The sequence below is a fragment of the Schistocerca cancellata genome, chromosome 6 (assembly GCF_023864275.1).
Source record: "Schistocerca cancellata isolate TAMUIC-IGC-003103 chromosome 6, iqSchCanc2.1, whole genome shotgun sequence".
In the NCBI taxonomy this organism is placed as follows: Eukaryota; Metazoa; Arthropoda; class Insecta; order Orthoptera; family Acrididae; genus Schistocerca; species Schistocerca cancellata.
In genome coordinates, this window is record NC_064631.1 from 267,828,623 (window position 1) to 267,972,801 (window position 144,179).

The window sequence follows — 144,179 nt, forward strand, 5'->3', positions numbered from 1 at the left end:
GAGTGGAATTAAAATTCAAAGTGAAAGGGTATCAATGATGACATTGCTATAGTGAGCGAAAGTGAAGAAGAATTACATGATCTGATGAATGGAATGAACGGTCTAATGAATACGAAGGTAATGAGAAGTAGTAGAAATAAGAACAGCGAGAAACTTAATATCAGGATCGATCCTCACGAAGTAGATAAAGATAAGGAATTCTGCTACATAGGCAGAAAACTAAAGAGTGACGGACGGAGCAAGGAGAACATCAAAAGCAGACTAGCTATGGGATAAAGGGCCTTCCTGGCCAAGAGAACTGTGCTAAAATCAAATATCGGCCTTAATTTGAAGAAGAAATTTCTGAAAATGTACGTCTGGAGTAAAGCATTGTATGGTAGTGAAACATGGACTGACGGAAAACCGTAACAGAAGAGAGTCGAAACATTTGAGATGTGATGCTACAGACGAATGCTGAAAATTAGGTGGACCGATAAGATAAGGAAAGAGGTGATTCTGTGCAGAATCGGAGAGGAAAGGGATATGTGGACAACACTGACAAGGAGAAGGGACAGGATGATAGGACATCTGTTAAGATGTGAGGGAATGACTTCCATGGTGCTACTCGGAGGTGAAGAGATTAGGACAAGAGAGGAATTCGTGGTGGGTCGCATCAAACTAGTCAGAAGACTGATGACGAAAAAAAAAGACAATGATGCATTATGGCTATGGATGGCTGTACAGGTGCAGAGGCATCTTACAAACTAGGAGCCGGGCATAGCTGGCCATCATTGTTTCATGTCGCTGAAAACTAGCTAGTGCGTATCCCTTGAACCAAGTTGCCATCAACAGCCATTTCCAAAACAGTGCAGTGCTGAGTTTTCACCAGTGGGTGCAATAGATATGTTTCGTTACACATTAAATTTCATGTAGCAGAACTTGGAGAAATATTTAGTTGTGGGCATGAAGCCCAAGGCGCCGTTGTATCTGATCTTGTATTATAGTTATTAAATTATGGCAGGCGCTTGAAGTGGACAGATTGGTAGTGAGGATACCCGTTAATGTGAGAAATGAGAAGACAGCTTATTGATGAGCATAAAATGGTCACGCTACAGCTCAGTGCTCCTACTCACATAGAAATCGTGCTATAAGGCGACCTCGCTTGTTCGAATTATGAACGCCCTTTTTCTATAATTCTACTCGTCAATTAGAGCGAAGAATCATTCGAAGGTAGCAACTGAAACGTTGCTGAAGGGTTTCAACATTTCTGAGTGATATTGTGTTTCTCTAGTTTGTTTTAAATCAGTCTTTCTTTTCCTTCTTGTTTTTTCCTAGTCTTGGCATCTATATATCTCGAGTACAATCAGCTTCTTCCGTAATCTATTCTGTTAATTCCACCCCATTCCATCTTAGATTATGGAAACCGCTCTCTATACTCACAAACGGTACGATTCCCTTATTTTCTTTATTCTACCTTTCATAATTCCGTTCAAAGTGACAGCTGCTTTCCTGCCATCTCCACTTGGCACAGTTCATTCACCATGGCTTTGCAGCTAACAGGTTCTCTCTGAGTACCATGTATCTTCACGCAGATGACAAACAATATAATCGGCATCATGTCTATCCAAAGAGCCCTTCACTGTTTTGAGAGGAGTGTTGTACAAGGTAAGAGCATGGATGCAGTTACTATGAGTATAAAAGCGTTCAGAGGAAATGCCGTTCAAAGCCTCCCTCTGGTGTTACAGCTTTAGGTTTCTTTGTAATTTCTCTAAATCAATATAGATGATTTCCTCTCGTGCAATTGCAGAACGAAACTAATTTAACTAAAGGAATGGTCATTGAAAAATGATACAGGTGTTAGCCAAATGTTAGGTAATTACACTGAGGTGACGAGCCATGTGATTGCTGCTAATATCGTGTCGGACCTCATTTTGCACGGCGTAGTGCAGCAGCTCGGCGTGACATGGACTCAACAAATCGTTGAAAGCCCGCTTCAGAAAAGCCATGCTGGTTCTATAGCCGTCCAAAATTGCGAAAGCGTTGCCGGTGCAGGGTGTTATGCACGCACTGATCTCCCCATTACGTCCCATAAATGCTCAAAGTAATTCATGTCGGATGAACAGGGTGGCCAAATTGATTCGCCCGAATTGTCCAGACTGTTCTTCGAACCAGTCGCGAACAGTTGTACCCCAGTGACATGACACTGTTATGAAACTTCCTGGCAGATTAAAACTGTGTGCCCGGCCGAGACTCAAACTCGGGATCTTTGCCTTTCGCGGGCACTTGGTAGAGCACTTGCCCACGAAAGGCAAAGGTCTCGAGTTCGAGTCTCGGTCGGGCACACAGTTTTAATCTGCCAAGAAATTTCATATCAGCGCACACTCCGCTGCAGAGTGAAAATCTCATTCTGATGACACTGTTGTTTGGAAACATGAATTCAATGAATGGCTGCAAATGGTACTGGAAAATAACTATTTCCAGTCAATGATCGGTGCAGTAGAACCAGAGGACACAGTCCAATCCATGCAAACACAGTCCACATCTTTTATGGAGCAACCACAAGTTTGCACATTGTCTTGTTGACAACTTGAGCCCATGGCTTCTTGGGGTCTGCGCCATACTCGAACCGTCCCACAAGCTTTTACCAACTGAAATCTGGACTCGTCTGGCCAGGCCACGGTTTTGCAGTTGTCTAGTGTTCAACCGATATGGTCACGAGCCCTGAAGAGGCGCTGTAGGCGATGTCGTGATGGTAGCAAAGGCACTCGCGTCGGTCGTCTGCTGCCATAGCCTATTAACGCCAAATGTCGCCGCACTATCCGAACTGAAACGTTCGTCGCACCCCACATTGATCTCTGCGGTTATTTCACGCAGTATTGCTTGTTTGTTAGCACTGACAGCACTAGGCAAACGCCGCTGCTCTAGGTCGTTAAGTGAAGGCCGTCGGCCACCGCGTTGTCCGTGGTGAGAGGTAATGCCTGAAATTTGCTATTCTCGGCACGGTTTTGAAACTGAAGATCTCGGAATATTGGATTCCCTAACGATTTCAGAAGCATGATGTTCGACGCGTCTAGCTCCAACTATCATTTCGCGTGAAAGTTCTTTAGTATCCGTCGAGCGGCTATTATTACGTTGGACACCTTTTCACGTGAATGCAGATAGCTCCACCAACGCAGTGCCCTGCAATGACTTTTGTCAACACACTGTTTTTCGTGTAGCTTTCCAAAGACAAACTTTGCTGGACGTGAATTACGCACAATAATGTGGTTCTTTATACTGCTTTGAGGGATTAATGATACCTACCCCACTCGTTCCTCGTCGCTTGTATAATATCCATTCCACAGTGTTGCCATTGAACACGTAGTCCAGTAGCATCTGGTCACGATCAATGGACCACCCTGTATATGAATCGAATTATATATACTGCCGGATAAGATATAACACCAGCAAAGGCTATGCTCAGTGGCATCAGGCCATAATGCGTGCATTCTAAAGTATTAAAGCGTTAGTGACTCATTTCACACAGCCATCGGCGATCAAACGGCGCTCAGGATGCCTGTCTAGGTGCTCTCTGTCTTAACTCGGCTGGCAGTAACTGTGCTTCAGACACCAGGCATTCATGTAAATGATTCGCCTCAATAGGCAATGAATCCAACACCTTCAGTGCGATGTGCAGTTACGTTCGACCTCCTGTGGGAATCTCAAAGTAGCGAGCATGGGGGACGTGAATGGAGATTGCGTATAGGTGGCGCTAGGTAGCAATGGAGTCAGCTGGGGAACGTGCCGAGATAACTGTGTCCGGATGGAACAGTGATTAAAGCAACTGCCTAATAAGTAGAAGATCCCGGGTTGGAATCACAGTCAGCACACATTTTCACTCGTCATCGTTCCCAGTCAGTATGAAACGTCCCCTTAGAACAATTATACACGACTGTGCTTAAACTGACACACAATATTTTTTAGCGCAACGCAATCTGACTTTCAGAAATCCCTACAAAGGAATGGCCCTGACTAACATTAACCTGTACCTTTCACAAATCACTTACCTCACCAAAAATCTTCGTTACTCGAACTACTGCAATACAGCGAGCGCCACTACTGCCAGCTAAATAAAAGATTCAAACTACTGAAGGCACTAACTACTGATAGGCATAGTTAGCAAATGAAAGATTTTAATAGAGAACAAACAATGTATTTACCTTAATATTCATAATTGACATCCAGTCTTACAAATTTCAAAACTCCGCCATCTCTCTCCCCACATCCACCACTGCTGGCGGCTCACCTCCAACTGCTCAACGCTACGCGCTGTTAACAGCCAACTGCCCAACACTACAATGGCAGACAACAATGCAAGCTAGCCACAGACTGCACACAGCACAGCCAGTGATTTTCATACAAAGCATATTAGTTGTAATATTGTTACTTACTTTGCCAATTTGAATTTTTTGTCATTGCTGTTCGTGTTAATTGTTTTGTGCTGCTGCATTGCCTCGTCCCTTAGTTCAGCATCTGAGCTCAGTAGATTTAAGTTAGCTTAAGAGGGGGTAGACTATATAAGAAACTAACTATGATGAATTGGAAGAAATGCATTGAGAAGCTATAAGAAAATGGTGTGGCCAAAAAAAGTATTTTGAAAGAGGATGTGAACCAAAAAAGTAGGGTTTAGGGACAACAGGTTTAGGTAGGATTTTCTTGGAAATAAATGATGAGGTAAGATGATGGAAAATAAATAATGAGGTAATAAATGTATGAACATATAAATACAGAAAGCATGCTTGGATAGAATTTTTTTGGTGGAAACAAATGTTGAAGTAAGAGGAAAGATATATGGAATGAAGTTTTGGGGTGGACTGCAGTACCAAATGTCACACTGAAAACAAACCCTGTCCTGTATTTTTGTGTTATTACACTATGTGAATTTGTGTTTTTCCTGTCTTAATGTGTTTAGCTAATAAGAGTTATGTTGTAGAATTTTTCTGATAATATGTTATTTTCTTTGTAAAGATGTTTATACATTATTTATTGTGTTATTTTTTAGTGCTCATGTGTGAACTTGATGTTTCGAAAGTTATTCTGATCTTTTATGTATGTACTCATGTCATAGTTCCTGTAACACCGTTGTATATGTTATTTCGATTCTTTTGTAAAGCCTGTACTACAAATGTTATCTGTATTGTTATGTTCTTTAATGATGTATTTTGTACCTTTGTTATTGTATTCTTATGTTATAAAACTGTAATTGACACCAGCTCATCATATTATTAACTTGTAAGTTCCATTTCACTGCACACGTTTCTGTTGGTCATAGTATATGGACAATATGTGAGAAGTAGGGACTCTTAGTGTTTGCACGTGTGTTAATAATTCAGCAAGGGACTGGATAACAGCATTGCTGGTTCTAAAGACAATTCCAAAAACTTTGTGAGTGCACAAGTGGTGGTTATGGACTTGCTATATTATCTGCAAGACTCTTCAATGGTGATTGTGCACCTGCACAGTCACAACAGATGGCTGCTTGCCATCTCTACAAGGACTACAGTGGGTCTGCATCTTTGATGACCCACCAATACCATTAATTCTACAAGGACTACAGTGGGTCTACACCTTTGCTGACTCACCAGTACCATTATTTCTACAAGGACTGCAGTGGGTCTGCACCTCTGGTGGCCCACCAATACCACAATCTCTACCAGGACTACAGTGGGTCTTCTCTGTGATGACCAACCTACCAATATTCTTCAAAATTTCGACTGACTCTGCTGTGGGTTTGCTCTGTTGTGGCCCATTACTTGTCTGCATGTCAAGAGTCAGCACTGTCTTTCCGTTGGAAGGACAACACTACTTCTTCAAGACTGAATGGAAATCCACTACTTCTGTGTGCAATTTCTTTTACTAATGATACTTTGTAAAAAAAACTGTAATTACTATTATATTGAATGATCAGGACTATCTTTATGGGCTGTGAGAAAATTTTAGCTTTTGACCAACATTGTATCAATAAGTGTGTGCATTTGATATCTTTGTTATTGTAATTATGAAAAAATTTTTCAAATCATTATTGGCCACTGCCCAAAACAATTTGTAAAATTTTTTGTGGGGAGCATTTTAAACATAAGAACATTCACCGGTATACTTGGGAATGCAGGGGAACCAGATCTGTCATTGACTATATAATAACAGATCAGGAATTCAGGAAGGCTGTGAGGGACACACGTGTATTCAGGGGATTCTTTGATGACACTGATCATTATTTAATCTGCAGTGAAATTGGGATTGTGAGGCCGAAAGTGCAGGAGGTCAGGTCCATATGTAGGAGGATAAGAGTGGAGAAACTACAGGATAAGGAAATCAGGCACACGTACATAACAGCGATCTCAGAAAGGTACCAGTTAGTTGAATGTAGTCAATTACAGTCATTGGAAAAGGAATGGACAAGGTACAGGGACACAGTACTAGAAGTGGCTAAAGAATGTCTTGGAACAGTAGTGTGTAAAAGTAGGATGAAGCAAACAGCTTGGTGGAATGATACAGTCAAGGCAGCCTGTAAAAGGAAAAAGAAGGCGTATCAAAAATGGCTACATACCACAACCCAGGTAGACAGAGAAAGTTATGTTGAAGAAAGAAACAAAGCCAAACAGATAATTGCAGTATCCAAGAAGAAATCGTGGGAAGACTTTGGAAACAGGTTGGAGACTATGGGTCAAGCTGCTGGAAAACCATTCTGGAGTGTAATTAGCAGTCTTCGAAAGGGAGGTAAGAAGGAAATGACAAGTATTTTGGACAGGTCAGGAAAACTGCTGGTGAATCCTGTGGATGCCTTGGGCAGATGGAGGGAATATTTTGAAGAGTTGCTCAATGTAGGTGAAAATGCGATCAGTAATGTTTCAGATTTCGAGGTAGAATGGGATAGGAATGATGATGGAAATAGGATCACATTTGAGGAAGTTGAAAAAATGGTCAATAGATTGCAGTGCAATAAAGCGGCTGGGGTGGATGAAATTAAGTCGGAACTCATCAAATACAGTGGAATGTCAGGTCTTAAATGGCTACACAGGATAATTGAAATGGCCTGGGAGTCGGGACAGGTTCCATCAGACTGGACAAAAGCAGTAATCACACCAATCTTTAAACATGGAAACAGAAAAGATTGTAACAACTACAGAGGTATCTCTTTAATCAGCGTTGTGGGTAAAATCTTCTCAGGTATTGTTGAAAGGAAAGTGCGAGTATTAGTTGAGGACCAATTGGGTGAAAATCAGTGTGGGTTTAGGCCTCTTAGAGGTTGTCAGGACCAGATCTTTAGCTTACGGCAAATAATGGAGAAGTGTTATGAGTGGAACAGGGAATTGTATCTATGCTTTATAGATCTAGAAAAGGCATATGACCGGGTTCCTAGGAGGAAGTTATTGTGTGTTCTACAAGATTATGGAATAGGAGGCAAACTTTTGCAAGCAATTAAAGGTCTTTACATGGATAGTCAGGCAGCAGTTAGAGTTGACGGTAAATTGAGTTCATGGTTCAGAGTAGTTTCAGGGGTAAGACAAGGCTGCAACCTGTCTCCACTGTTGTTCATATTATTTATGGATCATATGTTGAAAACAATAGACTGGCTGGGTGAGATTAAGATATGTGAACACAAAATAAGCAGTCTTGCATATGCGGATGACTTAGTTGTGATGGCAGATTCGATTGAAAGTTTGCAAAGTAATATTTCAGAGCTAGATCAGAAATGTAAGGACTATGGTATGAAGATTAGCATCTCCAAAACGAAAGTAATGTCAGTGGGAAAGAAAGATAAACGGATGGAGTGCCAAATAGGAGGAACAAAGTTAGAACAGGTGGACGGTTTCATGTACTTAGGATGCATATTCTCACAGGATGGCAACATAGTGAAAGAACTGGAAGCGAGGTGTAGCAAAGCTAATGCAGTGAGCGCTCAGCTACGATCTACTCTCTTCTGCAAGAAGGAAGTCAGTACCAAGACTAAGTTATCTGTGCACCGTTCAATCTTTCGACCAACTTTGTTGTATGGGAGCGAAAGCTGGGTGGATTCAGGCTACCTTATCAACAAGGTTGAAGTTACGGATATGAAAGTAGCTAGGATGATTGCAGGTACTAGTAGATGGGAACAATGGCAGGAGGGTGTCCACAATGAAGAAATCAAAGAAAAACTGGGATGAACTCTATAGATGGAGCAGTCAGGGCGAACAGGCTTAGATGGTGGGGTCATGTTACACGCATGGGAGAAGCATGGTTACCCAAGAGACTCATGGATTCATCAGTAGAGGGTAGGAGGAGTCGGGGCAGACCGAGGAGAAGGTACCTGGATTCGGTTAAGAATGATTTTGAAGTAATAGGTTTAACATCAGTAGAGGCACCAAAGTTAGCACTGAATAGGGGATCATGGAGGAACTGTATAAGGGGGGCTATGCTCCAGACTGAACGCTGAAAGGCATAATCAGTCTTAAATGATGATTATGATGATGATGATGAGCATGGGGGCTATGTAAGTAGGCTGTTTATGTTTTCTTATCGGCAACGTTACGTAGCGCTCGGTATGAAAATCACTGGCTGTGCTGTGTGCAGTCTGTGGCTAGTTTGCATTGTTGTCTGCCATTGTAGTGTTGGGCAGCGGCAGCTGGATGTGAACAGCGCGTAGCGTTGCGCAGTTGGAGGTGAGCCGCCAGCAGTGGTGGATGTGGGGAGAGAAATGGCGGAGTTTTGACATTTGTATGATTATTAAGGTAAATACATTGTTTGTTCTCTGTTAAAATCTTTCATTTGCTAACTATGCCTATCAGTAGTTAGTGCCTTCAGTAGTTTGAATCTTTTATTTAGCCGGCAGTAGTGGCGCTCGCTGTATTGCAGTAGTTCGAGTAACGAAGATTTTTGGTGAGGTAAGTGGTTTGTGAAAGGTATAGGTTAATGTTAGTCAGGGCCGTTCTTTTGTAGGGATTTTTGAAAGTCAGATTGCGTTGCGCTAAAAATATTGTGTGTCAGTTTAAGCACAGTCATGTATAAATTGTTCTAAGGGGACGTTTCAAGTACACATTTTCACTCGTCACCGTTGCAACTGCCTAATAAGCAGGAGATCTCGGATTAGAATCCCGGTCCAGTGCACATTTTCACTCAACACCGCCGATTCGGCATGAAGTGCTGATGAAGCTGACGTGTATATTTCCTTCCCTTTCCTTTCATATCTCCTCCCTTCACGGTCAGTTTACATAGCTGTGCTGAGTTTAAAGGCGAACATTCATTCCTGGGTACGACCACACTCCATCCACAAGTACGTACTCCTGTTCAACACCACAGCCATTTGAATGGTGTCGATGTTGTGGGACCGTGGAAAGATTTATGGGCGTTAGTGTTCCAAGTCTTGGGCACAAGGTATCAATGGTGTGACGAGAGTTTCAACACTGGTTTGTGGACCAGTACGACACCTGTAGACGCGGTAGGAACGTCCGCGTAATGCAGATGCCCGTCAAGATCGACGTATTGTGAGCTGCAGTGGCCGACCGAATATCATCCAGGAACGAAATATGGGCACATATTGCATCTGCTGTATCATCAGGGACCACTGGCAACAGTCTGGTGCGGCTGGCCCCGGCGGAGGTTCGAGTCCTCCCTCGGGCGTGGGTGTGTGTGTTTGTCCGTAGGATAATTTAGGTTAAGTAGTGTGTAAGCTTAGGTACTGATGACTTAAGCAGTTAAGTCGCATAAGATTTCACACACATTTGAACATTTTTTCAACAGTCTGCCTGCAGCAGGATTACGATGGGGTTTGTCTTTGTCCAAGCTACCACTGACAGCACGACACTGGCGATCATGGCTACTCTGAAGTGGTGAAAGAGGTGGCTTGAGAGTGGAATGGCACTCTGTTGTCTTCTGTGATGAGAGTAGGTTCTCTCTGTATACGACCGAGGGACTTACACGTGTATGGCGTAGACGCTTCATGATGTGGGGGGCACCAGTTAAAGAGGTTTGAGGCGCCATGTCACGGATTGCGCGGCCCCTCCCACCGGAGGTTCGAGTCCTCCCTCGGGCATGGGTGTGTGTATGTTGTTCTTAGTATAATTTTTATTTTAAGTAATGTGTAAGTTTAGGGACCGATGACCTCAGCAGTTTGGTCCTTTAGGAATTCACATACATTTGAACATTCACCAGTTAAAACTCGCGGTCAGACTTGATCTTTCTGCAGGACAGTGTAGGCACTAGCCGCTACATTGCGCAGGTGACTATCCCCGTGATACAGCCATTTCTTCGGCAGAAAGGTGACATACTCCCACATATGGCTACTGCGATGCTGTGTGCTCTTCGTGGTGTACATCAACTGTCCTGGCCAGCGAGATCACCAGATCACTCGCCAGTTGAATATGGATGGGAAATGGTGAAGCAGGAAGTTACTCGTTATTGATCTGCGACAAAAGCACCTTTATGACCATTCGCCTGCGAGAATACAAATCACAGTTTCCGCCATGAGGTGTGTATGTGTGTGTGTGTGTGTGTGTGTGTGTGTGTGTGTGTGCGTGTGTGTGTGTTTCTGTGAATGTGTGTGTGGTTGCGGCGAGGGTTCGCGGAGGGTTGTACAATGAGTTCTCTGTTATTTGCAAATCGAACTGTTTTTCGAACAGACTTGGTTGGATGATCCATTAAAAAGAAATGTAAGAGAAATATTGGTAAGAAAATGGAATATGTACATAAATGACAACACAAAATTTTTTGTATACTGTGAAAAAGTGCTCAAGAAGGATTTTAAATTTAATGAACTTCTTAACATCCAAACAACACACTTTCTATCTCTCGAATCTAGCAACATTCAGTACAATAACCAAGCTAATTCGATGACGCAGCAATAGTAAAAAAAAGTAAATAAAATAAAAAATAAATAATTACAACATTTACCTGATGTTCCATCAGACTTCCTCCTTCACAAAAAAATTCATTGTTAAATTGAGACTTTAAATTTCATATATAATCTTGCCATTGCTTCCTCACTTTAACGCAGATTAACATTGTCAGCTTCCTCACTCTAACACAGCTAAAGATATTCTGCTGCAGTCTTTTATAGCCTCTTTCTACCAAAGCTTAACATTGAATGCTCCACTGCGCCCTCGCGCAACTCACAGAGACTAGCTTAACTTCTGCAATACAAAACTTCCTGGCAGATTAAAACTGTGTGCCGGACCGAGACTCGAACTCGGAACCTTTGCCTTTCGCGGGCAAGTGCTCTACCAACGGAGCTACCCAAGCACCACTCACGACTCGTCCTCACAGCTTTACTTCTGCCAGTACCTCGTCTCCTACCTTCCAAACTTTACAGAAGCTCTCCTGCGATCCTTTCAGAACTAGCACTCCTGAAAGAAAGGATATTGCGGCGACACGGCTTAGCCACAGCCTGAGGGATGTTTCCAGAATGAAAGTTTCACTCTGCAGTGAGTGTGCGCTGATATGAAACTTTCTGGCAGATTAAAACTGTGTGCCGGACCGAGGCTCGAACTCGGGACCTTTGCCTTTCGCGGGCAAGTGCTCTACAATACAGCTTACAACATCGCTGCTCGCTCACAATCGATTCAGATACCAAAAATTCAGATACCAAAATTATACATGACACCTATTATCCTCGAGGTCAACTTTCGGCATCACACTGAGTGCATGTTACCCGTCACATCAGTATTTGTAAATCTGAGGCTAAATTGTAAATCAGTGGCTGTATTTATATTTAGATTTCATTATTTATCTATAGAAAATATCCACGATTAGTGGACAAATCACATTGCTACAAGTGATATCCATTTTCATATCTACTCATAACAGAGGACAAGTTAAAGTGTATTATATTTTCCCAATTAAACTTTAAATATCCTATAAACAGCACGTTTTGTGAAGGTGTTTGCACTTTTAGTGTCGTGAAGGAGTAATGGTAAAGACGCATTTGATTAAAGGATACTTTAGAAACATGGTGTGCAATTTATTGTTATAAATGGATGAAAATCATCTTATTGACAAGACGTCATTACATTTCAGAGGTGGAGCAATTCGATTGCTTATTAAAACAATGGAAAAAGATCATACAGTGTAAGCTTTCACGGCTGGTCCTGACATCACTTAAAACTATCGGGCTAACAGGCCATAGTCGATGTATAAAACAGTCTCTAAACATTTCATCCCCGGCTTTGGGAGACATCTTCAGAGGTGATATGTCTTCCGCAGTCGGAGAGGAAACGTTAGAAGTATCGACTACGTCTATTAATCCGAATGTTTTAAGTGATGAATGGAAAAAGAGTGCCTCACTCAGTAATCGAACATTGCCTGGCGCGCCAGTGATAGTTAATTTCTGAAAGCAGACACGCTGGAAACCACAAGAATTAATGTGGTAATCATTGACTTACCACAATTTAATAATTAGCAATTTCAGCTGCGCTTTGTGCAGACACACGACATCTAGGCTCAACCAAATTTTTGTTGCGACTACACTTCCGAAATACACCCAACTGTAACAACTTCAATGACACTACCAGCTTTCTTGATATGTGATTGAAAAGACCCAGACTCCCTTATGAGTCAAAAGAACAGTTCATTCTACTTTTATGGGTAGGAAACAAGAGTATAAGTATAGTCTAAAAGTGAGAGATACATTGCTATACATGCCAAGTAAATTGTATGCCAAAACTACGTTACATACACAAACCGATGATTATATACACACTAGATGCTTGCTTTTGTCGATGAGACATATTGATCCAGAAAGAAACTGATTATTGTTCTAAATTCCGATTTCGATTGATACTTCTACTGGTTTCCGTTGATTCCAAGGAAAATGTGAGAGCTGTTAATCCCGTCCAGAACATTGCCAGTAGGGAACTCCACGGTCTCATATCCTGATCACTAGAATTTAGCTGAAAATATTGAGCTCGAATCTAAAAAATTCGCGCTACTATGTGGGTAAAATAAAAAATAAATATCGGTAGACTGTTGCACTAATGTCCTGAAATCTATGGTTAAAAACTAGGTCTTAGATCAAACTGTACAAAAATCAGTTATTGTTCTCAACAGCAGAGGGAGCTCGAATTTCGATTTATCACAGATTTAATGTGGCGTGTGAATAGCTGTACTTTCTTACTTCATCGCTGCAGCACAACAATGGTCGCATTCAACAGGATGCTGGTAACTAATACATTCTGAATTGCTATCGGATGGCTTGGACAAGAGACAATTCATGATACGTTCGTCGAGATGTGCACTCGATACTGGGATTAATGCAAGCAAAACAGCACTTACTTTTGTATTTCGTGTATCACTGCCAGGTACCCTGACAACATCTTTCACCTCCTATGTAAACCAAACACAGTCGCTTGCCCTCTGAGATTGCGCTTCGCTTCTTTCATGTAAAGACCATGAACAGACCGCAAAGCATTGCGAATTGTAGAAACGTATACGACAAAGACATAGTCGTGAGTATAGAGACATGGCGCAAATACATTCCCAGAAACACTCCGCATGGTCGGTAAGTACAGCTTTATCGTGCAGTCAGACAGTTAAGCTGTCAAACGAAGTGTAAAAGTACACTCTGTGCCAACATGATTCGTAAAAATGAAATGGGATTGCATGGTAACGCAATGGTAACTGGATCCCGACGTTTGATCACAGACCGGGATATTCGCCGAAATAGACTGTACACTAATTTGGTAGCCAGCACATTTGCGCAGAATAACAAATACTCAGTCTCATCTTTTGGGGTGTCATTAGATACGACTGTTATTTTAGACTCGTACATATTTAGGGCTGTCTGAAAAACAACTGACACATTAAGGCAGGTTCCGAACGCCGGTATTGCCCAGCCAACAGAAAACTTCATGTATCATGTTTCAACAGGACTTAATTCGAGAAAGGATATCATTGCTTCCCTGTTTCGTAAGGTTTGTTTGACCTGTTTTCCAGAAAACATATACAGAATACTACTCACAAACCACTTGTTTATCACGGTCCTTGAGCAATCGCTATCGATAATTCGTAGACTCATATACACAGAACTTGGCGGGATGATTTCCAAAAGCATATAGAAGTCCTCTTTGTTTCCATGAAAAGATGTTAAAAAGTTCTGATTGCTGCCCATATGAGCTTCATAACATGTCCAGTCATCAACATCAGAGATCGTGTACAGTTCTGTTTTCTAATTATCTTTGTACTGTAATGTAACCAATTTGTCTTAAGAAGGTCATTTCAGCGACATATATCCTATCTGATGATACATACCAGTATGTTTTGATTAATGTAGTTATTGACCACAGAATCTGTAGCTATGTTATGTTTTTGATTGTTTTTTAGGTATATTAGGTATCTGCATCAAGTGTCTTTACTGATGAATATACTGAGACAACATCCGTCATATGGCTGGGATATCTGCCAGAGATTAATAGGAGAGACTCTCTTTATTTTCACTCAAGAGCAACTTCCTTCGTGAAGTGTAAGGTGTTGCATACCTGTCAGTGTGATGAGTGGTGAGAAAATGATGAGAGAAGAGAAATATGAAAAGCGGTTCCGGCAAACAGAACCGAGGAGGCCGCCGGGCTTAATGTGCCACTCCAACAGATGAATCACGGCACTAATCATTCCTTCGCTCATCCATCCATTCATTCATCGTGGGCCGCGGAGCTCACAAAAACGAATAATCTTGAGGATGTGAAACGACTTAAGCTGTAGGTTAGAAAATAAATCTGTGCACTGTATTAACTATAACTGACGTCTGCTATAACACTATATGTGATTACTCTGGTTACTCTTCTTCCGTGAGACACAGTGGATAGGTTTCTGGTTTTATTTAGGACAGTGACGTTTACAGGATCTTTACCCGTCTATCTCTATACTAGCGGTATATACTAGCGGTGAAAATTCCATCCTTTACCGAGATTCGAATCTGAAATCCTGAGTGTTGCACCAGCGCACTAGCTTCGGGCGCTGTCTGCACAACGTTTACAACTGACCACCACCGCGGTTCATTGTATGTGATGTGTTTTCTTCATGTCATTTTTCAACAGGTATAGTTGTTTTTCATCTTGTTGTTCTGATATTATGGCAATGGTGCTCCTTACTTTTTACCTAATTAGATTTTACAGTAGCACCGGCCGGAGTGGCCGAGCGGTTCTAGGCGCTACTGTCTGGAACCGCGCGACCGCTACGGTCGCAGGTTCGAATCCTGCCTCGGGCATGGATGTGTCTGATGTCCTTAGGTTGGTTAGGTTTAAGTAGTTCTAAGTTCTAGGGGACTGATGACCACAGCAGTTAAGTCCCATAGTGCTCAGAGCCATCTGAACCATTTTGTACAATAGCAATAGCAGGGCATTTACGGAGAATTCATTATAGAAACAAACTATCTCGAGGCATGACAGTTTCGAGCTTCTGTAGCGTTTCCCACATACATTATTCATAAACACAACTTTTAATGATTTGTAAGACCGATATAAATATATTTTACCATCTTCTGAACATTCTTTCTGTTCGTAACAAGCCACCACACGAATAGTGATCTACAGGGTGAGGCAATTAAAACTGTTTATCGGAATATTTTGCGAAATATATATCGAATTAAAAAAATGGTAGTAAACGTTGTTCACCTTGAAGAGGGACATCCATTAACACAACGTTCGATTCCCCTCCACGACCCCCTAGGGATGAGGTGGGGTGGGGGGGATGCTATGAAACATTTCTTTCGTTTCATGATAGATGGCGCTGTAATCGGCACACGTGAACATAGTGTGGCAACTGTTGCAAAACGGTAATATCTCACAAAAACACTCATCCGATTAGGAAAGTCAAAGTGCATTATTTGATAGTTTGGATAATGCTATCATGTGACACCGTCTAATCTCCCACAATGCATTGTTAGACTACATTTAGCGTACCTAGCAACAACGACGTGGACGTAGTAGTAACATGTTCCCTTCGAGATGCTTGATTTTGGTGAGTCCCGTTGCCCCTCACGAGTGTTTCAGCGCAGCAAATGTTTGAAATGTTGTCCGTTGTTTCTAATGCACATTGGAACTCTGTGTCTGAATGAAAATCCTAATTGTATTAGTGTCTCAGTGCTAAATGTTTGTACACTGATTACGAATTCGCTGCCGCATGTCTTCGGGGCTTGTTGGTACACACTCTCTTTTAACCATCCCCACAGGAAAAAATCGGCAGAAGTGAAATCGGTTGAACTTGCGGGCCACGTTTGAGGGCCTCCTCGTCCAATCCATCTACCTGAATAGTCTCGATTCAAAATTTCTCGATCTAGTCGTGAATATTGCGCTGGGCATCCTTCGTGTTGAAACCACATATCCAGTCCAGTTTGGAGTGGAACGCAGTCCATTAATATGCGTAAAACATTATCAACAATGTCGCTGTACATTTGACCAGTCAGATTACCTTCTATGAAGTGTTACCCAATTACCTGCGTACCTAAAACACCGCACCAAACGTTGATATTCCATGGGCGTTAATGTTCAACTTGTCTTACCTAATGGGGTTTCTCCACTGACCAATTGTGCATATTATGTCGACTCTCTTGACCACGGTTTGTAAAATCTGATTCATCGGACAAAAGTATCTATAAAATGAAATTATCATTGACTGCCAGTTGTTCCTGTATTCGGTTGCAGAAATTCAGGCGATTGCGAAAATTGTCACCATAGGGTTCTTGATACAGCGATAAATGAAATGGATGCCAGTTGTGTGCATGCAGTATGCGTAGAACATTTCTTTGCGAAATTCCTGAACCTTACCGCGAACTAATGTGGGTATGTGCATCATCCGCAGCTAAAACATTCACTGTATAATTGTCGTTTGTCACAGGCCGTTGTCGGACTCTTTCTCTAGATTTAACACTTCCCGTTTCAGTAAACAGGTGGACTATACTGCGAAACGTCGTTGCAGACTTAACATTCATACCAAGGAACGGAGTAGCATACCTTTGACGAGCGTCGTCAACATTTCTATGAGCCTCAAAGTACGTGGTAATGATATCGACCCTGTTTGAATGGCTAACATTACCATGAGATGTGTACACTCCGAATCACTGAAGTAACATGCACAGTCTGACCGCGGACTCAGCGCATGACCACGGTCTGTGCTTCATTCGATTGTGGGAGGTGTCACATGATAGCATTGTCCAAAGTATCAAAAATAGTTCTTCGCTTGTCTTAATCGGATGCGTATTTTTTTGAGATAGTACCGTTTTGCTACAAGTGTCATTTCATTTCCATATTTGCAGATTACAGCGCCACCTATCATGAAACGAATTAAATGTTTCACAAAAAAAAGTTACTTATTTCATGGACAATCCTAGTTGAAGTAAAAATATGGATTCCTATTTAAGATTTCAGAGTCACGCCCCTTCCCGTCCCCGGGAAAATGCAAGGGGGTCGAGCGCTATGTTAATGGATGTCCCTTTTCGAGGTGAACAACGTTTATTACTTTTTTTAAATCCGATATGTATTTCGCCAAATATTCCGACAAACAGTTTCAAATGCCTCACTCTATATAGTAGGATGCTTGAATACTGGAGCCTAACAAGCCATTCGAAGTTGTCTTTTTCTTGTATAAAAGATTTGTGGTGTATTTAAGTAAAGATTTAAGGCTAATTAGCGGCTGCATGCTGTTCTTAATGATACATATATTTTCTCTTGAAATTAAGTTAAAATTATCAACTTGGATATTTGTTACAAATTAGTGTCGAATTGATTATTATAATTTTCATTCAGAGTACCCTGCTGTCCCAGAATGATCCACAATTACGATTTGATTCATGATGGCACTCTCATAATAACGTGCTTTGCTCGTGTATTGCTGAAAGTACGTTTCTTTATGCAGATTATTCATAATTCTCAAGAACAGCTTTGGGTGCCTTTCTCGTTGGAATGTTTTGACCAGTATTCTGAGGAGGGACTGGATTTACCAGAAAATTCGCTTCCGCGTTACGCAAGCTCGACCGCAGTAAAGCCAACCGCATCTAGTAAGTTTCGTAACGCCCACAGTTTTTTTAATACCGTTCTCACTCACCTTGACTCTGCCCTTATGTTGCTCTCGTTGCTTGCGCCGATGCGGGCGGGCTTCAGGTTGTATTACTTGGCTCTTAGGCAAGCACTCGATTCTTCTATGTTCGTAAGCAGCTCGGCCTGAGAGTGTGTGTTTGTTTTCATGTACACTGAGAGAGTCAATGTCAACACAAAAGGGAAGACTGAAGAGCAGGATGCTGGTTTTACATCCAATAGCGTGCATTCTCTGTATCTTATTTTGAGTCTTGATGGTTTTCGTTAGTACATACAGTGTGAGTCACATGAGACTTGTTGCTACAAATACACCTATTGTGGTTACATAGAACAAAGTATTCCAACTACGTATGATGCTTGGCAGCAATATGAGAAAGGAAAGCTTAACGTTTGTGAAAAAGTTCCAGCGAATAGTGAAAAGATAGAGCTGCCCTTGGCCCAATGTTGTTTTGATCACACGAGTGCTTACTAATTATAGTACTATTAGAGGTCACAGCACTACAGTCCGGAACCGCGCGACTGCTACGGTCGCAGGTTCGAATCCTGCCTCGGGCATGGGTGTGTGTGATGTCCTTAGGTTAGTTAGGTTTAAGTAGTTCTAAGTTCTAGGGGACTAATGACCTCAGAAGTTAAGTCCCACAGTGCTCAGAGCCATTTGAACCATTTTTGAAGGTCACAGCACATTGTCGGTGATGGTACATTGGAGTTGATAGAGCCCGGAAGCCTTCTCACGACGGAAATACATTTCATCTAACGGCAACAAATAAACCTGATCTCTATGAAGCTGTCCACATTGAAATCACTATCAGTGATCATCAGGTAGTTCTAACAACAGGGCCGGCCGTGGTGGCCAAGCGGTTAAAGGCGCTACAGTCTGGAACCACGCGACCGCTACGGTCGCAGGTTCGAATCCTGCCTCGGGCATGGATGTGTGTGATGTCCTTAGGTTAGTTAGGTTTAAGTAGTTCTAAGTTCTAGGGGACTGATGACCTCAGAAGTTAAGTCCCATAGTGCTCAGAGCCATTTGAACCATCTAACAACAGGGATATCCAAACTACGAAAGATAACTATCGAAATAGAAATTTTAGCTCATTACTACAAACATGTATCTAAGGGAAATAGTATTTTCTGTAACTATGGATCAAGTATAAAAGAGTAGTCGACCGAGCACTGGACAGATATGTACCCCGCGGAGTAGTTGATGAAGCGGGAAACACTTTATGGCATACAGTCTCTATAAGCAAACTCCAAAGGAAAAGCTCGTCTTATATATTTCTGAAGAAACAGCGAATACTGATTCTCTAGAAAAGCATAGAGCTATCCACAGAGAGATGCTAAACGAAACGCGTTTAGCTGACAAAAGATAGTTAATGAATCCTTCTATAACTATAATGCCACAGTTTATTGATAGACCAGTCATAAAACGCAAATAAAAGTTAACGCTGTCTGTGGCACCAAATCTAGTGCCCAGGCCCTCGAGGATAACAGAGGGATCGTAGTTGAGGAAATCAGAGATCGGTTTCGAATGTTCCCTTCCAAACATTCAGGTTTACTGCCTCATTTTAAGTCTCGAACCACTGAATGTCAATAACGTTGAGAAACCGCTGAAACTGCTTGAAGTTGTTCAGGTTCCCACCGAATCACTGCAAGTTTCTATTTGGAATTTGCAGCTTGTCCCTTTTTAACCATAATATATCATGATTCCCTGAACAAAGAACTGTTGCCAGTGGATGAAAGATAGTATAGATCACACTATTCTTAAAGAAGGGTAGCGGAAGTGATATACTGAAGAACCGTCCATGTATTTCAGGGAATCTATTGTATGATGTTAGAACCTAATTTGAGATCAGACATATTGGAAGGACTTAGAACTTACTCCGAGCTTACGCGTAATGAAGTATTTCGAACGGAATGAACTCTTCCGTACCAACCACCATCGATTCCGAAAACACCATTCATGTTTACCACAGCAACGAATGCTTCTAAGATCGTATGGGACATCAAATGAATATATGTGTATACATAACCAGAGTCAGTTGGCGCACTGATTAACGCAGGGTACAAAGTTCTGTCCGGCCATACATATCCAATGTTTCGTGGTTTCCGTAAATCGCCTAAGGCAAATGACACGACAGCTCTTTTTTCAAGGACAACACAGTCGGTTTTCTTCAGTATGCTTCGCCAACTCGAGTTTCTTCTCCGGCTACACTACCCCCACATTTGACGAGTCATTAAATCCTAATGCAGAATCCCTACTAGTTATGTCAGCGAACAAAAAAATGCTCGAGTTGCGTACCTAGGAATTACAATTACGAACAACTTGAACTTGAAGTGGAAAGAACACTGGAAGGCGAACCAAATACTGCAGTTTGTTGGCAGAACACTTAGAAGATGCAACAGATCTATTTAAGAGACTACGTATACTACCCCCCCCCCCCCCCCCGACCTCTGCGCAGATAAGATTAACGGAGTACATCGAGAAAGTTCGAAGAAGAGGAGCACGTTCTTTATTATCGAGGAAAGTGGGGGAGAGAGTGTCACGGACATTATACAGGATTCCGGACAGGCACCGTTAAAACAAAGCCATTTCTCGTTGTGGCGGGATCTTCTCACGAAATTTCAATCGCCAACTTTCTTTTCAGAAAGCGAAAATATTTTGTTGACGCCGACCTGCACAGAGAGAAACGGTCATCACCCTCGCATGGAAAAATGTAGGTGCTCGGTTTCCCCGCATGCTATTCGAGAGTGGAATAATAGAAAATTATTGTGAAGATGGTTCAGTGAACCCTCTGCCAGGCATTCAAGTCATTGTCTGAGTATCCATGTAGATGTAGATGTAGGACTTTGAACAGAATATCAGTACTTTTATCCCACTTAGTAAATTCAAGACCTTGTTGTTTGCTGACTTAACTATTAGTTGTATTCATCAGGAACTGATTTACATAAAACATTTTCAACGGTTTATCATATGTGCTTTATTTCCGAAGTACCTTCAATGGCCCATAACGCAGTAAGAGGAAATCTGAGCAGCCCGCTTAGATTGTTTGCAGATGAAGCTGTTTTCACCATTATTCACCATCAAGTTCAAAGCGAATTGCAAAACTATTTACTCATAACGTATGTGCATGGTGTAAAAAGTCGTAGCTGAACGAAATAATAAAAAGTATGACGTCCTCCATACGAGCACTAAAAAAATTACATTAAGTTTTGGTTACACAACAATACACACAAATTTAAAACTTTCTGATTCTTCTAAATACCTACAATTACGAATAATTTAAATTCGAGCGATCACTTAGAAAGTGTTGTAGGGAAGGCGAAACAGTAGGCAGAAAACTTAGAAGAACCAGAAAAATTCAAGCAAGAGCGTCTTCTTTTGTATTATTGTGAAATAGGGGAGAGACTGTAACGGAAATGATAAACGAGTTTGGGTGGCAATCATTAAAATCAACGCGTCTTTTCAATCTATGAAATCTTATGACGAAATTTCAACCAGCAACTTCTTCCTCCAACTGCCAAAATATTTTGTTGACTCCCAGCTGCACAGTGTAGGGGGTCAGGTTGGCTCGAGTGTTTATTGATCTCACAGCAGGTTTATGTTGACATTGGAGGATGGTTGACAGGGCAGTAGGTACATAAAACCAGATGGGTGGCAACCATAGAGTCAAAGTAAGCGAAAGAATAATAACAACTTCGTTTGTCACAATCAGCACAACAGTCGAAGGCGTCATCTTGCTGTCAGCAGCTGCACGTTACTCCATGGTCCAGGTTCTCCGCCTTCCATGACCAGATAACACGTGATCATGTACTTGCTTCAGTGCTTCAGTGCATCTTCCAGCTTGACAGGAACAACTACTCAAGCATACAGCCTTGTTGTCTTACACAATACACTGTCTTGAATGGTGGTGTAATTCCTTGCCTGTTTGAGGTAATGGAAAACCGTACAGCGATGGCTAATCTTGGATCCGTTCTTATTCCACCTTGGTTAATTACATTTCACAAGTAACTCACTTTTGTAATTGAAAATGACACTTCTTTATACTAAGAGAAGGTATGCTAAGAGTAATCTCTCAAAAATTTCCCTTAATTGTTGTACATGCTCTTTCACATGCCTAGAAAATAAAATAATATTACCTTGATACAGTATACACTGTTTCGGCTTCAGTCCCATTAACAGTCCACTCGATAGCCGTTGAAATGTTGGTGGTTAATTTAAAAAAAAAAGCATTCGCCAATACTGATAATGACCCCAAGGAAACGTAACGAGATTTTGGTCAGTCATCTGTCACTACTTCTTGGATCTGTGGTGGAGAAATACCTTCATTGTCCCAAGTCTAGGGTCTCTCGTATTGGAAGTGCGACTGCTTATACAACTGTTGCGGTGTCTGTAGTCACAGCAGAATAGATACTTCTTCGTTCAACCCGACCTTTGCTATAGTACTATCACTATAGGTGCACCCTACAACCTAGAACTGAACTTCCCCCGACAACACCACCGTGTAAATGTTGGTTAATGAATTCCTCTATTACCAGTTGTAGGTGACGGGGCACCGTACATGGCTTACGGTGCACAGGTGATTGATTTCCATTTGGGATCCTGTGTTGCATCATCAGAGTTGCGGAAACAGGCCACGAGGATCAAATAGGTCCTCGAATTCTTCATTCTCCATTACTAGTCTTTGCAAAAGCTCTACTTTCGGTTACTCATAGCTAGCCTCAAGACTTGTCCTTTTTAAATCATCTTTGTCTGGAACAGATAAATTAGAAATCAATAATCTCTTAGTCAAACTTACATCCGCGGTACCAACCATTACTAGCTCACCATCTACACTGAAGAGCCAAAGAAACTGTTACACAAGCCTAACATCGTGTAGGGCCCTCGCGAGCACACAAAAGTGCCGCGACATGACATTGCATGGACTCCACTAATGTCTGAACTGGTGCTGCAGGAAAATGACACCATGAATCCTGCAGTGTTGCCCATAAATCCGTTAGAATACGAAGAGGTGGAAATACCTTCTGAACAGCACGTTGTAAGGCATCCCAGAAATGCTAAATAATAATCAAGCCTTGGGAGTCTGGTGGCCAGGGGAAGTGTTTAAACTCAGAAGAGTGTTCCTGGAGCTACTCTGTAGCAATACAGGACGTGTGGGGTGTCGCATTGTTCTGCTGAAATTGCCCAAATTCACCGGAATTGCACAATGGACATGAATAGGTGCAAGTGACCAGACAGGATGCTTACGTACGTGTCACGTGTCAGAGTCGTATCTAAACGTATCAGGGATCCCATATGACTACAACTGATTACGCCCCATACCATTGCAGAGCCTCCACCAGCTTGAACAATCCCCTGCTGACATGCAGGGTCCTTGGGTTCATGAGGTTGTCACCATACCCGTACACCTCCATCTGCTCGATACACTTTGAGGCAATGTGTTTCCAATCATCAACAGTCCAATGTCGGTGTTGACGGGCCCAGGAGATGGGTGAAACTTTGTGTCATGTAGTCATCAAGCATACACGAGTGGGCCTTCGGCTCCGAAAGCCTATAGTGATGATATTTCGTTGCATGGTTCGCACGCTGACACTTTTTGATGGCCCAGCATGGAAATCTGCAGCAATCTGCAGAAGTGTTACACTGCTGTTACGTTGAACGATTCTCTTCAGTTGTCGTTGGTCCCGTTCGTGCAGGGTCTTTCTCTGGCCGCAGCGATTTCGGAGATTTGATGTTTTACAGGACTGCTGATATTCACGGAACATTCGTGAAATGGTCGTACGGGAAAATGCCCACTTCATCGCTACCTCGGAGATGCTATGGCCCATCACTCGTGCACCTACTATAACACCATGTTCAAACCCATTGCCATTATAGCAGCAGTAAACGATCTAACAACTGCGCCAGACTCTTGTCGTCTTATATAGGCGTTGCCGACCGCAGCGCTATATTCTGCCTGTTTACATATCTCTGAATACGCATGCCTATAGCAGTTTCTTTCGCGCTTCATTGTATGTCCTGTGCACTTACAGTATACGTGTACACAATGATGTGTCAGCACAGCATGGACTTCAAGTTTTAGGCAACGACAGAAGCTCAGCACAATAGGCTGTGGGGTGGTAGGACTGGGCCAAGAGACACATCAGGCAATCACCATCGACAGTTGCACTGAACATTTATTTGGCACATTTAAACAAGACAAATAACAAATAAGACCATCAACACATTTTTAAAATTATCATTAGGTAAGAGTAAGTTACTTCAAAATTTAAACATTCATAAACAACGGCACTTATGGCCTATTACACATTTAGTGAAATGAGTTAAGAATTATTTACTCAAAAACTATGATCAACCTGAAGGACAATTTACCAAAATTTAACGAGCAAATGTAGTCTGTCGTTACTGCAGTTATTGGTATTACCAAAATCATTCAGAGTGGAGGCAACGACAAATCAGATACCATGGCACACAACCACGTTACTTAAATGGCAGGCACCCTACAATGTAGGATATAAAATATAAAACTTCATGTGACCAAGCAACCTTGTGGGATTCAACAAACTACGCCCAGAAACGGACGCCCTCCCACTCAGCTGCTTCCAATACAGGCTCGGCATGGACCGCCAAACGGGAGCAGCTAAAAAATGGTTCAAATGGCTCTGAGCACTATGGGACTTAACTGCTGTGGTCATCGGTCCCCTAGAACTTAGAACTACTTAAACCTAACTAAACTAAGGACATCACACACATCCATGCCCGAGGCAGGATTCGAATCTGCGACCGTAGCGGTCGTGCGGTTCCAGACTGTAGCGCCTAGAGCCGCTTGGTCACTTCGGCCGGCACGGGAGCAGCAACGGTCACGAATAGGCACGAAAAATCCCATAACTAGTGGGTATCTACAACAGACTGACATCTGCCTGAAGTAACTAGAAACACAATAATTCATTACAGCACATACTCTGTAGAATTAATCAACCTATTAATGAACATCAGCTAAGCAGTACAAATCTATTGTCTTATGTGCGTAAGGCCAACTATACATTAAGCCTCGAGCGAACTAGATACACGGCCAGCCGGCAAGCGCTGGTAAAGGGGGCGGAAATTACACAACAGCACAAGCAGGACGCGACTCAGGACCCCGCAACCGCTACCAAAACAAACAGCAGAAGTCCCGATAAAACGAAGTCAAGAAGTCAAATGCAGGCTAACAGTATATCGATGGAGACCCCCCCACCGACCGACGCAAAACACAAGGCGACTCACAGCAAATAGCCACACTTAAATTTGTGATTAAAGATTAATTTAGAATTAATTACCATATCAACATACTGTCATTGAAGGAATTTTTGTACTTCTATTAATAGAATCAGTTTCAAACTATTTCAACACACCATAACAACAGGCCTCTCAGTAAATTGTAAGAATTTATTAAACTACTCATTAAGAGTTAGACACGTGTCTCTCTGATACACTTTCAGTTCAGATAGAAAAGTAACAGTAATGTTATTGCAATTCGCAGCAAAATATATCCAGGGAAAATTTTATCCATGTATACCTATAGCAATTGGCCAGCGTAACTACGTCGTGTGATCTAAATACAATAACCAGGCGGCACTTAGACAAGAACCAGCCAAACTGTTTACAGTGGCGGTTAACACTGACAGTAGCAATTTACAAACAGAATGTATCAGCACTCCAGGCCTTCGTAAAGGTTAATCATCACGTCACATACAGCTCCCACTAGGACCTTGCGTACTAAACAAGTTGAAATTAACACATTAGAGGACATACTCAGTAGGAGTAGCAATGGCCTGCCAAAAAATCAACTCAACAGCACAGAACCCAGTAGTCGATTCTGGCCACAATTTACAGCACAAGCAAGGCCCTCATCCTCTTGATCGTTCGACGAAGCCAGCCGCCGCAGATTCCAGTGCCAGGAGACATGCAGGACGAGAAATACACCAACGGCTTCCCAGTAATGTGACTGCTTCTACGCCGGGGATATTTGCTGCGGCGCCGTTACCTGGGTAAACAGCCCCTTTCAGATGTGCTCTTCCTGCTGCCTCGCACGGCGCCTGTACTGTCTGTCGGACTTCCCAAACGACGTTCCTGCTAGGTGTCCCAAAGCAAAAATCCTCGCTACTTGCTAGAACTTACACCTCGTTCCCCGATCGGCCCGGTAAGTGGCGTCACCGCTCGCTCTGCGCACTCCACCGACCCATACCGACGGCGGGAATATCGCTGATCGAGCCACACGGCTCACAGAGCACTGTATTTTATCTAGCTTATTGTTGTCTTCCAGTGGTTTCACCATAAATAACAAATTTACGGGTAGTTCACCCACAATAGTTTCATTGTACCTTGTGGTACTTCGTCATGTGAACTGATCCTTAATGATCTTGCACACATTTCCGTAATTTATGGTTCATGAGAGATGAACCTTGCGACAGATGCGACGATATTCCTCCAAATTCTACAATGTCTTGCCCAAAACCAATTTTCGTATTTTTTTTATTTTTTTTTACGTGAAATCTTGTCTTTAGACCGCGCGGTACCCTTTATCTAAATGGGGGAAAACTTTAATATTTTTCCGGAATTCCTTTGCTTCTACATGAAAACTTATCATCACTGAACCTAGCGACTGTACATCGGTAACCCAACCCCACATAACCTACACTTTGGAGAGGATTTAACTGACTGTTTCCTATGAGGTCTGTAGTTGCCACAGACACGTGAACACCTGTATCTAACAAAAATCTATCGACCCTACCGTTCACCACGACACTCAAGCAATATTCCGCCTCTGCAAACGATTTTGTGGCATTAAAACTCACTGGAAGCGCCCCTCTGTGGACTTGGAACTCCCGCTGCCAATTAAGAGCTCATTCATCATACACTCCTGGAAATGGAAAAAAGAACACATTGACACCGGTGTGTCAGACCCACCATACTTGCTCCGGACACTGCGAGAGGACTGTACAAGCAATGATCACACGCACGGCACAGCGGACACACCAGGAACCGCGGTGTTGGCCGTCGAATGGCGCTAGCTGCGCAGCATTTGTGCACCGCCGCCGTCAGTGTCAACCAGTTTGCCGTGGCATACGGAGCTCCATCGCAGTCTTTAACACTGGTAGCATGCCGCGACAGCGTGGACGTGAACCGTATGTGCAGTTGACGCACTTTGAGCGAGGGCGTATAGTGGGCATGCGGGAGGCCGGGTGGACGTACCGCCGAATTGCTCAACACGTGGGGCGTAAGGTCTCCACAGTACATCGATGTTGTCGCCAGTCTTCGGCGGAAGGTGCACGTGCCCGTCGACCTGGGACCGGACCGCAGCGACGCACGGATGCACGCCAAGACCGTAGGATCCTACGCAGTGCCGTAGGGGACCGCACCGCCACTTCCCAGCAAATTAGGGACACTGTTGCTCCTGGGGTATCGGCAAGAACCATTCGCAACCGTCTCCATGAAGCTGGGCTACGGTCCCGCACACCGTTAGGCCGTCTTCCGCTCACGCCCCAACATCGTGCAGCCCGCCTCCAGTGGTGTCGCGACAGGCGTGAATGGAGGGACGAATGGAGACGTATCGTCTTCAGCAATGAGAGTCGCTTCTGCCTTGGTGCCAATGATGGTCGTATGCGTGTTTGGCGCCGTGCAGGTGAGCGCCACAATCAGGACTGCATACGACCGAGGCACACAGGGCCAACACCCGGTATCATGGTGTGGGGAGCGATCTCCTACACTGGCCGTACACCACTGGTGATCGTCGAGGGGACACTGAATAGTGCACGGTACATCCAAGCCGTCATCGAACCCATCGTTCTACCATTCCTAGACTGGCAAGGGAACTTGCTGTTCCAACAGGACAATGCACGTCCGCATGTATCCCGTGCCACCCAACGTGCTCTAGAAGGTGTAAGTCAACTACCCTGGCCAGCAAGATCTCCGGATCTGTCCCCCATTGAGCATGTTTGGGACTGGATGAAGCGTCGTCTCACGCGGTCTGCACGTCCAGCACGAACGCTGGTCCAACTGAGGCGCCAGGTGGAAATGGCATGGCAAGCCGTTCCACAGGACTACATCCAGCATCTCTACGATCGTCTCCATGGGAGAATAGCAGCCTGCATTGCTGCGAAAGGTGGATATACACTGTACTAGTGCCGACATTGTGCATGCTCTGTTGCCTGTGTCTATGTGCCTGTGGTTCTGTCAGTGTGATCATGTGATGTATCTGACCCCAGGAATGTGTCAATAAAGTTTCCCCTTCCTGGGACAATGAATTCACGGTGTTCTTATTTCAATTTCCAGGAGTGTATTTTGTCCTCTTCACATTACGCTATTTACTTTTCTATCTCGCTCTTTGTGTCTCATTCCGCCACATCCCTTACGTCATGGATGACTACAAGCTCTTCGTATGAGGCCTGAATGATCACAGCGCTAGGAATTAACAGCACAAAATACAATTCTCCTATGGCCTCTAGTTTTCGCATCTATTATCTTCGAAGTCGTCGCTATGCCTTCGCCGTCAGCCATGTCCTTTGAAAATTTTGCGTGTACTTTTCTTGACATATTGTAGTCTGCGTAAAAATCCGTCTAACACCCTCTATTTCGCTTCCAGCTGCTTCATTTGTTTCTTTAGTTTCTATAATTTGTTAGGTATTAATATCAATTTTTCGTGTCCTGTCAACAAAACTCTCAACAGATTCACTTTGCTTCTGCGACACTTAGTATCTGCAGGTATTCTGTCTCCTACATCGCTGTAGCACACACCACCTTAGTTCATCGAGTGTCTGAGGATTTCTGTAGCTCTCACGGCACATAACATTTCTCATTTCCCGTCAAATGTAACTTGGTCATTTGCAACAACTGTTCATCTGTTTAATAACCCAGCTATACAGCAGTTAAAAGCTTTTAAACAAATGGTAATACATGCTCTTCTGCTTTGCCTGGTGCCCGCATCTCGTGGTCGTGCGGTAGCGTTCTCGCTTCCCGTTCCCGGGTTCGATTCCCGGCGGGGTCAGGGATTTTCTCTGCCTCGTGATGGCTGGGTGTTGTGTGCTGTCCTTAGGTTAGTTAGGTTTAAGTAGTTCTATGTTCTAGGGGACTGATGACCATAGATGTTAAGTCCCATAGTGCTCAGAGCCATTTTTTTTGCTTTGCCTGAAAAAGGGTCGACTAGGCTCAAGATAGTCAAATCTATGGAGGAAACAACGAAACTGTATGAGGCCCCATTCTCTGTCACAGCATCTAACTGATGGTGCTGGTCTGCGTTGTCGTCTCTAAGTTGAGCTACCTGACCCACTAGCGATTGCACTGTTTCCTGAGTGGTAACTGCTTGTGGTTTTCACTCGGACGTGGTGGTTTCCCCTCGGACGTGATGAAGTCTTTATCTAATATACAAGAAAACAACAGCAAAATCAAAATGGGATGACGAAAAGTGCACTTATGCTTTTTTCTGTCGTTAGTCCTCTGACTGGTTTGAAGCAGCCAGCCGAGAATTCCCTCCTGTACCAACTTTTTCATCTCAAAGTAGCAATTCCAACCTACGTCCTCAATTATTTGCTGGATATATTCCAATCTCTGTCTTTCTCTACTGCACTTTACCTTCCTTAGCCTCCTCTAGTACCACGGAAGTTATACCCTGATGGCTTAACAGATGTACTACCGTCCTGTCCCTTATTCTTGTCAGTGTTCCTTTCCTCGACGAGTTTGCGGAGAACCACCTCATTTCGTACCCTATCAGCCCACATAATTTTCAATAATCAGTAGCACCACATGTCATAGGCTTCTGTTATCTTCCGTTCCTGTTTCCCCGCACTCTGTGTTTGACCACCATACAATTCTGTGCTCTCAGAAATTTCTTCCTCGAATTAAGGCCTATATTTGATACTAGTAGACATCTCTTGGCCAGGTATGCCGTTTTTGCCAGTGTTAGTCTTCTTTTTGTCCTCGCTGTTCTGTGCCTCGTGGGTTATTTTGCTGCCCAGGTAGCAGAATTCCGTAACTACTCTGGGGGTAGCGTCTTTGACTAGTGATCAAAAAGTCGCCGGCGCAGAATTCGAACGTCACCACTGCTTGAACTTTGAATAAAAGTCATCGGCAGTGGCGGCTGATGATTTCCGGCGTAAGAAGTCACCCTCATTCTGCCAAAGGCCTTGTCAAAGAGGGCGAAGGAGAGAACAGAGATTACTCTAAAAGGCGGAAAAATCAGCAATTATCGATGACATGAAGATACAGAAGGCAATGGAAACAAACGTATTAAATGTGTACCCACGGGACACTGGCCTGTAATTGCAAAAATGTCATTATCGTCTCTTCACTGGCAAAAGACTCCAGACTAGTCCCCATTCAGGTCTCCGGGAGAGGACTGCGTAGAGGGAGGTAACCATGAGAAACAGTCCAAGTAGCCAGCGAAAGGGTGACGTCCTACGAATTGAAGCGTGGAATATCAGAAGTTTTAACGTGGTAGAGAAGTTATAAAGTATGGAAGGAGAAATGTTAAGGTTCAGTCCAGATGTATCGGGGGGTCAGTGAAGTGAAATGGAAAGAAGACAAGGATTTTGGTCAATCTGGGACTACAGTGACATAATTACACGTAATCGTTAGCCATGCACCTCCATTGCATTGTCCAGCATAATGTCCATATCTACAACTTGTATTAGTGGTGCTGACTCCGTAGAGGCTGCATCTGGACTTAGTAAAATACGCTGTGTGCCCTTAACCATACACACACTGGAAAAGACTTCATTTATATGTTCGCTTGAACTCATTGACATTCATGCCTCCGTTGGATCTTATGGTTCCCCTTTTAAATTCATCCGGCAGTCCAGTCACCTTCCCACAAATGAAGGAATCGTAAATAGGAAAAATACCGTTTTCACTCACTTCGCTGTGCAGATAATGATGTGGGTGACTGACAGTATTGCTTGAAGCCACTGGTCACATCTTACACCAGTTATAGCAGGATTTGGTTGGCATGACAGTTTATTTCCCTCACAGAAAGATGTCTTGAAGTTGCAGGGTGGCTGACAGGGCAGCAGGTACCTATAGCCAGGAGGTCTGGCGTTGTAGGATCGTAGAAGCAGAGAGACGATGTGACAGGTCTGTCTATCACAGTCAACGCAGCAGTCGAACGTGTCGTCCTTCTGCAGTCAGCACGTAGCAGTGTGGGCTAACTCTGGGTAGCAGCGATTGCTTGGCTTAGCATGCAGCAGCAAGAAAGCCGGGCTGGGGTGAGGAAGTGATGTCAACTCCCTGGCGAGTGTAGAGTTGCGTCAGGCCTGGGCAGACGGTAGGCTTGCCATAACTCAGTGATACCGTTATGCCCAAATGTGTGAGGAGCCAGCATACTCTGGTAGAGCCAGCACAGGAAGCAAAACTAGAACTCACGACGTAGGATGTAGCTTCAGCAGCCCGCGGACTCAAGCCTGCAGAAGCAGAGAGTGTACATGCAGGCAAGGCAGCAGTTTGGGAATAAGTCATGTGCGGGAGGCGCCTGAACACGGGCTTGAGACCATAAACTTCCCGCATAGGTGCCCTATAGTCGTTTGAAGTCAGCCAGCGTCGACCCCCATCTGGAAGGCATCAGTTTAGCTCCTGGCGGCAGCAGGACTAGCAACAGCACAAAGACATGCAGCTGGTGGAGACAGTGTCTAGCAATAGTAAGGCAGGGTGACCCACACCAGGCCGACGACTAGCGGGTTGCACTTCTCACGGCCAGGTGTAGACGATAACATATTCTGCATAACCAGGGAGGAGGGTATTTATGGCTGCTTGACCCGCCCTGTAATGACAAGACACCATTTCCGATCGTGTAGACCACAGAAGTGTTGCAGTGCGAGGCTTCGATGCAGGGTAATCCAGCTCACCTTTGCGACAGCCTCGCCTTCGTACTGTGCTGCATTGGCAATATTCTAGCCCCAGTAGTAGGCAGAGGGGGGGGGGGGTGGTTGTGTGGCAACCAGACTGGCTGTAGGCATGCCCACTCGGCCCCTTTCAGCTTACTGTACAGAAATGCGGTGACGGCTTTCTGCTCACTTGGCGCCCTTTCGATAAACGCAATCGGCAGGGAACTCCTTAACGACGACACCTTCCCGTACACCACAGCATCATCACCAAACAGCCGCACATTGCTATCCACCTTATCCAAAAGATCATTTATGTAGATAGAAAACAACAACATGCTCGTACCTTAGTTAGGAATCTGCAGTGGGGCACTGAGTCAAACGCTTTCCGGAAGTCAAGGGATATGGCATCCGTCTGATACCCATCATCCATGGTTCGAAAGATATCATGTGAAAAAAGAGCGAGCTACGTTTCGCAAAAGCGATGCTTTCTAAAGCCGTGCTGATGCATGGACAGCAACTTCTCTGACTCAAGGAAATTCGTTATATTCGAACTGAGAATATGTTCGAGAATCCTGCAACAAACCGATGTTAAGGATATTGGTCTGTAATTTTGAAAATCCGTCCTTCTACCCTTCTTATATACAGGAGTCACCTGCGCTTTTTTCCAGTCACTCGGGACTTTACGTTGGGCAAGAGATTCGCGATAAATGCAAGCTAAGTAAGGAGCCAATGCACTAGAGTACTCTCTGTAAAACCGAATTGGAATCCCATCAGGACCTGGCGATTAATTTTTTTTCCACCCATTCAGCTGCTTCACAACCCCAGAGATGTCTATCACTATGTCCTCCATACGGGAATCTGTACGAGACTCAAACGACGGTATGTTTGTACGATCCTCCTGCGTGAAAGATTTCTCAAACGCTAAATTTAAAATTTCAGCTTTCGTTTTGCTGTCTTCCGTTGCCAGGTCAGACTGATCAGTGAGTGACTGGATGGAAGCCTTCGATCCGCTTAACGATTTTACGTAAGACCAGAATGTTCTTTGGTTTTCAGCAAGATCTTTTGCTAAGGTATGACGATGGTAGTGGTTGTATGCTTCGCGCATCGCTCTTTTTACAGCAGCACGAATCTCTACTAACTTTTGCCTTTCCTCATTCTCCCGATCTTTCTTGTACCGCGAGTGCAACTGTCTTTGCTTCCAGAGCATTCTCCAAATTACTCTGTTAAACCACGGTGGGTCTTTTTCGCCCGTAACCCACTTTTTCGGCACATACTTGTCCAATGCGTGATTTACAATGTGTTTAAAATTTGCCCATAATTCTTCCATATCCATCGTACCGGAAGTAAATGAAGTCGATGCATTTACTAAGTGGAATGATAACAACTGCTTATATGCTCTTACTAGTAAGAATTCTCTCCTAGCCTTCTTGACCGACTTTTTAACTTTCGTAACTATAGTCGTAATGACCACATCATGATCACTAATCCCCGTCTCAACACTGACACTGTCGATGAGGTCTGGTCTGTTCGCGGCTACCAGATCTAAAATATTTCCATTACGCGTTGGCTGTCGATTTAGCTGCTCAAGACAGTTTTCGTATAATGTGTTCAAAAGTAATTCACACGACGGCTTGTCTGTACCACCTGTAATGAATCCATAGACATCCCAGTCTATACTAGGTAGGTTGAAGTCGCCTCCGACTAATATAGCATGATCCGGGTACTTCTGCGATACAGAGTGTAGACTCCCTTTGAATGATTCTAGAACTGTCACGTTGGAACCTGGTGGCCGGTAATAACACCCAGCAATTAACTTTATTTCCCCTAGCCCTGTTAAACGTGTCCAGATAACTTCACAATCACACTCTACTTCGACCTCAGTAGACACAATATTTTTGTCAACTGAAATGAAGACACCACCTCCTACGGTGTCTAATCTGTCTTTCCAATACACGTTCCAACCCTCACTAAATATTTCAGAACTTCCTATCTCAGGGTTCATCCAGGTCTCAGTCCCGAGAATAATTTGCGCGCCACACGCTTCGTGGAGGGCAGTGCCTAAAAAATGGCTCTGAGCACTATGGGACTTAACTTCTGAGGTCATCAGTCCCCTAGAACTTAGAACTACTTAAAGCTAACTAACCTAAGGACATCACACACATCCATGCCCGAGGCAGGATTCGAACTTGCGACCGTAGTGGTAGCCCTGTTCCACACTGTAGCGCGTAGAATAGCTCGGCCACCCCAGCCGGCAATGGAGGGCAGTAAATTCAGGAACTTTATTCCGAACACTCTGAAAATTTACTGCTAATAGATTTCTGTACTTCTTCCTTTTGTCCATCAGTTGAATATTTCTTCTGTTAAGCAAGGTTTCTTTGCAGTTGCCTTCTTTTCACCAATATTTGTCTGTCCAACATCCGTGATTGTCCTCTTCAATAATATTTCATTCCTGTTCAACTGAACTGCCTATTGCGGTGTTCATGAATATTTCACAACTAGTAAGTACAACAAAGGTCCAAAATTCAGCCCCGGAAAAGAAGGAGGGCCGGAGCAACCACTACTAGCACAGATTTTTCAGTGCAGAAGCACGGGCAGCTGCCGCAGACTCTCGGCGCTCCTTTTTGTGACGCTCTCTATGGCAACCTGAAATCACGGGCAGCAACTGAGCCTAAATTACGCAGTATGCGTCACACAGCGAACGGCGAACGGAAAGTAGAACGAGGTCTGCTCGTCCTCACCAGCTGTGATGAAACACAGAGGCCCTAGCATACGGATTCATGGCGATGAGGTGGTTAATGGGAAGCGGCATGCTAATTCACATGAACCTGAGCCGCACTGCAAGCAGTAACCTCACTCTAGCACCGAGTCGCGCGCATAACGCTCGCAGCGAAAGCCATGATTCGAATACTTGAGGCTATAATGAATTACGTCACGGAAACGAGCCCCCACGTGCCATAACCGCGGAGAATGTTCGAGATGTCTCATCTTTAGTTAACATCGACCGTACATCACGCTCTTCATACGAAAGTCGATCAAAATGAAGTGCACAGTTTTCTCTGAAAGCCCACTGTTCTTTCCATTAATATGAGCGTTAATCCTTTGCATTGTTAATGGTTATCGGTTGATACATTTCACTATTTTATTGGGGGTTCGTAAATCCTTAAATTCTGTGTAGAAATGTTCCTATCGGCTTGTTATGCCATTCCAGTTACATGTGAATTTTCTTCCATGTCCATGTACAATCTATGTTTCCAATTGAATTCACAGTCTAAAGACCAATATTCTCGGATTTCTGTCATTAGTGAGGAGATGTGCCTGAAGTAAGTCTGTCGTATTTCCTGATAATGTCAGTTACCGATTTTGTTATGAGTTTCATCATTATTTAAGAGATTACGAAGTTCTTTTTATCGATTCTCGAGCTAGAGGGGAGACATCGTGGGTACAACGATGGATTCGCATTCGGGAGGACGACAGTTCAAATCCCCGCCTGCTCATCCAGATTTAGAATTTCCGTGCTTTGCTTAAATCGCTCCAGGCAAATGCCAGGACGGTTCCTGTGAAAGAGCACGGCCGATTTCCTTTCACATGCTTCCCTAAACCGAGATTGTGCTCCGTATTTAATGACCGTTTCTCACCCCGATTTTCGTAACACATTGAGAACTTTTTGTGGTTAGACAGTCTCCTAATCATGTTGCAGTTTGATTCACCTTGTCCAACCGCACATCGATTGTATACGTAGTGTAGTAGATGTACAGCGCCTTAAGCGTGGAGAAGCGTACGTGGGGAGGGAAATGAGTGAACAATTGCGAACTTCACCACGCTGAGATCTATACACTAAAACGTCTGCTTGTTAACAACGTTTGAAAATTCTCTTTTCTCTAGACCAAGTACATAGTAATACAGTCAGTCTTAATAATAGCATAGCTTTTCCTGCAGAAATCTGATATTTCCGTAATTTGTGTCTCCGGAAAAAGGCATACCATGTGACGACAACTAAAAATAGCACTTCACGTACTGCGAGTCAAAAGTACAAAATTATAACTCGTCTGCCTAAAACTGCTGACATAGGAAGAGAGTGTCTATATTATTTTGGTTCACTAGGACCCATAAACCTAAAACTGATCGCAGCTCCGATCAGTCATGTGCCACTGTGTGCCTTACTGCTGATATCAGCAATTATCAGCATTCCAGGTTGAATGGAGTTCTGAGAGTCTGCGGTAACTTGCTATTCTCCTTGATATAGGCATAAAAACTTCACGTATGGTACCAATTTTTATTTAAATTACACTGAAGAGCCAAGGAAACTGGTACACCCGCCTAATATAGATTAAGGCCCCGCGAGCTCGCATAGGTGCCGCCACACAACGTGGCATGGACTCGACTAATGTCCGAAGTAGTTCTGGAGTGAACTGACACGATGAATCCTACAGGGTTGTGCATAAATCCGTAAGATTGTGAGGGGGTGGAAATCTCTTCCGAACAGTACATTGCAAGGCATTCAAGGTATGCTCAATAATGTTCATTTCTGGGGAGTTTGCTGGCCATCGGAAGTGTTTAAACTCAGAAGAGCGTTCCTGTAGCCACTCTGTAGAAACTCTGGACGTTTGGGTTGTCGCATTGTTCTGCTGGAATTTCCCGTCGGAATGAAGGTGATCAGACAGGATGCTTAGGTACATGTCACCTGTCAGAGTCGCGTTTAGACGTATCAGAGTTCCCACATCACTCCAACTGCTCACGCTCCACACCATTACGGAGCCTTCACCAGCTTGAACACCCCCCTGCTGAAATGCAGGGTCCATGAATTCATTAGGTTGTCTCCATACCCGTACACGTCCATCCGCTCCATACAATTTGAAACTTCCGACCAGGCAATATGTTTCCAGTCATCAACTGTCCAAAGTCGGTCTTGAGAGGCCCAGGCGAGGCGTAAAGCTTTGTATCGCGTAGTCATCAAGGGCATACGAGTGGGCTTTCGGTTCCGAAATCCCATGTCTATTATGTTTCACTGAATGGTTCGCATGCTGACTCTTGCTGATGGTCCAGCATTGAAATCTGAAGCAGTTTGAGGAAGGGTTGCACTTCCGTCACGTTGAACGATTCTGTTATATCGTCGTTGGTCCGGTTCTTGTAGGATGTTTTCCAACCGCAGCGATGTCGAAGATTTGATGCGTCAGCGGATTCCTGATATTTACGGTAAATTCGTGAAATGGGCGTATGAGGAAATCCCCACTTCATCGCTACCACGGAGATGCTGTGCCGCATCGCTCGTGCGCCGATTATAACATCACGTTTAGGCTCTCTCTCTGAGCACTATGGGACTCAACTGAAGTGGTCATAAGTCCCCTAGAACTTAGAACTACTTAAACCTAACTAACCTAAGGACAGCACACAACACCCAGCCATCACGAGGCAGAGAAAATCCCTGACCCCGCCGGGAATCGAACCCGGGAACCCGGGCGTGGGAAGCGAGAACGCTACCGCACGACCACGAGATGCGGGCATCACGTTTAGAGTCACGTAAATCCTGAAAACCTGCCATTGTAACAGCAGTAACCGATCTAACAACTACACCAGATACTTGTTGTCTTATATAGGCGTTATCGACCACAGCGCTATGTTCTTCCTGTTTACATATATCTGTATTTGAATACTCATGCCTATACCAGTTTCTTTGGGACTTGAGTGTATAATACGTTATGAGTTTGATCATTTCAGGTTGTGTGTGGTGTGTTTTCACTACTGAAATTTTGTTCTTTAATCTGCTATTATGAGAAAAAGTTGACATAAAGATTCCGAAGGGCGTTCAACAATTTCGGTTGAAATAATTTAGAACTTGTTGCGTTGTTGCGGGACATTGTGAAATATTCCTGCTTCAGCCCCTATAGTTTCATAAACTTCGGATATGTGACGGCGCTATATGTAGGCTTCAAAATGGCGTCTTTAACGCCCACGAAGTGAGCTCTAATTGAGTTTCTTTCGGTGGAAAACCAGAACATCACAGATATTCATAGGCGCTTTCAGAATGTCTACGGAGACTTGGCAGTGAACCAAAGCCCGGTGAGTCGTTGGGTGAGAATTCGGTCATCATCGCAACAAGGCCGTGCCAAACAGTCAGGGCTCCAGCTTGCTGTCCTGCCGCGCGCACCTGTGACTCCAGCAATGTTTGAACGTGCGGGCGCCTTCATTCGAGGTGATCGATGGATCACAGTAATACACCTCACTGTTCAACTGGACGTCTCCGTTGGTAGTGCTGACACACTCGTCCACCAGTTGGGGTACTCAAAGGTGCGTGCACGCTGGGTTCCTGGCAGCCTAACAGAAGAGCCTGAAGAGCAAAAGGACCAGCTGTGCCGAATTGCTTGCGTGTTATCAGGCAGATCGTGAAAATATTTTCTCGACCATCATCACAGGATATAAAACGTGGGTTCATCATTCAAATCGGAAAAGAAACGGCAATCCATGCAGTGGCGCCACGCTACCTCTCCCGCGAAGAAAATGTTCAAAGACGCTTCCTCAGCCGGTAAAGTTATGGTGACTGTCTTCTGAGGCTCTGAAGAGGTTATTCTGTTTGATGTCCTCTCTCATGGTGCTAGGATCAACTCGGAAGTGTATTGTGTTACCGTCAGGAAATTGAGGAAACGACTTCAGAGTGTTCGTCATCGCAAAAATACAAAAGACTCAAAAAAAAAAAAAAATGGTTCAAATGGCTCTGAGCACTATGGGACTTAACATCTGTGGTCATCAGTCCCCTAGAACTTAGAACTACTTAAACCTAACTAACCTAAGGACATCACACATATCCATGCCCGAGGCAGGATTCGAACCTGCGACCGTAGCGGTCGCGCGGTTCCAGACTGTAGCGCCTAGAACCGCTCGGCCACCTCGGCCGGCAATACAAAAGATCTTAAGCCGTTCTGCGGCTCGCGTTGGTGCTGTTTGTAGGTTTCCGTCCTCTGTTAGAGGCCAAACCGTATCGTTTAATCGACATGGTTGCAGTTGTTTGTCTTCTTCTCGTGTTGACTGGTTCCACTTGGTTTCGCAAGCGTTGCCTGTCCGCTAGTGGTAGCAGCGGCAGTTATCGATGTGTAGTAACTGTTGCCCTATCTTTGGGGCGACTTCGTTGTTCTTCCGGGTCGTGTCAGTGGGTAGTTCGGTTGGGGACTCAGGAGGAGCCAGGCCCGCACAGAGCAAGAACATGACGGGACCGCGGGCGGCGCGCATCGACTGCCTGATCGAAGGCCTGTGGTCACGAAGGTGCACGACTTCGTCGTAAACCGGATCCTGCAAACTTTAAGTTGAGTGCATTTGGATTCAAGTACAGAAACCTCCACCATAGTGAGATCTTGCGATTCTCCAGTGACTTGGGTTAGTGCTGCTGCTCGTAGTGTTGCCGAGGCGAAGAGCAGCGAGTGGAGTGCTGGGGGAAGGCGGATCTGATTAGCTTTCCTAGACTTCTAATTACTATTTATTGCGTTCAGTTTGTTACAGTTTGTTAAGATCAATCAGTGGTATTTTTCATGCTTCGTGGCCGCTAACGCCAGAGTTTCTTGCCCTGGCATTTATGTATGTAACAGCAGTGTACGTTTCCTCGCCTTGCCGCTGATGTCCGGTGAGGCGTGTAGTTTTGACAGCTTTCTCGATTATAGGTTGGCTGGCTGTTCTACTCTGCTGGTAGTGACTCCTTTCTCGTTCCGGGCGCTCTAAGCACAGTATTCTGTGGACGGAGTCCTGACCACCGGTTCCGGCTTTGGCGTATTTTTACATCTTTGCATTTGGTTTATTGGACGTCAGGTAGCCTCATCAAGATTATAATTATTCATTTGTTAGACTGTCATTAGTCTGAGTTACCATCTTGTGAAGTGAATGCAACTCTTAGCTGCCTATCTCATCGCTCGCGAAAGTGTTTTTGCCGGACCTACTCAGAGGTCGATTCCTGGTGCACTGTCTGTGACTGACTCTTGTATTTTATTATTGTATTTGCTGTTTTACTGTATGTTCCCAAAAAATTTTTATGTAATTGCCATTCTTGGCGTTACAGCAGGTTTAAATGATGGTGCTACAAAGTTAAGCATCATTTTGTCCCACCTGTTCGGTGATCATTTGCTTGTCCTTTTAAATTAACCTTTGCTGTTGTATTTACTGTTTTACTGTATGTTTTTTTAATCTTTTATATAATTGCCATTCTTGCCGTTACAGCCGGTTTAAATGGTTGTGCTACCAAGTTTACCATCAATGTGTCTCACCCGTTTGGTGGTCAGTTGCCTGTCTGTTTAAATTAAACTTTGCTATTGCATTGCTGTTTTACAGTGCGTTTGCTAATTTTTTTTATAATTATCGTTCTTGGCGTTAAAGGCCTTCAGCCGTGACTGTGGTTACTTGCCTTAAAATTCTAATGGGGATCAGATTGGCTTGTTTTTAAAACATTATTTGCTGTGTCTGTATTTTGTGATGCACTGAAAGCACTATTAATTGCACAATTGTTTATTCTTTCATTAATAACATGTGATATCTTTATTTATTGCTGAGTCTGGAAATACCGTTTTAAAATAAATGTGTGTAATTTCAAAAGGGAACCAATAGTAACTGATTACTGCCCCGTCCACAATCGTAACCGAATCCTGCCTTCCTTGACTACCAGGTTTCAGATCTTCGTGAGAGCGCAAGGCCTCACTTAAATCTACGGACACGATAGGAGGTCACCAAATTTCATTGGACTGTTTTTCCAAATCTATCCTACAACCCGAACCTTGCACTTTCCATCTGTTTGACTAAATGAAGGCTGCACTATGTGGGAAGAAGTACATGGATGACAGGGAGGGTACTGATGCAGCAAGACGTTGGCTCCGAAGTCGATCAGTAGGGTGATACTATGCCGGCACATAGGCCCTCCCAGTAAGGTAGCGTAATGATGTCGCACTGAATGGACACTATGTTGGAAAACATGATTTTGTAGCGAAAAGAGTAGGGAATAATATGGTGTGTTGGAATCCCAAATAAAACCAACCTCCTTTCAGAAAAAGGTGTGTCGCATTGCTTATTGAATGCCCTCGTCTTTTACGAAGAGCTATTGTTTCATAAGACATTTTAGGTCTTTAATGATTTAATCGTGTTTTCGCGACACAAAAATTTTATAACAATGGTAGGGTGTATCCTCCACCATAACTGTAGAGTGGATTGAGGAGTATACCTGCAGATCTAGATTCTGGTGTAGATTTCTGAGTGGTGTATAGTCTTAATATGTGTCTGTAACTGATAAAACCATATTTTACTTGCTCGGACATCTCGAGGTGCTAAAAAGTTTTATCTGCAAAGAACACCGTTAACTTTTTACTATGGCTACACAAAATCCGCAATTGGCTATTAAATTTTTACTTCTAGGAAGCATAGCTCAAATGGTTCAAATGGCTCTAAGCACTATGGGACTTAACATCTGAGATTATCAGCCCCCTAGACTTAGAACTACTTAAACCTAACCAACCTAATGACATCGACATATACATGCCCGAGGCAGGATTCGAACCTGCGACCGTAGCAACAGTGGGGTTCCGGACTGAAGCGCTTAGAACCGCTCGGCCACAGCGGCAGGCAATTGGAGCAAACGACGAAATTTTTACGTGTTGTGCGTATACAGTATAATAGAAACAATACACTATTAAATCTGTAGGTGATTTGGTAGAGTAACGGATGTGAAATTTCGTACGCTCAGCTGCTACGTCTGGCAATAACATCGGCACCAACTTGGACATCGGCGTGGGCATCGAGTCCACCTAAGCTTACATGACAGATATGGGTATTCCACACTGTTGCATCTCCTTCTTAAAGCTCGTCAGTCATAGTGGCTGGCAAGTGGTGGTATGCCAGTCTATAGATAACCTATGACCAGATTCGAGGGGCGTTCAGTAGGTAATGCAACTCATCTTTTTTCTTAAAGAAGGTTGGGTTTATTCAAAATGACAATACACCATATTATTACCCACTCTTTTGGGTACAATACCTTCAGCCTCGTAACTAGCAAGTAGTTCGAAACAAATGCTCTTCGTTGCTCTTTATGGTCTTCTCTAAGGTGGCGGGGAATCCAGAGGCCACACATTTTTAAGTACCACAACTGGTGGACGAGTGTTCAGCACTACCAAGAGAGACATCCAGTCATGTAGCGAGATGGTTAATTGTGATCTGTCGATCACCTCGAATGGGAGTGTCAGCACTTCCAACATTGCATGAGTCACAGCTGTGTGTTGCCTGAAGGCACCTAAGAGGTCGGGAAGGTTTGTACGACCTTGTTGTCATGATGATAGACTCCTCGCCCAACTATTCAGTATGCTTTTGTTGATTGCCTTGTCTCCGTTGACATTCTACAAGCTCCTATGAATATCTCCGTCAAAGGAAATTCAATGAGAGCTTCGCTGCTTGGCACGCAATTCCATTACAGACTCCATTTTGAAGGCTACGTATTGCGCCGCTACTTATCGTAAGTTCATGAAACTATACGGGCTGAAGCGGGAATGTTCCACGTTTGTTATCCTAAATTAGCCGAGGAAAATATATGTTGCATTACTTATCCAACGCCCCACGTATTTTCAGTGCGCGGGAGGTCTGGAGAACGTGTTGCTCAGGGCAACAGTCAGACACGCTAACTTCAGGGAGATCTCGAAGAAAGATTAACAGGTAAAAGTGTATCACTTGCAGTGCCCGCTAAGCGATCCAGTGGTGATCGTGCTGTGTACGCAATGGTACCATCGCTGTACATCAGTTACTGGGCCACTTATGATGAATGGTAAGAAACAGAGTCACCTTTTCATCGGAGCCTCCACGCACAGATGCACATAACTATTCCTATGTCCTGTGCTGACGTTGAGAGCATCAACGTCGGCGCTCCTTTCTCTGCTGCCGCAGCTACGGTCGCTCGGCAGATTCCGTGTTGTTCGAAACGTCTTCGCACTATCCTTTTGATGCCTCTCTTACAGCAAACAAGCCAGTTTCCAGACTCAAGATATCTGGCGTGGTTGAATGATCCTGCACTGCCGAGAGAACAAATATCTGTCGACAGATGACAAAATCTTCTGTTAGGCCGCTTACTTTACAACCTTCTACACTGCTCGACGCTCCGATCCCTCTGCTGAGATCTTCTTCAGGATTCCACTGGTTTTTGTCGATGGTGTGGCCATATATCGTTAAAGAGTGAATAACTCGGTTGATTTGACTGAGCGATTGAGCTGAACTTCCTTCATTCAGGTTTTTTTTCAAGCTACAGAATCTACTATGAGCTTTTGGCCCCTGTTCTATCTAGCAGTGACAGAGTAACTACAGCTGTAACAGATTCTTGCGACTTGGACCAGCTGTGTAGTATGAAACAGAGATTCTCATAATTTCATGCCCTTAATTGACAGTGTAAACATCAGTTTGTTTTCTGGCGACTACCATTAGTAGAAAGTAGGCAGGTTAATGTCATTTACTGAAAGCACTATGCCTTTCAACTCTAGATTATTTGGAATGATTCTCTCCGCAGCTTAAAATAACTCATTAACTAATTTCTTATGCTTTGACATTTAAAAATCGGACCTGATTTACAATAGATGACACTCAAAAGGTATATCTATACACTTGGTGTCTCTCCGAACAGTCGTGAGGCGCAGTTTCTTTGATGTTGTTTGCTGCATGTAGCTGGTGTAAGCCCAAACTGCTCATCTCGTCCTTCATACGACGCACAGCGTCCTCGGAATACGCCGATTTGCTTCCCGTATCAAACAAAATGTTTTCAATCGGAGTTTTACGTGCCAGTTTTACACAGTGCTAACATGTTAGTCTAGTGCGGTATACGTTTTACCAACAGGTACCAGCGAAAACAGCAAAACACAAAGAACAGGCAGTTCTCCAGCAGCGACTGAGCAGCGCTTCTGCATGGTGGTAGCAGTCAGCGTGGGACAGGGCGGTGATGGCGCTGCTGGTGTGCTTGTTACTCCTCGTGTTTCACAGTTTCCGTTAGCACCTATCGGTAAAATGAATGTCACTGTAGACTACTTTGGGACCGCACTATCGATGGGTACATAAAATTCCATTTTAAAAACCGTTTCCTTTGTAACTGGAAACAAACCGACACTTTCCATCGACGATGGGCATCGCACTAAGTATGTGACGTGCAGCGTTGGTTTGGGCTTGTAAAAACTACTTTTTACCTATTTTGTATCTGTATCGATATTTCTATGTCAATTTGTAGTATTTCTTATATATTATGTTGTATCTATCATGGAAATTCTTTGACTTTGCGTACATGTTTCAGTTATGTGAATTATTGAACGATGTTGTTTAAATTATGCTTGTGAATTTAAATAACTACTGAAATGATTTTTATGTAATGTACTATAAATGACTTGTTCCATAATTAGGGAACGTAGGGTTGAATGTAAAAGATGTGGGGAAGCCCCGCTGCTATGGAAGTAGCCTGGCGGAGTAGAAAAGGTGGTTGGCACGTAAGTGGCAACTCGTCCTTTCTGACGAGTAAGAAGTCTGGGCTGAGCAGTGTTGTGGTTAACACCTCGCAAGTGGTAGCGGATCACTGTGGCTCATATTCCTGGAGTTTTGAGGCCAGAAGAGCTTAAGGGCAGTATTTATGGCCCTCTGGTGCTTAATTTGGTGATACCATTATCATTACATGGTTTTTGGCACTATAAAAATGTTATTTCCACGACAAGAAGATCAGTAATAGGGCGAGGCCAACAGTACTGCCATGACTGCATCGCCGCCAGGTTGATAGCCACCAGTGCCACCAGCCGTCCACTAAATTGTTTTGTATTTCGCACTCTGTAAATGGACCAGGTATTTGTGAAATCTGCTTAATTTTAATAATAATTGTAATGGTACTAAAAACTCTATCTTACACTCTTGACTACCCCAAATCACAAACCTGGACAGGATTCCTATCCTAATGATTTTCATTCCGAGTGTACTAATTTATTATGAGAAAGCGGTTGAACTTGAATTTGACGTTGTGTTGTCATCTGCACAGCCAGTTATAATTTTGGGTAGGTCAAAAGACGGCTTAAGAAAGCACACTGTTATTTACAGAGTTATCGTTTGTTGTGCTTTACTTAACTAATAATTAATGATAAGAAAACTTAACCTTTTCTCATACATACTGGTTTAGTTTTGTTAATGAGAATGGTTCTTCAAACCATGAAAGTTTAAGGATCCTCATGTATCAGCCTGGTTATTTAATGAAGCAATGCTTTTCAATGGTTTGCATTCTGTTTAGTTGCTTCAAACCGAGTTTAAATAAGAACTGTTTACTGTATTATCTATTCTAATGCAAGTTGGTTAATGCACAGGCATAGAGACCTTGTATTAGGCAATGAAGCTATAGATTATGATCATTAGTGGGCCTCCTGATTTAAATTGAGAATCATTTCAAGCTTTTTCCTGTTCGGTATTGCTACCAGTTTCATGTGTGTCGATATTTGGTTTTATAAACTGTTGCACCTAGTTCATTTAAGGTACGTATTTTTGAGAGGCATATGTTGCTGTTTACTATCTCATTGGTCATTTACTTATCTGACTTACCAGTTAGTAGCACATATATCTGCACGTTTAGGTTACTGTGTTGTAATGTGAACAGATGTAATGTAAAATGGAAATGAAGTCTCATGCTTCTTGACAGTGCGTAGGAGAACGATGCGGGAGACCGGCACCGCCATACTAGGTAAGGTCCTAATTGGGGTCGTTTCCCTTTGCCTTCCTCCGACCGTAATGAGGATGAATGATGATGATAATGGAGACGACACAACAACACCCACTCATCTGGGGGTAGGTGAAAATCCCTGAGCCCGCCGGGAATCGAACCCGGGATCCTGTGCTCGGGAAGCGAGAACTCTACGGCGAGCCCACGAGCTGAGGACGAATAGATATAAGGAAAGAGTTTAATGTGTGTGTCAAGGAAGGTTAGGTTAGTATTAGCACTGCCTTCTGCTTTATCACTTTGCTTGACACAAGAATGCCTAATTAGGTTGGCGACCTGTTTCAACATGTAATCTTACAACTTGCTTTTGTGCTGGGAGAACGTCTGTTCCTGACGTATCGTTTACTATTGCTTAATGCTCTGCTGGAGTATGTCGGAAATGAATCCCAGAGTGATTGCTCTGTTTCCATTAGATTATCTCACAGTCTCATCTCAAAAATTCCTCGCACAGGTATAACGTTAGCATCAATTATCGTTTAAGATGGTCGGTGGTACCGTCGCAGGTTGATTCCATCTACACGTTGCAAAAAGAAAATTGCAGATATCAGCAGAAACATCAGACAAAATGCGCGTGATGACTCTTAGAAGAAATACCCTGTACGTATTGGTGATCAGCCTTAGCCACAAAGACATGTACACGAAAGCACAAAGACGTAACGCACACGTTACTACATAGAGACACAGAGATTCAATTATACCAGCCACTTAAACAACACCCAGTGTCTAGCTATTACATTTACTAATCTAGGCCTTTTGTATACTTAGCCACAACGCAAAAGCACTACTTGTACTGGCTAGCGAGCCTTACGAAACATAGTATTAGGCAGCCATTTCGGCCCTTGTAATAATAATTGAACATGAGTAGTTGTAACCAGCCTAGACTTATGCAGAAAAAGGCAGTTTATAATCTCAATCAGGGGCTATCCCTATTCACTATATATATATATATATATATATATATATATATATATATATATATATATATATATATATATATATCCAGTGACCATAATTAATAATGTAGTTTTGATTTATTAGGTTTCTTACCCTAATTACCATTTTTATGTAAAAATACTATCTCAACAGTGAAAAAGCCTGCCATCAACATAACGCACAATACACAAAGTAATCTAGCATCTTTCCGATGCAAAAGTGCTATGATGTGATTATCGTCGTGAAGGAGTGGCTCAATATGATGTCATTGCATTTAGTGAACACACACACGAAATGCAGATCGACCAACTCTTCACCAGTAAACCAGTCATTACCGGTACTCATCACTGTTAAGACACAGCGGATTCCGCTGATGTTTGCACTGTTTTAGGGCTATTTTAAGTCCAAGTTTCAGATATAAAGATGGTAAGAAATAAACGAAATGGAGCTTCTCCTTAAATAGTCACAGGAGACCACGTAGCCAGAGGCGGTGGTCGAGCGGTTCTACGCGCTTCAGTCCGGAACCGCGCGACTGCTACGGTCGCAGGTTCGAATCCTGCCTCGGGCATGGATGTGTGTGATGTCCTTAGGTTAGTTAGTTTTAAGTAGTTATAAGTTCTAGGGGACTGATGACCTCAGATGTTAAGTCCCGTAGTGCTCAGAGCCATTTGAACTATTTTTAGACCACGGATCTCTTATAATATCGAAGTCCCAATTCGGTCAGCCGTATTCCAAATTGGCCGGGAATGTGTGAACGAGACTCACCCGACTAATCACAGATTTTGCCAGATGCAATGGTCTTTAATAAAAGTTGACTCCACACCACCCAAACCTGTATCTATGTAGCTAGTCAGAGATCAAGGAAATATCCTAGAATATTACAAATGCACAGTGCTCACCTTCCAGTAATTTCTTGATGTACATATCCCATCGAAGCCTCCTCATTGAAGTTGCGTACGTTTTTATTTTCTATTTATCTGCTTTTATTACACGAGGCAGTAGAGCGATGTTTAATACACGAATTTAGGGTTCACTGGTGATTAGCAACGTGACGCCATCCCGCCAAGGGACTGATAATCATGCAGTGTAGTCCCTTTAATCTACAAAACTACCAACGATCCCACCAACCACCCCCCCCCCCCCCCCGGCCCGCCCCATCGCTGCCTGTCAATCAGTATAAAAACTGAAAGTAAGTTTTACAACTAGTATTACAACCAGATATTTCACACCACCGTGCGTTACCAATGCCAACAACAGAAATTATCTCTTGATGTAGTGATAATTTACCTTCCTGCATGCCAACAACTACCAAATAACCAGTTAGTTGCTCACCTAGACGCCACCCTTTCACAACACAGCAGCACACTTGTGAAACAGTCTGTCATTTGTTGGCACGGCTACACGTGTGGATTTCTGTTTACCTGCCTTGACTGCATAACCAGTAGTTAGGAAAGCACTTCTCCCACTTGTAGCTACACCGTATCTGTTCGGCAATATGAAAATAAAGTTTTTGTCTGATTCTGCGCTCGCGAATTTTTGGCTGTCTACCAACACTACTTTACGCAATCCGTACTTCTATGATTGTAGTATTTTTTTATGTTTATGAGTGGAAACAGGGGAATACAGAATTTATGTTTATTATGGCAGTATCTAAGCACTGGGATTTGATGAGCTACAGCGCGTCCCATGTTTCTTGAGCGCACGTCCATCCATAGGCCGATATTTCACTGATTAGGTTGGATAAGTTGCTGCAGTAGGACAAATGACTTTACAGACAGTAGTTTTGCTTCTGTTATGGCAATCTTTATTTGTTTGTGGAGGTGTGAAAGCACTGTTGTTACGTGAGTGGTAAAGGTCATACACATTCCGTAATTTCAAGTTCTGTGTGATGTATGACCCTAAGTGAAGGGCTATCGCGAACATACACACATCAAAAAAGTTTTGCATCACCCCGGTTCCCAGAACTGAAGATAGACGTTGACAGTGGATATAGTTTCACAGACACAGCCCCTTTGACTACTGAGAGATGTCACTAAACCCGTCCAAAGAGCAGCACCTATTAGACCGAGAAACTGGAACTGACCGGCTGTTGGACACCCCGACAGCCGATTAGTTCCTGTCATTCCACCAGAAAGGAGGTACACGGCTCGTGTTGTCTGTAGTTCAACCATGACTAGACGGTCAGTACCACGGTTCGATAGCGTCCGCATTGATACTTTGTGCCGGAAAGGATTTTCAACAATGGAAGTGTCTAGACCTCTCGGAGTGAACCAAAGCGACGTTCTTAGGACATGGAGGAGATTCAGGGAGACAGGAACTGTCGATCACATGCCTCGCTCAGGCCGCCCAAGGGCTACTACTGCAGTGGATGACCGCTACCTACGGATTATGGCTCTGAGAAATCCTGACAGCAACGCCATCATGTTGAATAATGTTTTTCGAGCAGCCACAGAACATCGTGTTACGATTCAAATTGTGTGCAGTAGGCTGCATGATGAGCAACATCACTCCCGACGTCCATGGCGAGGTCCACCTTTGCAACTACGACACCATGCAGCGCGGTACAGATGGGCCCATCAACATGCCGAATGGACCACTCAGGACTGGCATCAAGTTTTCTTCACGGATGAGTGCCTCATATGCCTGCAACAGACAATCTTCGGAGACTTGTTTTGCAGGCAACCCGGTCAAGCTGAATGCCTTAGACACATCGTCCACCGAGTGAAGCAAGGTGGAGGTTCCCTGCTGTTTGGGGGTGGCATTATGTGGGACCGACGTACTCCGCTGTTTGTCATAGAAGGCGCCGTAATATATGTACGATACGTGAATGCCACCCTCCGACCGATAGTGCAACAATATAGGCAGCATATTGGCGAGGCATTCGTCTTCATGGAGGACAATTCGCGCACCGATCGTGCACATCTTGTGAATGTCTTCCTTCAGGATAACTACATCGGTCCACTAGAGTGGCCAGCATGTTCTCCAGACATGAACCCTATCGAACATGGCTGTTGATATACTTTCCGGGATGTGAGGTCATGGTCAAAGAACTTTTCTGCTCCTTACGTTTCGTCCAGGACTGCGCTGGACTTCCTCAGAGGCGCTGCTCCGCTGAGTCTTGCCGACTGACTGCTCATCACGTGTCACCTGAACCACGCCCCCCTTTCTCACAATATATAAGTCGCTCTCAGACACCCGACCAGTCAGTCGGCAAGACTCAGCGGAGCAGCGCCTCTGAGGAAGTCCAGCGCAGTCCTGGACGAAACGTAAGGAGCAAAAAAGTTCTTTGACCACGACCTCACATCCCAGAAAGTATATCAACAGCCATGTCAACCGGTCGTGAAAGCCTTCATTCTACCTATCGAACATGCCGGGGATAGATTGAAAAGGGCTGTTTATGGACGACGAGACCCAGCAACCACTCTGAGGGATCTAAGCCGAATTGCCGTTGAGGAGTGGGACAATCTGGACCAACAGTGCCTTGATGAACTTGTGGATAATATGACACAATCAATAAAGGCATGCATCAGTGTAAAAGGACATGCTACTGGGTATTATAAGTACAGATATGTACTGCAATCTGGACCACCACCTCTGAAGGTCTCGCAGTATGGTGATACAACATGCAGTATGTGGTTTTCACGAGCAGTAAAATGGGCGGAAATGATGTTTGTGATGTCACCGCCAGACACCACACTTGCTAGGTGGTTGCCTTTAAATCGGCCGCGGTCCGTTAGTATATGTCGGACCCGCGTGTCGCCACTATCAGTGATTGCAGACCGAGCGCCGCCACACGGCAGGTCTAGAGAGTCTTCCTAGCACTCGCCCCAGTTGTACAGCCGACTTTGCTAGCGATGGTTCACTGACAAATTACGCTATCATTTGCCGAGACGATAGTTAGCATAGCCTTCAGCTACGTCATTTGCTATGACCTAGCAAGGCGCCATTACCAGTTACTATTGATGCTGTAAAACATGTACCGTCAAGAGCGATGTTCACCAATTATGGATTAAAGTTAAGTATTCCAGAAGATACGTACATTTTTTACTACTCTCATTTCCGTGTCCTGTTCCAGACCTCACGCCAGCCTGCGTGAGCTTAAACGCGTGCCTTTCGGCTTCCTCATAGTGGATTGGCTGTCTTGCCAATCCACAACAAGTGGCGACGAGGCCACACCGCGTTCGTAACTATGCTGCCCTGATTTACTTGTGTAATGGCTTCGCCACAATCTCCAGATGTACTGTCCGAATTTTATCGCTTACAGAATCAGCAGACGCAGGCCTTACTGGATGCCCTTGGACAGCTCGTCCAGGGTCAACGTGCAATGCAAAACGATGCGGCAGCCGCTGCTCCACCGCTCACGCAGCCACAACACGCAGTTGCACCACCTTTTCGTCCTTTTGATGCTGCACTGGAAAGCTGGACGGAGTGGTCGCGCCAATTTGGATTCCATCTCGCCGCCTACAGAATTCAAGGTAATGAGCGGCAGCCTTATCTCCTTTCGTCCGTCGGCGTCCAAACGTATCGTGTGATAGTCAAATTATTTCCCCGACGCGATGTAGCATCTCTGTCCTACGACAAACTTTTGTCTGCATTAGACGCATATTTCAAAGAATTAGTCAATGTAGTTGCGAAAAGGTATACCTTCTTTCGTACAAAACGTACGGCAGGTCAGACTAATAGGGAGTGGGTTGAAACCTTGCAAGGCCTTATTAGGGATTGTGCTTTTGAGTGTCAATGTGGACTCCCTTATTCAGGTACTATGGTGCGTGATGCAATTGCACAGAACATTTCTGATGTTCGTATATGGGAACAGATTTTGAAACTAGTCAATCCCTCCCTTCAACAAGTGATGGACGTATTGGATCGGCAGGACACACTTGACTTTGCTCAGGAATCATTTGAAACTTCGCCACCCATGTGTCAGGTTAACCAGCCCGCCGGGCGAGCTGCACAGAACAGTAAACAGTCCTCGCGCCCGGCCACGCCAAAGCCGCCTGGCTCTCAGCCACGTGTACTGCGCCAGCAAGCAAATGCAGTGAAATCATGCCTGCGGTGTGCTACTAGACATTCGTGTGAGAATTGCCCGTCACGCCAGGCTATTTGCTTTTTCTGTAATAAAAAAGGGCATGTTCAAAGTGTTGGCCAGAAAAAGCTCCAATCGGAAGCTCAAAACCATTCCAGGCCCTTTGCTTCGCGCCGGAATCGGAATCGAACCAAGGATATTCAGGCTCGCGACACTTCACCCATCGGAATTCATGTAGTTCATTCCACTCCACCCAGTGCTACTCTCTCACAGTGACTGTGTTCGTCCCATAAATAGTGTGCGTCAACATCGCCGGAAATCCCGTCTAGTTGCAAGTGATTCTGTACCAGTGTCAGTTCACGTTGCACGAGACAGTCGCTCTTGTCGTCAGCAGGACAGTAAACTTTTTGTAGACTTGGACATTAACGGAAAAGTGATACCGTTCCAGCTCGATACCGGAGCTGCAGTTTCACTGACGAATCACGACACGTACAAACAGCTGGGCACACCTCCGTTGCATGCCACAAATGTTAAGTTACGTAGTTATTCAGGACAAGCGATCCGTGTGTTCGAACAGTGCAGCCTTCATACAACATACAAGGGACAAACAAAACTTCTGTCATTTTACGTCCTTCGTTCTTCTTCTGCAGTGAACTTGTTTGGTTTCGATTTATTTCAGTTGTTTAACTTGTCTATAGTCAATCAGGTCCTATCAGTGAACCAGACTGTGCCTTCAGCCAGTGTTTCTCGTCTATGTGAAGAATTTGCAGACATTGTTGCACCGGGCCTTGGTTGCGCTACGAACTATAAAGCACATTTGGAACTGAAAGTCAACGCGCAACCGAAATTTTTCAGAGCGCGCAATGTTCCCCACGCATTGCGTGATGAAGTAGCAAAAACATTACATGATTTGGAATCACAAGGTGTACTTGAACGTGTGCAGGCTTCTCTCTGGGCATCACCCTTAGTAATTTTGCAAAAACCTTCCAGAAAATTGAGACTTTGCGTGGACTTCAAGGCAACAGTAATCCACAACTAGTGACTGCAACTTTTCCTTTACCCCGCCCAAAAGCTCTTTTTGACAAACTGTGCCCGGGTAAATATTTTTCGAAATTGGACCTAGTAGATGCGTACTTGCAAATACCGGTGGACGAAGAATCCCAGCGCGTTTTAGTGGTTAACACGCATCTTGGTTTGTACCGATTCAAATGACTGCCATTCGGGTGTGCATCCGCCCTTGCATTGTTTCAGCAATATCTACAAACTGTTTGTGCGTCGGTCCCTACGGCAGCAAACTATCTGGACGATATTGTGATCTCCGGGAAGACGGAAGAAGAACATTTAGCCTATCTCAGAACATTATTTCAGGTCTTGCGACAAAATGGTCTTCGCTTGCGGAAGGACAAATGTGTTTTTTGCTCGTGACTTACCCTATCTGGGACATGTCCTCAATGCCCAAGGCATACATCCCAGTCCCGTGCACCTCCGTGCCATACAAGACTTGCCTTCGCCGCAGAATTTGAAGCAGCTACAGAGTGTGCTGGGAATAATCAACTATTACCATAAATATCTGCGCCACGTCTCTTCCAGTTCAGCTCCGCTTCGTCGCTTACCCCGTAAAGGTGTTCCGTTCGTCTGGACGACGGAATGCGAACGCGCCTTTCGCCAGTTGAAATCGGCGTTGATAATCCAATACTTGCCTTACGCCATTCGATCCCCGGAAGCCCCTTTTGTTGATGGTGGATGCATCGGATTTCGATATCGGTGCTGTGCTTGCGCACAAAGATGCTTTGCACGATCGCCCTATTGCCTTTGCGTCCAAATTTCTCTCGTCTGCGCAACGAAATTATTCACAGATCGAGAAAGAAGGATTGGCTCTCGTATTTGATGTTACAAAGTTTCATCATTTCTTGTATGGTCGTCACTTTACCATCATCACAGACCACAAACCTTTGACACCGCTTTTTCACCCGACCAAGCCTGTACCTCCACGTACAGCGAAGAAATTCATTCGCTGGTCTATTTTCCTCTCGCAGTACCGCTACGATATCTTGTATCGGTTCACTGCTAAGCACGGAAACGCGGATGCGTTGTCCCGTTTGCCTGTTGCTGAGGATAGAGCATTCGATTCCTCCGAACTTGATTGCATGTTCATTGATGCGGCAACCGATGACGTGGTCGAATCGTTTCCGATTGATTTTCGTCGCGTAGCTACAGCCACAGCTGCCGACCCTGTCCTTGCTACCGTTCTGCTTTTTGTTGCTACGCAATGGCCCTTGTCAGTCACGGATCGGGGATCCGTTGGTTCGCCGATTTTTTGCTCACAAGGAGAGACTTTTTGTACGACGTGGTGTTTTGCTGTTGCGTTCTGATAATGTTCAGTCCAGGGTCGTGGTCCCACGTTCGTTACAGTCCTCTGTCTTACAGCTTCTCCACCAAGGACATTGGGGTATAGTGCGAACGAAACAACTTGCTCGTCAGCACTGTACTTGGTTCGGAATCGATGTCGCGATTACGAATATGTGCTTTTCTTGCAGGGTGTGTGCCGAACAACCATCAGCACCACCGCGGAAATTCTTTGCATGGCCAAAAGCCACTTCCCCTTGGCAACGCTTACACAACGATTTTGCTGGTCCATTCTGGAATGCTCGACTGTTGGTTGTGGTAGATTCGTTCAGTCATTTTCCTTTTGTTGTCCGGATGTCTTCCACGACGTCATCTGCCACCATCCAAGCGTTATCTGCTATCTTTTGCATTGAAGGTCTTCCACAGACTATTGTTTCCGACAATGGCCCGCAATTCATGTCCGCAGAATTTCAGTCATTCTGCAAGGCCAATGGTATTCAACATCTGACGACCGCGCAGTTTTCGCCACAGTCAAACGGTGCCGCTGAACGATTGGTCAGGATTTTCAAGTCACAGATGTTGAAGTTGAAAGAGTCTCATTCTCGGGAGGTCGCGTTATTGCTCATTTTGTCCTCGTATCGCTCTCAGCCCCGAGATGGTCGCTCGCCGACTGAGTTGCTCCACGGTCGCCCTCATCGAACCTTGATGTCTTTGCTACATCCGCCGCATCAGGTTCCTGTGCAGCGGCAGACACCTGCTTTTGCCCCAGGCAACGTTGTTTACTACCGCCACTATCGAGGTTCACGGCGTTGGCTCGAAGGGCGCGTTCTTCGCTGCCTCGGCCGCGCTATGTATCTGGTTTTGGGGGCCTCTGGTGAGGTGCGACGGCATCTCAATCAGCTGCGCCTCTTTCGTCGCACGGGATCTGCTGCTCCCCATCTGCTTTCAGCGACGGTGCCGTCCGGTCAGCACCCTGGGGACCCATCTACTGGCTCGCCTCAGCCCCAGGTGTTACCGAAGCTGCCTTCCATTTTGCCCCATGGCGAAGCGCCGCCGCCGCCGCCGCCGCCGCCGCCGCCGCCTGTTCTCCCGCCGGCGACGCCCGCAGTGGACGCGTCGCTGCAACCGTCGGGCGCCTCCCTGGGTCCCGCGCCGCCGATCGGTTCCCGTGACCAGTTGTCCTCCGACATGGAACTCTTGCCCGCTCCGGACCATATGTCGTCTTCGCCCGTCGGGTGCCCCGGCCCGATGGAGGTCGACCCTTCGGCCCCTCCTGTCTCTCGGCGGGCGCATACACCGCATGTTGGCGTGCACCCTGGAGCAGGTTTACAGGCGTTTCCTAGCTCCCCGCGGTCCGAATGGCAGGGTGCGGTTGGCACAGCCTCGCCTTTTGTTAGGCTCCCCACCTCGTCGCATACGTCAACAATGAGTCCTCCCCACGGCGGGCGGAAGCCTTATGCCACAACCGTCCGCCGATTTGCGGGGGAGGAATGTGGTGTCACCGCCAGACACCACACTTGCTAGGTGGTTGCCTTTAAATCGGCCGCGGTCCGTTAGTATATGTCGGACCCGCGTGTCGCCACTATCAGTGATTGCATTGCAGACCGAGCGGCGCCACACGGCAGGTCTAGAGTCTTCCTAGCACTCGCCCCAGTTGTACAGCCGACTTTGCTAGCGATGGTTCACTGACAAATTACGCTCTCATTTGCCGAGACGATAGTTAGCATAGCCTTCAGCTACGTCATTTGCTACGACCTAGCAAGGCGCCATTACCAGTTACTATTGATGCTGTAAAACATGTACCGTCAAGAGCGATGTTCACCAATTATGGATTAAAGTTAAGTATTCCAGAAGATACGTACGGTTTTTACTAGTCTCATTTCCGTGTCCTGTTCCAGACCTCACGCCAGCCTGCGTGAGCTTAAATGCGTGCCTTTCGGCTTCCTCAGAGTGGATTGGCTGTCTTGCCAATCCACAACATTGTTTATGTTGATCTCTATTCTAATTTTCTGTACAGGTTATGGAACTCTCGGAATCGAGCTGATGCATAATTTTTTTTCATGTGTGTATAATAATTTTGAGATTTTTATTTTTTGAACTATAAATCATTGCGAAACATGTCAGCTCTGCATAAATTAATAGATTACTATCAAACAATTACGATGCACGTGCATAACAATGGACTACGCTCACATTAATATTATTTACTTGCAGAACGTCTTCCGATACTAGCCCCTCGCAGGGACATTGTTATGCAGTACGGCTCATTTTAGAGCTGTGTGTTCATTACTCTTGGGCTTAATATTTAAATATTTCATTAAGAATGGATTTCCGCTAGGTGCTTCCTGTAGTGCATGATTTCTCATCTCACGTGGCTATACCGGCAGCTGTGCTGTGAGTTCTTTAACAGTCATTCTCCGCTCTTCGTGCTCTGGTTCTGTTCGTAGTTCGCTTTGTCAAAAGACATGTAACATCAACATTTTATTTCAATTTCTGTAATTTGTTAAGGGTGTCTAATGTCGAGCATTGATGAAGATGATGGTGTGTTTCTGCGCCAAAGAAAAATAAGATGCAAAGTGATGAGTTACCAAAATGTGAGAAACTTTGGCAAAGGCTTCAACAATGATGTACTGCATGGGAGAACGATCCCTCGCATGTCGTTCCTGGATAGAAAAGGACCCTAATAATTGCTATAAGGCGAAAAGCGAACACTGTAATGATTCTACAGTAGTTACTCTAACAGCATTAAGGAAACACATGCAATCAAAAAGAATATTAATAAAATGAGTTTCATCGTTGAAAATCCATGCGCAACTTTTCCAAAGTTTCTGTCTAAATGCACGACAATGCTCCAAAAACAAACTGTGGAAGCCGGGCTTAATACTGCCGCATTCCGAGCAGCTCACAATACTCCTTTTAATACAATTGACCATTTGGCATCTATGTTAAAAAGTACACGAAATGTTGTTTTGAAGAGGGACAAAAACAGGGGTGTTATAATAAATACTATTGCACTTTCTCATAAAAAGATCTTATTTTCAGGTTTCAATATGTTACAGTTCTCCGTTATGACAGATTAAAGAACTGATATTGCTTCAGTCAGTTCTGCTTGCATAGTTGTGTGCCATTATGACGGAATGGAAGACCCAACATTGAGCAAACACTTCAATTTGACGGAAATAATGACAGTGTTTGTATTGCAGCAAGGCGGTAACTTAGTTGAGTCTTATATAAGCCTTAATATAACGTAACACTTCATTAGAAAACGCCACTGATTTTGGCTCAGATGGTGCAGATGCTATGATGCGGAAGCTCAATTTAGGAACCAGTCGACTAAAAGAGTTTCTTCGTGGAACTGTATTTCAAAATGCATTTGTCATTCAGTTGACTTGTGTACTAAAGACGGTCGCAAGACACTTCGTAGTCGTTGTAAGGAACTTGCAAGAGATGTACATATTAATTACTAAAAACTAAGTTGCAAACAGCAATGTCATTTTTCCCAATTTCAAAAATATATACAACTTGAAATAAATGAATGATTTCGGAAAATCAGCCAACCAGCTGCATAAATGTAGATTTATCAATAACCCGTGATCATGCTTTCAGCAATCGTAAAATTCTCTTCTTTCAATAGCACATGGACCTACTGAGGAATTATTTTCACATCATAGTTAAAAAGAATTATTCAGATCTATGAGATGTGCAAAATTACTAGATAAAAATATGATAAAGAAATATTACTTACACATAAAATCACATATTTGTGATGACGAATTTCAAAGCAAACAAGCTGAAGCCAAGTAATATGGTATGTGTGACCATTAGTAAAGCCAAATAAAATCCATTACAAAGCATTCCCATTGGAGCTACGCTGAGTGTAAAAGTCTTCATATTAAATTTTACGTAGAATTGAAAGGGCAGTGAAACGGCATGTATGTGCCTGGTGCCATGCAACGACTGACAAAGTTGTCGCAGCGCACGAAATAGGAAACATCGTCGTGTGGCTTAACTGCGCTATAACATAAGCGCATAGCAAACAGATAAAATGTAAGCTAGCAACTAGCATGACGTGTTGAAAAGGAACTGAAAAAATATTTGTATGTAGAAAAATGGGGAAAACAGGGTGGCAGACAGGTGGAGGTGAAACTTTAAAAATGAATTATTACAGCAAAAAAGAGGAGTAAAACGAGTAAGGCTAAATGGTAAAATGTCCACTGCTTTGAAATATTGCGTTATTATAGAAAATGGGAAAGCGATAAGTGCTACTTTAATAACAACGCCGACAGTTATAAATGAGCAATAAATTCGTGAAATAAGAATTGGTACAGCATTGCTGTGACAATAACGTTACAGTTACTATCCAGAAGCAGTGCTCTTTTCATTTTCTGGGAGAAAAGTAACATTTGTATGTTAGGATTTTCCTTTGTAGTGCCGACTGATGTGGCCGAGCGGTTCTAGGCACTTCAGTCCGGAACCGCGCTGCTGCTATGGTCGCAGATACGAATCTTGCTTCGGGCATGAATGTGTGTGCTTTCCTTAGGTTTAAGTAGTTCTAAGTCTATGGGACTGATGACCTCAGATGTTAAGTCCCATAGTGCTCAGAGCCATCTGAACCATTTTTTTCATTTGTAGCACAGAAATATTGGTCATTGGTAGGATGTTCTGTAGTGGTGATATCGTCTTTTAATGATACTGTTCGTGATGAAATGAGTTGACATACAGCTCAACTCATTATATTATGAGTATTTATGAAAACACTGGACAAAAAATATTGACTTCTGGGTTAATTCGTTACTTAATTTTTAACTATCGCCATGTAGATGTTCCTGGAAAATATTCTATTTTGCTTACTATCTAAACTATTCCTTTGAATTTTTTGAAAAAGCATTTTCAGTTTTGTTAGAAAGAAATCAGTTGTATTAAAATTAATGTTAAAAAACAATTAAATATACACTCTCCACAAAATGAGTTTTTTCATTCGAAATAATTAAAGAAACAGAACGCAACAACTGTTCGTCTATCATTTCTGTGAAACAATAAAAGAGGAAAGAAATAAAGATAATAGTAATGACTTATTTAACAATTCATTCTGGAATTCATTCACAGTTTATAATAAAATGGAAAGTAGCTGCGCCTACACAGTATGCCTTTATCGGCTTGTAGACCTGAGGACAGGACAGCCTTTTATGAAAAACACGAGCATACGAGCATCTGTACAACTGAACAGTATGAGGCAACTGGACGAGATACAGAAAACCACAATGGTAAATGTATATAAAACTCCAAACACACAACGCTTGACGATACCCTTAGAAACAACGAAAAGAATTATGTCGGTGAAAGGGAGTTTTGTGAGCCAAGGCAACATTTTCAAAGTGAAGTTCGACACACTAACACTCCCCACAAGGAAAGGAGGATTGAACCTCAGATTAGATTAAATTAGATTAGTACTTGTTTCATAGATCATGAATACGACACTTCGTAATGATGTGGAACGTGTTAGGTTAATAAAATGTGTCTATACAAAATTACATTTCACAAAATGTTACACAGCACTTAATATTTTTAATTTTTTGTGTGGGTTGAGGAAATTACCCACTTAACATAAACATAAATTCATCTAATGATTAGAAGGAGTTGCCATTAAGAATTTTTTTTTAATTTCCTTTTAAATGCTATATGGCTATCTGTCAGACTTTTGATTCTTTTAGGTAAGTGACCAAAGACTTTTGTGGCAGCATAATTTACACTCTTCTGAGCCAAAGTTAGATTTAACCTTGAGTAGTGAAGATCATCCTTTCTCCTAGTGTTGTAGCCATGTACACTGCTATTACTTTTGAATTTGTCAGATTGTTAATAACAAATTTCATAAGTGAATATATATACATTGTGAGGCTACAGTGAAGATCCCTAGCTCTTTAAATAAGTGTCTGCTGGATGATCTTGGATGAGCTCCAGAAATTATTCTGATTACACACTTTTGTGCAATGAACACTATTTTACTCAATGATGAGTTACCCTAGAATATGATACCATACGAAACCAGAGAATGAAAATAGGCATGGTAAGCTAATTCACTGAGATGTATATCGCCAAAATTTGCAATGATCCTAATAGCATAATTAGCTGAACTCAAACGTTTCAGCAGATCCTCAGTGTGTTTTTTGCAGTTCAACCCGTCATCAATGCATACACCTAGATATTTTGAATATTCTACCCTAGCTACCGATTTCTGATCAAAGTCTATATTTATTAATGATGTCATTCCATTTATTGTGTGGAACTAGCTATACTGGGTTTTGTCAAAGTTTAATGAGAGCCCATTTGCAGAGAACCACTTAATGATTTTATGAAAAACATCGTTTACAATTTCAGCAGTTAATTCTTGTTTGTTGGATGTGATAGCAATACTTGTAACATCAGCAAAAAGTACCAGCTTTGCATCTTCGTGAATATAGAATGGAAACTCATTAATATACATTAAGAACAACAGAGGACCCAAGACCGAACCTTGCGGCACCCCATTCTTGATTGTTCCCCAGTTTGAGAAATCATCAGTTTTTTTTTTTTTTTTTGCATTTTATGTGAACTGCTTATTTCAACTTTTTGCACTCTTCCAGTTAGGTATGATTTAAACCATTTCAGCACTGTCCCATTCATACCACAGTACTTGAGCTTATCTAAAAGTGTTCCATGATTTACACAATCAAAAGCCTTTGATAGATCACAAGAAATTCCAACAGGTGACTTCCAGTTACTCAGAGCATTTAATATTTCATTAGTTAAAGTATATATATCATTTTCCGTGGAAAACCCCTTCTGGAAACCAAACTGACATTTTGTTAAAACTTTATTTTTACAAAGGCGTGAAGCTACTCTACAATACATTACTTTTTCAAGAATTTTGGATACGGCAGTCAGAAGAGAGATTGGGCGGTAGTTGTTGACATCAGACGTATCCCCTTTTTTATGCACTCATGTCAGTTACAAGTTGTAGTGTGTCGAATGAATAAGCAATGGAAACAGCTGCCAGGCAGATTAGCAGCTCACTTCTTGAACGAAATTGCTCCTGCCAGCCTGCAGTCGCCAATAGATTTTCAGCATATACCAGCAGGTGTTTTGTCATCGAAAAAATTTTCTAGTTGAATACAGTTACATCTCATTGAGGGTCTCAGAATAGCACGCGACAAAAGTACCAGACATCATTGAAAAAAAAAACATAACAACGACTGGCCTGTAATACGGAAAACAACCACAACACAACTTACCCTCCAAGATGAAAGAAAAGTGTTACAATACAGTCAACAGGAAAAAACCAACTAATTCAAAACTGCATGCTATACATCACAATTCGCCCATGTGCGCGTCTTGATACTGAAAAACACAGATTTGTGTGTGAAAGAGTAAGAGATGTTTGGCATATAGTTAAACAGAAGCTAGCGACCATACACAGAACATCTCCCAATGCAGCAGATTTTCTGGCTCTGGACGCAGTGCCATATCCTAATACGAAAAGAAATGTAGTTAACTGGCTAAAGGGGCACACGCTGCATTGTATCTTGAAGGCAGAAAATAAAAGCAAAGTAGATTAATGGATATATCTATCGACTCAGCGCCATAACCTCATACGAACCAAAAACTAAAAAAAAAAAAAAAAAAAAAAAAAAAATATGTATGCTTCTTAAATAGAGTCAGGGACTAAAAGGCTTCAGCCCACAGTAATAGGAAAGATTGATACGGACTTCATAGTGTTAACCGTGCATGATTACATGTAACGAGCATAAGAATATAATAGATCCTTTCAAGAGACAATGAAGAAAGAAATCATGTTCCTGGCAAGAAGTGTGGGACTAAATACTCTGAAGAATTTAGACAAAAATTATTTTATTTTTATTTTTTAGTCATCTTACGTCGTAAGAAGAGAATTTTATTTACTAAAAATTTTTGACTTCAAGTAGGCTTCATTATCTCCACATGAAAATGGGAGACCTTACTCTCAGTTTATTTTAGCACAATTGTTTTTCCATTATCAAGAGGAAGATTAATTTTCTTTGAATACCATTAAGAAGCAGTATATAATTTCTTTATGTTAATAAGCATTAACCAAAAACTTAATAAAAAAAGTGGTTAAGATGACTGCAAGACGCACGGAACAGTGAACAAATCTACAATGCACTTACAGCTAACTCTGTATTAGACAGAATATGGGCGGTAAAATAATAAAAAAATTAAGTTGGTAGAGCACTTGCCCCCAAAAGGCAAAGTGTCCCAAGCTCGAGTCTCGGTTCGGCACACAGTCTTAATCTGCCAGGAAGTGTCATATGTTGACACTACTTTTTTCCACTCTATGCATTGGTTCTACTGCACCTTTCGATGGTTAATACATGGCGAAAGATGGGTACAACACGAAAACTCTTACCAAGAAATCAAGTGTACAAGAAAGCTTTCCACCTCCAAATACTTCTGAGTCTCGCGTATTTACACAAACTTAATGCATGAAATAATTGATTGGTTCTGTAAATTACTGGAATATCACCCTATGTTTCCACGACCCCACCATACAGCAGATAACAAGTGCTCGTATTTTAATGCCACATATGTTAGAATTACATTTTTTGTACTAAGTGGTGTACCAAAGATAACTATTTTCTTTCTAAATGTAAATATGTACACTCATCCATCTGAAAAAATTATAGACTCATATCATTAATAAATATTTGTCGTTTGATTTTGTAACATGTGGGTCTTCCAACGTCTTTTACCCAATACATAATTGATTCAGTTGATTCACAGCCACAGTAGAAGACATACAGTATGTGAATAAAAGTTTAGCAGTTGCATGTATTTCTGATTGTTCCTTAGGTTATGCACATTTCAAACGGAAAGTCCATTGACTGAGTTCAATCGACTGAAACTTGTAAACCTTAAATATGAAAAATTCCGAAAAATATTTAGCTAAATAAAAAAAAAATAAAACAGCTAATCGACGTATTTTTATTCGCAAAACATACGTTGATGAGCCAGAACATTTTGATCTCTTACCATATAGACGGTAGGTTTACTTTTGGCACGATTAAAGCAGCGACGCGTCAGGGCATGGAAGTAGTAAGGCATTGGTAGGTAACTGGGGGGAGGTGGCGCCACATCTGCACACACAAGTCACCTAATTCCCGTAAATTCAGGGACTCCACGTTCAATTACATCCCAGACATCTTCGATCTGATTCAGATCTGGCGAGCTGGGGCCCCGTACATCGATTGGTACACACCACTGTGTTCCTCGAAACACTCCATCACACTCCTGGCCCATAGTCTTGTTGAAAAATGCCACTGGCGTCGTGAAACATGACCATCATGAAGCGGTGTATGTGGTCTGCAACCAGTGTACGGTACTCCTTGACCGTCACTGTGCCTTCCATGATCTCAACTGAACCCATGGATGCCCACCTGAATGTTCCCAGAGCATAATGGAGCCGCCACCACCATGACTCCATCCCATAACACAGGTGTCCAGGAGCTGATCGCCTGGAAGACGACGGAATCGCGCTCTTCCATCGGCATGATGAGGAAGGTATCAGGATTCATCGGATCATGCAACGCTCTGCCACTGCGTCGATGTCCAGTGTCTCGTGCCTATTTCAGTCGCAGTTGCCGATCCTGTGGTGTTAACATTGGCAGACGCATGGGTCGTCGTCTGCGAGGCCCATCGTTAGGAGTGTTCGCTGTATTGTGTGTTCAGACACACTTGTATTCCGCTCAGCATTAAAGTCTGATGTCACTCCCATGACAGTTCGCCGCCTTTCCTGTTTTAGCAGTCTGCCCAGCCTACAACATCCGACATTTGTAATGATGGTTGCTCACCCAACCTCACGACGCCTGGACGTGGTTTCACCACGTGTTGAAGACACTCACCACACCACTCCTCGAACGCCTGAAAAGTGGTGCAGTTTGCTAAATGCTCGTGTCGAGCCTCCAGGCCATTACAATCCGCCCTCTGGCAAATTCAGATAGATAGCACACTCTCCCTATTCCACACGCGGACAGCAAGCTCACTAATACTACTCATACTTGCACCGTGAGTGTGTCTGACTAGCAGTCATTCCCCACCAAGTGACACTGCTATCGCCTGGAGGGGCTTTTATAGATTGTATGTCGATGGTCATAATGTTCTGGCTGATCAGTATATATTATGGGATACCGTGAAGAAAGAGGTGCATGAACACATACCCAGGATTTAGAAATTATTATCGTTGCGGAACAAAACTAGCTAAGTGTTATCTCGGGAGGTCTCAGCCTGATTTGATATTCCTAGATTTCTGAAAGGCTATTGACGTCGTTGCACACAAGCGGCCATTAATGAAATTCCAGACATATGGAATTTCGTCTCCAGTATGCGAATGGACTCGTGATTTCCTTTCACAAACGTCACAGAACAAAGTAAATGGTGGGGCTTGTCCAGTCATACCGACATGATATATGACATTCCACATGTATATTGTAAGTAGCCTGTTTATGAGACTGTATGTTCGCAGCGCTATGCAGCGCTCTGCATTAATAACTCTGACAGCGCTGTGCACACTCTGCTGGAGACTCTGTGGCTGGTCGGACTCGCACTTGGAGGTGAACAGCCAGCAGTGATGGAAGTTGGGAGTGAGTAGTCAGCAGTGATTAAGGTTAGAGTTTAATAATTGGCAGTGTTGGAGGTTCGCAGTATTAGCCCGAGCTGATGGTCTGAATGTATGTCCATCATGGAGATTTATTACTGATGATTATATAATTTTTCGAACTGGTTGTCACATGATTAAGGTAAAATCTGCTAAATACATTGTTTGCTCTGCAACAAAATCTTTCCTTTGCTAACTACACACCTATTGGTAGTAAGAGCCTACACTAGTTAGAATCTTTTATTTAGGTGGCTTTATTGGTGTTTGCTGCATTGCTGTAGTTCGTGTAATGAAGATTTTATGTGAGGTAAGTGACTTATGTATGGGTTATTGTTAGGATTTCTTCTAATTCAGGGCGATTCTTTTGTATTAATTATTTGAAGTCAGATTATAATTTTTTGAGCAGTCAGGTTGCGTTGCGCTAGTATGTTGAGGGTCAGTGTTGAAATGGTAAAGACAAGCAATGAGACAGTGCATTCAGTTGAAAGACTATCGTTAATAAAGTAAGAGATCCTGGCAGGGGACGCCAAATGGAAAGCTTCCACTTATGTTTTTAAACTAGACTCTAATAATAAAATGGGAAGGAACTGTCAATCAGAACTCGGGGAGAAGTTGTGATATAAATGACATTGGATTTATTCATTCTTAACATTACAAGACAACAAAAATGACAAAAGAAACATTAGACAAAAAATTTTTTATTTAACAAACGCTTTCACTAACATAAGGTCTATGGTGTACAAAGTGATCACCTGGGTATCAACACACGACTAACCAGAACACTAATCACTTTATCTGACTTCATACATGTGAATCCTGGTTATGAAACAAAACTACGCCACCGCCAAGCATCTATACTATTCAAAAAAGAAAAATATGGTTCAAAAGAACAGGGTGCTGAGAAACATATTTAGAGCCCTACATCGCAGCAGCGAATAGTTAAGCCCCCTGCTGGTCGAGGCGGCACACCACGATGCGTTCGGCGACTGAAGTCGTGGAGGGCAGAAATCTGTTATTAATGGCGCGTTCCCGAAAAATGTAAGTATGCAGCCTCGCATTCGGTTAATTCAGAACGAAGGTACTTTCCTATGAGCTTCTGAAACCCTGGTGAATTCCAGTGTGCAGGTGGACCCGTTTGCTGCTCTGCCAAACGAATTTCACTCCGTGCCACGACTGTGCATGACGGAATATGTCAAATGTTAAGACAGCCGGCTCAGGACAAATAAGTACACACACGCTTTACTCATTGTGAGCGTGATGATGTAAGCAGTACCTCTGACGGTTCAGAAGGTGACTGGCACAGGCTCTAGCAAAGGACACAAGTCTCATCGTTTAGGTAGAGACCTGCAGTTCTTTACTAGTGAAGCTCTTTTTACAAGAGACTGCTTCTTCCTTTCTACTCGCTTCCTCCTCAGCTCGGTAGCGAAAGCACATTTACATTTTAGACTCCCCCCCACTTTCACACAAGCCAATCACGAGCTGGAGCCCAGCATTCGTAGCTGGGAGAGTGGCCTTTGCTCTGCAAACACCGATTTGGTTAATCAGAGACTTTAAAGTCAATTGCGAGATAAAGGAAAAAATATTCAGCTTAGCGGTCTCTTTCCCACACATTTGATGTGTCTTTTGCTAACAAAACGCTCAGGATGGAAGCACAGCCCTCCATAAACAGCTTGTCCTGTTGCATCCATTTCAAAGTTTGCAAAGAACGGCTATAAACTCGCTAAAAGCCTGATGCTTTCACAAATATGTTTTGAAACAGAGTCTGGATGTCTGGGAGCCAGTCGCCCTGTCCCACGGAAATTTGCAGAACGCTCACAGTTCTTTTGTCGGCTTCCTCCCTAACGAGGGCAAATCCTCTGCTTTACTGCCAGTCTACAATGCGCTGGCCAGTGCAACGGCGACTTCTCGGCGGTAGTCTGTATGCCTGGATGCACCTGCCTCCTGTCTGGCGCCAACGAAATGTTTCTTCACAATGAGACTGCGGAACACGGCCGCCCGAAAATGTCTCCACACGTTCCGCAGAGAAAACGCACTTTCCTGGGTCCACCATAGCTGCAGTCGTTTAAATCGGCACCTTATTCCTTTGAATGCAGGTAAAGCTTACTGTCATTCCTTCCCTAGAGCACGCAAGCGAGACCATTAACTACTGACCACCATTTCATCATAATGTATGAAGTCAAATCCCAGTAAAGATCATATTCCGTAAAAACATGAAGCGGCATAACACCGAATCAGAAGTGAGAGTGCCCTGGAGTCTCTCTCTGTTTCGCTCAGCAGCTTAAGAACATTGAGCAAGCATTCAGCAGTTTAAGTAAAATTATACTAAGAAGTTTCAATATGTGATAAGTCTTTGGCTGTTCCTGATTTACACAAATGATACAGGATTTAAGATTGTCACACCATCTATAAATTATAACCAATCCCCTAACAACCTGATCTAACAACATTTAATTACACTCCTCCACAGTATTGCTGCATTGTTTGGGGATGCTTACCATATTCAACTGAGAGAAGGAGCAGAGTCTTTAGTATCATCACAAAATGTGTCAAAGATTGTCACTGACATGATGAGAGAGTATGGGTGGCAACTATTAAAGTAAAGGATCTTGAAGCTAGTTAGTAGGTTAAAACTGTGTGTGGGACCAGGATACGAACTCAGAACCTAGCCTTTTGCAGGGCATTGCCCTGACCACCTAAGCTATTCAGTCTCCTACTTTGTGACAGTACTGACTAAGTGAGAATAAATATAATAATTTTATGTTGTATTCTCATAAACTATCGAGATTGAGGAGCAGGGGTGTTGAATTCTGTCGTTTTAGCACGTATTTTTCCCAGTTGGTGGAACATGGTAAGAACGGACAGATACAAGCATTAGACCTTGGACGGCCAATAGCAAAAATTCGGGAAGTTTCCCTCCAGGAAAGAGCCACTAGTATGTTTCCTTAAGAAGAATGCTGTGGGCTGTATTTTCATGCCCAGATATTTTTCCGCGAATCATAAGGCGATGAACCATGCAGCACCAACTTAAAGTTATATAACAGGAAATACAACCAAGCACCTTAGGAGAAATTTCTCCATGTATCCCATGCTTTCAGGAGCGTAGAGGGAAATTTTGAAATGTCACTGTGGCAAACCTCCTGTGTCCTCCCATCTTCCAGTACCCTTGAGGAATCAGTCAGTTATCGATCTGGCTCGAGTTTAGAGTCAGTGTTCGGTTCTCGCTTTCTGGCTGCAGCCTGGCACTTCTTTGGCTGGAGTAAGTGTTATGTACAGCAGTTGTGTCGCTTTCACCCTGCACACCTCAAAATTTTCGAGTCTGCTTCAAAACTTGTAATTGCTTTTTATATATAGTTCTCTCTCATGCGGTGATTAGGAGTCGATTCTAACCAACATTTTCGCCTTTGTGAGTTGCCCAGGCTTTGGGAAGTGATTTGCCTCACTGCTTAAGGTCGTTCTGATAGCATTCAGGTGCCTTCTGCACAGGCATAGTGTTTCCTGAATCTGAATATCTGAATTTGAATATTATCATATTGGTGGTTCAGTAAATGCCCGATATTGTATACATAATGATAATCACCCTTGAGAAAAATAATTGCAAGCTTACCCAACATTAACTAGTGAAATATTGACAGAGGACAAATAAATATTTGGAAGATAACTTTTTCTTACTCCACAATTTTCTCCCACAACGCTCTGATGAGACCTTTTTCAAATAATGAAATATGTCTTCAGAGAGTTCTAGCTCACTGAACTGTGTTCTCACTTTGATGGTGTTTCAAATGTAATACATGAGCCATTACGAGAAAAAAATTCATTATGTCAACAAACTCCTTATTCTATTATACACTCCTGGAAATTGAAATAAGAACACCGTGAATTCATTGTCCCAGGAAGGGGAAACTTTATTGACACATTCCTGGGGTCAGATACATCACATGATCACACTGACAGAACCACAGGCACATAGACACAGGCAACAGAGCATGCACAATGTCGGCACTAGTACAGTGTATATCCACCTTTCGCAGCAATGCAGGCTGCTATTCTTCCATGGAGACGATCGTAGAGATGCTGGATGTAGTCCTGTGGAACGGCTTGCCATACCATTTCCACCTGGCGCCTCAGTTGGACCAGCGTTCGTGCTGGACGTGCAGACCGCGTGAGACGACGCTTCATCCAGTCCCAAACATGCTCAATGGGGGACAGATCCGGCCAGGGTAGTTGACTTACACCTTCTAGAGCACGTTGGGTGGCACGGGATACATGCGGACGTGCATTGTCCTGTTGGAACAGCAAGTTCCCTTGCCGGTCTAGGAATGGTAGAACGATGGGTTCGATGACGGTTTGGATGTACCGTACACTATTCAGTGTCCCCTCGACGATCACCAGTGGTGTACGGCCAGTGTAGGAGATCGCTCCCCACACCATGATGCCGGGTGTTGGCCCTGTGTGCCTCGGTCGTATGCAGTCCTGATTGTGGCGCTCACCTGCACGGCGCCAAACACGCATACGACCATCATTGGCACCAAAGCAGAAGCGACTCTCATCGCTGAAGACGACACGTCTCCATTCGTCCCTCCATTCACGCCTGTCGCGACACCACTGGAGGCGGGCTGCACGATGTTGGGGCGTGAACGGAAGACGGCCTAACGGTGTGCGGGACCGTAGCCCAGCTTCATGGAGACGGTTGCGAATGGTCCTCGCCGATACCCCAGGAGCAACAGTGTCCCTAATTTGCTGGGAAGTGGCGGTGCGGTCCCCTACGGCACTGCGTAGGATCCTACGGTCTTGGCGTGCATCCGTGCGTCGCTGCGGTCCGGTCCCAGGTCGACGGGCACGTGCACCTTCCGCCGACCACTGGCGACAACATCGATGTACTGTGGAGACCTCACGCCCCACGTGTCGAGCAATTCGGCGGTACGTCCACCCGGCCTCCCGCATGCCCACTATACGCCCTCGCTCAAAGTCCGTCAACTGCACATACGGTTCACGTCCACGCTGTCGCGGCATGCTACCAGTGTTAAAGACTGCGATGGAGCTCCGTATGCCACGGCAAACTGGCTGACACTGACGGCGGCGGTGCACAAATGCTGCGCAGCTAGCGCCATTCGAAGGCCAACACCGCGGTTCCTGGTGTGTCCGCTGTGCCGTGCGTGTGATCATTGCTTGTACAGCCCTCTCGCAGTGTCCGGAGCAAGTATGGTGGGTCTGACACACCGGTGTCAATGTGTTCTTTTTTCCATTTCCAGGAGTGTATGAATACAATAATTGAATCTTATTTTGTTGGTAATTAAACTTCACTTCCAATAAAATTTAAGAGAGTGAATAATTATCAATGTAAAAGTTGTACAAGTCATCCTATACTATCAAGCCATAGAATTGCTTGTTTGGCAGAATGAAGGATACCCTCTCCCATTTACATAGGGAGGAATGACTATCATCGTAAAACAAGATGCACCAGAGATAACACGGAAACATTTACGCGTTTATTTTCCCAAATGATATTCGAGACTAACAGCAGATAGATACACTGCCTGACGACAAAAATTAAAGCACCCAAAACCGGAGGAGGAAATGAAATGAAACTCACGGGTTGAGAGGGGGTGCACCTCCATTTCATTGCTAACAAAATCGAGTCAAAGTTACAATAAATTTGGGCATATGAGTCCACTTATAAATATCACGTTGCGACGGTTCTGCCCTCTGATAGGGAACACATAGCTTACTTCATTAAATCAACATTAAACAGCATAGATTGGACACAGGATCTGATGATAAAAGGCGTGAGTTAATTGCTAGATGCAAGCGAGCTTTGAGTCTCAATATATTCATCGACATAGAATTGTGCAGATGAAGTTGAAGACGAGAATAGGCGTTATTCAAACGACCTGGTGTAACGTACCGGTCTGGCTGAGGCTAGTTACCTCCCCTATTCGAAACCCCAAGACAAGTCAGCTGCCCAGCCTCGAAAATATTCTCAGAGGTAGGACGCTTTCGCTTAACAGGACTCAACTTTACTTCGAACTCGAACGCTGGAGCGCCGGTTTCTGAATAACTCATGTGAGGCACCATTCTCGAACTTCAAAACTATGATACGCATTGGCCATAACGTTACATTTTCTATCGCTGTTAGGCGAATGGACAGACGAGCCGCATCTCGGCCACTTCATTACGGACCAGGCTGAAGAGCATACATACTTCTAATGGTACACTTGGTGATGGTCTGTCGCTAAAGCAGGTTTGATATGGAGTGAATCACGGATGTTCATGTAATTTTCTATACATATTGTAACATTAGTTCTTGAATTACAGTTATGGATATCTGCCAAGTTGTTATTACATTGTTACGTATTGTTTAGCCAAAAGTACTCAGCCACGTGGGACGGTGAAATAGAATAATTGAATTATTATTATATTGTCCAGCCCATCGTTAGTAGAGTAGCAGATTATATTTCCAAACGATGTCTGATGGCGATCCTTTAATGTTGATATGTACCGATGCGTTTGTGTTTGCAACCCTCGTTAGTTTGAACCGTTGCGTACATCTAAGACCAAATGTAATAGAAGCAACCGACCCTCAAGATAGGATGTGAAGCGACACACCTGGGATCACAGGGGAAACAACTCACGTCTTCGCACTCACCAACCAGAGAGAAAAAGAAGAACATTGCACCTGAATTCAGGTTAGGTTTGCGAAGTTATGTCCGCCTCAATAGTTGAGTGGTCAGCGCGATGGAATGCTATGCCAAGGGGCCCGTGTTCGATTCCTGGCTGGGGTCGGCATTTTCTCCGCACAGGGACTAGATGTTGTATTCATTATCTCATCCCCATCGACGCACAAATCGTCGGAGTGGCGTCAACTAAAAAAAGACTTGCACCAGGCGACAGGACTACTCCACGTGAGGCCCTAGCCACACTACATTTTTTTGTGAAGGTTATCATAGAACTGTCGTACTCCCTCCAGAGGCAACCTGGTCTACATTTGTTGTAACTAATCCTTGGTACCATAGACACAAGCACTGGGATGGATTTGTTTACTAGACACAGAACTGGGAGGGCTTTCTGACCACCTGAGGATCTCTGCATCATGCAGAAAGATCATAGAGACACCTACCACGTTTGAAGGAGCATTTTTCTGTTGGTAAATGACGAATCTATGCTGTCAGAAAAAGGTACCACATGAGGCCGCTCGATTTAAGTTAGTTGTAATGGTGCCGTAGGCTTTCCCTCAATCACTACGAGCTATAACGGTAAGTCATACTCGATGGCTCCCCATACCATGAGGCCAGGAATAACAACGCTACCTCTCTGGAAACTATTGGATGAGTGGGACCTCTTTTAACTCTCTACCAACTCAGCGACAATGGACATGTGGTGTAGTTTTGAACCGCGATTCATTGTTCATCGGTGAATACAAATTCGACTCTATTCATCTGCAGGCCATCATTTCTTTGCACAGTAACACTCATAACGCATGTGTGTTAATGGCAGCCTGCGCTTGGGACGTTAATCCTCCTATAGTGCTACTGCTAAACTCTGACTAACAGTGTGGGATGACACAATGTTGTAGGAAGGCCATTATTTGTCATCGAATGGCTGGGTCACATGAGAATGGATTTATGATGTACTCGGTGCACGATACAGCGAGCCTCAATTGTGGTGGTGCGACTGATCAGAACCTTGAGGATAAATACGCCTGCCGTCACATTCCGATGCAGTCCAACACCAGGCCATTGCCACAGCCGAGTACCAAACAAATATAGCGTTTACACGGTTCGACCATTCGGACAGGTGGAAATCCAGAATGAGGCCAGCTTCCAAACACTGTCATGTGCTGATAACGCTTGCTCACATGTGTACACGACACTGCCGTGTCCTTCACAGTGATCACTCTGGCATCTGACGCTGTTCACGCCCCTTATATACCGAACAAAGCTTGGAAACAACACTGTATCCAAGCAACGCTAATGCACTCTGGTGGCCATATCATCTGTCACACAGAAGTGGAGGTCTAATCATTTACGTACCCACCAACGGTATATACGTGTACCAAGTTACTTTGACATCCAACCATGTCGTCTGGGTACTGTATTTATTTTGTCGTCTAACTCCGAAGTTGAGTGGTCAGCAGAGCTGCTATACAGGGGGCCCAGGTTCGGTTTCCGGCCGAATCGGTGTATTAACCGGCTCGGGGTCTGGGTGCTGTGTTGTCTCATCATTTCATTACCACTGACGCTTAATTCTCCAATTTGGCTTCAAACAAAAACACTTGCACAAGACAGCCAAATATCGTAGATGGGGTATCCCGGCCAAATATGCCATATAACCATTTTTTTTTTACTCTTTTTGCTAGGCACTGCAGTTTGAAAGTCTCGCATCCTCTGCCAATTAAGTGCGAAGCATGGAGAATTTGTAATACATATGCATGTGTGGAACACGATTTAAAAAAATTAAGAATTGATGAGTGGTAACGCATTATGTTCAGCGATGATTGCTACTCTGTATAACCCTAGATGTTGGAAAAAACATTTTATCAATGGAGTGACTGATTATTTTGTAAAAATATATTTTCTTTGTATTCTTATAGAAACTGTAGATGGTTATTGTATGGCCGAAACCGGTTATGGCTGTGTCATAAGAATGTGATTGCGTCTATAAACAAACAAAAAATTTCTACCCTAGATGACCAGCGTTAGTGAGTATGGCGGGCACCTGAGGTGGGGTCCCGTTCTTTCAAACTTTTTGGACAGTTTTATAGGCTTTACTCGTGGCGGCACGGTTCGGAGACCCATCAGGTATGACTACAGGTGTCGGCTTGTTATGACTGAAGGAACGTCGAAGATGAGTTATTAGAGGCGGACTACAAGTACAGTTTGTGTAAACATAGGATAGTGACTAGACAGTATCCTTTTCAAATGAACAATATCGGAATTTTCCTTAAAATATCTAGGGAAATTGCGTAAAACATATATCTGGATGGTTAGGCAGGGATCTGAATCCCAGTACCCCGTGCGGGAGTTCAGTGTCTTATGTCTGAGCTACCTCTCTTTGGAACATCGTTCGAGAAATCGTGATCAGAGAGCAACAGTGGCTGTCGCTGGTTACGACCTGCAGCGATCGACATAAGAGAGAGATGACGTAAAATATTACTGTTCGGTAGTAAATAATCCTTTTACATTGCGAAACCTAAACCTAGCAACAAAGGGCAGCGACACTAAAAGAGAACGTATGCAGTATACAGTTTTAAATTATAAAAGAGCAGTGCTCATTCACTGTATCGTTTTATAAACCGTCTGGCAAAGAATGTGATGCCACAAACGGCCAAGATGAACTTGTGAGGTTGATAGCATATGTAATGTTATTTCAGTGATTACAAACAACCTAGAAGCATGAGCATACTTATCAGTGGGACGTTGCACCCCTTCGCCCCACTCACCCCCACCCCGGTCAGGATTTATGCACCGATTGGGCTTGGTAGCGTGGCATAAAGCTGTTGTACCTTCTCTTGATCCAAGATGGCCCACAACTGTTGTAATTGGTACTTCACATTTCAGATACTGGCTTTGGGAAGGATTTTCTGTCCGACGTGGTTTCGCACACTCTTATTGCCTATCTGTGACGGATCTACCAAATTTGTTGACAACGGTAGTAGGTCAGCATCACACAAACAGTTTATAGAGACATGAACCATGTGTGGAAAGTATGGTTCTGTTCAGTAATGGCACCACAATATTGTCGCGTCAGGACGTAGAATGTCCATGACGTACCGTTTTGTCATTAACGTACCTTCGACCACTGCCGCCCATGACCGGAATTCATACCCTATGACTCTCCACACAGGAGTAACACAGACAAGCCTCTCAAAAATTTTGGACGCATGGGAATTCACCCCAGGTGCCCGCCATGCTCGCTGACAGTTGTCATCAGGTATATAGCAGGACAGCGACTCATCGTTGTACACAACGAGACGCCATTTGTCGGCAGTCCATGCTTTCCGGTCAAGGCAACTCTACAAACGCAACCGTTTGTGTTGTGGTGTTGACAGTACTCTACACATCGGACGGCGATTCTGTAGTCTGATTGCTGCTAGTCTGCTAGTCTCCGACCAAGGTGTGAGGTGACCCAGATTGTTGCTGGGAGTCTGATACCTATTGTCAGGGTAGGCTCAGGTCTGAAGTGATTACAAGGTACTTAACGCACAATATGTCGATTCTACCTTTTGATTGTCGTGCGTGGTCGACCGGAATCTCGACGACAAGTAAGCCGTCCAAGATTGGGGCCACTACCACACGAGAATACTCCCGAAATATGAATCTTGCATGGCTTGAACAGTCGGCAAAATGTAGACCCATGATGAGACCCCTTTCAAACTCTGTAAGGTGCTGATGACGCTGTCTCACACGCTTACGCGGCATCTCCATGACCTACACAGTGATCGCTCATCTGACGCAAGTCATACTTTTTCTGTACCCCACCCGGCACGATAACAAAACTACACACGAAAAAATTGATGCACTCTGGTGGCCGTATCACCTGTCACGGAGAAACGCAAATATAATCATTTACAAATCCGTCGTTGATGTGTACGTGTACGAAGTTGCACTGGCATCCAACCATGTCTTCTGGGACCTTCACTTTTTTTCTTAGGTAGTTAAAGATGCAGCTTGGGTATTTTCTAAGTTGAAACTGTATGCTTTTGTTTTTATTTTTTTACGAGCTTAGCGTCCACTTCTTCGCTCACTTTGACTGTATGGCCTGAGAGATTTTTTTGGTTATATTTAATCGAATTTTTATGTTGTTCACAAATCGCAGCACCTTCTAACCTTTTAACGCCAATTAAGGCCGTTTAAGAAGGTCTTTTCCGAATGTACATCTGACCAAGAAGCGTTTCTGGTAACTGGAGTCCAAAACTTTTGTTAATCATTTCTTTTGCGTTCTTGCGGAGATATTTCCATAGCAACTTTCATCCAGTAACAAGTATTTTTTTACATATAACGGACTAGTGAAATATCAATTTTCATAAATTTAACTTTAATTTCTTTAATATAACGAAATATTTTCCTAAAAATGTTCATCCCCTATTACACTCCCTTAGGGTTTGAATTCCCAGAAACACTCAAACACATTTTTTTTTTTATTTCTATCCGAGAAGTCAAATACCAGTTCTCATAGATGTAGCCTTAAAAATACTTAGGTAGTTGTTTAGTAATTATTTATTTTCAAAAAACTTTCGTTGTTTTATCCCCTTAGTGATTGAATTTCCAAAAATGCTGAAATACATATGTTTTATTTTCTGACTGAGAAACCAAATTCCAATTTCCGTAGTTCTAGCTTCAAACTTCCCTTACTAGTAACAATCTTTCAAAAAGCTTTCAATGTCCTATTTAACCCCCTTAGCGTTGGAATTTCGAACAGTCCGTTCATGAACGATAGCTACAGTATAACATTCACACCTTCTCCAAATTTCAAGTTTCTATTCTTAGCAGTATGGCCTGTCAGTCAGTCAGGACAATGCATTTTATTTATAGAGATTTGCTGTTTTTGTGTATTTTGAAAAGTATGCAGTAGTGATACTCCGTTTATTAAAGTGCTTTGGAAACATATCGAACTAAATTTCTCAGCCTTCTATTTCAATCTATGGCCACCACTACTCTAGGCATATGGACAGTTTTTTCCAGCAAGAGAAAGATGCGTCAGGAAGGACGAAGACAGAGCAGGGAGGTGGCAAATTTTTACACGGAAAAACAACAATGGAAAAGGATAACTTGAGACGCAATAACAGTGGGAAAAACACGGCGCCGTGTATATCTTACGTATTGTAGCTTTGGGAAAAACGAGAGTACCGTGGTGGGACCGCGCTGGGAATGTCTGTATATAAGGTGTCAGTGTGCTTCCGCCTGCATCCTCAGTGTCCACTGGAGAGGAGCAGACATGAAGGCCACCCTGGCGCTCGTAGCGGCGCTCGCCGTCATGGCGCTGGCTGCCGCGGATGACGAGAAGTACACCACCAAGTACGACAACATCGACCTGGACGAGGTCCTCGCCAACGACCGCCTGATGCACCAGTATGAACTCTGCCTCACCGAGGAAGACGACAGCAGCTGCAGCCCTGAGGGCAGGGAGCTCAAGAGTAAGTACCCCGGCACCAGTGTGTAAAGACTGCTCTCTGTCTCTTACTGTACACGTACGTGAGCTATCCACATATCACTGTACCAACATGCGTATTGTAATGTATTGTACTTTGACACTATGCCATAAAGCGCATAAGGGTTGCGTTCGTTTTCCTTGCATTCAGTTTTACGTTGTGATGTACCCTGATAATAAGTGCCTAAGGAAGGTTCTTCATTGTAATTTAATGTTTGGAATTAAGTGAAGCTATTACAATAGTAGTACGATTGTGACAAGGAAATAATATAGTCACATGAGCGTGTTGAAGATCTGTTTAAATCCTCAGGTGATTCGCTTGAGTCAGTTCAGGCAATTTCAGGATTGTGTCCTTAACAAACTGAGCTGCTGATTCATCTCGTGAAGCATTGGTGTTGTCGTTACCTTAACAGTCATTACTGATTTCCTTCCGTAATTCTGACGTTCACTTTCGGAAACACGATCCTAGAACAGAATAACAGAGTGCTTCATCCGCTCCATCCCAAGTTCAGCATCTACCGTGAACACAGGGATATGAATTTCAAAACAATCACATTTCAATATTGCAGTGACTGATGTTTATAAGAAAGACGCATGTCCGAAGGATCAGTCACTGCGACGACTCCAGCCGTCATGAAATATGAAACGCAATCGCTGCTACGAATACAAACAACCGTCAGCTCCGTCAGCGAATTACCACAACGAAAATTTGTGCCAGATCGAGACTCGAACCCGGACTTCCGGCTTTACGCGAGTGGTCGTCTTGGCTATCCGTCCACAACTCACGGCCAACCTGTAGTGGTACACGCATTATGTAACTCCCGTACACGAAAGGACCTTTTATAATACAGTCGTACACATATTACGTAATTCCCGTACAGAGAAGGACATTTTAATTGAAAGTCGCTGCCTGGCATCGGCATCGTTCTTCTTAACAACAAAGGCACTGCAATATCTTTTTTATCCGCCGATACCAGAGAGTAACTTACAACTAAAATTTCCGCCCCGCCCCCTCCCACACGGGAATTACATACTTGTTCATGGTAAACAAATCCACCACAGCTGTAAAACACTTTATTGACCGAAGTCATGCACGGCAGAAGTCACTATACAGTAGCACGGTTTGGAGGTCGTAGCCCTATCACCAGACGTATCTGAAATCTAGCAGTAGTAGAACGTCATGTCCATGCCCTAACAACTAATAGCAAACATCCAGCGTAGTTGGACCGTCAATAAAATCCCAAATTGTGGCTGGAATGCCTTTTGATCGTCCACCTACTCTAGATGTTCGCCCATTAGCTGTTAGGGCATGGACGTGACGTCCTACTACTGCTAGATTTCAGGTACCCTCATGATGGGACTAAGACCCCGAAACCGTAGCAGTGCCTAGCGACTTCTGTCGTGTAAGACTTTGGTCAGAAAAGTATTTTCCAACTGTGGTGGATTTGTTTGCCATGAGTTTGGTGCAGAACAGTTGTGGACATTCCACAAACAAAAATTTATTACATAATATGTGTACGAGAACAGACTGTGACGCAGGAACGACGATTTTTGGAAGTTCAGGTGTGGCCAGAGCGGTTAAGGCGACCGCTCTCATAAAGCGGAATATCCTGGTTCGAATCCCGATGTGGCACAAATTTTCGTTGTCGTCACTCCCTTATGCAGATGATGGTTGTTCATATTCGCAACAGCGAATACATTTCATTAATTACATTTCGAATACTATTCCTCGATATAGGCAACAAGCAAGGCATTGTATTTGTATTCGGAAAGACGTTAGTTCAAATCCTCGCCAGAAAATTGCAATTTGGATGGGTCTTTTGACCAGTCGATTTCCTTCCTCAATCCGAGCTTGTCCCCCATTTCTAGAGACGTCATAGTCGGCGGGACGTTAAATCCTCCTCCTTCCTTCTTCTGTTTTGGATCAAGGCGGCCACTAGACTTTTCATTTCGATCTCCAGCTTTACTCATCCATGTGGCTCCAGCATGTTTTCTAATGCCATATACTAACCTTAGATTACGCCATTTTCTTTCTTTTCTTATCTTTCGAAATCCAGCAAAGAACTTTCTTGCCCCATCGATCATCAATTCGCCAGATTACAAGTCCCAACAATTTTTAATTCATTTTCGTTAGTCATAACTGCATGTTGTACTCCAGTTGAAACAAATGTTTTATTGTTTCTCCTAGTACTTCCCAAAACGCATCAGGTTAGGTTAGGTTAGTGTTGTTTAACGTCCCGTCGACAACGAAGTCATTAGAGACGGAGCGCAAGATCGGGTTAGGGAAGGATGGGGAAGGAAATCGGCCGTGCCGTTTCAAAGGAACCATCCAGGCATTTGCCTGAAACGATTTAGGGAAATCACGGAAAACCTAAATCAGGATGGCTGGAGACGGGATTGAACCGTCGTCCTCCCGAATGCGAGTCCAGTGTGCTAACCACTGCACCACCTCGCTCAGTCAAAACGCATCACTTCACAGCTCACTGAGTATATCTAGGATTTGAAAGGTTTTCGTATTAAAAGTAGATGTCTTACTACTATAAGACTAAACTGGATAACATTCTTTTTTGTGTGCCTCCGAAGCTCCGTTGAGAAAACTCCATGAAATTCAACGAAATCACTCAACGAATACGCTTTTACTCATTTATGTTATCCATCAAATGCAGTAAATAACAAAATAATGTATGCTGATTACATGATTTTGTTAACTGAGTGAATTTTGGGTCTGCTTTCAGAATTTCGCCTTTAACTTCTTACAATCTATTCATTTCTTACACTCGTTTATGAAGATAAACTGCACTGCTGCACACAATACAATTCATAAGCAAAGACATGTTTCATTACCAAGTATTATTTCTAACTTTTACCATCTTAAGAGTCTAAAAAGCTGTTGTAAGGCTTTTAAAAACAATTTTAGTGAGGTGGAATATCTTTGCCGAGCTAATTTTTGAATTCCGAATGTCCCACTGTCTTCTTGGTGTGTAACAGATGCTGTGTCATTGACGTGTACTGATATAAGACGGACCCGTGTCTGGTTTCCGAGGACGGAGAGTACAGATATTGCGAAAAACAAGTGAAAAGTTCTGTTTTTCTAAATCCCGCAGTGCCATAGAAACAGGGACTTAATACACAATGTTCAGGTTTGTAATTTACTTCACGAAATGTAGTCTGTCAATTGTGCTTGTCCTACAACTATTGGCCCTTATTTCATCAATGGTAGTCTAAACGGCACAGCGTATGCCAACTTCCTCAGACGAATTCTTCCTCCCCTTCTGGATGACGAACCGCTAAGAAGCAGAATGCTTATGTGATATCAATCGATGGATGTCGAGCACGTAGTGCATTACGTGCACATCGTGTTCTGAACCGAAGGTATTCTGCCAGATGGATTGGTCGAGGATTAACAGTTACTTGGTCTGCTAGGTCTCCTGATTTAAATCCTCTGGACATTTTTCTTTGAGGATGCATAGAATACGTTGTATATCGCGATATTCCAACAACTCTAGAGGACATGCAGGAACGTATCGTGCTTGCTTGTTACTCTCTTCAGTAGGCAACACTGAAAGCAGTAAATAATCCTTTGATTCAACGAGTGCAGCAGTGAATTGGTGTCCAGGGTCACCGCTTTGGGCACGTTTGAAAGTTCTACTCCCGGGCAATGGTACAGGAGAGTCAAAGACAATTTTGTGCTATGTTTTTACTTCGTTTTCATTTGTTTTCTGACAACTCCAGCAAGTGGACGGATGTGTGATTCCGGGCTCAAAGTCAATGTTGTGTTATGTAATTAATAACGTTGTGTTTCAGTGAATGGTACACTTGTGATACATTTTTGAATAGGTCTTTAAGAGAGGAAATGAATTACCGCTTAAAAAATACAGGTTGCCGTTTAAAAAAGTCATACCGATGTTCATAACCGTGTAAAAAACAAAGCTACAACGTAGAAAATCTTGCTGATTGATGTCCCACTGACGGCTAAAGAACATTTGTTTGAAACGTATTGTAATTTGCATCTGGAAAAACAGTTATTTAGAGTGGTAGAGATAAATGGACACCCTGTGTGTTATAAACTCCAGCAAGTGTGTTTTCAATCCCCAAAACGGTTCTGGAACTCAATCTTCGGGATAACCTTCAGCTTTCTCAGCGATGTATTTTTTATCTTATCCATGCTTTTAAAGCGAAGTTCTTTAAAGTTTTCATTTATTTCTCGGAACAGAGGAAAGTCACATGGGACTATGTCTGGCGAGTATGGGAGCTACGCTATCATTATAGTATTCTTTTATGCCAAAAATTCTCTAACGGGATGAGAAGAGTGAATAAGTGTAGCATCGTGATACGAAAGCTACGAACTGATGCGTCACAAATCTAGGTTCAGTTCTTTAGGTTGAAGTTGATCTTTTAAGTAGTACTCCTTGTTGAGCTTTTGGCCTTGAAACAAGAACTCAAGTGGAATTATGCCGTTAACCTGCAGATTTGACTGAACTCGTCAAGCGTTTTCGGTTGGGGCTATCCAAAATGCTTCCACTGAGGCAATTCAGCATTTGTTTGGAAGTGATATCCGCTGACCCAGGTTTCCTCACCTATTATGACACGTTTTACTTCAATGGCTTCATCTGGCGACTCCTGAGGAACTTGAATTCGCCGCTGTTTTTGTTGGAAATTCAACGCTTTAGGAACAAATTTTGGCGTCACACATGTTATATACAAAATACCAGAATACTTTTCATGACATCAGTGAACTGATATTTCAGAGGCATCAGTGACTTTTCTGACTGTGATTTTATCGATTGACGATGTGCTGGGGGTCCAAGCTACTCGTCAACTTCACGGCCTTTTTCGAAATTCTTATACTTCCCGAAAGTCGTTGTTTTACTCATAGCAGAATCACCAAATATATATATATATATATATATATATATATATATATATATATATATATGTGTGTGTGTGTGTGTGTGTGTGTGTGTGTGTGTGTGTTTTTTATGTGCCTGTGTATGTGTACAACATTACTAAAACTTCGCTGCTCTTTATTCCTTTTATTACTGCAAAATTTAGTACAAATTATCTGATACACTTTTATATTAAATAAATAATCGCCGGTACTACCGAAACACACGTAAACTTTTTGACAGCTGACAACACACTAAATATCCAATATGGATGACACTGTGAAAATACATTTCAGACATGCTCATCAACACAACAACAAAATTGTGCTAATTGGCCTAATACAGTATGCGAAATTCCAAATTTTCTTTATTTTTTGAATTCAACTAGTGCAGTGACGCCTTTCTTGTCTAATGGCTGTGAAGCAAAAGTTTTTTAAGTAGCTGAATAGTCTATGTATCAAATTTTACCTAGCACAAAACGTGCATTAGAGTTTTGTGGATAGCGCATTTTCTGTGTAAAGCCCAATACCATTTTTAGCGCAGTACTCCTCTGCTAATAACTATGAAGTGAACCGAATTTTTAGGAAAAACTATAGAACGTAAATTGTAGAAATGTAGACACAAAAAGCGGTCTTGATTCATTTCTTATCCTTGTTATTTTATACGTTAAGTAGACACTAATTTAGTATGGATGAACCATTTCACTGAAGACTGTGTTCGATTTGTTGCAGAAGACATCCCCGACGCACTAGAAAATGATTGTGCCAAATGCAACGACAAACAGAAGGAAGCCACTAGGAAAGTCATCAAGTTCCTAATCAACCACAAACCCGAAACATGGCACAAACTGAAGGAACATTATGACAAAGATGGAAAATACAGCGAGAAATATAAGAAGCTTGAGGATGAGCTCAAGGAATAAACACCATTTTAATATGTACTGCTGATATATCTAATAAATTCTTGTTTGCAAGCGCATTTATTATTTTATTTACGTCCTGCAGTCGACGATGAAGGTAAATAAAAATCAGTTGGCGGCTTCTTCCCATGAACATTGTTTAGTTCTGATTGACTCCAGTCACTGCACAATTACAAAGGTTAAAACACAGAATTATAATTTTTAAATGTTTCTTGCTATTCTGTTGCTGATCTTCGTAAGTGTGGAATTGCATTTGATATACACCGTCATCTAAACCTCTTCACTCATTAACGCTCTTCAGAAAAGAGAAAACACTGTGCTGTCGAATATAGGTCTCACTCACTATTGCACTCTAAACTGGAAACAATGGTGCGAACAAAGCAATCAGTGTTATCTTCTAGATGCAACTCATGGCATTACGATCAACAGACGAAGAAACAACTCGTATATTTGAGTAGTTTAAACATTAACACGGAGACTAATAATAGTTATATGCGTAACTTAAAGTTATAAATTGAACAGTTCCCTAAATGCAGAGTGAATCTTATTATAAACACAAATGACTAAGACATAAGAGCCTAAATTAAACAGATTGTGAGCTGCCACTCCAAACTAAACTATACATCAGTGTTTATTGAAGCTTATGAACACCGTTCATGCGCTGAAATATACACACAGAAAACGCGGTCTGACTTTTATCTAAAAACTGAAGACGAAAAGCTACATAAAGCGCAACAAAAAAGGGGACGCGCTTTCGACACAGGCTGATTGGACCGTCATGTTGCGCCCAGGAGACAGAGCTCTGATTGGTCGAAAGGAGCGCCAAAATTGCATCCTCTGACGGGTTTAGTGGAGTAAACCAGCAGATGAATGAGGTACGAGGTGCAGGCTGGATGCTTTGGAGATGATGTTGGGCGGTGGGGGTACGCCGTGCAGCCGTACTACGAGACAACGGTGGTGAGGCGCACTGCAACTGCCTGCCAGCGTACCATTAGTTCACGATCAGAGCTGGTTAGTTGTCCCAATTCGTTGTACCAAACGCTTTACTAATAGTGATGTCTTTGCCATGTGTGTAGTAAGCAAAATTCCTTGCACTGCCGTTGTTTTTGTTCAATGGCTGTAGTTAGCACCCGTTTTTCCTCTAGATCTGCTCTTGTCTCGTGCATACTGGTTAAGACAGTTTCAACTTTATCAAACCGCGAATTTCTAGTGAATGAGTAGTAACAAATTTCTCTCTTGATCTTTCTCCTCAGCAATGCTTACCACTTTTCCAGCATGTTGGACCACGCACAAGCTTTTAAAATCTTTTTCTTTGTTCCTGTAGAAGCACCCCGCCATCCTGATCACTTCGTCCGCTAAGTTAGTGTCATGTTTGCATTTCGTACGGGACAGTAGCACTTAAGAACATTAATTGTTTCATTGTTAAACTTCATCCGTGTAAAAAGTAACTGTAATCAAAGCAAAGATTTAAATTCAGTCTCTTACTTCAAGTCTCCCAGGTCATTTTCACATGCATCAGGAAATGGATTAAAGTACATATGTCTATAAGAGGTACAGCTAAACGTTGGATTCGTCTCCATAAGGACATACTGTGCTGCTTCTTTCCGTTGCGTCATGGTAAAGAAATCGTTTCACTTGTTTTCGGAGCAGAAATATGTCCTACTACATTTAACCAAGGTGTAGCCATTACACTTATGGAATACGACACCTTCATCAATTGATTTGATAGAAAGGTAATAGAGGTTTGTAGTTAATGTACTCGAGTCCGATTTTTAACCAGAAAAATAGATCTAGATCACTAGTTTACAACAGATCACTCCACACATAAAACCACAGCCAGCACCTTATAAAATGTAATAACATTTAAAGTTTTTAGTGACAGATAGGAATTACATTCATTTGTCTCTCAGAACGTCACTTGAATCATTCCCAACGGATATGTATCGACAGTTACTCGTCTGTAGCGCTGTTAGGTCGACTACAAATACAGGATTTTTTATAAGTACCTCCGTTGTTTCAGCACACAGAGGCACGAAAAGTACGTGTCTTACAGAAAAATAACGCGTATTGGTGGATATAGAATCTCTCCAGTTTTTATGTGTAATATACACTGTAGCTTAGTTGCAGAGCATACAGCTACGCGACAGGCGTATAGACAACTTATCTGCTCTGTATCGTAATAGTATGGAAATAGTGTGCGCCTACAGATAGACAACGCAATGAACTGACTTCCAAAGCGGGCTGCTGTCACACCTCCTCAAACCGCAAGCAGCAGTTATTTCAATGAAATGCACGTAAGTGCTGACGGCTTCATAGTCAGAAATGATACCCATATTCAGCACCTGTGGTATGGGTTAAGAACTTTTCCACTGTGCACTGGTGCTTGTGTCTGTTTGCTGTATGTCCTGTAGTTTTCGTGCAGTCGTCTTCTGAAGCCACAGAGGTGAAGTGTAGTTCATCCACGAATGGTGCCCCTTACAAATCTCGTAGTAACCGTGTTGTATTAACAAAAGGAAGAAAATTAAAAAAATAAACGCCCAATTAGTGGCCCATTCTTCAGGTTACTGTAAGCACATCACAAATTATATGAGTGCGTGGTGTCTGTTCTTTCGGACATGCCCGACATGGCCGACATCTCCGACAGAACAGACACTACGTTTTCACATAATTCATCCGCCTAGCCGCGCAATGGATCCCACTTCTTCAGTGCGGATGCACAAACACGTCCGACCTCCTGTGCGGGTCTCAGAGTTGCGAACATGGAGGGAATGGAGAAGGACTGGGGACAGGTGGCGGTCGATGGGAATATGAATCGGCCGTGAGGAGTGCCGAGATACTTCGCGCAATGCTATAGCGCTGTGTTCCGGATGGTGCAATGGTTAACGCACCTGCCCAAGCAGGAGATCCCGGGTTCGAACCCCGATCCGGCACGTATTTTAGCGAGTCGCCGCTGATTCCGCAGATAGTCCCAATGCAGCTGGCAGCAGTAATCCCCTACCTTTCCTTTCCTTTCTTCCCCTCTCCACTCTCAATTTACATATAACGCCACAAATATTGCCAAACTTCCGTTGCCAATGTCGTTGGGTATCACGTAATTGTTTACTTTCATATTTCTGAAAACACACGTTCCAAGAGGAAATAAGAAGCTTAATCATTAGTTCCTCCTACATAAATGTCGCAATGTGAACATAGGGGAAAAGTTAAAGGAACCCGTACTTGGGCGGTAACACCATTGAGGCCATGAGTACGACCATTACTATTTTGTCACAAAAATGTGAATAGCATCCTACTAAAGCCAGTATCATTCAAGCTACAAAGAGTCAACTGGATCTTGATGAAGGATTTGACGAGACGATGTTAGTTCACATGGAAGAAGTGCCATTGCAGAAGTCAGCATTCCCATGCAATGCGCACTTTGAACGAGAATCATTTAGACCCTTAACATAACGTGTGCAAGCTATAGCCCTAAATTATTTTGAATCCAGAACAGAACTGCTTAAGTTTTATATTAAACTTGTTATTACAGTACCTTGTGGAACCCAAAAGATTCTTTGAACACAAATTTCTACTTCACTTAGTGACCAGGTTCAGTTAGTTAGATCACTTTAAACCAGTAAACCGAGGAATCTGATGATGATATAACTCTCTGAACTCGGCCATTAAGTAGAACACTGCCATCAAAAACGGTATTGGATTAAACAATCGGTGGCTGTATTCTTCAGTGTGATCTTGTCACGCTTCATTTCATTACAATGTCTAGATCTCTATACTTTCTATATGTAAGGCGACCAGTGTGAACACCAATCACAATCTACAGTCCATATAGTCATTACTAGCAGTCGCTGCATATAACGAAAATTTAGAGATCTATACACTATAAGAAAAAGATTTTTAGATTACTGAGATCACACGTTCCACTATTTAACTATGTTAAGTTTCATGACTACAGATTTGCTCGTCCGCAGAGGAAGTGTTTATCGGTCGTGATGGTATTTTCGAGTCCCATAATGGCTATATCTTGAGTGATGAAAATTCATACCCCACACACGTCTGGGATAACCAGTAACGGTCCTCTGTAATCTGTGACTTCGAATCAACAGGACCTTATTTCCTATCACCCACCTGAACGACGCAGAATACCTGATGTTCATTCGCAACGTTGTTGGACAAAGTTCGTCCTGTCCGCGAAAGAATATGGTTTCACCACAGACCTGTAACATCCCATTTCGATAATTATTTTCATGAGCACATGGACAAGATATAACTTCAGTACTGAATCGGGAGGTCTTCTCCCATATAAACCACGCTCGTAGGATGTCACTCCTATGGTGTTTTTTAATATCTCACTATAAACTAAAGAAGACTTGGGTGAGTCCTAGCTGACTGTCTCCTTGTACCATTGTACGGAAGACAACCATGATCTTTCAGAAAGTGCTGCAAAATTTTATGCCCAACTCTAAAGCCCGTACTGGGACTGGCAGTCGTCTTTCTATAGAGTTGCTATGAACTTCGAGTGTTTCTAGCAGGAGTAAGTTGTTTGCAGGTATGATACTTACCTCAAAGTACTCTGTTCAAATCATCTGCCATTTTTGTGATTGAAACTATACTTTTGGGAAAGCACATAGCTCAAGTAGTTACTGAAGCAAGAAATGTCCAAAGTACTTTCTTTGTGTAAAGCTTCTAGTGTCCACCTGGGAGGTGAAGAGAAGCTTTCTAACTTGAGATTGGTTTTAATTTTTGATAGGACTGTCCTCGATCTATCACAGTTCTACAAATATCGAGAGCAACACAAACACGTCTAAGGTAGGTCTTCGAGGCTTCAAACAATGTGTACTACAAACACTAAGTATAAGTAAATGTAATGTGTTCCATGTAGTTAGGTGAATAAGGCTACTGCTCTTCGATTAGACATTCATTGGAAGAATCTTAAGCAAATGCAATATGTCGACAAAGGATTTGAGTTACGATAAACTCGTTCAACCGATTCTTGGGTACTGTTGATTCAATTTTGACCTTCACAGAGTAGGATTAATAAAACACATAGAGAAGGTACAAAGAAGAATGAGATCTTTAAGTTGGCTCAAGTGCTTTGGGGAGGTCGCTCAACAAACTTCAAAGGTAGAGGTAACGAAAGATACATTGCGTATCACGCTGAGATCTGCAGTTGAAATCTCGACAACGTATGTCCCAAGAAGGGTCGGACAACACAAGACTAATCCCACATACGTATCGCGACCTGACGAGACAAGAAAATCACAGAACTGAGACCGCATACGGATCGTTAGAGACAGTCATTCTGCCCAAGCCCCATTCATGAATGCAGCGTATAAACTTACTTGCGACGTATAAAGGATGAAAATTCTGTAAGCGGACAAAGTCTGGAAGGTTGCACGTGACCTAAAACAAACACTTCTCTCCAATTTCATAATTATCGTTCTTGGCAATCGTGCAATTGTGTATAACATGAGAACGAATCAGACGACTGTAAGAAAAGTCCTTCATGAGCAATAATTGTTAGTACATTTCACTTACAGATGGTGCACAAACTGCACAGTTATCGCAGTGATATCTGGAGCAGTGTCAAATGCATCCTAAATTTCCGTCCTTTGTGCTGTTTACAGATGAAGCAATATGATGGGGTCTTCAACATCCATGTTTTCAGTGAGATTAATCCATATGCCACATTTACGCGTGCGTATCAATTGCGGTTCTACGTGAGTACGTGGGCATACGTTGTTGGTGACTGTTTAATTGGGTCATATCTTCTATCTAGGCCTTTAAATGACAGGCTGAGCATAGCTAGAGTTGTTGGTTGACGTGCTACTCGCTAGAAGACAGTTCTTATGGTTCCAGCATGACGGGGCGGCACATTCCAGTCATTCTGTGCGTCAATTCTTATACCGACCGTTTTCAGAAAAGTGGATTAGCTGTGGTTGTCCTACACCGTGGCCTACTCGATCCTCTTATTTGACCCCTCTGGACTTTTTTCGTGTTAAGAGATGTGTGCAACACTGTTTCCAAAATCCCTGTTGAATGAGAAAAGGATCTGGTTGCACGTATAGTAGCAGCAGCAGTAGTATTAAGGACACCGTTGCAGTCTTTGAAACAGAACATGACCAACCGGTATAACCTGTTTTTACGAATCTCTGAAAACACTCACGTACAGAGTCTTGTGTTAATGTTGTTGTCGCTTGTTAATACATAAATTAAACTCGTTTGGCCCATTTGACGAGAGGTGAGCTAACCAGCGAAATTAGGAGAAAAGATGTGGAACTAAAAGAAAACGTAACGGAATTGGTAGATCAGTTGAGACAAAACTTGCAACTCCCGATAGTATGGAAGATCACAGATAAGGAGATAAGTTCCGGTCACTGGTATTTTGTCTGCTCTGGAAGAAACGCTAGAAAATATTTAAGGATTAGGCAGTGTCCTGCTTTGAGATAATCCGATTATGAGACTACAAGCTAGCTATGCGTATTACGTTGATCGCTCTAGAGAGGCTCGAGCAGAGACACCTTTGCATGGAGTCTGGACCGCAATTGAGAACCTGTGAAGCGTCAACGACATTCTGTCCTGAATGAATACAGTATTTACACTTTCCATTTGCATTACGTTTTTTGCTAGTTTGTATACACTCCGCAGGGGTCCGATAGGTGGTGGCCTCTTTTCAATGAGATATCTTACGCCTTACATAGAAGTAAGCTGTACAAATGAAAGCTAGAACCAATAATAGGCTCATCGTTCATACACTACAAATAATCGTATTTTGTCAACGTTTCTTAAATTGCATGTTATTTTACTTCATTTACTCAAATTTGTCCTTTTTCTGAAGTTAATAATTCGTTCGGGGATTGAAGCACAGTAGAATCTAAAGTATCGCTAACAAAGGTTAGGTTTCTTTAAGGTAATATGTGTGATGGTTCTTCTGGCCAATACAATCTTGGTCGGAACACGTTAATCATTGCTGTGTCCATGATGGTAACTGGAGGGTGAAATTACCTTCCTACTATTTCACATATAGTTCCATTAATTAATAATCCAATGCCCTGCAATCCTAGGGTCATCACCCCGTTTGGTTTACATTTCTTATTGCAAGTGATAATAACTTTTTCAGGTGTAAATGTGGATTAATCCAGTGATCTCCAATTTTATGGAATTTTCGCTAAGAAGCAAAAACTTTTTTCTTGCACTCTGTTGCTTCCATTTTCCCTAAGAATAACTGCTTTTAAGTGACTGGTTGTTCGTTTGCATTATCGTCACTGGACAAATTACCACATTTTCTCTAATCTTTTAAGTCTGCTACAGACATTATGACGTGAGACTGGTTCTTACAACAAACATGCAATAAAATAAAGCAACGTTCTTACTGGTTTTAGGTATGAAATGTTGCAGTCCCTCTGCAAACTCTCTTTGTGCTTTCTGTAATGCCATCAAAATGTGCGTTGGTTCTAATAACGCTGCATTCAATTTTCCATGAGAAGCATGATGGATTGCTTCATGCAATGTTTAGTCCTCAACCCTTGCAACGCCTAATTTGTCTGCTAAGGTTCGTAACAGCGTAGCTGTTACCGCTTTCTCATCTAATTTGCTTAGCCAGGTTTATTTCTTCTCTAAATCAATAATTAACACATTCTTGGTTATCTGCACATATTATTCTAACTCTATCGTTAAATTTCGTATTGTTTTCGTAAAGTTGAGCAATTCCTGCTCCACTTTTCCTATGCGTGTTGTGTGCCAATCTATCTTTTTTTTTTTGTATCTTCCGCTAATTCTTGTACAATTTCAAGCGCGTTGCGTAAAATTTTGATATCTCCAATATCCGCTGTTCGAAACACAGTTTTTAACAGTTTCCCTCCTGCATCTACATATTGGCTTCTTGGTACTACTTCTGTTAACTGTTGCAACTGAGTTCTCAGTTTCTCATACGAGAGTTTTAATTCCTGATACTTGTTTCGTACATCTTCCAATAAGCCTTCTTTTACTGTTTCTTGTTGTAACCATGTGGACCTATCCTGTAGAATTTGTGCGTCATTCCTTACTTCGCAACTAAAAGCTAAAAACTAAAACTAAACTCCACCCGAACAGACCATGAATGGCTAACGGTACCGAGCGGCCTCCGTGTCATCCTCAGCCCGCAGGCGTTACTGGATGTGGATGTGGAGGGACATGTGGTCGGCACACCGCTCTCCCGGCCGTTGTCAGTTTAAGAGACCGGAGCCCACCAAGTAGCTCCTCAGTTTGCCTCGCAAGGGCTGAGTGCACTCCGCTTGCCAACAGCGCTCGGCCGACCGGATGGTTACCTACCTGAGCGCTACTCCAGCCCGACAACGCTTAACTTCGATGATCTGATGGGAACCGGTGTAACCATTGCGACAAGTTACTTCGAAAATATTGAATGTAAATGCGACTGTCTGTTGTGTACATAGTTCTGCGTAGTCAGCGCGTACACAACTTTCCCACTAGAGCGCGCCCCGCTAAGCACAACAGCACAGGCACAGCGCTCGTCCATCTCCGCATTACGAGATGGCGCTGCCATAGAGACGGACCAAATTCTGCTTCCGCTGATTCGTGTATTAATATTTAACGCAGCCAATGAGATTGCTGCTAACGTAGAACCTTTTCTCCTCGCGGATCACACTCGCGCAGTGATACATGAACGCGCGAGGTATTATAACGAGTGCACAGACCTCCGATTAGTCAGTCTGCATTTGTCTGCACCTGTCTGTACCAGTCTGCATTAGTCTGTACCAGTCTGTACGAGTTCTACATTTGTCTGTACCAGTCTATAGTCAAGTTTCAGTCTGCGCCAAATAAGATTACCATATTCCTGTATGTAGCCATGAAGGTAAATGTATAGACACTTTTGTCAAGTATCAGAGTTGTATGTGAGAATAAGATTAACGTACCAATACCAAAGGAACTTCAGATTGTCAATTGTAAATATCATCCAGAACCTAGTTAAGTAATTTTTATGCTTGTTATTATTTTAATATATGTGTGTGAAAATTAATCAAGTTCTGTTTGAAGTTGGTCGCCGTCAATCTGCTACTCTAAGCGTGCAAGTGACATTGCTATCATCTGACCTAACGGCAGAAGATAAACACGCCACGATTAGACCACGAGACATATTGCTCACACTCGCCTACTTCGTTAAAGCGACAAGTCAAATAATCTGATGGTGTGTGTACTGAAGGTCTTACAGTACGCACACCACGCTGTCCATCTGCGACTAGTTACTAGAACATCTGATTGCCTAGTAAAGAAAAAAAATCCATCGTTCAGAGGCTGATTCCGTCTCACATCTCCTCTGCTGTAGCATAGAAGTACTACAGTCAGAAAAAGTATTTCGAGTAACATCTTGCTGCGTCCCCTGAGCGAAAAAGAAGTACCGTCACCCTTGGGGAGCGTGGAAAAAGAGGAAGAACGACGAATGAAAGGCTACGTAAAAAGGGTTGGCGGCTGGCTTGCTAAAATACAGCGGGAGGGAGTGACACTGGAAGTGTGGCGGGGCAGGGAGAGCAGTGTCAGGTGAGGGAGCGTTCAGCGCCAGTTAAGGCATCTGTCAAGCTACTGAACCCATTGCAGTGATGTTTGGCACAGTGCAAGAATTTGTCATTGGATTCGGTTGAGAAAGTTATTAGATTTCTGTATTTGGTTGTGGAATTCCAACAGAAATCTAGAGTGGTCGGTGTGACTGATGTGGAGACCTTAAAGTTTCAAACGGGGAAGGTTAAGGGCGATTTGTTGGAGTGCACTTTGGGAGCTATACAAGAAAAGTAAATGATAAATCACTTTGGAGCCGGGAGATGTAGACTTATTTCGCAACGATCACCACAGAAATTGATTTCTAATCAATAGGGAAAGGAACAGGGTAATCAGGAAACTGTTGTTAAATATGCGGAAAGAGCGAGGAGAAGGGTGTTAGCATTATTGTTCACTGTATATTGAAGGAGAAGTAGCCCAACTTATTATCCATGGGTTACGGTTCGTGGATAGGGAAAGAGCTGACCGTTGTAAAATACCTATAACATTTGCATAGTTCAAGGAGTTACTGCGCAGTATTCAGGCTACCGAGTATGTGGATTTGAGTAGGTTTAAAGGGATGTTCGAGTGGGGAACATAAGTGTATCGAGGTGACAGGGAGGATCTCGAAGAATTTTCGGTTTTGTATTATGAGATAGTGAGAGAAGAGAAGTAACAGGAAGGTAGGAGGCGAAAAGAATGATCAGAAAAAGGACAACAGGGTAAGGTGTTGATATTGTAATAATTTGCGGCACATGGGGAGGAACTGTGAGAAAAGGAATTGCTCCAAGGAGTATGAGTGGAGCGTAAGGCCATTTGTGCGACAACGACAACGGAAACACAAAAGTTAATATTTGTGTGTTGCACAAATGTGTGTTGCAAATGTAGCATATCGACCAGTGATTGATTACGGGGAATTAAATAAACAGTTATATTATGTTCGGTACTGCTGCCTGAGATATATTCTTGCTTCGTATAGTTTCATGGCTCAAGGGTGTTCAGCAAGTCTGACCTTAGCAGGCCTATAATGAAATCCTTCTGGCAGAAGGTTCTAAGCCCGTCACCGTATTTAGGGCCGACTAGAACGTCAATGAATTTAATAGGGTTCCTTTTAGTTTATCTACGGGTACTGTGGTACTCTCCCATTTACTGGATGGGATTTTCTCAGATGTAAATTTTAAATTTATGTATTGCTCTTTGGATGATTTGGTCATTTATAGTAGTTTGGTGGATGAGAACTTTCAGCAAATAAGTTAAGTTTTTGAGAGACTGAAGAGAGCAGGGTTACTGTCAATCTATGTAATGTCAAATTTACTTGTAAGTCGACGTGGTTCTAAAAGTAAATAGTTGTCCCGAAAGGGGTAACCACTGATCCTCATAAGGTGCCGGCCACTGTCAGCTGCCGGCTACTAAAAAGGTAAAATTAGTAGTTCAGTTCCTAGGCATGATGAAGTTTTTCCGCAAGTTCATAGCAAGGTTTCCCGAGAATGCCGAACCGTTGAATTAATTGTGGAGAGGAGGATGTAAGTGTGAGTGGGGATGCATCTTAGATTTCGCTAAAGTAAGCATTAGTAACAACAACGGCTCTGGCTCACCTGTATTTTAATAAAGCACTTATCCTACAGATGAATGTCCCTACGGTAGGGGTGTGGGCATTCCTATTACAGGAGAGTCAACCACGGTGAAGCGCGATTGCTTACACGTCATGCACGTTGAACCCACTGGAAAAGGAGCACTCTATATGTGAATTAGAACTCTAGCAGTACTACCAGAGACCATCTGAATTGCTCCTAAAGTATTTACGTTTCAGAGAACGCCCTACCTTTCAATAAGACTTACTACGGTCTTTTTGCGGTGTTGTTACTCATTTTATATACTATATTGTAACTGCTGTGAGTTTTAATTACTTTTGGAGTGTTTCAGTTTTAATTACAAGGTGAGTTAAAGGCATTGGTCAGCATAAATATTTTGATTATATTGTTTGTATATGGCTGACCTACCTCGTTTCCGTAAAAAAAGCGTAACTGCTGGTAAACGGTTGATTATAAAGATGTCATTTGTTAATGTAAAAGCGAGAATCTCAGCAGGATTCATTGTCTTTTTAAATAAGTTCTGGTAAATTTGTAATAATAAGTCTTGTTAATTTAATGAATATTTGGGAGTGGTCAAGTTGTTATGGTAAATTCTGCAGAAGTTACTGTGTTTTAAAATAATAAATGAAAATTTTACTCTTTTTAAAAAAAATAAATTGTTGGAATTCAGGTTGCGTGTCTACCCCTTTTCCCTAACCAGCAACTGACAGTAGGCTTTGGTGTCAGTATCGTCACAATCAATAAGTTACCTGACTACCCCAAATATATGGACGACAACCAAATGAACCGATGTGCAGTTTTCGCTAGTTTACATTCGAGTGTGTGGCGGATATCCCGACAAATGCATTACTACACAATTATAACTGCTGAATTATGACACGTACTTTTCTTTAATGGAACGTTGTACATTTTTCTGTAGCATCTAAGAGGACCTCAAAGACATAACACTAGCAGATGTTGAACAAGTAGTAAAAAGATAACAGCACCGCAGAGACAGTGTGTCTTATGCAAACGTGTTAGTCAGGTAATCTCTATTTCACTGATGTGACTCTCAATAGACACAAGCATCCACTGTCCCTAATGGCCATACTTCCGCAGTTGATGAGAGACATCTGATTGGACCTGAGTCAACCCATTGGCTACCACCAAATTGAAGGATGTCACAATCTTTCTGCACACACAATTACAGATTTGAGATCGTTAGATTAGTCCAACGAAATCCACGAAGTGGCCTATACGCCTACAACATTTAACAAGTCTGATCTTTTATCTCTAGAGTAAACTAAAAAAGAGTTGTGTAAGGAAAGACCGACGTATATCGATCACATGAAATACGACGTAACATGGACATGTGCTGTGGCATCCAACTTGTGGTATTGCCTGCCTGTAATTGTTTGATAGTGTGTATCAAAGTTCAGAGACAATCTTTAGAGCACTTTATATGACAGTTATAGTAACAAACACGCCAAGAATCCCTGTGATATGTATTTGCTCACATTTAGCGCTATACAGCGAACGTGTGTGGGAGTTATTCTCCTGACGGTAGGGTACTGATTTGCGGCCTCTCTGAAGGCTCTTTCAGTGCTACACATAGCAGTACAACATAGTTACATTTCAAAAATACAGATTTGTCGTCATAAATCTACATCAATAAACGGTACAATGGTACTCAGAAAACATTATCCACTACAACGCATGGAAAAGTGTACCCTGTTACGTTTACTCTTCCTGCGTTTTTGGGTTGCCTGTCTTAGTTGCTTCATGAAGTCTGAAGTCAGTAACTAAGAAATTGTTGCAGTGTACGCCGCTATCTGGTAAAGATTGTCACCACATTTACGAAGTTATTTTCAAAGATTAACCACTAGTTGCTACCCATAGCGGCGCTCACTTGTTAGTAGTTTTGTTATGAGTAATGGTGAGTAAATCTGCTACTGTACGTACTGTACGTAGCTGTCTGCCTGTTCGAGTGATGTGCTCCACACTCTACCCCCCTTGGAAGCTATCGTAAAGCCCGATGCGTCTGCGTGCGCAGCATCGCTGCCGGGGAATGCTTACAGAGGAGCACGGGCTGGAGTTACGTCTATGAATTGTGCTATTGAAGTAGCTATACATTATACAGAGCATACATTATGCAACAAAGTGAGTGGAAGTACGGATTAAGCATTGTATTCATTACTTTGAATCATATCACATGACACATATCAACAATTAAAAACATTTACACACACGTGATAAAGATCAATAGTCAGAGAGCAAATAGCTTTTTCAAAGAGTAAATAAAGAGTAATATTCTTGAAATCAATGAGTACCTTGTACTACATAATTTTTAAAGCATCTATGTTAATCTTGATGATGCATACTATCTCCATACCAAATTTCATCGCAATAGTTCAGCAGGCTAGTCGTGAAACTTGACAGAGTTACAGTAGCAGTTATGATATTAGTATGAATAAACTTTCAGTTAAGTTATCTTTTTTGCCACTATCCAATTTTGACGAACCGAAGCCTATATGGTGCCCAAAGCTATGCTCAAGTTAGCAGTGGAAACCTCATGAAAGACTTTAGTTTTCGAACAGACAGATACGTCTGTTTTAGGTAAAACTTTAAATGACGACACCTTTTCTTTTCGAGATCCGATTTTGATTAAATAACGCCTATACTGTGCCCCAAGTTACACTTAAGTTACATGTGAAAATCCCATGTAAATGTTTCTTGTAGTTTTGGAGATTATCGCGTTCAAACAGACAAACAAAGAGATAAGATGATTTTAGTAAAACTTTCGTTTGGGGATTAGATTTTGATGAACTAAAGCCTATAGGATACCCCAAGCTACGCTCATGTTAACTGCGAAAACGTAATGAAATTTCGTGTAGATTTTGATGAACTAAAGCCTATAGGATAACCCAAGCTACGCTCATGTTAACTGCGAAAACGTAATGAAATTTCGTGTAGCAGTTTTGGAGAACAGTCTAAAATAGACATACCGATATGACAGTTTTACAGATTTACTCCTATTATTAGTATAGATTTTCTGGTCAATTAATTCAAGCTTTGACGATGTAATACATGTGTACATCTTTTACTCTTAACAGAAGTTTTTTCTCAGTGTGGAACTAATAGGTAATGCGTTAGTGTTCTTCTTTCTCAGTTTTAACCCTCGAAGGAATGACAAGTCTACGCTCTCTTACTAATATTGTCTGTAACTGTAATGAATTTTTTCGACAATCACTGCTGTTGTACTAGCCAGTCTGATTTTATGTTGCTCTCATATTTTTTATGTCTGACACGGAAACGTGGAATCCATTGCTGATTATTAGGTTTAATGTTTTGTTCTCGGATGAAGTACTGTTAACGCGAACACTTTGGAAAATATGCAGTGATATATTTTTAATAATCAAGGGGTTCTTCTTTATTTTGATGTTTGAACAGTGGAAGGTACACTGAGGAGGTCGTAGTGTTTATACACTCCTGGAAATGGAAAAAAGAACACATTGACACCGGTGTGTCAGACCCACCATACTTGCTCCGGACACTGCGAGAGGGCTGTACAAGCAATGATCACACGCACGGCACAGCGGACACACCAGGAACCGCGGTGTTGGCCGTCGAATGGCGCTAGCTGCGCAGCATTTATGCACCGCCGCCGTCAGTGTCAGCCAGTTTGCCGTGGCATACGGAGCTCCATCGCAGTCTTTAACACTGGTAGCATGCCGCGACAGCGTGGACGTGAACCGTATGTGCAGTTGACGGACTTTGAGCGAGGGCGTATAGTGGGCATGCGGGAGGCCGGGTGGACGTACCGCCGAATTGCTCAACACGTGGGGCGTGAGGTCTCCACAGTACATCGATGTTGTCGCCAGTGGTCGGCGGAAGGTGCACGTGCCCGTCGACCTGGGCCGGACCGCAGCGACGCACGGATGCACGCCAAGACCGTAGGATCCTACGCAGTGCCGTAGGGGACCGCACCGCCACTTCCCAGCAAATTAGGGACACTGTTGCTCCTGGGGTATCGGCGAGGACCATTCGCAACCGTCTCCATGAAGCTGGGCTACGGTCCCGCACACCGTTAGGCCGTCTTCCGCTCACGCCCCAACATCGTGCAGCCCGCCTCCAGTGGTGTCGCGACAGGCGTGAATGGAGGGACGAATGGAGACGTGTCGTCTTCAGCGATGAGAGTCGCTTCTGCCTTGGTGCCAATGATGGTCGTATGCGTGTTTGGCGCCGTGCAGGTGAGCGCCACAATCAGGACTGCATACGACCGAGGCACACAGGGCCAACACCCGGCATCATGGTGTGGGGAGCGATCTCCTACACTGGCCGTACACCACTGGTGATCGTCGAGGGGACACTGAATAGTGCACGGTACATCCAAACCGTTATCGAACCCATCGTTCTACCATTCCTAGACCGGCAAGGGAACTTGCTGTTCCAACAGGACAATGCACGTCCGCATGTATCCCGTGCCACCCAACGTGCTCTAGAAGGTGTAAGTCAACTACCCTGGCCAGCAAGATCTCCGGATCTGTCCCCCATTGAGCATGTTTGGGACTGGATGAAGCGTCGTCTCACGCGGTCTGCACGTCCAGCACGAACGCTGGTCCAACTGAGGCGCCAGGTGGAAATGGCATGGCAAGCCGTTCCACAGGACTACATCCAGCATCTCTACGATCGTCTCCATGGGAGAATAGCAGCCTGCATTGCTGCGAAAAGTGGATATACACTGTACTAGTGCCGACATTGTGCATGCTCTGCTGCCTGTGTCTATGTGCCTGTGGTTCTGTCAGTGTGATCATGTGATGTATCTGACCCCAGGAATGTGTCAATAAAGTTTCCCCTTCCTGGGACAATGAATTCACGGTGTTCTTATTTCAATTTCCAGGAGTGTAGATTCATTCGAAGATCGTTCAGAAATATCAAAGGGGGTTGTTAACTGCTATACTGATTATTGCAGTTTACACAAGTATACAACAGAGAGATAATTTGTTGTAGACAAGAAGACAAAATCGAGGATGATACTCTTTTATGAATAGCTTGATATACCTGTGAACCTATTGCAATTAAACATACTGTTGAACGGCATACATAGCATTCATAACACACGATTCTACCTCTTTCAAAATCACCTGAGCAATCTGACAATCGTAAGGCTATTTAAATAGAGTTATTTTATACAGGACTGAAGCGTTGTCCTTGAAAAACGGAGAAACTGAGCGTCTATTAAATATGGACCTACTCAGAAAACTCGGAAACTGCCACAATGAACACAATCTGGGAACTCATAAGGAGAGTTAGGTAATGTAAGAAGTAAAGAATGGAAAACTTGAATCTCTCACAAAAAAACAAGCTCCTGCGGCGAACGGTACAAAGAATGCTATTCGGACGAAGTGAGTGTGGAATGAAAAGAATGTAAAGGCTTAAAAAATTAGAACGCTAATTTCAAATTTTCCTTATTACCTTTCATGAAAGGTAATGAACTCAAACCATACTGCCTTGTGGATCAAGGTCAGCAGTTACCCGATAGACACTTGATAAATAATAAGGGTAAGAAGATGATTATGATGACGATGAATGAGGAGGACAGTGATACAACAATCTGCCATTCGACATTTTACTATTCTCTCTGTAATAATGGTGCTACGTATTACAAATGTGGTGAGATCATAAAATCCTTTGCTACTCATTAACACCACTTCCATTTCATTCTCACTTGTATAGTAAAGACTTACCTTGTTAGTGGTATTATGAAATATCTAACAATGATGGGGCGGTCCTTTTCGTGACTGAAGGTACTGAAGGTTTTATCGTTTTGGGCAAAAATAAAACCTTGAAACCAATCACTGTTGAATTCCATTTTAATGTTTACAAAGCGTTTCGGATAGACTCCTCCTTCTTCAGCTCGTGCATATGATGCTATCAGTTTTGTTGCTTTCTGCTTGGTCTTCAATCTAATTCCTAATTTCGAAAAAAAATGGCTCTGAGCACTATGGGACTTAACTTCTGAGGACATCAGTCCCGTAGAACTTAGAACTACTTAAACCTAACTAACCTAAGGACATCACACACGTCCATGCCCGAGGCCAGATTCGAACCTCCTAATTTGCTCTGACTGCAATTCGAAACCAAAGATTACAAAATTACATTTTTTTTTTTCAATCTGCGGGATAAGTTGTAGGTTTCTTGTGTTGGTTATAGCTTTTGTCACAGTTCTTCTTAGCGATTTAGTTGGCTTCTTTCCTAAATACTTTTGATGAATGGGATGGAAATCTACGTAAAATAAGATTAAATGGGCTTAGGGCGAAGGAGGGATTAATAGGTGCCAACAATTAGATGACGCTGAACTAGTTAACCACCATATTATTTTAGAGGGAATTTTTCTCTCTGCAGATGCTCATAAATATATGATACGCCAATAAGCCTATAAAATTTTGTCCATTCTTTCTGAAACTATAAGATGCATTCTCGTGTTGTTTCTGTTTATATACTAAGAACCGCACCAAAATTGAAACAGTCTTCTTGGGAACCTGCTGTCAACCGACTTTCTTACGACTCCCTGTACCTCTGACTGCGCGACAGAAACAATGCAAAAAAATGCTATTAACAATTTATTCGTTATATCTGCTGTACATGTTAACACGGTGTTTAATCTTTGAGTTCATCCTCAAGCTTCTTATATTTCTCACTGTATTTTCCATCTTTATCGTAATGCTCCTTCAGATTCTCCCATGTTTCTGGCTTCTTGTTGATCAAGAACTTGATAACTTTCCTGATGGCTTCCTTCTGTTTGTCGTTACATTTTGCACACTCAGTTTCTAGCGCGTCTGGGATGTCTTCTGCAAGAAAACAGACATCGACATCTTCAGTGGAATGGATCTTTTTATGACAAAACTAATTATTAAAACATAATTTCGAATAATGTTATACGAAACAACGATCACTTTTGCAATCAATATTTGTTACATAATGGCACCTTCATTTTCAGAAAGATTCAGTTCAATCCTTCATTATTAAGAGTTTATCAATAAAGTTGTCATTAGCTACTTGTGCCAAAATAAATCCGAATAAACACCGGTGCCTTTGGATATCGGAAATTACAGTGTAAAATTGTAACCTATTCATGTATTAATTTGTCAAATGTAAATGTGGTAAATGGTATTCTTGTGGACAGGTTTTAAACTTCCATTAACTCCTTAAATATTCGTGAATTCAACCTTATTGCTCTAAGCAGCCATATTTGTAGCCTATAGAATATTTATAGGACATTACATTTACGGAGCCAGTTGTCGTTCATATACACTTTAATTCTCAATAACAATAGTGTCACATCTTTAGAGACATACAATAGAGATATTTCGGTCGAGAAAGAGACCATAAAAGCTTATTACACAAATTCTTTGGTAAGTTTCTTTACAAAAACATTAAATTTGATAGTACAGTGTTAGATAACATGGACACAGAAAAATACCTCTAGTTATTGCCACTCTTCAAGGTATTTCAATTTTAGGAAGAAATACTACAAGTAGCGAAAATAAGTGTCTTGGCATAAATAGCACTTAGAAACGAATTACACTACATCATCAAACATATCCGCATACATACTAGTGGACCCTAATATGAGGTGTGTTGCCTTTTTGACGGCTTGAACTCTCAACGATGTATCTAAATGTCTGTGGGGAAATGGAAGCTCATTCTACCTCAGAAGTCGAAACTAGAGGAAGTAGAGATGTTGGACGTTGGGATCTGGAGTGAAGTCGGCATTCTGTCTCATTTCGAAGGTGTTGCATTGGGTTCAACTCGGGACTCTGGGTAAGCTTGTCCATTTTAAGGAATGATATTGTTTACAAACCATTGACTCATAGGTGGTGCTTTATGACAGAGTGCTTCATCATCCTGACCCAGTCATCGTCTCCGAACAGTTCCTGTTCCGTATCCGGTACACAATGCTGTAAAATGCCTTCAAATTCTTAAGCAATTAAAGTATTTGTAAACGCAATACGAGGACCACACCCTAACCATGAAAAACACCCACTACCTCCTCTGTGCTTCGACTAACCCAAACCGTGACATAGCATTATCAGGGTATATAGTGTGAGTGATAAGTCCAAATCACTCGTTAACAGTCATCCACTCTCCCATGGCGTCGCTCTTCCCCCCATTCCAAGCGTTGCTGACTGGCAACTATAGCAGTGCGTCGCTCAGGAGCGCCTCGATCATTGTACCCCATGCTTTTAACTACCTCCGCACAGTCATTGTGCAAGCTGGACTGTTGGTAGCACCTTTGATCTCACAATTTTATTTCGCCTGTTTCATGCGATTTTTATACAATCACCATCCGCAATGCTACAGTAGATTCTTCGACTTTCAGTAAATGAGGTCTATATGGTTTTGGTTTGGTTGTTCCTTTGCTTTTACATTTTACAATCACTACACGAACAGTTTATTTGGGCAGCTTTAGTGAGGCTGATCTGTATCTGATACATCTGTTTCTCAGATGACATCCAATGAACAGACCAAGCTCGAAGTCCCTGAGCTCTCACGACCGACCCATTCCGCTTTTACTGCTTCTCTACTGACGGCACAATACATTTCGCCTGCTTTTATACAGGCGGGTCCGCCTCCCGTGTCATCTGGTGGTCACTTCCACATGATATAGTGTTGTCTATGTACTCTTGATCAGATAGTGTATACTCGCCACTCGAAATCCACAAAGAATATGTTAAAAGTGATTTTCTCACGCCTGACAATTGGGCTGTTAATCTTATGCTTCTACCACATTATTTTCCCTAGACATGAGAAACAAACATTACATTGAAAAATTTCAAATAATTTCTCCAGTTTTATAATACGGTATTTACAGTGAAAAGTTAATATTAACGACAACCTGCTTAATCTTGGCACTAATAATGGATTGCTTCGGTAACTATTTATTCATATATAACTAATTGTTCGTAATTTCGTGTCACATTTTTCATTTCATCAACATTATCTTGCGAGGATACGAAATTTGTCTGAACCAGCGAAGAGAGGAACACGTGGTAAACACTGATAAGAAGAGAGAGGAAGATAGGATATGTGTTAAGACATCAAGGAATAACTTCCACGATAATTTCGGGAATTATAGAGAGTAAAAACTGTAGGAATGTTGGAATAATCCAACAATGAATTACGACGTTGGGTGCAAAAGCTCTTCTGAGATGAAGTCGGCAGAGAGGGGAATGCATCAAACTAGTTAGCTAATGACTGGAAAAAAAAAAATCCTCAGTCCGCCTTAGAAGTTTATTCGTCTCCTATACCTTTTGGTAGAGATTTTTAATGTCAGTAATGGTATAATGCACCAGCTAAACTCTAGGTCTCCCGCCACTCGCTCCTTACTCGAGGTCGCTAATGCGCTGTACTTGGAAGAAATTTACAGCATCAGTATTTGGATGACAAGGGGAGGAAAGGTGGTAGCCCGAAATGTTCCCGCTCACTATATTTTGCGTCAATGTTCTGGCTTAATTTCTGAAGCTCTCCGTAATGTCTTACGGAGGGATGACATGTGGCACTGTTGATGGTAGCTCATCTATTGGCAGTCGTTACCGCGAACCTTCCGAGAGAAGATTGCATGTAACTGGGTTGAAATATTGAGTTGTCTTGCGTTGCGTGCCTCTGATGGTATAGCACAGACACAACAGAGACTTACATGCAGCAGAGTCGACTAGGATATTGAATGGTGTTCAGTGGTGAGTGTCGCTTTTGTTTCTGGTGGTTAGATCGACGCCAAAGTGTCTTTGCAGGGAACAGCGAGATGTCAGACGCAACAGCGAATCTCGAGACCCACATTTCTACACATCCTGGAATTATCGTGTGTGGAGCTATTGGATGTGACAGCAAGACTCATTTGGTAATTGTTGAATGTTTGCCAATAGGCCTATATGGCAAGAATTTGTCATACTCTGCCTGACCGGGGTTTTCCAGCAGGATGATAGAAGAACCTACACTGCATTTCACACACAAACGCCCAGCGGAATAGTCGAATCCTTGATTGGCGCTCCTAGCCCCTTACTGTGTCACCCATAGAGAATGCCTGGGACGAGGTAGGTAAAAAATGCACTTCCATGCCAGCATCACGCCAACAGTCTTCATAAAAAGGTAACAAATTTCTAATTATGACATTCTGAGGCCATTTGCTTCAATGCCTTAACGAATTTAAAAGTGTATTCGTGCCTGTGGAGGTCACGCCTCATACAGATGCTGACGGTGGACAGCAGTTCCGAGTGGAACGAAAATTTAATCATTTAATATTGGTTGTGTGATGAACGTTTCCACATGGTTTGACAAACATCGTACTGGTGCTTCATGATGTGACACATTCCTTTCTCCTCTGTTAAATACTCATACTACTAAATTTGTTTCATCTATTGTAGTTGGATTGTACATGAAATTTCTGACCGTTATATTTCCTCCATCCGCCCATTTGCGCATCGCATTAGATGTCCCAAAAGCTTCAGCAATGATGGTCGGATACATTTTTCTTTATTACGAATTGCAATCATTGTGCTCTTACGGCCTACTCTACTTGGCTCAGCTACCTGTCTAATTAGATCTGAACTGCTAATGTTAAGTATTATACAGAGGATATTGTTTACAGAACAGTGACTATTACAACAAACATAGCAAAAGCAGTCATCAGTCGCTGGTGCCAGGGTACTTACTCTTGAGCTCCTTGCCCTCCGGGGTGCAGCTGCTGTCGTCTTCCTCGGTGAGGCAGAGTTCATACTGGTGCACCAGGCGGTCGTTGGCGAGGATCTCGTCCAGGTCGATGTTGTCGTACTTGGTGGTGTACTTCCCGTCATCCGCGGCAGCCAGCGCCATGACGGCGAGCGCCGCTACGAGCGCCAGGGTGGCCTTCATGTCTGCTTCTCTCCAGGGGACACTGAGGGTGCCGGCGGAAGCACCGGCTCTCCTTATATAGAGAAACGCTGCCATGGCGCTCTTGTTTTTCCCAAAGGTGCAATACGTAAGAAATACACAGCCCCCAGTTTTTCCCGCTGTTATTACGTCGCTAGTTTTCCCATCCTCGTCGTGTCTGCTTGCAGAACTTTGAGTACAACGCCGTCTTCCCTTTGTCCTCTACTCCTTTTCCGGTGTTGCAAGAATTTAATTTCCTGTGGGTACGCGTACTACCGACATCCGACATGTAAATGTATATCAGTAGAATATCATTTGGAGTCTGTAAAGGGTTTTCCAGGGCTGTTACATTTCACAGGACACACGAACAATGCTGCTGTCGAAATAGTGCCATCCAGAAGGTTAAGTTACGAACGCTCTTTAGCTAGCTTCTGATTTATTTATAAACTATTTCCGATTTTTTGTACCTGTTGTAAATATCAATTACAGAGCAAGACACAGAGCGGCTGATGTGATATTCGCTCAATCTCTTTGGTGTTTATGTATCGAAACACTGAAGCTGGCTTTTAAAATGGAACTGAATAGTGTTTAGCACTAGGAACTTATTAAAACTGAATTTAGTCAATTGACTCGTCTTCTTTCATTTGACGCGTATTTTTGTTCCAACCTGATGGGCATTCGTCGAAAGTATTCATGTTTTTGAATTCCCTTGTTCTACCCACCACTTACACCTTTAGGTAATTAACCTGCATCGGTATGTAGTTGACCAATCAAGACTGTAAACTATCACTTATTGCGCAAGGATTTTTTAACGCTAAATTGTGGTCCTACAGTTTCAACAGGGTGGTGGAATAGCGACACTGTAATTTAATTTTGTGATGAAGTGAGATACATATATAATGGCACTGAAATATAAAACGAACATGTTTAATAACATCCTATTCATTGACAAATTGGCAGAAGAACGTGAAACAGTTTCAGTAACTAAGGTTGGCGGAGATTCAAGACAAGGAACCGATATATAGTTTACTACATTATTAGCACACTGATCTGTTTCAACGATCCGACGACAGTGCTGGCCAAGATTTGATTTCGTAAAATTATGCATGCTAGAAGAGGGTCTTCCTCGTACTCATTAACACTCGAGCATTTACTGAGTACTGCAATCCATACGAAACCGACTGCAGATACTACCAGTTTTCTATTTTTTAAATTTATTTATTGTTTTTAACAGTGTCGTCGTCTTGTCCACCAGTGCTGCTGTCGGCACCCACTGTTTCGGACGATGCCTGTGAATCCCGAAGAGATACCTAACGCAAACTTTACATCATGCTCCAGTTGGAGCTGCGAAGTGAAATGACTACTTCTCACACCAAATTCTGCGAGAAAAATTCTGATTCTTTCACTATCACTGTCTGTAACATTTGACCCTTCTTCGCGAGCCACTCCTAGCCTCTCACGAGTTATCATCCAATGATAAATGTCCATTCTCCTCAAGCGTCCTCCTACTTGTCATCAGTTTTCCAAAACTACTACGTCAGTCCCGACTGATCAATGAAATTCTCGCATTTTTGCACCCAGAGGCCTACAGCTAAAGAAAGGAATACGTTTTCTGCCCTGTCGGTGCCTCAAAGGAGCACATTAGCGTGTTGGTTCCTATGACCCTCCTACGACTCCCATTTTACTTATATATATGAGGAGCCAGCTACAGATTTTTTGGGAGGAGAAATTTGCAGTCTCACACTTATAAAATCCTCACACCTCACCTGCCATGTTCTGCCGAGAGAGCAGATCCACAAATACCTGCGGCCTTCACAGAGTTACATATTGCCCAACGGCATGTTGCTCTCCTAATGGCAGAATGGCACCGTCTTTTCTGCATTTTCCACCCGAGGCTCATTGCAGCCCACCTTTTTGAACCTTTACTGCACATTAAATCACCCCCGCCACAGAAAACGCTTAACGAAGGTGGGAGTGGCGGTGATCTTGTGCAGAGTTCCAATGACTCATCTGAACCCATTTGGACGACAGTGGCGTCAACTGTTGTCCACACTGTGTCGACTCAAGATGGACGTCCCCTCATCCTGTCCAGTACACACAACAGCCTTCGGTGAATGCTGTCCTACATGGCGTCGGCGTCAGCTTCTACAACGTGCGTTAAATTAATGGTTTCCTTTGGCCCACTTTCATCTGCTATCTCTCTATGAAATTGGCAGCTCAGCCAATCGTAGTGCTCAAGAAATAAAACGCCTACAAGTACTTCATGTACTGGCATTTACTATCAGATAATCTTTAGTAAAAATAAAGGAATACTCTATCTATCGAAAATACTTTCATTATAAAACAACGTACCACTGTTTTTCCATAAAAACTATACGTCAGTGGACATGGCTATACTTGATTCGTGAGTAGTTTAAATCCCTGTCCAGTTACCCAGATTTACATAAAGAAGAAACATAGGACGGAAGGAGATTATTATTTAATGTCTCGTGGGCGAGTCGTTCATTAAGGATTAATCACAAGTTCGTAGTGCTTCTCCGACCACTGTACAAATATTTCCCACCACACGAAGTGTTTTCGAGTTTGACCTTTTTGACTGTATTGATTGGGCTATTGCACCACCAGCATAGACGGCTGTTTGGTTCACATGAGTAACTGAAGCGTGCCCGTATCCACCTCCTTAGCTGAGTGATCAGCGCGTCCGACAACCATGCAGCAGGCCGGGGTTCGATTCTCTACCGAATCAGTGATTTTCTCTCCTCGGGGATTGGGTATTGTCTTCATCATCATTTCACGACACGCAAGTCGCCCAGTGCGGCATCACCTTAAAAGATATGCACCTACGCGACCGAACTACCCCATGTGGGGTCTCCTAGCTATCAATTCCATAGGACCATTATACACGTGACTGTGAGGGTAATGAACGAAGAACGACTTCTGTAAATGTTACGCTAAAACTAATTACTTTGAGAATTCGATTCAAACTCAGCCCTTACGAGCACAGTAGATTCGTTGTCAGAAGGACTTGCGAATACAATGATACAATCATTTATTTCAAGTTGTTAGAATTCACAAAACTGTTAGGTAAAATTTTACAGAGTTTTACAATTTGTAAGTGCTCGACAAGCCGGTGGCATAGTAACACCAGTCAGTGGAGATCAAAATATGTCAAATGTGGGAAATAATTCGTGTAGCCGCAAATGTTTGTACAGTGCTAGGAGCGAATGCCACGAACAATATACTAAAATCCTGACCGATGGGAGCTCAGCGGGGGAGTGGGAGTGTGTTTGAAGGTCTGTTTTATACGTTTCCCTTGAAAACCACGTCCTCTGGTGAAAATGTATCGGAGTACAAAATTTAACTATATTAAATTTCATACAAAAAGATTCTGTTCATTCTTTTCTGTATGCCAGCAGAATATGAAACTATCGCTCGTGTTTGTGAAGGCCAGCTATAAAATTGCGAGTTGCATGAAACGGCATCTGTAGGGGCAGCTGAATCACTCAACGTTTCTCCAAAAACACTTTTGTTGGCTTCTCATATAGGCATGGCTTGTTTCTATAATACTAAATAAATTAAGGTTTCACTTCTTTGCTCATTTTAATAAGCTGAGAAGTCTATATCTCTTGAACTTGGCATACTTTGGCTGCATTATACAGAAGCCAAAGGTAAAAGTGTAAACTTTCAATGACCTGCTTCGTGAGCTGTGTACATCACAGGCGAAAAGTGCGTCGGTCGAAACATTCGAAAATGCGTCACAGGTGGAGAACTCTCTATCCCGTGAATTTCTTAAACGAATTGTGCGCTGAATCCGAGCCATCGTCTAGAGTGATAGTCTGGCTCTTTTCCAAAAACATAGAATGTATTTTGCAGTACTAAAAACCGCTTGCCGACTATGACATTCGCTCAGTCTATATAAGAGAAAAAATAATTGCACGAAATAGTGCTGGCCTAGACCTATGGGAAGCCGTTGTCGCAACTTGATTCTGCTAAACCTCTCGTATACCCAATTATAGGAGCGAATTTAGTTACTGTAGGACGTCACATCTCGAAACTGGGCAACTCATTTATATCAAAAATGGAAATCTTGGAGTTTTATCCATAGATCTCCTTGTGGACGCTCACATTTGAATGTCAGTACAAGTTACAGCGCCTCACGTCCAAGAGAAGTGTCGCCGAATTCAATTCGATTTGAGCACCAGGTCCATGAAATTGAATTGAAAATTATTATCAAAGAGGATTCATTTACTTACGCATTCTTGTGGCATAGTTGCACGTTATTCATAATACACACGTAAAGGAATTGGAAAACAAAATGCAGTACCAAGTATTTAAATAATTAGTAGCGACATTACAATTCTGCTATTATAATTGCTATCTAAATGGATGCTCAGTGAAGAGCAGTGCAAAATGTCTTTAGCACTTTTATAACTTTTGTCAATGCATCTGGTATTACTTCTGAATACATTCAAAGAGGTTCTTATCCAGTAGTGATTCTCCAGCAGAAGGAGTTCTTACTCATAGGTAATTCATAGTTTTATAGCTTTATAACTTTATGTATTTTCTTTAGTGTATGTAGCCCTCTAATTAAAGCTTTGTATACGACTTGTAGGTCTGAAGATGACCACAGTAGTGGTAGAAACCGGTCACCGTAATAACTACATTGTGATCAAGACTGTTTTTGATAGTAAGCATTCTTCCAACCCCCCCCCTCACCCCCCACCCCCCATGAACCATGGACCTTGCCGTTGGTGGGAGGCTTGCGTGCCTCAACGATACAGATAGCCGTACCGTAGGTCAGCGTCCTACTAGAAACTGGAAGCAGTGAACCGCGTAGAAAGTGAATGAGGATATATAAAGGACCGCATACCCTTTGGAACATTTTTGTTCTAGATAGTTATCCTCCTGTCTGTTGCAGAAAAATAAACGCTATTAACAGCAAAATTGGAATTTTATTTGTTTAATACAGGTATCATTATATTGATTTTTAAGATGAGACACAGAGATTTTTGTTAATGGTGCACCCCACCATCAATTCCTCACCTGTGCCAACTTTTTCATCTCAGATTAGCATTTGCAATCTATGCCCTCAAGTATGTGCTGGATGTACTTCAATCTCTATCTTCAGCTACAATTTTTACTTTCTACAGCTCCCTCCAGTACCATGGATGTTATTCCCTGATGTCTTAACAGATGTCCTTTCATTCTCTCTCTTCTTCATGTCAGTGTTTTCAATATATCTTTCCTCGCCGATTCTGCAGAGAACGCCCTCATTAATTACTTTCTTAGTCCACCTAATTTTCAACATTCTTCTGTAGCATCACATCTCAGATGCTTCGATTATCTTCTGTTCATGTTTTCCCACAGTCCATGTCTCACTACCATACAATGCTGTGCTCCAAACGTTCATTCTCAGGAATTTCTTCGTCAACTTAATACGTATGTTTCATACTAGTAAACTTCTCTTGGCCAGGAATGCGCTTTTGCTACTGTCACCCGCTTTTTATGTCCACCTTGCTCTGTCTTTCACGGGTTATTTTGCTGCCCCTAGACAGCAGAATTCCTTAACTTCATCTACTTGATGATCATCGATTATGATGTTAAATTTCTCACTGTTCTCATTCCTGCTACTTCTTATTTCTTTCGTCTTTCTTCTATTTCTCCTCAGTCCACATTCTGCACTCATTATACTGTTCATTCCATTCAACAAATCCTATAATTCTTCTTCACTTTTTCCACAATGAATCTTAACACCTTTCACCTTGAATTTTAATTCTTCTCTTCAACCTTTCTTTTATTTTCGTCACTGCATATTAGACGTACAGACTGAACCGTAGGGGCAAAAGACTACATCCCTGTCTTATATCCTCTTTAATCAGTGCACTTCGTTCTTGGTCTTCCGCTCTTGCTGTTCGCTCTCGGTTCTTGTAGATATTGTGTATTACCAGTCTCTCCCTATACCTTACCCCTTTTTCTACGGATACCGGATATCTCGCCCATTTCATCAAGTGCAGACGGCCGAGAAACATCGCTTCAGCTTAGCTTGCTGTAGAGACTTTGTATCAGTTTCTACGGGTCTAAGACGTCGCACCTACATGCTCATCACCTAAAGTTATGTAATATGGTTGCATATGTTTATACACTAGTAAAGCTGCCTTAACTGTATTTTCGGTAGCGAATTGCTTTACCTCACCTGCTTGTACTCCTTTCTTTCATTCAGCTTATGTAACAGGAGCAGACCCACGCGCCGCCTTCCAGGCGGGATACAAAATTACCCATGGTTTATTCGCAGTTATCTTCCTTGCACCTATGATTTTCTACCTAATTCCTGTGATTTCCCTTTTTAGAGATGTCCATTCCGAAACTGAATTGCCTACTGAATTATTCATTATCGCAGTATCTGTAACCTCAGAGAACTTTATGAGCATCTCCTCATTCCTTGATTTTTTCCAGACTAGATTCTTAAACTTCAGTGTACTCTTTATCATTACAAAAATCTGATGTGAGTCTACATCCGCCTATGGGTATGCTTCACAAGTGAATATCTGATTTCGGAATTTCTAATGACCATAATGTAATACAAATGAAATTTTGCCTTCTCTCCTGGCATTTTCCAAATACACTCTCCCCTTCTATTGCGATTCTTGAACAGAGTATTCGCTATTACTACCTGAAATTTAATGCAGAATTCAATTAACCTTTCTTCGCTCTCATTTCCACTACTAAGTGCACTTTCTACTGTTAACCTTTCTTTTATTCCTTCCCCTACACCAAATTTAGGTACCCTATGACGATTAGATTTTCATTTCCCTTTACGTACCGAGTTACATGTTCAGTATCCTCATATACTTTCTCTATCCCTTCATCATCTGCTTGCGACGTCGGCATGTATACCCGAACTGTTGTTGATGGTGTTGCTTTGCTGTCAATTGTGATGAATGAAGTGCTACGCGACTGTGAGCTTACCTCCACTCGTTTACATCTTCATCTCCATCCGCCTGTATCGTCCCCTTAAACCAATGAGCTGTTAGATGCGTCCAACCCAGCGTCTGCCGACGCGAAGTTACAGGACGGCTAACAGCACGACCACCGCGCGTACCAAACCGTACCAAGCCGCCTCGCGCCTGACCCTCGTTTCTGCGCATCGCATTAGCAATGACTTCTTAGAACCGCATTATTCGACCACTATGCAGATATTATACATTTATACAGATTTATCAGTTTTCTTACACTTCAGAGTACGAAAATTATGAGAATATTAACAGTTCATCTTCCGTAATTAACTAATTTATACCAATAGGAATATTGTTCGTGGAATAAAATTGGAAAGCAAAAGAAATATCATGGATCTACTATGCAATCTCTGGTTGCACCATGGCGGTACAGGCTTAAATATACGCGATAAGAACTCATACATTCGAATTGTTAAAGCTGAAATCTGTCGATTTCATATATGTTCCTCAAGTTCACACTCTGTGTTGAAATTCAGTGCAGTCTGTTGAAATTAATATAAACATATAACATAGATTACTACTTACAGTAAACAAAGTCATAAACGTTTTACAGCTGTTTTCAGAAATCTGTTGCACGTATGTGACCACTTCGTCGCGGTCGTGATATTGATCAACTGGAGCAAAAATCGCAGCGTGACAAGGTGCCTGAAAACCAAAACTCTTTATAGAAACCGGTGATTGTTGATTCTGCTCGTTTATTACTGTTGTCTTTAAAGTACTGTCATATCACAGGACACTTCGCGTGAAATATTTGTTAGGATGACACGTGTTTGAGAGTAGGAGAAGAGCAGTCACGTATATTGGAATTCATTTTTTATTGTATACATGTAGACAACACGAATAATACTGCACACCACAAAAATGAAGACACTTACATGTTACGTGCTTTCCCATGCTCCATTGGTATCAATGATAAAAATATCACTGCTTTTAAATAATTTCTATGCATGTTACATTCAATACCTTCATTAATTCAACACTTGGAAATATCACGTCATACAAAACAAGATCCTTGTCAACACTTCTCCTTCCTCACATTCTGGACTCAGCGATGTTTTCCTGGCCTCACTACGTTTCACTCTTCCCAAACCGAGCACAATGGCTGGAAATCACACCATTCTTTCTGTAAGCCACTTACGTCTACCATGAGCACGCCATTTTCATGCTCAGTACGTTCGTTTTCCTCTGTGCACAGAGCGGGGTGGTGCAGTGGTTAGCACACTGGACTAGCATTCGGGAGAACGACGGTTCAAACCCACGTCCGGCCATCCTGATTGAGTTTTCCGTGATATCCTAAATCACTTCAGGCAAATGTACGGCTGGTTCCTTTGAAAGAGCACGTCCGACTTCCCTCCCCATCCTTCCCCAATGCGATGGGACAAATGACCTCGCTGTTTGGTCCCCTTCCCCAAATCAACGAATCAACCAACCATTACTCTGTCCACAGCATGGTACCCATCGTACCTGATAATTCCGCTCTCCTTCAGCCCTTCATTCAAATATGTTGTTCCAGACTTCCCTTGTTTAGAAATTTTCATTTACATCCAGGCGTATTTCAATGGTACATTTATCCAAAGTGAAACGAAACGATGCCAACAAACTTCCAGGAATTGTAGACGCTGTCTTGAAGAATATATATGCACTATGGGAAGTCCACAAGCTTTACCCAAAGAGTACAGGGTAGAAGTCAAGGAGGGAAAATTCGAGGAGGAAGGAATCTCTGATGTAGCGGCGTAAATAAACTTAGCTGCTTACATCGATCTGTATTTTTCCGCTTTGTGAAATAATTCAACATTTAAAGCTAGCTTCAGCGTGCATTGATGCTTTTGTGCTGTTTCACACCATTTAGCGATGTTGTTGTTGTGGTCTTCAGTCCTGAGACTGGTTTGATGCAGCTCTCCATGCTACTCTATCCTGTGCAAGCTTCTTCATCTCCCAGTACCTGCTGCAACCTACATCCTTCAGAATCTGCTTAGTGTATTCATCTCTTGGTCTCCCCCTACCATTTTTACCCTCCACGCTGCCCTCCAATACTAAATTGGTGATCCCTTGATGCCTCAGAACATGTCCTACCAACCGATCCCTTCTTCTGGTCAAGTTGTGCCACAAACTTCTTTTCTCCCCAATCCTATTCAATACTTCCTCATTAGTTATGTGATCTACCCATCTAATCTTCAGCATTCTTCTGTAGCACCACATTTCAAAAGCTTCTATTCTCTTCTTGTCCAAACTATTTACCGTCCATGTTTCACTTCCATACATGGCTACACTCCATACAAATACTTTCAGAAATGACTTCCTGACACTTAAATCTATAGTCGATGTTAACAAATTTCTCTTCTTCAGAAACGCTTTCCTTGCCATTGCCAGTCTACATTTTATATCCTCTCTACTTCGACCATCATCAGTTATTTTGCTCCCCAAATAGCAAAACTCCTTTACTACTTTAAGTGTCTCATTTCCTAATCTAATTCCCTCAGCATCACCCGACTTAATTAGACGACATTCCATTATCCTCGTTTTGCTTTTGTTGATGTTCATCTTATATCCTCCCTTCAAGATACCATCCATTCCGTTCAACTGCTCTTCCAAGTCCTTTGCTGTCTCTGACAGAATTACAGTGTCATCGGCGAACCTCAAAGTTTTTATTTCTTCTCCATGGATTTTAATACCTACTCCAAATTTTTCTTTTGTTTCCTTTACTACTTGCTCAATATACAGATTGAATAACATCGGGGAGAGGCTACCACCCCGTCTTACTCCCTTCCCAACCGCTGCTTCCCTTTCATGTCCCTCGACTCTTATAACTGCCATCTGGTTTCTGTACAAAATGTAAATAGCCTTTCGCTCCCTGTATTTTACCCCTGCCACCTTTAGGATTTGAAAGAGAGTATTCCAGTCAACATTGTCAAAAGCTTTCTCTAAGTCTACAAATGCTAGAAACGTAGGTTTGCCTTTCCTTAATCTTTCTTCTAAGATAAGTCGTAAGGTCAGTATTGCCTCACGTGTTCCCATTTTTCTACGGAATCCAAACTGATCTTCCCCGAAGTCGGCTTCTACTAGTTTTTCCATTCGTCTGTAAAGAATTCGTGTTAGTATTTTGCAGCTGTGGCTTATTAAACTGATTGTTCGGTAATTTTCACATCTGTCAGCACCTGCTTTCTTTGGGATTGGAATTATTATATTCTTCTTGAAGTCTGAGGGTATTTCACCTGTTTCATACATCTTGCTCACCAGATGGTAGAGTTTTGTCAGGACTGGCTCTCCCAAGGCCGTCAGTAGTTCCAATGGAATGTTGTCTACTCCGGGGGCCTTGTTTCGACTCAGGTCTTTCAGTGCTCTGTCAAACTCTTCACGCAGTATCATATCTCCCATTTCATCTTCATCTACATCCTCTTCCATTTCCATAATACTGTCCTCAAGTACATCGCCCTTGTATAGACCCTCTATATACTCCTTCCACCTTTCTGCTTTCCCTTCTTTGCTTAGAACTGGGTTTCCATCTGAGCTCTTGATGTTCATACAAGTGGTTCTCTTATCTCCAAAGGTCTCTTTAATTTTCCTGTAGGCAGTATCTATCTTACCCCTAGTGAGACAAGCCTCTACTTCCTTACATTTGTCCTCTAGCCATCCCTGCTTAGCCATTTTTCACTTCCTGTTGATCTCATTTTTGAGACGTTTGTATTCCTTTTTGCCTGCTTCATTTACTGCATTTTTATATTTTCTCCTTTCATCAATTAAATTCAATATTTCTTCTGTTACCCAAGGATTTCTACTAGCCCTCGTCTTTTTACCTACTTGATCCTCTGCTGCCTTCACTACTTCATCCCTCAAAGCTACCCATTCCTCTTCTACTGTATTTCTTTCCCCCATTCCTGTCAATTGTTCCCTTATGCTCTCCCTGAAACTCTGTACAACCTCTGGTTCTTTCAGTTTATCCAGGTCCCATCTCCTTAACTTCCCACCTTTTTGCAGTTTCTTCAGTTTTAATCTACAGGTCATAACCAATAGATTGTGGTCAGAGTCCACATCTACCCCTGGAAATGTCTTACAATTTAAAACCTGGTTCCTAAATCTCTGTCTTACCATTATATAATCTATCTGATACCTTTTAGTATCTCCAGGGTTCTTCCATGTATACAACCTTCTATCATGATTCTTAAACCAAGTGTTAGCTATGATTAAGTTCTACTCTGTGCAAAATTCTACCAGGCGGCTTCCTCTTTCATTTCTTAGCCCCAATCCATATTCACCTACTACGTTTCCGTCTCTCCCTTTTCCTACACTCGAATTCCAGTCACCCATGACTATTAAATTTTCGTCTCCCTTCACTATCTGAATAATTTCTTTTATTTCATCATACATTTCTTCAATTTCTTCGTCATCTGCAGAGCTAGTTGGCATATAAACTTGTACTACTGTAGTAGGTGTGGGCTTCGTATCTATCTTGGCCACAATAATGCGTTCACTATGCTGTTTGTAGTAGCTTACCCGCATTCCTATTTTCCTATTCATTATTAAACCTACTCCTGCATTACCCCTATTTGACTTTGTGTTTATAACCCTGTAGTCACCTGACCAGAAGTCTTGTTCCTCCTGCCACCGAACTTCACTAATTCCCACTATATCTAACTTTAACCTATCCATTTCCCTTTTTAAATTTTCTAACCTACCTGCCCGATTAAGGGGTCTGACATTCCACGCTCCGATCCGTAGAACGCCAGTTTTCTTTCTCCTGATAACGACATCCTCTTGAGTAGTCCCCGCCCGGAGATCCGAATGGGGGACTATTTTACCTCCGGAATATTTTACCCAAGAGGACGCCATCATCATTTAATCATACAGTAAAGCTGCATGCCCTCGGGAAAAATTACGGCCGTAGTTTCCCCTTGCTTTCAGCCGATCGCAGTACCAGCACAGCAAGGCCGTTTTGGTTATCGTTACAAGGCCAGATCAGTCAATCATCCAGACTGTTGCCCTTGCAACTACTGAAAAGGCTGCTGCCCCTCTTCAGGAACCACACGTTTGTCTGGCCTCTCAACAGATACCCCTCCGTTGTGGTTGTACCTACGGTATGGCTATCTGTATCGCTGAGGCACGCAAGCCTCCCCACCAACGGCAAGGTCCATGGTTCATGGGGGGGTTAGCGATGTTACGGACAGAGAATAGTGCGGTGAAGGTGGCCATTCCAATTTACGAGCGAACAAGGACGACCTGGTAACAAAAGGGCCACGGTACGTAGATGCAAGCAAGGCTGTGTCTCTAACCAACCAGAATAAAGACAACTAGCCCTTGAAGATGGACTTCGGAGCCACAGACTCTAAGCTGAACAGCAGACGTTTATGTGATGAGACAGTAAAAAAAAAAAAAAAAGACAAGCTGCATGCAAAATCAAACAAATTACTGAATGAAACTAAGTGACTCCGAACGTTACAATAACTTCTAATGCTCTGATCCTGGTTATACGCCTTATTGCAGTGAAAACTCTTCCAAAACTGATGTAAAACCAACGTAACACATACTGTGGTAAATAGTGTTGATTCTGTTAAAATGACAGACACAGAATATTTACACGTAAAATCTGTGGACAATCGACACAAATTCCATTCATTAGGTACTTTTTACACCTCGTACCTACAAGAAATGGCCGGAAATGTTGGAACTATGCACCCGATGGCATTGGGAAATACAAAATCAAACTGCCTAAAGAACATAACAAACATAAAATCTGTAGGGAGAATTACACTGAAGAGCCAAAGAACCTGGTACACCTGCCTAATATCGTGTAGGACCCCCGCAAGCACACACAAGTGCCGCAGCAAAACGTGGTATGGACTCGACAAATGTCTGAAGTAATGTTGGAGGGAACTGACACCATGTACCCTGCAGGGCTGTCCATAAATCCGTAAGAGTACGAGGGCGTGGAGATCTCTTCTGAACAACACGTTGCAAGGCATCCCAGATATGCTCAATAATGTTCATATCTGGGGAGTTTGGTGGCCCGCGGGAGTGTTCAAACCCAGAAGAGTGATCCTGGAGCCACTCTTAGCAATTCTGGACGTACCGGGTGTTGCATTGTCTTGCTGGAATTGCCCAAGTCCGTCGGAATGTCCAATGGACGTGAATGGATGCAGGTAATCAGACAGGATGCTAACGTACGTGTCACCTGTCAGATTCGTATCTAGGCGTATAACGGGTCCCATATTACTAAAACTACACACGCCCCATACCATTTCAGAGCCTCCGCCAGCTTCAAAAGTCCCCCACTGATATGCAGGGTCCATGGAGTAAAGAGGGCTTCTCCATACCCGTACACGTCCTTCCGCTCGATACAATTTGAAACGAGACTCGTGCAACCACGTAAGAAATTTCCAGTCATCAACAGTCCAATGTCAGTGTTGACGGGCCCAGGCGATGCGTAAACCTTTGTACGCGCAGTCATCAAGAGTACACGAGTGGACCTTCGGCTCCGACTACAAGACCATGTTCAAACTTATTTAAATCTTGACAACCTGCCATTGTAGCAGCAGTAATCGATCTAACAACACCGACAGGCACTTGTTGTCTTATATATGCGTTGCCGAGAGCAGCGCCGTATTCCGGCTGTTTACATACACTATGTGATCAAAAGTATCCGGACACCCCAAAAACATACGTTTTTCATATTAGGTGCATTGTGCTGCCACCAACTGCCAGGTACTCCATACCAGCGAACTCAGCAGTCATTAGACATCGTGAGAGGATAGCATGGTGCGCTCCGCGGAAACCACGGTCTTCGAGCGTGGTCAGGTGGTTGAGTGTCACTTGTGTCGTACGTCTGGGAGCGAGATTTCCACACTCCTAGAAATCCGTAGGTCCACTGTTTCCGATGTGATAGTGAAGGGGAAAAGTGAAGGGACACTTACAGCATAAATGCGTGCAGGCCGACATCGTCTGTTGACTGACAGACCGCCGACAGTTGAAGAGGGTCGTAATGTGTAATAGGCAGGCCTCTATCCAGACCACCACACAGAAATTCCATACTGCATCAGGATCCACTGCGAGTACTATGACAGTTAGGCGGGAGGTAGGAAACTTGGATTTCATGGCCGAGCGGCTGCTCATAAGCCACACCTCACGCCGGTAAATACCAAACGAAGGGAACGTAAACATTGGACGATTTAACAGTGGAAAAACGTTGTATGGAGTGATGAATCACGGTACACAACGTGGCGACCCGATGACAGGGTGTGGATATGACTGCTAACGTATGTAGTGCCGACAGTAAAATTCGGAGGCGGCGGTTTTATGGTGCAGTCGTGTTTTTCGTGGAGGGGGCTTGCACCACTTGTTATTTTGAGTGGCACTATCACATAACAGGCCTACGCTGATTTTTTAAGCACCTTCTTGCTTCCCACTGTTGAAGAGCAATTTGGGGATGGCGACTGCATCTTTCAACACGATCGAGCACCTGTTCCTAATGCACGGCCTGTGGCTGGGTGGTTACACTATAATAATATCCCTGTAATGGACTGGCCTGCACAGAGTCCTAACCTGAACCGTATAGAATACCTTTGAGATGTTTTGGAACGCCGAATTCGTGCCAGGCCACACCGACCGACATCGATACCTCTCCTCAGTGTAGCACTCCGTGAAGAATAGGCTGCAATTCTCCAAGAAACCTTCCAGCACCTGATTGAACGTATGCCTGCGAGAGTGGAAGCTACCATCAAGGCTAAGGGTGGGCGCCACGAACTTGTAAGTCATTGTCAGCCAGGTGTCCAGATACTTTTGATCACATAGTGTATTTCTGTATTTGAATACGCATGCGTATACTAGTTTCTTTGGCGCTTCAGTGTAGCATAAGAATAAACATAACTTACGCACTAGCTCCAATCAGTTTAGTAGTGTATTTGTTGTTTCATAGTAAACAGTTATTAACCTACATTACAGTTCACAGATTAACCTGGTGGGGTGTAATCAGTAATGTTGACCTGAACTAAGCGTGTTTTAAATGGTAATTCTGTGTCATCTTTCTCATGCGAAACCTGCGTTTGACCTTTGACTCCAATAACTTGCCGGAATACGTAAGGGTGTACGGCGTGAAGTGTCAGGTCCGAACATATGTAGCGACAGTCAGATTATATTTCAGTTGCCTAAGATTCGACCATGTAAGCAGTCAATGTTCTCAGGAGCGTAGTATAAATTGCCCAAATCCAAATCTCACATGTGTCCATTGTAAAGAATAAGAGGTGTCAAGAGTACCAAATAAAGAAATAAAGAAATCTTCTGCTGAGCACAACATTCCACACACTGAAGCTAAGAATTTAGTAACTAGCAAACTTGAGAGAGTTCAGTGCTTGAAAGAAGACGGTAAATCGTACCCCAGTCTACGTAACACCAACACAGGTCCACAACATGCAAGCAACCCCAGCAACAAACAAAACTTCCAGTAACTTCTACCGTACTTCCATTCCCAGTCGTTCTTAGTTAAAGAGAACTGTGATTAGGACCCATTTCAGAAAATCACACACAGCTGCCCAAAACATCACAAATTTCCTAGACGGAACGAAACAAACAAAAGCAGCATTTCTTCTTTAGATGTGCCGAGCAAAATGCGTATTATTGAAAAACTTGTTAACCTTGTTGCTTGACTTAAAAGACAAGCCCAGTCACCGAAAGCGGAATCGCATTGGCGATAAAACAGGGAATTGTTATTATTGTACTTTAATACAGAATAAAGACATTTAATGAAAGTTTTTCAGTAGGCCCCAATCACCTTCACATTGAAACATCAGTATCTAATGTTAACTACGAACCAGAATCGAAATGGATTGCAAGGGAAACAAATTGGACTAGTTGCCAAAGACTATTAGTCATAGAATGTAGTACATTTTACCTCTCAGAAGGATGCCGTAGTATCTACAGTAAATCTGATCAATGCATCAGCGATAGCCTCCATTCCTCAGAAGAAGGCGACAAGAAAACCGAAATTTCTATTTGAACCGTGCTGTAATGCTGAATTTTCACGTGTAGTTACTCATCTCCATCTGGATAAAGGACTTTTCTGGAACCTCCAGGTATACGCATTCAAAATGCTTCTGCGTGGTTACTACTCGTTAATTTCCAGACGTCATATTACCTCACGCGCCCTGGTACCTGACACGCAATAGCTGGGGACACTCAGGAATGCTATGGCTACGCCTCCTCCTAATGATGGAAGAAGATGACTGGTTTCCCTCTGGGAAGAGGGAGAGACAAGTGAGGTGCAGGTTTCATTCGCCAGAATTTTTCCCTTCCCTTAGCGTTTAAATATTCTCTAAGAACTATCGATTTGGTATTAATTAGCAGACGAACTGTTTATTTCTTTACAGAAACAGTTTTTGATATATTAGAATAATATGCATGAAAGAGGAATACAAGCTACTGTCTACCTTAGACATAGTACAGGTATCTACTGCACGTTGTACGCAAAAACTCTAGAAAACATTCGGTATGCGGAACATAGCTCCCTAAACATTCATAATGTTGTAACTAAGAAGTCAGCCTTACCACTTTTGTAATGGATACTTCGGTAACAATCTATCAGTTGCCTACTTCAATTTCTTAAACATCTTTTATACTGGCTATTCAACTAACTGTTCGTTATTCACATTAAGAAAACGAATTTGGCTGAACTCACAGGAATTGCGCTACATTTCCATAAAGACTACTTTAGATTCTAGTCTTGTTACATGATGTATGGCATTTAGGATGAATGCAAGAAACGTTGTTAGTTTTTCAAGGACACATGATGGAAGATAAGTAATTCGAGATTTTATAACTGTGGGAAAAATACAGCGTAGTTTATTTCCTGTATCTAGTTCGTAATGAGAGATTGAGGACAGATAAGATGGGGCTAGCTGTATAAAAGCACGGTAGCATCTCTTGCACCAGAGACAATGGGTGCTCCTAGCTGATATGGAGACCATGTTAGTGTGGTCTAGGTCGTCTTTGATGGGATGATGGAGGGCGGTTTGGAATCCGATATTGAGGTGTTCATTACATGCACAAAGTCTTCGTCAGAAGGTCATCGTTGTAACCAAAATGTGACATGAATGTTTTTCAGTGTCTTGTGATTAATATTCTCATGAAAACATACTAACAGAGTTACAGTCAGTTCCACAAGAAAGTGCACGCCCTTATCTGTATGAAGTAAAAAACACTATTATAAACAGATGTTTACTTTAAAATACGTGTTGTTACTAAACGCGCAACTCCCTAATAGTTAATCCAACCGCCGCCGTTATCGATTACAGCTTGTCACCTTTTTGGCACTTTTTCACGAGATTTTCTGCATATTCTCTCGGTAGCGATCTCCGCATGGCAGCTGCTTCAAAGTGTGTATTGAATTATTGAATTTCCTTTAATCTTCATGTTAATATAAGAGTAAACATTTTCGATCGGATTTGCATCCGAAGACATTGCAGAGAAATCCACACTGGACACCCCATTGTTTTGTTTCCACGCTGTACAGAGACAGCTGCGATGTTTCGGGTCGTTATCCTCTTGAAGCACCCAGTTTGCCCCGTTAGAATCTAATAGCTTCATATCAGACCTAAGAAGGCATTCTTGATAAATATTGAGATATTTTGCACTCATTTTAAACTGCAACTGACAAAACAAAACATTCAGCTCTCACACTGTTTATCTATACACGGTGCAAAAGCGCACTGAGTACAGATTCGAGACCATTACTAGCGATGTCGCTGCGGACGTTACATTTAAAATTATGGCCTTCACTTTCTTGTGGAATTGACTGCAATTCATTCTGAAGAGCCTCTGGAAACACTTCCATTAAAATCACTGAAACCCGTCTTAGGCCCTATGACTTAGTTGTGCTGTATCTACCTAATGTTATGAAACTGGCATTTACTGCAACTGGCGCCATGGATGGTAGTAGTCACCAAATGACACACATGTTGACATGTCCATATTTATAAGGTATTTCTTCAAATACAGAGGGCCTCAATTGCTCACAGACGTTCATAAAATGGCTGTTTCATTAGTGAGTAAACAATGGCAACTTAGTAGTGTAGAGGAATCTCGACAGAATCTTTTGATATGTCACCGTATATTATATGGAGGGCCAATAGCGCACATATAACCACTGAGGGGATGGCCCAGCTTGATTTAGCCGATAGTCAGCCTGCACTCACAAGTGACAACTATTTGTGGAAGTGGTACTGGCAGAACTGAAGCCGTGAGGACGGGCCTTGAGTAGCGCCTCGATAGTTCATTCGAAAAGAACATCGTCCTCTAAATGGAACTATCCAGGTTCGAGTCCCGGTTCAATACACTATAACAATACGCCAAGAAGCTCACACCTAAAATAATTTTTAGTATAGGACAATTTCCATTTCTCTTTATTCATAAGTGTTCCGTTTCGTATGATGAAATCTTCTACGTCCTCCTGTATCGACTTAACCCTCCCATCTCAACATAGATACAAAATCTTTTATAGGCTTTGGCACATTACAGTCGTTGTGTGCTTGTACAATTTACTTCTCTGGTACTTCATACTGCGCTTAATTATGTTCTGTTTCACGTCCCACTAACGATCGAACATTCCCAAGTGTCAATAAACGATCTTGATGAAACCTGGCGGGTGTACAGAGGGGGCAAAATGATGCAATACGTATTTTATTTTTTTGTGCCCAGTTTCACTTTTACGGAGTAAAACACACCTTGAAAGGAAATTTGGTACATTAGATTTGAAGGGAATATCTTCGAAGCGATGATATACAAAAATGTTTCTCATATAAAAGTTAATAATAATTAACGTTCTTGTAAACTGTATTATAGAAATTTCAATAATTTAAAATTTTGGAAAATACCAAAATACCATTAATTAGTTCTGAAAAATGAAACCTTTGGCGACAACATAAATTAAAGAGGCTTAGAAGCTACGTGTGTAATAAAGTTGGTTTGCGAGATACAATTTTTGTAAAATAAGCTGTACACAATGTGCTTTTAACGTCTCATTGTTATAGATCTTCAGCTCATTCTGATTTTTTATTTAAACTGCGGCGTGGCTTCAGGTCTACTATACGTTTCGGCATGAATGTGTACACTTTACACATCACTTGGTATATGGGGCAAACACAGCTCTAATAATCCATTTTAGTTAATGAAACAGCTGCCAGAAATTTGTTTAGTAAATACACGATCAATACTAGGTGCGTAACCATAAAATCACATCTTCATGAGCAAGACAGGTGAACTGAAAGAAGATTCAAAGTTTGCGATTAGAAATAACCTTATCTTCAATGTATCAAACTACTGCAGAGTCAGTTACCAGGTGAGGCAACCAGTGATTAGATCTCCATGAGCGTAAATAATAGACGTCCTCTGGCTGCCTTATTGAAACTGGCGTACAAAAACATACCAATCATCTATAAAATAACAGAGGACACCAGGCAAGACGAAACTCTAAAAAGAAAATGATGGCAAGAATCGAACCCAAAAATACGGAAAAGAATCCCCCCGTAGATCCAACACATCAGAAATGGAGTGAACAACCTCAGGTGAAACGGCCACGATACAGTCACAACACATAAAAATGGTTCAAATGGCTCTGAACACTATGGAACTTAACATCTGAGGTCATCCGTCCTCTGGAACTTAGAACTACTTAAACCTAAGGACATCACACAAATCCATGTCCGAGGCAGGATTCGAACCTGCGACCGTAGCAGCAGCGTGGTTCAGGACTGAAGCGCCTAGAACCGCTCGACCACAGCACATACTGAGTGCGTGGATCACGTCCACGAAAGACAGCTCAGGAGCGCATGTCCGGTTCCAGAGGACGAATATGCGAGCGCGGTGGCCATAAACACATGTAATCAACGGTGGGAAACAAACCCAACCGAGAAATAACATACATGATTGCACAGGAAAATAGAGGAATATTTGCACAAAATCACCTGAATGAAAACAGTATAAATGACAAACAGTGTTAAGTACCTTTGCACATTACACTCATCCTTAATAGCCCCATGTAGCAGTAACACATCATCCACGTAAAGCTTCCAGCTTCTTGTCTTAATATGACATTCAGAATTACTCATAAATATATTAGCCGAACAAGACGCAGGAGTTGATTCCAATGCCAAGCCCCTGCTGCTAATAAGGTACTTAAAGTGATCCAGTACATTTTCTAAGTCCACGGTTACAGCACGGAGTTCGTGAATTATTACGGAGTGGGGAAAATAAAAATGGTCTGGCGAACACAGTTCCAGGGTAAAAAGAAACACAGCTGATAAAAGGAAATAGTTGATTTGATAGGTCTGAAGCATTTTCTGGTGAATTGCAGCCACAGTTTCTGGTAAGCACGTACGTTTCGAATTTTTTTTTTTTATTTGTTCAAAACAGATCCTGTCTGACGCCATTTTCGGACTAAGAGATGCATGGCACTCTTTGCTGGCACTGTGATACCATTAAACTCCTCAGCAAACAACCGACCACATTGTTTCCACGTCTTTGCTGTCATGTAACCTGCCACAACAAACATCTGCTGCTCCATTGTGAGTACCATATTCCCCTGATACAGCCCGCACTATGCTTTGATCCCGTATGTATCACGTCGCGTGCGTACACGTGGTCTGGTTATATGCATAGATTCACGCCCGACCGGTCGCTGTGGCCGAGCAGTTCTAGGCGCTTCAGTCTGGAACCGCGCCACCGCTACTATCGCAGTTTCGAATCCTGCCTCGGGCATGAATGTGTGTGATGTCCTTAGATTAGTTAGGTTTAAGTAGTTCCAAGTTCTAGGGGACTGATGACCTCAGATTGTAAGTCCCATAGTGCTCAGAGCCATTTGAACCATTTGAACCATTCACGCCCAATCGTATCCACGCGTAGTGGCTACTTTTCCTAGCCCCACCCTGCACAAAGAGAACGATTATATCTGTTAATGGGGCTCTCTATACTAGTTGTGGTGAACTTATGATTTTAGCTCCAGAGTGGAAGTTAGTGCCTCTGAATCACAGGGTCCCAGGTTCGATTCCCAAACTGAGTGTTTGTGATGTCTTCATCATTTTATCATCACTATGGGAAGTTGCGAGACTGGACAGTGAAAAGATTGGGAATTTGTAAACGCGCTGATACCACGCAGTTGAGTGCTCCAAAAACCAAATATCATATATCATCATCATCTGGAGGGGTATGCTGAATCACAGAGTGTGCCATAGGTTCGTGTATGCGGGTAGAATTTCTGGTGGAATTAGCAGAGCACTGCGTGCAAAGAATGCGATATCCGCCTTTTTCATACCTTGGAATCTTGGTGAGTCCGTCAGACACAAAGAGACGGCGGAGTCAGACCCTTTTAAGGGACGAGTGTTTATAGTATTAGTTCTGATTTTTGCCCGGTTAAATAGTTGTTCAGACATGGAGTAGCTTTTATGTTCGATTTAAAGAGTAAGCTGATAGGACGAATTCAAAAACAGCACTCAGTGCACATTTACGTGTGGAGGGACAATCTGGTACGAATATTTATAAAAATCTAAAAAAATTACATTGGGAACCTAAAGGCAATCAGGTAGATATTTTAGAAGATGTCTGAATAATAAAATGCCTTAAAATTAGACCGTAGTTCACCATTAATGGGCAGATAGAACTACGCCACCATGTTCTTTTGGCCAATTTTGATTGTCTGCACAGAACACACACGAGTGATTGCAGTTTGACGCATAATATGTAGGTTATCCGTTCCCTCCACGATTCGTAGCATTTTACTGATCCCCACTTGCTAATATGCACGCTGTTATACAGAATTGGTATGGCAGTATTCATTTTAGAGTTCCTTTCGAATGTTTGCACTATATAGATCTTATAATCTAATACAATGTTTTCTTGATTTAAAAATATTGTGCTATGTGTCCTTTTCAGTGGCTGCCGAATTTTCACTTCCAATTTGGTAAATTGTTTTTAAGTTAATTTCGACCTATTTTCACTACTGAGTTCTACTACTTAACAATTTAGGCATAAAGAATGTGTTCACACATTCGCCGTTCATAGTAGTATGTATTTTTTTAAGCGTATTGCGCTAAGAACCAGCTAGCTCGGTTTTTGATTTCGTATGACCTTATTCCATTTTAGGATACAGCCTCCGCCTGGTGTTTAGAGGTGCCTTTCACCCTCTATATTCCTCTACGTTTTCTTAAGTTTCGTTGGTTTTTAAGACGCGACGCCATAACGATGGCATATATACCTTTCTGACGAAGTTTTGTAAAGATTTTGCTCTTGTGTTTTACTTTTTAGTTACTAACAGGAACGTGGTGCACAACTGCATATGATACTGCTGACGTGTCAAGATACTTAACATTTTTTGTCAATTATACAATTTTTCATTCCCGGTGATTCCAGATTTTTGTTTTTGTACTGATGTTCCCCATTTCCGTATGTGGTCATCTAGTTAATTTCTCGGTTGGGTTTGGTTCCTACGCGTTGTTGGGGTCACCGTGCTCGAATGTTGGTCTTCCGCGCCAGGGTCTTCCGTGGAATAGCCCGCGCAATCAGCATGTTTTTGAAAAAGTACACCGCCATTTGATTGTGTATTATTATATTTATCTTTTGTACTATCCAGATTTCGGATTTTATGCCATTATCAAGTACAAAAATAAAAGCTGTTAGACAATTATTAAGTCATATCAAATAAACCAGTCCAAAGCAGGTAAACAAGGCTAAGAAATGTCTTAAAGATGTTTTCGTCAGTTCGGTAAATCAGGACAGGCGGCGATCTGACAATAGAGTACATTTCTGCTACTGGCACGTTTCAGGGAGCACCATTTGAATACGCAATTCCGTCCCAGACACCCCTTACGTGTTCCTCTGTCGACCCAGAAGCCACATCAATTACAATTACAATGGGCACTGCGCCATAGAGGCTGGACCGTGAACCAGTGGAAATGTGTCACCTGTCTGAATGTTTCCTTTTACACCACATTGATTTTCAGGTACATATTCGTCGTCATCCAGGTGAAAATGACCGAAACACGCTCCGCACTGCGGGACTCAAGAGAGGTAGTGCAGAGTTAAGGGGAGGAGGTGGCCGTTTATATTATGGAGGACAATCACCCCTACTTATCCAAGGCACCATGACTGCTGTGGACTACATGAACAATATTTTGAGCTATTTTCATCCTTTCACACTTGGTATCTTTCCCTATAGCGATGGCATCTTTCAGCGGGATAACAACGCCAGTATCGTGATACAGCGGTTTGAGGAACTCACGTTGATGTCTTGACCACGAAATTCGGCTGATATGAACAGGTTGGAACACATCTGAGCGTCAGCTCCGCGCCCTGAGAGCACTGGTCCTTCATGTATTTGAATTTTGGCTTGAGTGATTAGATATATTATGAAACTATCTACTCTAAGTTAATTTGTACATTAAAAATTTTGGCTGTGTTAATTCCATACATTACGAAACTATCTATTCTGGGTTAATTTGTACGACAGTTACGGTGTATGTTTGATATACCGGGTGATCAAAAAGTCAGTATAAATTTGAAAACTGAATAAATCACGGAATAATGTAGATAGAGAGGTACAAATTGACACACATGCTTGGAATGAGTTCAAAAAATGTCCGACAGATGGCGCTTGTCTAACAGCTTAGCATAACAAAGTAAGACAAAGCAAAGATGATGTTCTTTACAGGGAATGCTCAATATGTCCACCATCATTCCTCAACAATAGCTGTAGTCGAGAACTAATGTTGTGAACAGCACTGTAAAGCATGTCCGGAGTTATGGTGAGGCATTGGCGTCGGATGTTGTCTTTCAGCATCCCTAGATATGTCGGTCGATCACGATACACTTGCGACTTCAGGTAACCCCAAAGTCAATAATCGCAAGGACTGAGGTCTGGGGACCTGGGAGGCCAAACATGACGAAAGAGGCCTCTGAGCACACGATCATCACCAAACGACGCGTGCAAGAGATCTTTCATGCGTCTAGCAACATGGGGTGGAGCGCCATCCTGCATAAACATCGTACGTTACATCAGGTGTTTATCAGCCAGGCTGGGGATGATGCGATTCTGTAACATATCGGCGTACCTCTTACCCGTCACGGTAGCAGTTACAAAACCAGAATCACGCATTTCCTCAAAGAGAAAAGGCCCGATAACGGTAGACGTGGTAAATCCAACCCATACCGTTACTTTCTCGTCGTGCAATGGAGTTTCCACGACAGTTCTAGGATTTTCGGTAGCCCAAATTCTGCAGTTGTGGGCGTTGACAGACCCTCGGAGCGTGAAATGAGCTTCGTCGGTCCACAACACGTTACTCAACCAATCGTCATCTTCCGCCATCTTTTGAAACGCCCACACCGCAAATGCCCTCCGCTTCACTAAATCGCCAGGTAACAGTTCACGATGCCGATGGATTTTGTAATGATAGCATCGGAGGGTACGCCTAAGTGCCAACCAAACGGTAGTGTATGGAATGCCGGTGCGACGTGCGACTGCACGAGCGCTGCCTTCCCCGTGGATAGACATACCCGCTACAGTCTCCATTTCTTCCTGAACTGTCTCAGCAGCATTACGCCTTGTGCTCGCTCGGCCACTAAGGGGTCTATCGTCTAAACAACCTGTGGCTTCGAACTTCGAAATCATTCTCGCCACAGCTGCATTTGTCAACGGACCTTTACCCGTTCGAATCCCCTTCCTATGGCGATAGGATCGTAACGCTGAACTGTCAAAGCGGGTTAAGGTGGTAGATATATATTTTGCATGTAACCTGTTTGTATATGATCTTGTTTTCTTAAATATTACTGACTGGCAACTGGCTAAACCTTAAATTGCATAGCATCCGCTGAGTTCCTTGTGCAGATTTTTCTCGTAATTTTTTATGAACACGTCTGAGTAGGTAAACATTTATTTTTTTAGATCAGTATCGCTGTTGAAGTTTTTTTAATTAACTGAGTCTATCATGTTATGTAATGGCACCTTAGTTTGGCACTAGTGCTCAAGTCTTATTAAGTCACCCTTTACCTGTAATTTTTTCATTATATCTATTTTGAGGGAAGTCCTAGATGGGTGTTTGAAGTTCTCAGTAACCCCCTTTTCTTAATTTCAAATTGTTTGTTAGAGTACTGAGTACGTTGGCTTTGTAATTATATATTTGCAACGTTTTTTGTAATCGTCAACTTTGTGTTAAAAAAAAACTTTGCTAGAGTACGTTGGGTTTGTAATTGTATTTGCAAAGTTTTATCTAGTTTTATCTAGTGGCTCGTCCATAAGTTGTAATTCTCAAATTATTTTTTAAAGGCGTAATGCCAGTGAAGTGTCTTAATTATAAAGTGTAACTACCAACCATGATTCCATCCCGCTTCCTCTTTTATGGTATTTAAGATACACTGTGCAAGTGTGATATGACTAAGGAATGACGTATCAATATTCTCCCGATCGATTTTTTATTACTAAATGAAATGAAAGCATAACATTACCTGGAACTTCCAAAGGTTTCATGGCTGTCGTCGTTGAAGGTAAAATCTGCTAATTTGGTAGGCCGCGTACTGATCAAAGTTTTTTCTTATACAAGAAATAATATGTGAAAAAACTGAAAGGTTTTTCCTTCTCGCCGCGCGGGATTAGCATAGCGGTCTACAGCGCTGAAGTCATGGACTGTGCGACGGGTTCCGGCGGAGGTTCGAGTCCTTCCCCGGGCATGGGTGTGTGTGTTTGTCCTTAGGATAATTTAGATTAAGTAGTGTGTAAGCTTAGGGACTGATGACCTTAGCAGTTAAGTGCCATAAGATTTCACACACATTTTTTTTTCCTTCTCCTCACGTGACTCATTTTTCCTCTTTTTTTGTCCGCTTTTGATTCAACAGGTATTGCTGTCATTGGGAGATTACAACATGAAGAACGAAATACATTTTGTCGTAAGGGATGAAGACTCACTTTCAGACTTTCACAACTCAGTGCCTTACTATATTTTTATTAAGTGAAGACCAGATACAGCTAGTACAAATATTTTAACATTTAGTTACACTGTTAAAATGCTACAACTTCTCATGAAGATAAGAAAATTATTTGTGTCTGGCTCTCTGAATCACCAAGATGGATGATGTAGAATGACGGTATTTGTCACATCTATAAGCCTCAGTATTTTACAGTGCTTATTCGCGCAGCTCCTTCTCCTTGTCCTCGTACTTCTTGCTGTAGGTGCCGTCGGGGTCGTACTTGGCCTTGAGCTGCGCCCAGACGTCGGGCTTGTGGTTGATGAGGTGCTTCAGCACCTTCCTGGTTCCCTCCTTCTGCTTCTCGTTGCACTTGGCGCATTGGTTGCTTAAGGCGTCGGGGATGATTCCTGCAAGGAACGAAACAGTCCCTTTAGCTTCATTACATTGCATGTTTACTGAAAGAGAAATTGTTTCAGTTTTCAGTTTAATCGACGACAGTACGTAGAATTTTATGGAACACGCAATCACAACTCGCTGAAATCTATAAACGAATGTTATTTGTCATTTCTTCCACAATTTCCCTTTTGGTTGTGTGCCCTGTGTAAAATTAAGAACAGAATGAAGTTTCTTACTCATTGTAGAGTATACGTTTTGTTGATTGTATGTGATCTCAATAGAAGCCTTTATTGAATAACTTTTTTTAACCTTATCTTCCTTGTTTCGGCCATTCCGTGTAATCTTACCTCGTAAGTAGAAGTCCCTCACTTCCTCCATTACTGAGCCATTCACAAGGTTAAACGCGTCGTTATTCTCCTTTTGTTATCCTTTGCTTTGTTTGTCTATAAGCCATAGATCTTTTTTATGTTATTTGTTTTTTATCAGAGTCTGCGAGCCCTCACGTTGACATCTGCTACCCATTTGCTTTTATTCCTTTCTCGAAATGTTGTTACACTTCTTTGTTTCGTCAACTTGCAGGTAGAACAACATGAAAGGATGTAGCGATCAGTTTGGAAATAAAGGGAGGGAGCCCGTAACAACCCGGAATAGCCGTAAAGTGATGTTCGTCCTGCATAATTTGCAGCATACTGACCGCAGGCGCCGAAGTTCCACCACCACTCTGACACACACTTCTGACTTGTCACAGACAGTTACACAGGCACTACTTTGGAAAGGCAATACGTTCTCACTTAAACGAGAATTGTTCTTTTCTAATGTTTATAATAAAATATGTCTATTTAATTGACGTATCTGTAATTAAGTACTATGTGCATATAGCTGAGGGGAAGTAGTTGTCTAATAGTAGTTGGTTTTGAAATATTTTGTGCTTTATCATAAGAACTACAGTGATAACTGGCATCTGTTACGATCCCAAAGATTTTCTAGAAGCGAAAATCATGTTACTTATCGGAAAAAGGAACTAGAAGCTTATTATTAACAGTCTTATATATACTACATACAACACCAAGATTAACTGGTAGAGAGGATATAGACTACACTGAGAATTTCTTCAAAACGTTTTTTTTAACATGGAATACTGTTCTTCCTGTACCACAGCCAATATCTAACCCGGAATTCCCCTCAATACATTTAATAAAATCTCGCTAAATCTTAAGCTGAAAATTGATTTAGTGTTTGACCATGTGTGCTCACTATTTCACGTAAAACAGGACGAGACGTACGACTGAGGCACTGATTCATATTTATTTCTTTTGGGATAGCCTTGAACCCTTTTCTTGTTTTCATGGACAAACGTACTGACCTTTTTTAAAATAAGTAATTTGCTTTTACTCTACACCCGTTGTAAGGAATCTGGTATATGGGTACAGTTACAGAATATAATCCAAAATTGTCTTACAAAATTATAAATTCGGAATACTTCTGAAATTTCCTTCGATATAACTAAAAAGTACTGGAAGTGGTTCATATGACTTCCCCTTGCAACACTGGAACAGAAACTGAAATATATTTCTTCTGGGCAATGTTCACCCATTTAATGCGCTCCCATAGAGAAATTTGGCCAAATAAAAACCACTACATCACCGAAAATAATAAAACTAAAAAAAAATGGTTCAAATGGCTCTGAGCACTATGGAAATTAACTTCTGAGGTCATCAGTCTCCTACAACATAGAACTACTTAAACCTAACTAACCTAAGGACATCACACACATCCATGCCCGAGACAGGATTCGAACCTGCGACCGTAGCTGTTGTTTTGTTTGTTTCGCACCCAATATTTAAAGACTGACGTGACTTCCTTAGATATTTTGAATCTATTAAAAATCTATAGCGGCACCTAAAGTAAACGAATGGAGCAATCTATGAAATGTTTGCAAAAATATAGCCATTTAAGCGGATGGAGAATAATAAATGAATTCACTAGGAAACCAAGAAAACTGTAATTTATCAAAGGCAGTATCAAATGTTAGGTCAGTTTCAATGAATCACATTCTTATTGAAGACCAGAGTAACGTAGTGACACAGGAGAAAGCAGAGTACTCACGAGCAGAATTGGTAATTCAGGGGGAAAGAGGCAAAGGTTCGTCTGAAATTGTCAACAGAGAAATATCCCAAAATAAACTATTAGATCCTTAGTGAAACGTACTAAAATCTCTACGAGCTAAATTTTCTTGTATTAAATACGGAATCTTTTATTTTTTATTCTTCCCCTTAACTTGCTTACTTAATCTGATCCTCACGCACTTCACAATGTACAGGAACGTCAATTGGGTGGCTTATCAGCTCGACCTCTAAGTTCTTTTTTCATATATGATAATGAGAAGCAGCAGAGATAAATTTCGTGATAAACTTACATCAAAATTGTGGAACAACAAGTAGAGGAAGTGGAGGAATTCTGCTACCTCGGAAGGAAAAGAGCACATGGCACAGGAGTCAAGAAGGTCATAAAAAGCAAACAAACAGAGGCAGTAAAGGCATTCTTTTCCAAAAGACTACCATTATCAAACGTTGGCCTTAATATGACAAAGAAATTTCTAAGACTGTGCGATTGGAGTACAGCATTGTATGGTAGTGAGGCATGGGCTGTGGAAAAACTGAAAAGAAGACAATCGAAGCGGTTTGAGATGTGGTCATAAAGATAGATGGACTGATAATGAATGAGGAGAGGAACAAGTGGAATACACTGACTCAAAAAAAGACTGGGATAATAGAAAATTGTTAAGACATCAAGGAATACCTTCTGTGCTACTTTATGGAACTGAAGATCGTAAAACCTGGAAGAAGAAAGAAAGATTAGCGTTTAACGCATCCTCAATAGAGGCAGAGCACAAGATCAGATTACAGAGGGATGGGGAGGAAATCGGAAGAGCCTTGTACAAAGGAAACATCCCGGCATTTGCCTGGAGCGATTTCGGGGAATTGTGGGAAACCTAAATCTGGATGTTTGGACGCGGATTTGAACAGCGTCGTCTTCCCGAATGCGAGACAGAGATTGGAATGTACCTAACATACAAGTGGAGACATAGGATAAAAATGTTAGCACGGGACTGTAATTCATCTCGGGCTGCTTCAGACCAGATTGATGACCCGGTAAAAAACTTCGTCTACTTAAATTATGGGCCCACAGCAGCCTACGAAAGTGGTAGGAGAGGAAAGGGAGAGAGAGCACCCATTTCTTTTGGCAACCCTCCTTCTTCGCGTTGAAGGACATAATATGACTTGACGTTAGTTAACAATGTGGCTGTTTTATGTGAATTGCAAATTTAGTTCAACTGGTGATACTTGATATAATAACATCAGTCGTGTCATGAGTTCTGTTTAGAAGTACCTACATTATAGCTGCCAGTTCATTCCTTACCGCTAAAGGTTTGAAGAAAGTCAAAGAAGAAAATTAACATGACTACTCGTGAGAAGATCTGCCATTTCCAATCAAACCACCTCACAGCTGTGACTTTGTAAGCGACAAACAAATTATGTGAACAGCGGGACAGACGGCAAAGCTATACTTGAGGGTCTCGGAATCAGGCTGCAGTTGAACTGTCTTTATAGTTCATGATCGAGATTTTCAACTATTTGATGGAAAATACATTGAACCATATCCAGCGAATTCGGTCGCACTACCAACATGATCTAAACAATGGTTCGCACAGACCTAAGTAATGCGGCATTGACTGCTAGGTGTCACGAGAAGCGAACCCGCCAATATGAAAGGAGGCGGTGAATATTGTCTAGTGAGTAGAGAAGCAGTAAAAGCAGAATGGATAGGTCAAGAAAACTCAGTAACTTCGAACGTGAATTAGTCATTGGATGTCACCTAATAATAACATCGGGTTTATCTGAATTCTTCTGAAGCTGCCCGCGTCGACTGTTGGTGATGTGATTGTGAAGTGGAAAACCACAACTAGACCAACCACAACTCGACCAAGACAGGCAGACCTCATGTCGGACGGACAGGGACTGTCGAACACTGACGAGGGCAGTTCTAAGAATCGCATGAAATCACCGAAAGGAGTCATTCGTGAGTCCCCAAGTTCTACAGCAGTCCAGCTAGCACGATTTCTGTGCGTAGTAGGGAGGTAAAAAGAAAGCTGTATAATAGTCGAGTAAGTGCTCACAAGCCACATATTTCTATTGTTAATGCTAAGCGATGTTTCAGACAGTGGACGGTGGATAACTGGAAACGATGAATCACGAAATACGCAGTGGCAATCCGACGAGAGGGATTGGATTTGGCGAATTTATGCTTCCTACACCACCAACAACCATTCTTATATTAACAGCAGAAGAATAAGCACTTAGAGACTTTAAATCAGCTTGACAAAAACAAATGAATCTAGCAATAACTCAACCTTATAAACCTAAAATTAATCGGATATAATTAAATCTCAAACCCAAATAACCTGGAGAACGTCATCTGGCATCAAGTGTAGTCCCAACAGTTAAGCGTGGAGGAGGTGGTATTACACCATGGGTGTATTCTTCGCGGTTTGGTTGTGGTCCCCTTGTTGCGTTTAAGAATAAACGCGGAAGAATATGAACACATTTTACATATTTTGTACTGCATACAGTAGAGGAGCAGTTCGGACAGTATGATTGTTATCAGAATGACTATGCACCTTGTCTTGTAGCAGCATCTGCGAAGCAATAGTTTGCGGACAATGACATACCTGACTTAGAGTGCTCTGCTCAGAATCTTGAACTGGACCCAATTTAATACCTTTGTATGAGTTAACACGAAGACTTCGCTCCAGACCCTGGCCTTTTCTCTTTTCGGCTGTTGAGGAAGAATTGGCTGTTACTCCTCCACAGACATTCAGCTGCCTCATTGAAAGTGTCCACAACGGGGTGCAAGCAGTCACAAAGCCAAGGTTTCGTCTCATCCCATACTAATGTCGGCCAGTAGGTGTCCTGATATTTTTCATCAGATAGTGAACGGGTTTGTTGTGTATTTATGAGGAAAAATAAATTACCACATAGGAATTCCTAATAAACGCACAAAAAATGTGTCATTTAAACTCTCATGAGGAAGTCTGCAGGTGTCTACGACTAAATGTGTTAATGCTGTCAAGCGTTTTTATTCCAACTCACCTGAAGCTGACTACGAAGTCTCACTGTTAACGCTCTTTGAAGCCATGTAGCATTCTGATATGGAAGTAAACTTCCTACACTACGCACCCTTGTAATTCACAAGCAAAACTTCGGGAAATAATAAGATGTTGGTGTGAAGGTATCGCAGCACAATATACGGCCTGTCGTCGTTAAACGGATGTCCTTAATTTCCATTTTTTCATATTTAAATTCGCTGCATCCTTTAACCTAGTCTCGTAAATGAGATTGAGGGGGCTACATTAGCGACGCTGGGCACACAACATTGCCACAAGCGGAGTAAAAACTATATTCTGAACACTCGATTTTCTTAAAAGAAAATAGGCAAGTTTCCCTGAAGCAACTTGTTCGATAACGACGATGGCTCGAGAAAATTGGTTCTGTATTACATATAAACATAGCCAACGCCAAATTCACTGCTAGACAATGCTCACAAGAGTATACGCGCTTGTGTTAAGGTCCTATTACTGTTCAATTTTGGCATAAATTTTCTGCAGTCTGCATCAAGCACGTCACTGGTCACATTTACACTGATCACACGGAACATTATGATCACTGAATTACTATCGAAACAAAGTCGTCTAGGTGATGGCAGGGTCACCTAGCGAGGAATGGCTGCTAGTCAGATATATGCTCGGTGCACGTAGTATCAGTGAGTCTGTTGTGTGTGTCTAGAGTGGGGAAGGCGCGCCATCTATCCGAGTCTGACCAAGAGCAGATTGTGATGGCCCAAAGCCTTGAAGCGAGCAATTCGGAAACTATACGACTTGTCGGGTGTTCGAGGAGTGCTGTCGTGAGTGTCTTCAACACTTGGCTAAACCAAGATGAAACCGCATTCAGACATCGTGGGGTTGAGTGGCCACCCCTCATTACAGATGTTGGACGTCGTAGGCTGATAGGAATGGTCAGACAGATCAGACGGCGAACTGTGAAGTAGCTAACATCAGAATTTAACACTGGACACAGTACAAGTGTGTGTGAACACACAGTACACCGAGCATTCCTAACGAGGGTCTCCGCAGCCGACGAACCATGCATGTGCCAATGTTAACACTACGACATTGGCATCTACGGCTGAAATGGGTAAATGACCATTGCCACTGGACGTTGGCGCAGTAGCAGAGCCTGTATGGCCTGCTGAACCCCGATACCTTCTTCTTTATGCCGATGGGAGGGCGCAAATTCGTCGTCTTGTAGGGGAACAGCTCCTTGAAACCTGTACTGTGGGACGGAGACAAACTGACCGCGGCTCCATTATGATATTGGGAACATTCGCGTAGGCATACATGGGTCCAGTGGAGCTCGTGCAAGGCACCATGATGGCCAAGTTTGTAGACCACGTACACCCCTTCATGAAGATCATGTTTCCCGACGGTAGCGGCATTTCTCAACAAGATAATGCGCCATGTTTCAAGGCATATGTAATGGAGTGGTTCGAGGAACACAGTGGCCAGTTCCAATTGATGTTCTAGCCACAACTCTCCAGATCTGAGCTCGATCGATCTGAAATGTGATTGAACGTGGCTTCAGAGTTCTTTGCCGCCCTCCCCGGAATTTACGGCAATTAGATGACTTGTGTGTGCAGATGTGGTGCCAACTTCCTCCAGCGACGCAACTTCCAAAAGGGAAGAGAAGGGGGGCTATAAAATGCCGAATTTCGAGTGATGGACCTGCTTTATGGGCAGAGCATATCGTCATCATTATAGTATATCATCTTACCGATGCAGGAAGTGGCAAAGGATTCGAAATCTATACAACAATGTTCACAATATACATGGGTGCCTCAGTAGTTATGGTCAGTGTTCTGGGATATAACAGGAACCATTATTCAAATCAAAGAATCGTCTTTCATACTGTGACCCAAATCTCTTCTAGTGCAAATTCTACGCTTTCCACATTTTCAGAAGATGAGGTATGGACCGAAACGAAAACAAATTGTCTTGTAAACATGGGCTCTAAAATTCGTAACTTAAGAACTACGAGCACTTACTCAGTAGAGGAGACGTGCTTCACAGATGAATAAAAGATGAATAAAAGTCTATAGCTCTTGACATACGCAATTTTTTTAGACATTCTTTTCTTGTTTTGGTCCATTCTACCACCTCCCAAAATATGGGAAGCAAGTGTCTTTAAGTCCTCGTAGCTCTTAAGGTATGCATTTTAGAGCCCGTGTTTTGATTCGAATGATGGTTCCTGTCATATCCCTGAATGCTGACCACTCCTCCAGGGCCACCCTGTGCGAACAGCCGGGAAAACAAATGCAGCACCCTCAGTTACAAGGTAATTTTATAGAAAGTGATGTGACAGATACTTCACAACTGAACGAGTTTGAGATAAATTCAGGCCAACTGTGTAAGGGGATGACGACAGTGAAAATTTGTGGCGGACTAGGCCACAAAGCCCGATGTCCCGCTTTATGCGAGCGGTAGCGTTAACCGTTTTGGCTGTCCGTATACGACCCAGAGTCTTTCCTCAAACTTCCATATGTCGTACTTCCTTCCCCAGAACCTGTACTCGTACACACATTATGTATTTCCCGTGCAGTGGAGCACACATTAATTGAAAGTCGTTGCACGGTCTCAGCGGTTAAATACGATATTGCAGTGCCCGTCTTGCATGCATGCATGTTCGTCCGAGGAAACATTGCATCTTTCTACTTAAGAACACAGGCACTGCAATTTCGTGTTTATCTGCCGATACCAGGCAGCGATTTTCAGCTAAAATGTCCTCCCTTGTACGGAAATTTCATAATGTGTGTACGAGTAAAGGTCGTGACTCAGCAATGACGACAAATGGCAGTCTGGGTCTAGCCGTGGGTAAAGCGGGAAATCCGGGTTCGAGTCCCGGTCCAGCCATCATTCCGTTATACACCTGATGGTTGTTCGAATTCGCAACTGCAAATACATTTCATGCATTTCACAACGGCTATAGTAGCATCGGTTCCTGTTCCTAGGACATGCATGCATGCCCGAAATAACATTGGATCATTCTTCTTAATAAAGGTAGAGGCACATGTTATCTGCGGCAAGCAGACGATTCCCAATGGCTGATGGTTAAACAGCAGGTGCAATATGTGCCCGGATTCCTTCTCTATTGGGTGACCACCGCTGCTCGCATACTGCGTGCACGTGTACCATGCGGACGTCTAGGACCTGCTCTACAGGTCATCATTTTCTTTGGGCCTTTATCCCACTTCAACTCGGGGTCGGCCTAGTTATTATGAATTTAGCGATGTTAGTGTCAGAGGGAAGCCGGATGCCCTTCCTGTCGCCAATCCGTCCCCTCCAGAACAGAATTAGTGTATCCCAGCTGTCTGCGTCTAGTGTAAGCCATGAAATAGTGCGAACGTTTTCAAATGTCTGCGAGTCGAGTACATCAGGCGGAACGTGGGGACCAGCCCGGTATTCACCTATGGGGATGTGGAAAACTGCCTAAAAACAACATCTAGGCTGGCCAGCACACTAGTCTTCGTCAGTAATCCGCCAGGCGGATTCGATCTGGGGCCGGCGCGCCTACCCGAGTCCAGGAAGCAGCACATTAGATTTCTTTTTTATTTTTTTATTTTTTATTTTTTTATTTTTTTCTTTTTTCATGCCCCCTTTTTTATTTTTTTCTCTACTGACCTTTTTTACCAATATTTTTTAAATATTTCTTCTTTTTGAAAACCCCTTAATAAAATGGAACTACAAAAATAAAACTCAGTGCCACCGCCACTTTTCATCCTATAACAAAAAAAATCTGGTCCACTTCAGGCGTTGGCTCCTGACTAAACCTACCCCAGAGAGCTGCCTATATACCAGGGGAAATATGGGAAATCAAGGTTAGGGCTATCCTTACAAACAAAACAAAATCTTCCTTTTTCTGAATTTTATTTTTATTTTTATTGTTTTTGTGTTATTTCATTTTTTTTTGTTTAGTTTCGTTGTGTAATTGATCAGAGGCCTTCTGCGCCGCGCTGATAATATGTTGAGTCACGTCTTCTCGAAATTGATGTGTTCCGTTCAATTGTTCAGAAATGTTCATTGGTTCAAGCAGGAAACCTTCTTCTCTCTTGGCATAACACATTCCAGCTGCGAGGCGGGTCGTGGAAAGCACTCCCAAGGAAGTTCGGTCATTGAGGTATGTCCAAAAAATCGAGTACAGAGTCTACAGTTTGTCCAAATAGATGCAGTGAATGGCATGTCTGCGAATCCAATTCACATCATTGGTTTTTGTTCGAGGAAAATAGTGACGTTCCGGAAATAATAATGAAAGGGGAGTAATCCGATCCGGAATGTCCCGCGTTAGAAAGGCCACAATTCGACGAATCAAGTGCCAAACCTCCGCCGCCGGTCCGCAAACAAACCGATGTTCATCATTGTCTGGCACTCCACACGTGGAACATAGAGGTGATTGGGCGAGGTGGATACGATGAAGGCGAAATTTGTTGATTTGCTTACCATTGACAGCTTGGTACCAGACAGATTGAACATTCGTGTCAAGGTAACAGGCGAAAACCGCGCGCCATACATGACGCCAGTCAGCCTGGGGGAACTTTTGTTCAATCGGTTTAGGTGGACGACCTAATTCAAGGACATTGTATACTGCCTTTGTCTTGAGTAAAAGCTGTCTTGGTAAGGTGAGGCGCAGATAACTGAGTTCAAGAAAGAAGTATCGTATGTAATGGAACTGGGCCGGAACGTACGATATCATCACTGGGACTAACAGTGAGACCGGCGTACAGGCCGACAGGAGGAGACCAGTGAGGCTCGTTGGGCAACGTGTCCATACCGTCATCTGGGAGCTGACAAATAGGGCGCGAGCTCTATCCGGCACGTGAAACAGACCTATCCCACCTCGTTCACGGGGAAGAGTAAGGGCTGCATAGTTAACTTTGAACAACAGCCCAGAGCTGACGAATTATGGCATCGCTGCCAACATGCGACGTACCACAGTAAGCGAGAAAGGTAGAACTTGTGCTACATGGGGAACTCGGGATGTGATATATATATATTGACATATAGAGCTCGTTGGAGAATATCTAGGGATCGAAGGCGATGGTCCATAAGACCTGCTCTGATCATTAAAAGGAGGCGTCGGCAGTTGATGGTGACTGAAAGCCGGAGATCAGATCAAAAATCTATTCCCAAACAGCGAATGGTATCAACGGTGGGGAGAGGTGTAACGCACTCCACAGGAAGTCCCGTGCCAATGAACATAACTTGTGACTTACGTACGTTTAAAGAGCTACCCGACGCCACACCATAAGTCGCTACCCACGTCAAAACAGCTCGAACCCCGTCGGCATTACGTAAACAGATGGCTACATCGTCAGCATAGGCCGTGCAACAGAATCGGTAGCGATCTATGGACAACCCTACCAAACGTTGTCTGACTCCGCATAGCAAGGATTCCAAGGAAAAGGCGTACAAAATCGCTGATAGAGGGCAACCTATACGTACGGATCGACCGATTTTTATCGGAGGAGTGAGTCTGCCATTGTACATAATCCTGGAAGAGGCACCCCGCAGAAGGCGCATCACTACCGTGATAACGGCGACGGGGAAACCCATATGGTGGAGAATGGCCGTAAGGAACAAATGGTCAACCCTATCAAAAGCTTGACTAAAGTCCAAAGACGCAAGTGCCCCAGAGAGGCGTTGTGCCTGGGTAACGGCGATCATATCCCTGTAGCGGCATAAAGACGTGCGGGTATTATTATATCCTCCTAAAGATGCTTGGTCTGGCGACACAACATATCGGGCAACGTTTTTAAGTCGTGCCGTCAAAAGGCGAGTGAAGATTTTCATATCACTGTTAATCAGGGTGAGGGGCCGATAATCACTGATATTGTTGCCACCATGCGATAATAATTCCTTCCATGAAAGCGTCCGGCACAGGTACTTCCGGAGACATCAGTTCCCGACAGATGGAGGTGAATGTGGACTCTAACAAATCACGGAAGGTGCGATAAAATTCGAGGGGAAGACCGTCGGGTCATGGGGAGCGATTGATGGTTCCTGCCCGGATCGCATCGCGGACTTCATCATCAGTCACCTCTGACATCAAATCAATCGCCGCATCTCCTGGGATACCACCGAAGTTGAGCTGTGAGACTTCCTCGATCAACTCTGGGGAATGTGGAATTGCAGCGTAGAGCTGCTGGTAGTGGGCGTGAAACACATTCCCTATTGCAGATTGGGTTACGTAGCGACGCCCTTCTTGGTCTGTCAGGACGTGAATCAATTTTCGGCGTCGATGTTGGCGTTCTTGGATGATATGGTACATCGACGGATGTTCATGAGGCATGCGATCAGCAGTACGAGATCGTACTATCGCTCCTTCCAAATGCCTTCGCATGAGATTGGAGATTTGGGCCTTAGCATGTTTCATCCTTGTATGGCGCTCAGGGGAGGCTGGCATCGTGGAGCATTCTCGTAGGATCCTGTAGTAAAAGTCCATAGTGCTCTTCCTCCAGGCGACAACATCTTTGCCATACCGGATCAAAGTTTTTCGAAGAGAAGGTTTTGCACACTGTATCCGCCAGGATATGGTAGACGGATACGTGGGACGGCGTCTGTTACATGTGATCCAAGTGTCTTCTATTAGAAGTCGACAGTCAGGTGAATTAAGAAGTGCCGTGTTCAGTTTCCATAAACCACGTCCGTGCCATACTGCCTGTCTTGTGAGAACAACGTCACATAAGTAAGCCTCATGATCTGAGAAAGCAACAGGCCAGATTTCAGCCTGTCGAGTGTGTTGAATTAGGGATCGCGAGATGTAGATGCGATCCAGTCGGCTAGAGGAGTGCGCAGTGTATTACGTAAAGCAAAAAAGATCACCGTGAACATAAGTGTCGACAAATTGTAGCCGCGTGACGACTGTTTCCAGAGCTGCGCATGGTGAGTGACGCGGCAACTGATCCTGAGGTAGCTGGGTGCAGTTGAAGTCGCCACCCATGACCGAGTCATCGTGTGGTCCCATAAAAAGGGGTGTAACTTCAGTCGAGAAGAAGGCATTGCGTTCACGACGCTAGCTGGAGCCCGACGGAGCATATATGTTGACGATGTGTACACCAAAGAGAGTAAGGGCCATACCTCTGCCGTTGGGGAGGTATAGGACATCTTCGGCAGGATGACCTTCTCGTAAGATGATGGCAACACCACTACCGGTGTTCGAAGCGGGAGAAAGATGCGCCGTGAAGCCATGTGGTGGTGAAAAATCGGCGACATGCACTTCCTGAAAAAGCGCAATATCTATGTCCGCATCATAAATCATATTGCGGAGCAGCGTTAGTTTGTGGGGCGCACGAATGGTCGCGAGGTTAATCTTTGCGACACGATAATGCTGGTGTTGCAGTCCCACAGGCACAGGTGGGGCTCCTTCTTCAGGAGCGAGAGGTCGTCGATCTTGCCGGTCCGCTGAAGAGGCTGCTATTGTGGAGAGTTTGCAGGCGCGGGCGCAACCGATGGGGGGGCCCATCATCAGCACCGTCCACCCCAGTCCCTTCGATCTCCACGTCGTCTGCCCAGGAGACTGATACTGCGGTAGGGCACCGGCTGTGTACATCATCCACGTGGAGAAGAGACGTAGTTTTCGGCTCAGCGGATAGACTCTCTTCAACGTCGACCTGTGGGGGCGACGGCGCCATCAAGGAGGGGTGTTCGTTGCCAGTGTTCGCCTGTGACGGGTCGTTCGCATCAGACTGTTGGTCATCATAGAGCGGTTTGTCGTCCATCTTCGGGTCTGCATCCCTGGTATCCATCCGTAGAATGGATTCATCAGGGGGTGTACGGCTACGTCTCTTTCTCTTTTGTGTCGACCCTTGTTTTCGAACAGATCGTTCAGAGTCTGATTGCGGGTGGCTTTCGTCTGACTCCGGACCAGTCTGAAGGAAAGCAGAAGTAGGTACCACTCCCGGATCAACGTCCATCTCAGTAGCATTTTCAGTCACAGTGCTGCGATGATTCGGCAGGTCAGGATCTGGCGTCTGTGGCACCTCAGAAGGAATCTCAGTAGCGGTTGCATCTACCTGATCAGACAACGTCAACGGAGCAGGAAGACCCTGTGTAGAGGTGCTACCTTCCTGGGCAACCTTGGCATATGTGACAAGGATCTGAGTGATCACCGCTGGGGACGCTTCCTCGCCGACCGGCGTCTGGATCAGGCGGCGCCGCATGTAGGCGG

At 42.9% G+C, this 144,179-nt stretch overlaps 3 protein-coding genes and 1 non-coding gene across 4 annotated transcripts in view; 1 reads left to right on the forward strand and 3 right to left on the reverse strand.

The window, feature by feature from the left end:
- The first annotated feature begins 76,443 nt into the window (after positions 1–76,443).
- On the forward strand, positions 76,444–82,565 carry LOC126191243 (ejaculatory bulb-specific protein 3-like). Its single transcript, XM_049932053.1, has 2 exons — positions 76,444–76,686; positions 82,318–82,565. Exons 1-2 carry the CDS (start codon positions 76,488–76,490, stop codon positions 82,506–82,508), a joined length of 390 nt encoding a protein of 129 aa, XP_049788010.1. The 5' UTR covers positions 76,444–76,487; the 3' UTR covers positions 82,509–82,565.
- Trnaa-cgc (transfer RNA alanine (anticodon CGC)) lies at positions 79,083–79,155 on the reverse strand. The gene has a single exon. It is a non-coding gene; the product is annotated as a tRNA-Ala (tRNA).
- A 17,643-nt stretch (positions 82,566–100,208) lies between the features above and the next one.
- Positions 100,209–104,521, reverse strand: LOC126191116 (ejaculatory bulb-specific protein 3-like). The gene is made up of 2 exons (XM_049931857.1): positions 104,311–104,521; positions 100,209–100,449 (listed from the first exon to the last, which is right to left on the reverse strand). The coding sequence occupies exons 1-2, from the start codon at positions 104,507–104,509 to the stop codon at positions 100,259–100,261; spliced, it is 390 nt and encodes a 129-aa protein (XP_049787814.1). The 5' UTR covers positions 104,510–104,521; the 3' UTR covers positions 100,209–100,258.
- Positions 104,522–130,657: 26,136 nt separating this feature from the next.
- LOC126190651 (ejaculatory bulb-specific protein 3-like) overlaps positions 130,658–144,179 on the reverse strand; it is a 16,947-nt gene continuing 3,425 nt past the window's right edge. The window contains exon 2 of the mRNA XM_049931072.1: positions 130,658–130,856. Within this exon, the coding sequence (XP_049787029.1) occupies positions 130,666–130,856 (191 nt within the window). The 3' untranslated portion in view covers positions 130,658–130,665. The remainder of the gene's footprint in view (positions 130,857–144,179) is intronic.

Bases quoted from the DNA above. Each gene is read 5' to 3' on its own strand.
- LOC126191243 (XM_049932053.1), top strand. From the start codon at position 76,488: ATGAAGGCCACCCTGGCGCTCGTAGCGGCGCTCGCCGTCATGGCGCTG. The intron at 76,687-82,317 runs GTAAGTACCCCG...GATTTGTTGCAG, and splicing joins TGAGGGCAGGGAGCTCAAGA to AAGACATCCCCGACGCACTA.
- LOC126191116 (XM_049931857.1), bottom strand. From the start codon at position 104,509: ATGAAGGCCACCCTGGCGCTCGTAGCGGCGCTCGCCGTCATGGCGCTG. The intron at 100,450-104,310 runs GTAAGTACCCTG...GTTTTCTTGCAG, and splicing joins GGAGGGCAAGGAGCTCAAGA to AAGACATCCCAGACGCGCTA.